This window comes from Mugil cephalus, chromosome 20 (genome assembly GCF_022458985.1).
Source record: "Mugil cephalus isolate CIBA_MC_2020 chromosome 20, CIBA_Mcephalus_1.1, whole genome shotgun sequence".
Lineage (NCBI taxonomy): Eukaryota > Metazoa > Chordata > Actinopteri > Mugiliformes > Mugilidae > Mugil > Mugil cephalus.
This window is the reverse complement of record NC_061789.1, coordinates 16681022-16825200: the sequence shown is the minus strand read 5'-3', so window position 1 is coordinate 16825200 and position 144179 is coordinate 16681022. Positions and strand designations below refer to the sequence as shown.

The following is a 144179-nucleotide window of genomic DNA, read 5'->3' as shown; positions in this document are numbered from 1 at the left end:
CTTCTTTAATGTGCAACCGGGGAACGACCCCAAATACCAAATCATGCTGGTGGTTCAGCGTGAGACGTTCTCCGCTAAGGATGAACACCACCAATAAAAAGGAACGCCTGCAAGAGTGATAGCATTATTAGATGCTAATAAATATATAAAGAGATGTTTGGCGTTGATTTATTTAATTAATTGTCTCGAGCGGAGCTGTTCAACCTTGGCTCGCGTGCGGGGGGATAAAAGTAAGTGTTCAGATATGTGGCTCTCGGCGGGGCTCTCATTGCCGGGGTTTGTTTGAATGCAGAACTTGATTAATAGAAAAAAGCATCACCCTGCGCCTCGGCTGCTGTTGTTACTGGGGACGCATATAGCATGAACATAAACCTGTTGAAGCGACAAGGGTTAGCTGCTGCTGAGCATATGCTGTTTGCTCACGCTGTTGGACCATGATTTCCAGAGGGCTTGTTCCAAAAGATCTGAGTACCAGACAGCCGTGGCCCCTCCGGCTGTGTTTGCTTTTGGATCTAACTCATGTGAAATTGATGTGCGGCAGACACTGATCCATGCTGAAATGGGACAACACCCGAAACAAATGTCAAAATCATTCTCATCCATGCCTCCCCTCCCTCTAAGCGCCACCATTTTTCTTGTCCACATCGCTGGCAGCTACGGGAGTTCAAGCGTTGGAACAACAGGGGCGCACCGAGAGCAAAAAGGGCCCAGTTGTGAGCAGCTTCACATGCTTCATGAATCATGAGAAAGACAAGCACATAGATGAAAGGGGGAGGCTTCCTCCCTTCAGGGACATCTGGCAGGGATGGGAACATGCAGCCATATCATTCATCCCAGAGGACCCTTTCATCTCCTACACAAGTGTTCCAGCGCAGCTCACTGACAACATGACATGTCCTTTCTTCATCTAGCAAGTCCTCGTGTGGTCCCTTATTTCACAGTGGAAGCACAATGCAAATCTCTACAATGATATTAATAATGTATGCATGTTTTTCAGTGTCATCTTCGAGAGCATTTGCATTGAATTTGGATGAGCTATCATTTCAAACATTTTGGCATATTCTTTTCAGATTGCTTCTGGCTTATCATCAGGAATGTACAGCGAGCTCATGATTCATTGAACAATTCCTGAACATAAAAGTCTATGAATCATTTAACTTCGCATCACATTTCGATGACAGCCTTTTGTACATATTCTCTCAGAAATCAATTAATGTGTCAGTTCCTTCTGAAAATGTCTAGACCACCACCGACTATGAGACCAAGCTGCAGCCTCTTTGCAAAGCTAGCAGCACGGCCATAGGGACTGCAGTGTCCCTTAAGTGTGGTTTATGCCTCTGTGGGGCATAGATGGCCCATCCTACCCCTCCAGTGCCAGCCTTTTATACTTGTGTGCTCATCAGTGTGGCTTGCTCTGTAAAAACACTAGTCGGCGCTGTGTCTTTTTTTGCCAGTTGGGTTCATTTTTGTGTCCACTTCCTGTTTTATTTTTTACTACCTGCTTCCTCTTTTGCCGCAATTTCGCCGAACAGGAGTTGTACAAATGTTTGTTGAAAGACGCTACAACCAAGCGGACCAATCACAGCTGCATGGTGCGTAGTCACATTTCTGGGGATGTGTGGGAGGCTGGGGCGTTAGGATCTGGGCTGACGCTGTAGGCTATGGCACCAAATTGACTCGAAGTCATTCCACCGCTTTCATCCAGGTTACCAGGAAATTTTGAAATTGTCCAGTTCACAAACTCATTCAGGAAATATGAGTACGCTGACACACAAAACTGTAATGCTAAAATTGGCATTGATATTGTGACCATGTTAGCATGTTAGCTTGGTAACTATTAAACTGTATCGCAAAAAGCCACCAAAGAGGTCATAAATGCATTATAATTGAATATCTTTGGTTATTAATAAAGGAGGATTCTAAATTGGTTGTAGCTGTGGATGTGAGTGGGTAGTTGTTTCTCTTTTCTGTTTTAGCCATCAGAATGACCTAGGGTCCATCCTGCCTCTCAACCAATGACAGCTGGGATAGGCTCCAGCTACCCCGTGACCCTCTAAAGGACAAGCAATATCAGACAATGAATAAAAGAGTTCAAATATGTCTGTACCCTTATAAAAAAAAGAAAGAAAGAAAAAAGAAATATTTCATGGTATTCCATGTGATCTCTCTTTGAGTTTCTCTGGGTTTTATTGTCAGGCTTCTGTCTCCACGTACCACCATTCACACTCGGTGACCCATTGAGCTGCCCTCTTCTTTGCATCTGAACTCTTTATCACCTGTCCGCTTTTGTTTGACCTAGTCTCAATTTCATCTGAGCGAGTAATTTAAATTGCAAGCGCCGAGCGTATCAAAAGCATGGACTGTAGCAAAAGACATTCTCTTGCCAACATGACTTTTCTAAGCAGTTAGGTTAGGTACAGTTCACCTCATTCAGTATTTTAAATATCCGGTGCTTTGTCCGGATATTATGCCTACATAAAACACATGCTTGTTCATAATTAGTCCATAAATTGTTTGTCTAACCCATTTCCTATTAATTATTTAGAATATATTAATGAAACTAATGACACTGATATTTAGCAGAGGCCATAAGAAGCCAGGGTCACTGCTCCGTTGTTCAGAAAGAGGGGAAGGATTGTTTGTAGTCTGCTGTGTGGACGCATTATCACCAGTGATCTCAGTGCATGGCAGAGTTTTCTGATGAAGCTGCCATTACCTGAGAGCAATGATGCATTTTGCTGGAAAGCAAGCTTTTTAGATGATGGCCGCTGTATCAGCGGGTAGCAGATGAAAGTCTTGCCGAGTCGGCGCTGAAAAGGATAATCAAGTAGCTTATGACCATCATGAGAGGGAACAATGCAAGCAGAGAGATGCGGAGCCTCTTTAATTATTAATACTCTGGCAGCAGCCTTTCCCATGTGGGCAGCGTTAACCTGCTGCTCGGCCATTCACTGACAAAAAGTCACCACAGGAGGTTCTCATGCCCTAATGTGCTCTGTAAAGTGGCACCACTCAGACCACAGAGAAAACCCATTTTCATCATCACTGTGACAGCACTCATGTAAATTCTGGCTAGGAAATATCGCCCCGGACACTTGTAAAGTGCCATCTGGCCTAGTTGTCGCCAGTACAGTGGATAAACAAAAAACTCATTTTGATTTTATGTTTTCCTTCTGGTGGCGTTGCACTTCATTGTGAAGCTTTTCACATGTCACCTTAGCATGTGTTCATATTTATTTGGTCATAACAGTATGTGCATATCTGGGGGTTTGGTCAAGTCCATTTTATTAGATTTTTACATGCAAACACCATTGATATACCCCCAAACTGTGGTAGAAAAGCACAGAGGCTTCCATGATTAAGAAAGTCACATAATAAGGAAGGAAACAATTAAAACACAATTTTACTAAGCTTACTTAACAAAGAGATTGGATTCATTGGTTTAAAAAAACAAACAAACAAACAAACAAAAAAAAAACACCACTCTGGACTATCATTATAGAGCATGATTCATCCAGTACAGAGAAAAAGTACATATGTGTGCAATAAGGCAGTCCTACAACAAGACCAAGAAAACGTGTGACAAATGATGGAGCTATTCTCAACAAATGCCTTAATCGCCGAAATTGTTCGTCTGTATTTTACAGACTTCCGGGCTACAGGAACCGTTCTAAGAACAAAAAGATGGGACAGCTGTTGCTCATGAAGCCAAACTATTGTGACCTTCTAAAACTAAGATAATGTCAGAAGTAATCAGCTGACATAAAACACTCAAACAGAAGGTGGCTTTTGCTGTTATAACAAGATGGAAGCCAACTAAACACCTACTACCTACCGGAATAAATGATTTTTAACAGTGCTGTCTGTAAAGTCCTTATGCATATTTATGTAATTTAAAAGTAGCAACACACGCACAGGCTGCTCCTACATTAGCTTTGGGTCAATAAAAAGTCTGATATAATTGTGACACCACGTAAATCTGTCACGAGTCACTCTCCTGTATCTGTCGCTTTACTCATGAGGCACTTGCCACACAGCTCCTGTACTGCTCAACATTTCTTGCTTGCAACAATGGACAAACATTTCGGTACGTCCACTTCGAGGGATGCGAAGCCCAAGTCGAGTATTTAGTTTGAAGTGTTTAAAACAAATAATTCGTATGGCATCTGGAATCACAAATGGTGCTAAACATATGTTTAATTGGCGTGAGGAGTATGAGGGGGTCCTCGAAAGTTTTCTCTCCTTGTAAGGTTGTCCCTAGCTCCAAAAAAGTTTGGCAACACCTGCTCTAAAGCACCATGTAGTGGACTAAAGAAGGAATTGATTATGTTATTCTAGTACCAAAGTGTTCAGTTTAGATTTGTTATATATATAATACAAGATACACAGCCATTTCATTACTTTGGAGTTCACAGCCACACTATTGAGTAAAGTTGTGGCCAAACTGAGCTAGAGAAGCCCCTTTGACTATGTGATGCCGGGAAGGAGCAGCTGCCACAACGGCTGACCCGGCAGGGTTGCAGGAGTCCTGGCCCCTGAGGTTAATTAGCCTGGACAGACTAGTGGTCTATCACGCCCGGTGCAGGAGTTAGCATCTCTCCGTCTCCCTGACAGCAATCTGGCAGAATATTGACATAAATACACATCAGGATGTCCTTTGTTGTAAATGGTGTTAAAGTAAAATACAATACAATTCCTAAAGTCTGGGGCAAACTGGAGGAGAAACATGAAAACCCTAGCGACAGCTCAATTATCCACACATCAATCAGCAGGGGACGTGATTGCTTCTGTAAATGGAGCCGGAGCGATGTGTTGTGGTAGATCGATGGCCCAGCGGTCCACTCCTCAGACAAGTCCTCTGCCATCATCATCACCTCCACCCCCCACAGAGCTGCTCGCATCCTGTTCTTATCATGCTGATGCCTTCAGCTAATTCAGACAGTTTAAAGAGCTGTTTAACAACGCAAAGCTTTCATTGTATCGTCCAGAGATTCTTCAAAGGGAGCACATTTCTTTACCATTGTGGGAAAAGAATACACAGAATTATTCATTGAACAATTTGTTCATTAATAGCAATTTATGATGTTTAACTGAAGTATCTGGTTGTTAACGGACACTATTGAAAGACGTTTCTGATGGGCACGGATGTTCCTGTTTGAACCTCAGCTCCCACCAGTCCTTTAGAAGTAAAGAAGCTTCTCAGATGAGTGGCGAAACATTTTCAAAATGCCCTGGATGACTGAGAACCTTCCCAGACATATTAATAAGATGGCTGTCAAATCTTTTATTATTATTATGAAACCGTGTAGTGTTTTATATTTTGTCTTTTATGGGAACCTGGGCGCTGCTGTGAGGAGGCTTCTCGATCATTTCTCTTTCTTCTTTCCACGCACTGCTCTGTTGAGAGGTTTTCCGAATGCTTAGAAGTGATCACAGCACAGCCCTTCAAACTCAACAAGGCTTTCTTGGCTATGAGTTGGACGTAATGGAGTAGGTAAGATACAGATCTATAGTGACAGGATGTTGGTTGCACGCCATTATCTATCATGTCTTAGAATGGAAGGCTCTTAGACCCATTTTTAATATTATACCAAGACCCCGGCAGCCTCTCTGTTCACAACAGCACTCTGATGTCCTCTCCTCTATGAACATCAGAGACAAGACAAGGGTGCTTTTAAGGAGTAATTTGCCGCGCTCTGTTTTTGTTGTTATCCCGGGCTCTACCTGCGGTGACCCTGGACCCGCCGCGTCCGTCATCCACATTGCATTCCGGCTCATGGCCGCCTCTGATAATAGGGGGCACCGGGTTTTAATGTGAAACCGAACAAATCATTCACGTCTCCCCGCATTACTCATCGCACTCTCGCTTTGGATGCAACTCCTCCCAGTTAATCAACCCCGTTCATGCGTCGCGCTCCGCCGTTCAGGCTGCTGCGCCGCGGTAGGATGCAGTAGGAAGAAAATGGCCTCACTGAATATAACACCAGCCCCCCCGGTCTCAGCCAACTTTGTCCCTGCCCGGAGAAAAATGGCAAACTTCTCCTCGAGTAATGAACACTGCCTGGGAAGTGTTCGCTTTGTGGGGCTGTTACTGTACCTGTTTTGAAAAGTTTCCAAATGAAGATGATGATCTGGCGTTCAGGATGGTGTTTCCGCCTTTCTGTCTGCGATAATCAAATGCAGCAGGTGGCGAGGAAATGTGCATCTCAGTAATCATCTCCATTGACACGTGTTAATAGCTCATCAGTCTAAATTGTACTAATAACTGCTTTCCAGGGATCATGATTGCACATACTTGAAGGGCTTGATGTCTAATGGCGTTGCGTTTAATTCCTTGCCTGTGCGTTTGTGAACCTTTTTTTTGTTTGTTTTTTTTAACTTTAAGTCTGAGAGAAGACTGAAATCATAAGTGGTGAAAAACGAAACTAATGCTGTTTTTGGTGAACAGTTCCCTTTCACTGCCTCGCTAGGATGCTGTAGCAGATGCAGACTAATGCTCTTCCTTTCCCTGCAACTCTTAGTTGATTTAGTGGCTTGCCAGTAAACGTGAGCTGGCCTTGAGCTGGTGAAGCTGGCCGGTGTCGCTGGCTACGAGCTCGACACATCTGTATTAGATAAAGCAGAGCAAAGGTCTAGTATCATTTATTCATTCCGAACGACCCACTATCTGTATATACTGCATATATCTATATCTGCAACATGTAGGCCTGAGGAAGGCTTTATTTACTATTTTTGTATTACTATGTCAAAAACAAAGAGAGCAAGACACAATGTGAGGAAAGACGGCGTTTCTGTAAATCCTACATTGATTCAAATCTAGAAATTTATTGAAGGCGTAAAAATATTTAGGCATATGAGGATTTTCCTGCAAAACCTTTTATTTAAACGTATTAAACTGCAATAACTGATTTCTGTTGCCACTGGAAGAAGATGTGAAGACGGACATTTAAAGCTGACTTTAGTTGCTGTGTAACTGCTGGATGTGTAATGTCGTATTTCTCTCCACCTGATAAACGTAATTCAGATATTAGACATAGACATAGTTATAGCTTTTTGGTTTCAGTAATCCCGGACTCTTTAGCTGCTGAAGGACATTAGTTTTGTTTCCACCAGTGGGTATTTTTGTTGCAGGATACTGCTGAAAATGCTCAGAGCTGTGAGAGTGAACCAGTAATGAAGTAGACTTTTTCCCACTCCTAACCAGGAAAAAAAAACAAACAAAAACAACAGGAGTGGTCGAATTTTAAAGGCGACCGAAATGTGCCGCGTTTGTGTTGCCGTGCACCCTCCTGCAGACTTGCGAACAAGTCCCTGAAAAAGTCTCCTGGGGAGACTTGCCACCACGGCAGGCAAGACAATGGCAGAGAAGCTGGTGGCAAATTGAAGAAGTTCGCTTTGAGACGTGTTTAATGTCGTGAAAGTCTCTCTTTTAACCCAAATTATTACCGTTTTTGAAACTATATGTAGCAGTTTTGTTCCTGAAAACCAAAGCAATAACCCAACGGGAATATGAGTTAACTTTGTGAAAAGATGAAGGTACAGAACAGGATATGAATTATATCCTCCTGTATACAAGTCTGGCATTTCTCACCAGTCCACTTTTATGTATGAGGATGTGTGGTTAGTAGCGAAGTTGATGCCAGACTTTTGATTATGGGAGGGTAACTGCTAAGCACAGATAGTAACAAAAATCCAGTAGATACCAGAGGTACTGGGCACTTAGGTCATTATTCTGCCCACCAATAAGTGATACTACAAAAAGCAAATCAAATATTTGAATAGAGGGAATTTAATTTTATATTTAAAACCCTAAATATAAGCAGCAAGACACCACAGGAATAAATACACCGATGAGCCACAACATTAAAACCACTGACAGGAGAATTAAATAACAATGTGGATGTTACTTAGACATGTACCTCCAGACCAGACCAGGCACCCGCACCCCATAGCAATGACACTCCTTGATGGCAGCAGCCATCCCCAGCAGGATGCAGCACATCATAAACTCAAAAACTAGTTCCCAAACTGATCAAGTATCTGAGAGATGATGCACAGAGGCCCCTCCTCCCTCAGAAGGCCCATGTCCATTCTCTGTTGAGTTACAACAGTTTTGGAGGGAAGGGAGACCTACACAATATTAGGAAGGTGGTCATAATGTTACGCTTGATCGGTGTATGAGTATTATTCAGTTTTCAAATGGTTTGTGTTGCTTTGAATCTTTTAAAATCCTTTGCCATGCAGATGTTAAGATATGCAAACCAATATTTAATAAAACACATTTATAGCCTGCTAATAAAACTCATTTATCAGCGAGTGCACAAACTGCAGAAACACCGGCCTCAATGAAATGTCGTAAACAAGATATCAGATCCCTTTCAGTCATTCTCATTAAATGCTACAGTCTTCTTCTATATATCACGCTTCGCCTCCATGTTTTTCATTTTAAGTCAAGTGAGCTGCCTCACACTTTTACTTTTATTTGCCGTTTTTAGCCGCGCGGCCACGGCTCCTCACTTCCCCCGACCCTTCATATCTGCAGCAGAGGCGGCTCAGCTCCTCAGCCACATCTGCTTTCATTAAGACAGAGTGGTGCTCTCCCTTTCTACAGTAATTGACATGTGGGTGAGCAATGACTTACAGTGGTGAGTTTCGCCAGACAGGCCCGCTGAAGGAGTATCAAGAACTAATCGATATCGATAGCAAACAGCCCAAATGAGGGGAACAGGCGATGGAGGGAGGGAGGGAGGGAGGGAGGGAGGGAGGAGGGGAGGTGTTCCTGTTTAACAGTCTGCAGGCGAGGACTGAGACTTAGTAGGCAGCACTGGGAGTTTTAATAACACAGAATCAATGAGCACTCCCCGCAAACCTTTCACAGTGCTGTTATTAATTGGTGCATGAACAATGCAAAAGTGTCACTGCAGAGCTGTGGGCTCAATTTAAAAGGGTCCATTTACCACAACAGGAAAGATGCCCACCTGCTTTGTTGTAATGTTTTGTACTACTGGGGCCAGCTACTTTCCTTCCACTCCCCCCTGTTCTGTATGTAGTTAACACACATGGATTCGAAAGGTGTGGAGAAATTCTCCCCGTTGTCCACTGTGTGAAACATCCAGCCGCATCTTGCTTCACATGATGTAGAGGTTACAGAGTATGGGAGCTTTGTCCTGCCTGATATCCTGTGAGGGCCAGCGTTAGTCACCAAACAAAGCGGCGTGATTTATCTAAAAATCTATTATCAAAATGAGTAGGCGGCAAGCAGGGCTCATAATTCAGCAGCAGCTTTATGGTGTTTGTTATTGGGAGCGGAGGGTGGGAGCACACGCGGATTTCTAAAATACGGCTCCTGACAGAGTCGCTAATAGAGGCCTGCGAAGTTTAACCACACGCCGAGCGTCCTCACTTTGAAAGTGGCGCGGATGAGAGCAACAAAGTAAATGAGCCGCTCGGTGTGGTTCAGATTTCCGGCGGCACGCATACGTCTCTCGTAGATGTATGAGAAGGAAAGGGAGTATTTGGAGCATGTCGGGCCGTAATGCAGCTCAGCAGCGCGGCAAAGAGAAACGGCCGGACCGCGGCCTCACGTCCGTTACTGTACAGCAGGCTGAAATCCTTGACCATCTCTGCGCCGCCGTGATTCTGCTCCTTTCATTTATCACCTTGGATTTAAAGGCTTTCTCCACAACGTCTGCACTGCATGTTCACTGTAAAACACCCTAAGAGGGAATGAGTTCCCGTCCTGAATGCTTCTAAAGCCAAGGTTAGACCATGTGTAAATCCTGCGTTTTGTGCACAGTCCGGAATAAATGATTTTGTGCTTGAGATGCTGCTCACACAGCAAAAGACAAACACAAGTGGAAGGGGTCCGGTCTGTTTCATACCTAGGGAAACGTGTTGTGTTCTAAGTGGAGCTTCTGATCCAGGTTGAAATGTACCACCAAAGTGCAGGTGTCTGCTGGTTCTTGTAAACTTATGTCACAGCTAGTACAAATTAAGGTCAATATAAAAATCGGAGATTAAGATTGATCCTTGGACAAACTCCATGTGTGGACTGGATAAGGCTACAGGGTATTGACAGAGCCATTGAAACTGTCATCAGCCACGTCGATAATGTGTTTTTCCTGTTCCCTCCAACGAACTGAACGGTAAAATAACCTCAGATTTATATTAACTGACCGTGCTTTAGGTTGATTCATTTAATCGCTATTTATTTTGATTAATCTGTCAGTTATTTCACGAGTAGTTGATAACCCCCTTGGTCTTAATGTAGCACGAAATAATACAGTTCTTAAAAGTATAAAACCTGGCCACTCTTCTGAAAATCAGGATCCAGCCTCGTTGAATAAAGTCGGGCAGTATTTACGCAATCAGTGACACTGGCACACCGTTGTAGCCTTAATTTAAATACTCTTATCACTGACAGGCATCCTGATGTCACGCTCCTCGCTATTAAACTCCCTCTGTACTGTCTGTTTTTGCTCTGTTTGTGTTGTCTGCGTAAGTGCCGGTCTTTGTAGGAACAAAGTTAGATAGATAGATCAAGTTTGAAGGATTTAGAGTTCTACACAGTAGATGCAACATTCCAGCTCATATAGCCATATATAAATGCATTTATGTACAAGATGATAAATGAAAACATAATATATACATCTAATCCAAATAAAGCTCAGCTTTCGGCAATTAGTAAACTCACCAACCTCCACATCCCATCTCCCTTCATCCGTTTCATACACGACTCCGTCAGTAACAGACCACAGGTTGTCAAAGTGAGAGACGCCACATTCAATACCTTCAAAACCGGTGCCCCCCAAGGCTGTGTTCTGAGTCCATTCCTGTTCATCCAATACACCAATGACTGTGTCTACACCCACTCCCAGTGCAAGATATTTCAAATATTTGGATGACACACTCAGTCACAGCCTATCAGCAATCCGTCAGTCTCCAAGTGATGTTCGGACAACTTTCTCCTTCTCAACATCACCAAGACAAAAGAACTCATAACTGACAACCGCAGGACCAACGCAACACCCGACCCCACACTCATCAATGTCCAGCCAGTAGAAATAGTGAACAGTTTCAAATATCTTGGCATCACCCTGGACAATAACCTGAACTTTAACCAGTACACCACAGACATACACACACAAACACTGCCAGACTCTACACCATCTACACACTCAGGTCCCTCTCAGGCCCCACCGTCTACTCCTTCTGTCTACATCATGTACTGTGCCGACTGTTACTCCGCCATGCTCCACATCACCCATAGAAACAGACTACTCAAAATCATCCACACACGCTCCAAAATTATCGGCCTCCCCACTCCCAACCTACCAGCTTTAGTTAACACTGCCATAACCCGTGAAGCACTGAAAATAGCACCTGACCCCTACCACCCCCTCAACCCGCGTTTCACACCCCTCCCCTCCGGTACCCGATACAGACAAATAAGTTGCAAAAGGACACGGTTTGCCAAGAGCTTCATCCCCGCAGCCATATCTTCCCTTAACAACCTCAGCAGGAGGTAGAGGGTTTTTTCAGCACCATATCTCCCGTGTAACCATTGTTATTTGTGCTCGGTGTTGTATGTTATATGTGCTTAATATCATGTGTGAATTTGCCTTTTGTGTTACATGTAGCTGAGCGCGTTATATGTTATGTGTGTGAACTGTAAAGCAAATTTCCCCCCTGGGGACAGTAAAGTATGAATCTGAAGAACAAATGGTGAGTGTATGTGTGCGCTCGCATGTGTCAGGTTTGAATGTTCTTCCTTTGTTCTGCTCTTCACAGATGCATCTTTCAGGACAAATGATATCTGCCTCTGCCCTGCTTATAGCTGTGTTAGAGGTCTGAGCTTGTTAAAAGTTTACATGCTTTGTGTAATCTCAATGCTACAATACCTAATGACCAAACCAAATAAGTACAAATTCTGCTAGGATTCGTGCTCATATTTTCCATCCTCTAATATTCACTGTTCTTTGAATTTTTTAAAAGCTCCCTTAGATCTGCCCACCGTATAAACACTTGTATAAATGGTTGATCCAAGCTATGTCTTTAATCTATGAATACTAATATATTAAATGCCAGATAATCAAACGCAAATACACACAAAGAGAAAATCAGGCAATTTTATCAGCTTATGTGTTACTAGGCCATGGCTTACTGACACATAAGGCAGTGGCCAAGTGCAGCTGATTATGATATTTGTGCTCTGACTCTCCGTGTGAAGTTTTTTGATGTCAAGACAGTATCTAAATAGAGCAGACACCCCTGTAAATAGAGCAGACACTCCCATCTGTGTAATTTCTGAGACTGATTAGAGATCCGTTATCTCATGTGAGTTGGCCATTAACGTTACAGATGTCCTGCGATGGAAATGACTTTGCAGACGTTCTCGCAATGACCCAGTCTGTTCAGAGAGGGCGTGAGATCATTATGAAACGCTGTGTGTGTTTATGTTGCCGTGTGCTTGTGTTAGTTTGTTTCCTGTCTGAGGTGGATTGTCCATAATGGCTGAACACATTAATCTTCTTGGGAATGGTAATGAAGGCAGCCTCGCCCGCTTGCTATGGTCTGATGTTGAAATAATTAGAAGAAGACTACGCCTAAAGTTCATGAGTCTTATTAGAATGATGATATCGAGTACACAGGAACCATGCACTTCACGTTTCGTGAACGCTGACACTTGGCATTTCGTCAGAGTGACATGTTCCAATCTGGAGAGAGTGCAGGTGTTGCAGGAGAGTCGCCGCGATGGCCGCTTCGACCCAGGCAGCTGCTGCAGGAAGCCCGAGGAGCTAAATGGGCTCCGGGCTTCAGTCGCTTGGCTGATCTGTTGTTGAGAGTGAAAACCAACAGAGGTGACGGGGGTTGCAGGGAGCGCAACTGAGTTCAAATCCTGAGCTCGGAATAGAGTTTCAGCATGAATTAATGCCACTGTGCTTCAGGGAGTATAATATAAATGGTTTTCATGAGGCCTGAAAAGGTCATTGCACAAAAAAAGTAGGCCAGCTGTGTGGTGTAGAAACAACCTAGAGTGGTAATTTCCTGTGAGACGCCGTACGTAAATGCTTTGTGAATGTTCACATGGTAAACATAATCGTATTGGCAGATTTGTAATGACTCCAATGAAAAACTGGGAGCTCAAAGGACCCAGGAAATGGAAAAATGTTTCTGTGTTCTTACCCTGTGCCACCGGGTGTGTTGATCTGGTGTGTGTCATATCAAAATCATTTATTTTTTTTATTTTCATGAGAATTCACTGAATAGGACTCATTCTGACCTGTGGGTCCTAGTGATGAGTAACCGAGCACCTACATGTCTACCTCTACTGTTGTCCCCATGAAGTAATTTGGATAGATCTTTACTGTAGTAGTTTCCTTTGAAAGAGCATGCGTAGTATACTAGAAATACTTTGTAAATCATACTTCATACACTTATTAATATCCTAGTCCTAGGTTTTGAACATAGTGTCATACAGAGGTAGACAGAAGAAAACAAAGACTTTTTAGACACAAAGGCTTTTTACACACCCCATACATTTTGAACAAAATCTATTAACTAAATAAATAAATACTTTGTATGGCTCCTGTCACATCTATAATTTTCACAGACGCTTATATACATTAAATGATAATGTGTCAATTAATTTGCAACTGTCCCACATACGGTATATTAAAGGAAGAGGTGCGAAGGCACATAAAGTTTATGATATACTGTAAGAAAGAGGTGGGAAGAATAGTCAAAGTTCCAGAGTTTCACTCCTGGGATTCTTCGTTGTAGTCCCAGCTTCTGACAGATATTATACGATCTTAGCCTCCTGAGGAAATAGAGACAGCTCTTACTTTTATTGTATACTGGGTCTATGTTAGCGAACCAGTCCAGTTTGTAATCCAGCTGTAGACCTAGGTACTTAAAGGTCTGGACCACCTCTACACACTCCCTGTTGTTGGTTATGGGCTGCAGGCAGGGCCTGGACCTCGGGAAATCAACTATCATCTCTTTGGTTTTAGCTGCATTGATCAGAAATTGGTTTGCTTCCACTAACTGACTAACATGTGGCCCACACCTTTAATTGTCATACTCTCTGTTATTCACATTAAATTGTCACAGTTGCAAATGAAGTGACACACTTGTTGAGCTGCCCAGTTATGTCCAATATATTCTCATGTCTGCTTTAGAACAATAAGAAGCTCCATTAAAGCAGTTAGGTGTGGTAATTCTTTGCTCAAGGGCACTTTCACAGTGGTCGCTGAGGATAGAGGAGTGTGTCTTATTTCTTTTCTTTATCCTTTTAATGAACATGTTGTGGGTGATTTATTATTTTTTCAATCAGTGTCGGCTCTAGGCATGTTTTAGTTCTGATGGTAACTGTAACTGTTACTCCTTACTCCTTTTCCATTTAAAGATGCCAAGACTTGTATGCCTGCCTTCTTTGCAGACTGCGACTTTTTGTGTTTCCTCTGTGACGATCGTTGATCTGGTTGGTGGAAGAAAGCCCATCACAGATGCCGAGTGTTTCTTGAATGTACCTGCCATTTCTGAATAGTATCCAAGGGCACCTTCCCAGATGGTTCTGTGTAACAAACCATCTGGCGTGTCAGGTTAAAGGAAACGGAATGCAGCAGAAAAAAACATCAGGCTGACCTCCCTTTCAAGATGCCCGGCAGCAACATCAGCTCAGGACTGGCAGAAACCAGTGGAACCATGACAGTCATCTCCAGTCCAAAGAAGGCAAGCAATTCAATTCGGCTATGCATGAAAACACAAGCTTTAGTGTGCAGAAGGATGGCATCCAAGTGCTCCGGGGGGCTAGGATTTAAATTCTCGACTCTGACAGAAGGCTGTTTGCTGAGAGTCTGGTACATGCTAGAAGGTTAGCCAACAGCCAAGGATGGTGGAGGTTCCTTGCAGGTTCAGTGTTACAAATCTGAAAAATAGAGTTGGCAATGTGTTCAACAATGGCGGTGTCTTCAGGCAAATTTGAATACCAGCTCTAACTCTATAGTAGCGCTGTGGGCTAGTGGTTAGGGAAGCAGCTTTGAGACTGTGTAGTCACTAGTTCTGGGGTCGCGACCCACAGCTCTTTCGTCCCTCTACTGCGGCTCTCTGTGGCGAGTGGTGCGGAGAAAGGACGCTGATCAAAGTCGTTAATTTTTTCACTCTAACTGCGTTGGCAACTATTCACTCAATAGTGGACGAGCGAGAGCTACACAACAACTGAATGACATTAAATACTACACTACACTCATGGTTATAACATCAATCAAAAACAATGAACCCATAGTGCATTGCAGCACACATACTGCTGCTATCTAATATTTAATTTTAAATGTATTTTATTTTAGTTCAATTATTTATTTATTTTTTAAATATAATTTTAAATTTTGAATTTTGATCTTGTAACATTTAAAATAAAATGTTTTTAATTTTTTGTTGCTCAAAATACGTCCCAACTGCCAATGTGCAACACCCGTTGGCAGGTCCAGTCCGCTATTTATTGAACTTTTCGACAGGAGGTAAGCCAACCATGGATAAATCCATGTTATGTATGCATAAATCAAATTTTGTTTTCTCTGTAGCAGTGCTTTCATTTCATAAATGCAACTATAGTTTTTTTATACATAGGCCTAGCATAGAGGTAAAAACTAGTTTGATCACGTCTATGTCCAGGTGATCAAAAATACATACATAGGACTGTATTTGGCATGGGCTGCATATAAGAATGGACAAACCATCTTTACAATGACCAACAGACTTTCTGAAAAGGGGTTTTGAAGCTTGGTGTGGTGGCTCCCCCTGTCTCCGCCTTGGCAGTATCTGTCTTTACCTAACTCCTGGCTAATTAAAAAATGAAAAAGTTCATAGAGTGTGGGTTGTGAGTGGAGAAAGTTGTAAACCAGCAAATCATTTTTGTTTTTGCTGGCATGTGAATTGCTTCAAGTGACCTTTTTGGAAACTGTGCTGTTTTTGGCATTTCTGCACAGGCTTTATTTTTCAGACACAGAGGTTAATATTTGGTCAACCCTGGCATGTATGGCAATCTTATACTTTTAATGATTGAACTGTAACATTTATTTTTATCAGTTTGTAAATGTGTTTGCGTTAAAAAATACCATTGTTAAAAAAGCCATGAATACAGCAAGCAAATATGAAAGAAGCTATTGTATCTACATACTAAAAAATTATTCATTGGGTTAGTAAGTATACCTGTCAATAAAGAGCATTTTCTGCATCTAAAACAAATAAGTTGGTTATTTGTATACATTATAATGAGTTGTTAACTTCATTTAACATGTTGGTCTAACTGAAAATACATAAATTAGTCTTAACTCAGTAGTACATGAATTTTCAACAGACATTTCTGCCTTAACGCAACACTTGAGAAACGATTCATGGGGTTATGACAGTAATAGCAGTAGCTCAGCAGGTAGAGCAGTCATCCAGTGACTGAAATGTTGGCGGTTTGATTCCGCTCTATCCCGGGTCTGTCCGTTGTGTCTGGTGGTTGGAGAGGCAGTCATGTTTCTGTCAGTGTTCCTCAGGGCAGCTGTGACTACTGAGGTTGGGTAATATATCCAATGTGAAGTGACTTTGAGTATCTATGATGAAGCGCTATATGAAACGGATGTGTTGTTATTATTTTAACACAATTAGAATTAAGTTTGTTTAACTTAAATAATCTGGTGGAGGACAAGGCAAATTGTGTTGCTTGTACTAAAGTAGTTGCCCGAACTAGAAAAGTGTTGTGGCATGTACTCAGTACTAGCTAAGTTGAAAAAACTTGACAATATCCATGCATATTGTTACATCAATTTTTTATATTGAGCCAGCAGATCATTTTTAAGAGTGCAGGAAGTCATCATGACTTTAGGTCACTAGTGTCTTATGAGGACAGTCCATCTATCCATCTACGAAGTAGTCAGCGCTCATTTAAAAGGGTGTTGAAAGATTTTTTTATTTTTTTTATTATTATTTCTGTGCCCTCATTGTCAAATCACTGTAGAGCAGAGTGAGTCTCTGACTCTTATGTATCTTCATTTTCAGGCTTTCTAATGTGATACGATATGATGTGATGAGGTCATCTGCCTGAAAATAGGATAATTTTCAGTCCCCTCAGTTTTTATTTCTTAAGCAAAAGCTGCAAGGCTTTGAAAAGTTAATTCAGCAAGACAACATCATAGTATTATTATTAATTACTAATTAATATTACTATGCATGTTTAAATGGGTTATTGGGGTCAAGGAAAAGTAAACACTTCTGTCCCTTATCTCAAATCTGTGAGGGTATTTCTCTCAAAAGTTCATCCACCACTGCCCTCTTATATACAGCCACGTAACGGTCCAGCCTTTTATAGGAAATAGATTAGGGTATAAGAGCACAATGGAGATGTGGGAATTGGCCATTAAGAAAAAGCGAGGAAGGAATCAAGAGTCTGTAAAAAGACAAGTGCAGTCTGTTAATGCTGGCTGTGTATCTTTCCCACAGAGAGATATTACAGTCCCTCTGCTTTAAACAATAGTCTTTTTAGCTTTAAGTTCTTCTTTCAAGCTTCCAATCTAAAAGACAATTCGTCTGTCAAAGGGTGCCCAGCTGACCCTGATGGTCACACTTGAGTCCCTCGCACAAAATGTTTTCTAAGAGTCGGACACACTCACTGTTGGGATCCCTTTTTCATTTTTAATGGCCTTGCATTATAATGTCATAAGTACTTTGTCCGTCTTTGACAACATGCTGTGTGAATTTCAGCTGCACATGAACCCCCTGTTGAAAAGAGCCAAATGAAGTGAAATGAGTGCATTTTCATTTAATTGCGTTCTCATTTGGGATGAAAAAGCTCTCATATTCATTATGACTCAGACATTCAGTCACTCAACCCTTTTAAAAGAGTTTAAGATGTAATATTGAAATAAAAACACACATATCATGCATACATTGCATTTAGGAATGATTTTGCTTCCACACATAAAGCTCTCTAAATGTATATTAAGGTGGTGTCATCATTTTTATCTGTGGAAATGTTGGTATGACATCACAAAATGGCTATAACACATTATTTATCATCGATTTAGCTATTGCACACACCTCACGTCTGTTGCTTGTTGTGTGAAGATCATATCTAAAAAATGAACTACTTTGTAGTCAGGTCAGAAAATGGAGAGACTGAAGTTTGTTGAAGGAGATAACAACAGACGAAAGACACTGGATGAATTGTAGCCAAGTATTCATCTGTGTACCGCTGCAGCAAGCTGTAAAAAATGTTGCCAATGCTGCAGCGCAAGCAGTGCAGGACTAAGGAACAATGGTGATAACCCTGGTTCCTGTGAGCATATTCTTGAGTCTATTGGGTCTTGAAATACACATGTGCCCACCCTTCACATATGGCTATATAATAACAAACACTGCATAATTATTTTTGGAACTCATACAAGTTAGTTGAGAACCCTGTGCGTCGGCTTGATGTCTTCACATCATGCTTGCATTCATCTGAGGCGGTGATAAGACCAATCCGTCAAACCTATATGCTCATATCTGAAATTAATCAATATCCCTCAAGTCTTTCAGGATCGAGAATTCACCACTGCCATGCTATGAAAGTATAATGAAATTTATTAGATCTAAAGGGGTGTGACCCTATAAGAAAGATACAAGAGTTATGAGTTTTTTTCCCGCTCATCTCAAAAGATAGAAATAGCTTTCTTTCCACCACATACAATGTAGAGCTGATGTGCCACAGCCATTGATATTGGATGCCCTGATATAATATTTCCCTGCTCGTTGAATTGGAAACATTTAGGAAATTTAAGTTTCCTTGTAGTTGAGTCTGTAAGTGTGAACAAGAAATCACCTCCAGCTGAATTTCTAAATATACAGAAGCTAAAAACACATAATCATTTTGCACCTCCATCCACCTCTTCTAAAAGACTGTTTGCAAGAGCCAGAATATGAAGCTGTTCTGAGAGCTGAGAAGAAAAACAAAGCTGTCAGAGTCAAAGCTCCATAATGGCTAACATGCTGACCCGAACAGTGAATTAAAAGTAAATAGATTTTCCACGGTTGTGTTGTGGAGACAGTTGACATTAATAAGAAGGATTGAGTCAATCATTGCACATCATATTAGCTGAGGTCCCAGGTCTCAGTGTTAGAGTTGTTAATTAGCGTTACCAGTGTACTGGCCGGGGTCGGGCTTGGACATGTCGGTTGTTGTTAATGAAGTCACGACGTACTCTGCGGTACATCTTGTTAAAATGCAGCGCAGTGTTTGATCTGTAACTCCTTTTAATGGTTTCAGACTTCAGATAATTTTGCTTGTCGGAGTAAAAACTCGCCACTATTCCCCACGCTAATTATTCCCAGTCATTACCATAAACAATTTTGAAATGTTATAAATGGAATTTTGAACTATGCCGAACGCAAGAAAGTCTGACAAAGTGGACTGGAGTTTGAAGAAGCAGGTCAGAGTTGTACACTTCTATTTACTTATCCACATATGTGAAGTGTAGAGGGTATGCAATGACATCACTGCTGCGTGTGGCCACGCCCCCTGAGTGGCAAAAACATGGTGACATGTATCAGTAAATACAGCGAGACTGGGAAAAATTTAGATTATCAGATCAAATTAACGACAATTGGACTTGACAATGATCCATACGAACTTGTATGATCGAATGAGTCATCGAAAGTATTCCAATTATTGTTTCATTGCTATTTATTGTTTGAACTGAAATAGTTATTGTCGGCCGTAACTCCGCCAAAACAACATCTACAGACTTATCTGACAGCCCTCCAGCATTCATTATTACACATGCCTTGTGCCATGATCCGAGGCAAAACACATTTAGAAGCCTAGTCCAACTGAAAAACTGACCAGCAGGCTGGCAACTATTAACCCACAAGAAGACACCAGCTAACAAGCCTAGCCAGCAGCAGTAGGTGGGAAGTGACGGGATATGCAACTACATGTCGACCAACACTTCTCCTCTCTGCAAAACACAAGACAAAACACATTTAGGAACCAAGTCTGGCCAACAGCAGTAGGCAGTATGCGGCACATCATTGGGGTCAGAACGTAACTTAAGAAGTGACTTAACTTGACATCATCAAAAAAATGCAGCATGAATTAATATTGCCTGACACAAACCACAACACCAGGTTTCAGTGCCCGGATTCCGATTGTTTCTTCATAATGCAACCATCCATTTACTTCTCTTTTCTTTGGGAATTGGCGATATCTGTAAAAATATATACCTGCTTTTCAAAATCTGTTGGTACAGTTAATCACACAACAGCTATTTGCCTTTTTTTTAAAATTCATTTTGCAATTTAGACACTGTTCAAGCCTGTGATTCAGATTAATGCCGTTAATCTCCATGTTCAACTGTCACTTCTTGCCACTCAGTGGCCGTAACCAGGGAGACTTCCCTTGCTGTGATGTCATGTGCATACCCTCTATTTGTCTTTATATATATATATATACACATTGTTATTATAATTTTGCATTCAAACATCGCAAAGGTTCAAATATGTTTTTATTTATTTTTTCAAGTCATAAAGCTTTGAATAGCAAGCCATGCCAGCTTGTTGCATTTTGTAGCCTTTTTTTTTTTTTTTTTTGTTCTGCACTGAATTTAACAGAAAAGAATGAAATACATTCAGGAGATTATCATTATTTTTGAAATCAAAGATACAACATTTCACAGATTGCTAAACATCCTTAATGCGTTTCACTTCTTTTTATATGCATACATGAGCCGTTTGTGTCTCATATGTTGAAAATAGCGAGAGCAGCGTTCCCGTCGTACCTCGCCATTTAAAAAGTTGCTCCTTTTACTTTAACCGACAACTGCAGCAGGTGACTCATTCAGTGGATTATATTGCTCAATTTCTACCCATTATTTTCCAACACAAATGAGCCTGAAGGCACGTTGGGATTCTTCTTAGCCGGGGACGCATAATGATCTCCACGACCTGCGCTCTGCTTTGAATACCTCTGCAGTGATCGTGGCGTCCGAGGCATATTGTGAGCAGCTGACATGTTATTAAACAAAATGATGGATTATTATAGTCAAGGCGGCCGTTTGAAATTTTAATGAATATATAAAAACATTTGGGTCCTCAGACCCCCTAGAGGTAAAGTAAGTCAGGTCAGATCGTACGAGCAGCTTGAAAGAAGTATGTGATTTAAGATGGACTGTGTGAAGTTTGTACAACATGGTAAGCTACATTAATGGTTCTGCATTTTCCAATATTGAATCTGTGAAAAAGTTCTGATGGCACATTATGAGGACACGAAAACGAGACAAACTAGGCCCTAGAAAATAGTTAGACAGAGCCTCTAGTCATTGAGAAAATCTGCGGGCCGGAGACTGATGGCCGGCTGTCTTGAGTGCAGCTGCTGTGAAGGCATTTGAGTTTTTAATATGTACACTAATCGGTGGTGAGAATTAAGCACCGGGAGGAGCCAAGGAGGCGGTGGCCAGCAGACTCTACACGGTTATATACAAATACAGGCTTTCAAATTGCTTTATTGATTGTTGTTGTAAAAGGACATTACCTTTAACTATAAAGCCCCCAGCTTAAGATTACAGGCAACAAAGTTATCCCTCAAAATGACTAAAAACGCAAAAAATTACCCGAGGCATTTTTCTGTTTTGTTGATTAGTTTATCGTCTTTACTCAGTTTTGTTCAAAAGCCCCGTTATGACTGATATGAAACGGAGAGAAAGCCCCTCGCAGACCGGAACCAATAAACTTTATGTTTACCATTTGGCTTGATAAATGACATGAAGGCTTTATGCATTAACGGCGCTTCGAATTAACCTTCCGATGACTAATCAGTTAATCACTTAGCATTTGAGGGCTACATTATGGCACCAAGAAACGCGCTGTGGAAATCAGGCCGTTAGATTAGGAGTGCTGGAGGAAGAGCTCACACAGAATCCAAGACACATCCAAAGTGTTCAATGCTTTTCATGGGAAATCGAAGGGTGGCGGATCAAAAGAATAAAGGAATTACACAGTTGCACAATTACATTAAGGCTGAACTGTGCAAAATGTGCTATACATATGATAATAAGGTGGGCTCCTTCTTGCACTGTGCTTGGTCCTGTAATAAGGTGAGAGGTTTGTTATACAACCTCCATTATACCTTTTCCAGATGTATGCATAACGTCTTCCCCTAAGTATATAGGTAGGTATTGTATATTCTATTTACTAGGTAATCAATGGATCTTTGACTAAATCCCAAAGCAAATCAGGCCACACTGGGGTCATGGGGAGATTTTGTTGTTGTGTGTAAATGTGAAAAGTTAAAATAAAACAGTATTTCAAATAAAAAGAAAAAGGAAGGAGTAAAGGAAAGGTCATTGGATTACCAAATATAAAGGAGAAATCCACGAGGCCCATGAAAATCCGAGCAAAATCCGACCATTTAAATTGTCCCTTGACCGTCTGGCGTAGGTCTCCAGCTGTTTCAGAGCAGCAGGCAAATCAAGATCAATCAGCGGAGTTGGACACACTATACTTCACAGTAATGTAATGCTCTCAGTGAGTGTATCCCTCTACAGACGGATATCTGACCCTGTCATCGACACAGCCTTTATACAAAAGTTGGGCCCGAGGAGCGCGGAGGAAAATAAAGTCCCTCGGAAAAGTACTTTTTTTTTTTTTCTGCTTTGCCTTCAGCCTCTGATCACAGAGCGTGTCTGAGTCGGGCAAACAGCAGGGACACGGGGGACGGCAGCGAACAGGTGGATCTAATTGTCTTAATCACATCCTGTGGCTTCCTGGCACCGATGTCATTGAACACTTACAGCGGTTATGTTATTCTTACTTTACGTGACATAACTGCACAAAGGAGTGTGTCAGTGGCTTCTTATTTTTTGAACAAAAATGCGTTTTCTTTTACATGCGACAGAAAAGCTTTATATATATATATAGGGTGTTATTTTGCGAGCCAGCACGGGCATTACCTGGAAACGCACGGGGCTGGCATGCAAATCGACCCTGAATAATGTCACCGCATTCCCCTGTGAATTATCTGAGTAGGCACAGTTCGAGAAACATAAAGTTTCTGTTGCTAAAAAAAATATATTATTGATGCGCACGTTCTCGGAAACCGGTGTCATTTCAGTGCACGATTCCATGCACAGTTAATAGATCCAGAAATGGCCAGCAGTGATGTTGAAATTGAATATTTATCGCGCACTCACTTGCCAGTTCATTAGGTAAAACAAATGCATTCTACTGTGATGTCACTGCGCTAAAATCCTCCTTCACGACTGTTATAATGTTCAGTTTCTGTCGAAACAGCATCAGGAACCATGAGGATGTAGCGTGTGCTACTATCGCAGACGGAAATAAAAGAAATGTGTCAGTACAACCAAATACAACTCGGCAGTGCTTCAAACCACAGTCTCCACAGCCCTCAGAGTTATTACCATGACCTTCACAGAGATAAGACTGTAATATTGAAATGTATTCACTTGTGTACCTAATGAACTGCCAAGTCCGCAGTGTATAGATGAGTCAACGAGCGATCAGAGACTCGACAAGCGGCTGATGATACAAAGACCCCAAACCAGAAACAGCCAAATGGAGTTCCACCCTACCTAATGTTGTGTTTAAACCTGTTGTCGCGGTGCTCAGTGACATGTTAAAATGTCTTTGATGAAAAAGCCAGTGAAGCAGTCATTCCATAATACCCGCGTATGTTTACAGAGACTCTAATGGCTGGCTCGTTAGCATCAGGTAATCCTGTCAAACGTTGAGCCCGCAGCTGCCTCTTCTCGCAATATTATACCGCGATACAATTAATACAGCAGGGGAGTTAAAGTATTAATTAACTAAACATGGATTATATTAGAAATGACAAATAGAGGTGCCGGTTTTTACAATTAAACTATTTTGAGAGCTTGGTGCGTCAGTAAGCGCTCCCATCAAAGCCTCACGGTTGATTTACGCAAAGTGTTCTCTTCTGTCTGTTTTTTTTTTTTTTTTAATAAAGTAAATGGTTGAAAATGCACAAAAACAGAAACTCGCCAGATACACACACATTCTGCAGAGCTTTTAACATTTTGTGTATTTGCGCAGATCTCATTAATCAACTACATTCTGCAACTTCGTCAGTGCACATTCCACTGTAATATCACTGCACTAAAATCCTCCTAAGTTTGAAGAATTAAGAAAAAAAAACTGTAGTTTGAAAAGACTAGACTTTGATACTTGTGACCAGTGACCCTCATACATCGTTTGTGTCTTAAATGGTTAATAATAGTTCCCACCCTCCTTCAAAAGGACAAACATGCTCACACCTACAGGCCATTCACCTTACCTGCTTGACTATATTCATATAATCTCTTCTCTTTGGAGAACTTGCACTTTCCGTGCTTTGATTTTCTGAATTATGTACTTGTGAGCGTCATTATGAGATTAAAAACAACATGAGTACAATTTTGGGATCTCCGATCGTGCTCTTACTAGAAGTAATGAATTCATTCATAGCAATCGACATGAGCTCTGTCTGTAGAATTCGATATCTACGCATGCCATGGATGTAAAATGAAGAACAAAGCTTCATCTCAGTCACAAGGCACGGTAACTGGTCTGTCTGGTGCTTCTCATTCTGTATTCAGCACAAGCGTTGTTGTTAAGTAGAATGCAGAGGAGGCAAATTAGCTTTTTTTTCCACACACTTTTAAACCATATTCTCTGCTGCAGTGATAAAGCCCATTCTTTGGGATTAAAATAGAAATATTCAAAGAGAAAAGTTTTGAATGTCAATATATATATATATATATATATATATATATTTATTTTTTTCTTTTTTTCTTTTTCATCTTATGGTATGTCACAGTCTGATGCCCTTCAGATTTGTGTCATCTGCGTTAGCTTTGCCTTTTCCTAGTGACCAAGGGATCATTTTGAGCAGAGGCAAGGTCAGAGGGGTAGCCAGAAGTAGCAAAACAGCCTTTTGCAGTTTCCCTCTGGTCTGTCCTCATTTCAAATTCCGATGGTGATTTGGCATGTATGTATCATAACCGCTGCAAGCCAATGAAACTACCACAAAGTAATTACAAAGAGAAATAAACATAAAGTCTTCTAAGGCAAGCCTAAAGTCAAAATAACAACAAAGAGACACAAAATGACTGCAGTGTGGTTCTATTATAAAGTTATTTAAAAGTCATCAGTGTCATCTGAGCCCCATGCAGTTTAATTTCTATACAAGAAAATGGCTCTGATTAGTTGTAAGGTTATGCACTTGAGGTATTTTTTTTTCTCTACCAGTTGAAAGCATAGACTGTATATAGATATGGACAATGCATCCCCACTTCCTTGCTTTGGCCAAACTGATGATGTTTTCCTGGTCATACGGGTGGCGCCATATTGTGAGCTTGGAGTCGGTGTTTGGGCAGAACGGGCTGAGAGTGTAGTCGCGCAGAGTTATAGACAATCCGCCCAACACTTCCGCTAGTCTTACTGTACTTTACCCTGCAGAGACCAGTAATACGGTCTGTAGCATCAAAATTGCAAAGACAAAAGCAAGCAGAGGCATTTAAATTGTATTTTAAACAGTGTGACTTGTTTGCGTTAATGCTTGTTAACCATGGAATTCATGCATCTAACAGCAATTTCACATTTGAATCTATTGTTGTCAGCCTTAACGTATCCCTAATGAAAAAATGTTCACAATGTGTGACAAAATGCCACAAGGAGGCACAAAAAAAGCGTTTGTTGTGTTCTCGTGTCTCTCTATTCGTTCACAGTTCACGAGTTATTTTCGAGTACAGCGTGACCATACCTGTAGGCTATTTGCACATTTCAGCAGCTATTTTCATGATTTTATATTGGAACATAAATAATGCATTCGGCATTCTTTCATTACCCTGAATATAAATAGTAACAATTAAAATGTTATATAATAATGTACACTTCATTATTCTGTAGAAGCAGGGGTGTGAATTTGAGTGTGAACACAATGATTTTACTAGGCTCTAACCTCAGCTTTGACCTGCTGGCATGGAAAATTAATGAGCGCATAGAAATGATTTAATATGAATCCAGCTACTCAACTCTATATTAGACACAAATGACATTTTGACTCTGTGCAGATGTTCCATTCATGTTCTTCGGCGTCTTCACTACGTAGTGATTCGGAACTGCTATCACGTTAGTGTTTGGATTCATACGTTTGAAAGAGAGCAGGGAAAACAGGAGCGTAGCGTTTGTGACGAACGTGTCGCAGTCTGCGAAGTGAGAGCTCCTGCTAATGAAAACTGTGACACTTCCTTCCCTTTCTGCGTAATTGAGAAATGGTTACAGTTGAGGCAGTTTCGTACTAAAAAAAGAAAGAGTGTCAAGGAAATGTTTTTAGCGCACGTTGTGAAATGCAACTTATTAATGGATCACGATCTAAGCCACTAATTGGATTCTTTTCAGCGCCGCAAAGTCATTTCAGTGGTAAAGATACAATATTTAAAATAACTTGCAAACAGATAAAGGTTATCCTGCTGTCGTACATCATACGGAAAACACTTTCTCCAAAAGGTTTTGTGTTTTTCTGGCTATTTCTTGAAAAGCATTGGAAATAACAGTAATTATGGTAAATATTTGGTTTTTACACATGCATCGGATGCTGTTGAGCCTTAATTGATAGTGGTCGTAAGTGCTTTTGACAGTGAATGAAGTATTCTATTTTTTTTTTATTTTTTTTTTTAACATGTCTTCAGAAATCATGTCACTATCAGAGCAATCAGTGACAGCTTCCAGCGACTTTATGATTGCTGGACAGATTAGAGCTCTGTAGTATGCATCAGAGCCCCATCCAAGAAATAACAAGTGCCTCAGCAATCAGAAATGAGTCCTCGGGGAGGAAAGGAGAAGAAGAAGGAAAAAAAATAACCCAACAACAACTATGATTGCGGTGCTTTGAGATTAAAAGGCATCACACTGACGACACTGCTGTGGTGAATTTTCGGCTGGGACAAAAGCACCGATAAAAAGTCCGGGAAAGAAATCTCAAAATGTGTGACATCATTACTCAAGATCTCCTAGTGACACATGTGAAAGCAGCAGCTGCGAATTCCTGGACTGAATCAAAAGGCATCTAAACTATTCCCTCAGCATACACGGCGCGCTCAGACAAAATGGTTTAGTCCCCGAGTAAAATGTGATATGTTCACCAGCATTGGAGGCTTTGAAGCATTCCTTATAATCTCGTACCCGTAGTCGGCACTCTTCACATGCTTTTAAAGCTGCGCTGTTTGAAATCCATGTTAATTGGATGTGTTTTTTGGCATGTTACTGCCACTTGTGGATCAGTGGAATAGTGTGAAACCATTGGCAGGAACGGGGATTGAGCAAAATGCTTCTACAAAACTACACTGTTACTATTGGCCAAAAAGAAATATCTTACAACTCTATTTAAAGGCGTTATTGTGGATAATTCAGAACAATGCACAAAAGCTTGTTAAGCTGAAATAATTATCTAAAACATTTCATCTTTTATGACGAAAGAGAAGCCTGATATTCTCACATTTCAGAGGGTATCAAATATCTGACAATCAGAAATGACCACCTTCCTAATATTGTGTAGGTCTCCCTTGTGACTCATGCTTGATCAGTTTGGGATCTGGTGAATTTAGAGGTCAGGTCAACACCTTACGCTGATCTTCATGTTTCATGTCCTCTGGGGATGGCTGCCGCCATCAAGGAGCGTCATTTCTATGGGGCCGGAGTGTCAGTTAGATTCACACAGATGCCAGGTCCAAAAGTTTCCCAGCAGAACATTGTGTTGTCACGAGATGGTCAGCGTTATTCACTTCTCCTGTCTTAGGTTTTAATGTTGTGGCTGATCAGTGTGAGTGAGCATGTGTAACTGTAAAATACAACAATTTAAAGTCACATACCTTTAGTTGCAAGCATGTGGGCGCGGTGTAATTACATAGGTGGATTCTTCTGATTGGATCACTCGCAGAAAGCCGTTGCTTTGTGAGCAGCATGGAGCTGAAGAGGACTGTTGGCTGCCACCCACACCTCCCCATCACTAATGTTAGACCAGGAGAAGGAGGAAGACAAGAAAACATTACACCAGATCAGCTCGCTGTGACCCATGACTTCGCTCTGTTAGCTACCCACAAGCGGTAGAGCACTTTTCATACGACGGTCTGTTTAGCCAGCTGCCGCACCACCAGTTTATTGACTTGTAAATGGATGGAGCATTTTGATCCTCTTTGAAACTGTGCCTACAGATTAAGGTGGGACACTTGAACCCAGCCAGGAGAAATATACTTGGCTTTTATTCAGCAAACTATTATTCAATAAATATATGAGCTCATATAATATAATACCTTGCTGGAAAAAGTAAGTACACACTTGGCATGGGAAGCCAGTATTGCCCACTTTGGCAGAAATAACTCCTGGTAGGCGTTTTGCATAATTTTCCAACACTTTCTTTTTCTTGACCACTCTTGCGTGTAAGATTCCTTAAAGGTGCAACATGTTGTACTGCCTGCTTCAAATTGCACTCAATGTACAATATATATATAAGTGTAATGTGCCATCTCTTTTCTTTCTCTTCTTGACTGGGATCCTTTTAAAGGTCTGCTTCCGGTTCAGCTTACTTTTCTCAGACAGAAGGTTGTACCTTATGCACTCTATGATATGAGGCAGTATTTATAATTGAATCAATGACTGCAAGCTGCCCGGTCCCTGCGGCAGTGAAACGGCCCCAAAACCATTACATTTCCACCACCATGTTCCCCAATTCTCCCTTTGATCCATCTGTCCAGAGCATAGATTTCCAAAAAAGACCTGGCCGCCGCCTCTCTGCTCACTGGCGAGTAGTTCTAATGTTCTTGTTGAGACTTTTTTTCTGGCACACCTTGCAGATCAAACTTCTGAATCTCTTCCTTGTTCTGAATGTAAACTTTGACACCAACAGCTGGTTAGTCACTTGCAGATCATGGAACACAATTTAGGGTTTTTGAAGCCCTTTTTTTTTGTATCAAACAGTCATCTGCTCTTGGACTGAATTTGCTGGATTGGGCCCATCTTGATCAAACTGGCATATTCAATTGCAATCTTTTTTTTACAGGCCTTGCCAGACTTCACAGTGCTTTTCATTTCTTTTCCGAGGGCCTTGGAGCTCTTCAGATCTTGGCATGATTACCCTACACATGAGACAGGTGTCACCTGTGACTCCCTGCGGAAATTGTAATCATTGGCGCCTAATCTGGAAGCCCTTAATTGGAGATGTGATGAATGCAAGGATGTACTTTCCTTTTACATGTGACTGATTTCTTTTCTATTGAGATGTATTTACATATTACTTTTAAAAGCTGCCGTTCACTTTTAATTTAGTTAATTTAGTCTTGTTTGAGGCATTGGAGCTGTCATCGTGTAACTACACGTATCCATTACCTTCATAGCCGCTTATGTAACAGACATCTGCTTCTGTGGCGACATGTCAGAGAAGCTACTATATCATTCAGTCTCACATAATTTATTCATTTACACTTTATTTAATGAACAAGTGACTGTATTTTCAGGTTATCGATATAGGGAAGCAAAAAAGAAATAGAATCGATGTCTAGAGCTTCAAAACAGGCAAGTACTTAACATGCTATTTTAAATGCGGTGAAAGGAAATGATCTAGCCTATTGTAATTGTGTTCAATGGAGCCCTCACCTCTGAATGGTGTAGTAAGTAAATTCATGAAGCAACAAGGGGGGAATAATTAAAGCCTAAAAGCTTTTTTTTTTTATCTTCCACAAGAATGGAACTATTGCTTTTTTTCTTCCTCCTTTTTTTTCCAGCTTCCTCTCGATTGTGCTCTCTATGATCAGAGGAGTCTTTGTTAGGTAGAAAAAAATAAAAGAAGAAGACTAGCTCATTATCGCCAGAAGGGAAAGTTCCAGGAACGAAAGTCACGTGACCTGTGTGGGCACACGTCTTATGTTTTCTGGAAAGTGAAGTCTCTTTGATTTAGTCTCACCTTCAAGACGTAATGAGTCGTTCGGTCCCCCTCCGCTCCCGCGTGTAGTACGCTCGGCAGTTCCTCTTCTCCTCGCTGGTGACTGGTGTTCCCTGTGACCTGCATCTGCGCTGCTCTCATTTGAAGGATCATTCACTTGTTCTGCTTGGCGATCAGCGGAGCTTTCATCTCGAGCTGCCACGCCGTGTATTAATGAGCAGGTTCTGATTCTTTTTAGCTCCAGAATCATCCATCAGCAAAAGCCTCCTTTAACAAGAGTGAACAGTTTCAGCCTATCAACATGAATGGGCTCATTGATCACAAGCTTCAGCGTCCTTTTGGTAATCCATGATAGGACCATTCGTAATGTTCCTTCTTGGGCAATAAGCCACAGCAGTAAGCGTAGCCAGTTATTTAGCTGCATGTGGAAATGCTATTGGTGAGCAGCTGTGAATGAAGTTCTCAGATCATTTACTTGAGCATCGCTCCTCAAATTTAAATATGTCCTTGCATCCATGATAAGATTCACATGGACGCGTACATTAGCATACTGTTTCTATTGATGCACATACACAGATCAGACTTAACATTATTCCTAACATTGTGTAGGTCTCGCTTGTGCCTCCAAAACAGTTGTGGCTCATCAGAGATTGGACATGGGCCTTCTTACGGTGTCCTGTGGTGTCTAGAAGCAGGATGTGGGGGGTTTTGGGTTCCTATGGGTTTTGAGGGAAAAGATCTCTGTGGATCATCACACAAATACTTGACCAGTTTGGGATGTGTCTGTGTCAAGGGTCTCCTGCTGTCATCAAGGAGTGCCATCACTATGGGGTGGGGGTGCCTGGTCTGGTCTAGGTGGATGCTACATGTCTAAATAATGTCCACATGAATACCAGGTCCAAAAGTTTCCCAGCAGAACATTCAATTGTGACAAGATGATCAATGTTATTTACTTCTCCTGTCAGTAGTTTTAATCTAGTGGCTGATTGGTATAAATGTCAGCATGTTGCTGTAACTTCCATATTCTTCTACATGTTTGGGCCCTTTAATAGGTCACATCATGAATCTGAATCAATTACATTGCATTTACAGGTACACAATACACCACTAATAAACCAAATACAGCCTAATCTGAATTAAACCTCCTTGTCCTTGGCCAAGTGACCGACTAGTTCAGGAGAAATTTGAAATTCAATTAAAATTAATGGTATCAATATTGTTGATTGTCTAGTTATTGGCACCATATTACCATACAAACGCTATACTTGCCATTACTTTCTAGTTACAAAACTCATGTTGCTGCCATGTGGTTTACACATCAGGTAGGACAGAAACATAGCAGCGACATAACAACAAGCCATTTGGATTAAAAGTCTATTGAAGGTGAGCTAGAAAAAAAGAATTTGTTATATTTCCTGCTTATTTAAAGCTCGGCAGTGAACCAAAAGAGTCACAGTCTGATTAATAAAATTGTGCTCGTAAATGCTTGCATCTTACTGAATCATTTATTTATACATCAATATCAACAGTATATTGGAATCTTTAATTACAATTATTTCAGTCGGGTTAAGGAAAAAATATCTCGCGTTGTACCAGTCAATCATTCACAGAAGATTAAACTAATCTGCAAATTTCTTAACCTTTATCTTAAAGGTTCATGTTACATGGGTTCCATAGCTGTCTTTTGGGCAAAACAAGACACGCGAAAAATGAAATGAAATGTTTTCTAGACCAAAGAATTAATTGATTAACTGAGAAAATAATGGCCAGTGGATTAATTAGCACTGGAAATAATTACAGTGTGTTATCTGTGCTTGGATAATTCAGTTATTCAAATTAAACCATGTGAAAAGTTTTGAGGAGAACTAGGGCAACTTTTTGCAACACATGGGCATTTAGCGATTCTTGCAGGGTCGATAGCTAAAAAGGAGCCACTAGCTCAGTCTATGGTGATGCATTTCGTTTATAAACTTGGTAAAATCCTGATCTGAAAAATAATAAACCTGTCCAAACTGTCCTTAAAAACATTACTTCAATTACTTTCTGTGACTCAAGGCAAATGCACTTCCATTTGCAAGACTTATTTTCTTGTGAGACCCTGCCAGTCACTGTATTTACAGGAAAGGCTATAAGCTCATTTTGGCGCCCTCCAAAGCAGCTTTGTAAGAGCTCAATCTGTTAATTATACAAGCTATTTAAACTTTGATCTTTGAGCAGATCTCCTTTTAGAGCCCACTACGGTGGGGCTGTTCTTCTAGTTGGTCACCCATAGCCAATTAGACATTGAATTTGACAAGAGCAGAGGAACTCCGGTTTTTGCTCTCTTCACATACTTTAAAACTAGCGTCTTAGGGCACAGCTGACAGCTGATTAATGCACTCTGCTAGGTCCTCTGGTGGAGGGGCTCAGTTGCTAAACTTTGTGACAGACAGGGAGCGTTCTTATGATCAAATGGCAGTTGTTGCTGTACTCGAAAGTGATCTTTACTTGTTATTCTTTTGTGGGTCATGCTCCACTGTGCCACCTCAACTGTGGGTATGATATTATATGCTTTCACAATGTCGCTCAGCAGGGAAGAACCCCCCCTCTGCCCCCCCATTATTATCGAGCAGCTGCTCCTAAAGTATTTCAGGATCAACCTAAACTCTTGGGTAAATCCACATTTCTGCAGTGATGGATTGAATGGACTTCTGTCACGCTTACTCACTGGTAGTTCTTCCCAGTAATTCTTCCTAGTAAGTTATTCTCGTATAAATGGATTTCCTAGCTTAGCCAGGATGAGCTCGTCAGAATATGAGTCTGGTTTAGATTTCATTGTGGGGTGTGTTTCAACCGTTACAGAGAGCAAAAAATACTCCTGCAAACAAATCGATAGTCCTACAACCAATCAGAGCCAACTCCATGGTTCTCGGATGACTGATTGAATACATTGGTGTTACTCTTCTGTCCATCACTGTCCGTCTAGACTCAAATGCCTCAGCACCTGCTTGTGTTTACAGCTGATTAGCATATGTTAGCATGCTCATCTTGTCTTGTTAAACAGAAGAATGTGGCTGTGACCAATCTTTCCCTCAATCTCTAATTGTAGACATTAGGATTTTCAACACTAATCATCATCATTTTGCATTATCACAGACAATAATATCAACACTACTTATTGTTGCCGCAGAAAAAAAACGCCCTGCAGAAACTTCAAAGTTGGTTGAGAAGAAACAGCAAGTACTTTTCCTGCTTTTTTTTTTTCACCAACGATCGTGCTCTAAGACTTTCACCTCCTAGAGATAAATGCTCCATCCATACGAGATTCCGTAAGTTATGGAGTGATCTGTTTATAATTTCTCATTTAGTGCTAACCTCCGTTGTTCAGTGATAGGAGTAATGGCAAAAAATCAAATCCTTCGACTCTCTCTCGCTTTGACTTCCCTGCAGGCAGTCCAAACAAGCAGTGGAAATTTAGAAACAGCAGCACCGTAAACAAGCTATCGATGGCTGAACTAAGTAAATGTACGTGGTCGTATTTTGTCGTTGAAGTTCAGTGCGTTTTTATAGGAAAGCAGTAATGAGCACCTCCAAGGTAGTGCACAGTTGATGTAGAGTGACTCAAATCAACATTGAGTGTTATATACGCTAACTCTCAATAGCTTGGGGTAACTTTGATAAACGATATATAATATACCTTGTATAACATAATTACACAACCTTGGCCTTATGTGTTTGAATATAGTCTAGACAGTGTACCTCTTAACTTTCTACTAATCAGCAACCCCTCCAGACATTCAACTATAATACTGTACTTCCTGAAAGCAGAATTGAAACAAGGAGGTGCACAGGCCAGGCATAACATTATGACCACTGACAGGTGAAGTGAATAACACAGATTATCTCTTCATCATGGCACCTGTTTGTGGGCAGGATATAAGAAGCAGTAAATGAGCATTGGCCACATGCTAATAGCACATGTTAGAAGCAGGAAAAAGTGCCAGGGTGCCACAAAGTGCCGAGTTTGACAAGAGTCAGATTGTCTTGACTAGTTGACTGGGCCAGAGCATCTGCAGTGGTTAGTATCTATCAGAAGTTGTCCAAGGAAGAAACAGTGGTGAACCATGCTTATGGGTGGCCAAAACTCATTGATGCATCTGAAGTTAATGCTAGTTCTGACGGAAAGGTGTAACAGTACACAGTGCATCACAGTTTGTTGCACAGACCAGCCATACTGACCCCTGTCCACCGCAGAAAACACCAACAATGGGCACGATGGATTAGTGGAAGAAGGTGATCTGGTTTGATGAATCGTATTTACTTTTACACCATATTGCTCACCTAGGGAACACATGGCACCAGGATTCACTATAGGAGAAAGGGAGAAAGTGTGTGAAGCTTTGGGCGATGTTGTACTGGGAAAATTTGGGAAACCTGCCATGTGGATGTTATGTTGACAGGTACCACCTACCTAAGCATTGTCGCACACCATGTGTACACCCTTTCGTTGAAATGGTGTTTCCTGAAGGCTGTGGCCTTTTTCAGCAAAATAATAAAATTCCACACAGCAAAAATGCTACAGTAACGGTTTGAGGTGTTGACTTGGCCTCCAGATTCCCCAGATCTCAGTCTAGTAGAGCATCTGTGGGATGTGCTGAACAAACATGTCCAATCTATGGAGGCCACATCTTCCAACTTACGGGTCTTAAAGGACCTACTGCTAACATCTTGGTACCAGGTACCACAGCACAGCTTCAGACGTCTAATGGAGTACATGACTCGATGGGTCAAGGCTGTCTTGGCAGCAAAAGGGGAACACAATATTAGGCAGGTGATGACAATGTTATGTCTGATTGGTGTATGAACTCTTTAATGTTGTGCTTTCGACTTGTGTAGGAGCTTTGCTTTTATCGAAAGGTGCAACTAAAGCTTTAAAATGTCTTTTGCTATACATTTGCAACTGTGTAGTTAATACATTTGGCAGAGCTCTGGCTACATGTAGCAATGCTATGTTTTTGTTTATTGAAGCTCAAAGGCGCAGCTATGCAAATGCTTGGGGTCCCAGGACAGTAGGGAGCCCCAGAGGACCCACAAACCCAAAGCTAGTACTGGCAAGATGCAATGTTTTCAATCGCAGTAGAAGACGTACTTCAGGGTTCCCTGCCTGGCGCAATTCTGCACACTCATTGCAGTTAAGTATGACAAAGGGACCCAATTCAAAATGAAAAGATCCCTCTGGGAGCGAAAGGAGGAGAAAGAGGAGAAAAGAAAGCAAGACATTGGCAAGTGAAGCAGATAATTTAATAATAATACTTAGTAGCTGAATGCTGTGAGGCTAGCCTTAACTATGAGGGAGACACATTTGAGTCAAATAAATTCTGCTAGCATCACATTACCTTGCTTGCTCTCATATAGCAGAGAATTGTGTCCACCTCTCTTATCCGCGACCACGATTAGTTTGGAAAGTTTTAGGAAACTCTACAATCATCTTTGTTGGCATGCTGGGTGAAAAATAATGAGTGCAGATGTAAACTGATGACATAAAAAAATTACTCTTACCAGCAAACATAGGATCAGGAAATACAAGCAAGTTAAGGTATTAGCTTAATCCATTGCTCAGTACTTACCGTCATTACTGTAATCACATTTAAATGCGTGACTAAGTGTGCTATGACAGTATTTATATCAAAATAAGTCGGACGAGTGTAACCAAACCTTTGACCACGCCACAATGAGCCACAGGAGCAGTATGGCTAAAATAATCCTCTTGCATATTTTAAAATAATCATACTCCTTACACATATTGCGACGAAAAATGGGGTCTGGTTTCTTGAGAGCAGCGTCGCTCATACTTACAGCACCGCTTTGTGCTCTGGTGTTGATGATTTGATTAGACTCGAAGCACATTGCTGCTTTAACTTAAGCATTAATGAGATAAAGTGGCCAGAACAGGTCTTGGCAGATCTTTGCTCAACTGTGTCAAGTGGATTTCTCCTAAAATAATGGACATTAGAAGGGCTACATGTTTTGCCAAAAGATACATTTTTAAGGAAGACTAAAATGTGGCCCAATAGATGTTCATAATGTTGTTAATATGGTTTTAATTTGGATAAAACGTAGTAGTACAACCTCATGTCATCCTACCGTGTGATGATCTATTCTTCAGCAACTACAGTTTATCTGTGCTACTGAGATTCTGCTTACATTTTTTTCATGTTTTACAAGCTTGCGCAAAACCCCCGTTTCTTTTGCTCATTTAGGCTTATTTAACCTAGTTTTTTCGGTTTGTTTTGTCTGATCCTCTTGTGTCCATAAAATAATAATCTGCTGCACAGACATTGGTAATGAGACTTGGTTAAAGCTGTATTTATGAGCTCTGCTCAGATTTCCTCTGTTTTATGACAACAGCTATTAAAATTTATGTAAATAGCTAGATTGCAATCATTTTATCAGAGTAGTAATGTTTCCCTCTTGCATTCCTCTCGCCTTGCATACAAATACAGTGCATTTTAAGACAAACCCAGGAACAAATGCAATGCATCAATGAATATTAAATGAACTAGAAAATATATAGGCATTTCTACCATTCTAGAGCTTGATCATAATTTAGATAGACTTATATATACAGCTGTCTCGTTTTAAGGTAAGTTTGTATGTACTATGTATTTAGTCACAATTCTTTAATTAAAAAGAAACATTTGGGTTATCAGTTAGAATAGCACATATAAGTCCCAAAAGCTGGCATAGAACCTGAATGCAACAGGATAGTTAGAGTGGGAAGTTTAAAGGAAAGCTTATATATTAAAACAAAAAACAACAACTTATAATAAAAGATGCTGACTGTATAATGTATGTGCACCCTTAACTTTATTTCACAGTACTTTGTCTGAAAGCAGATAACATAGTTTTAGGAAATAAAAAAGGAAAGAAAACAACACACTTTTTGTGCTCTTTGTTTGTTTTGATGCACTTGAACAACGACTGTCGATCTTTCTAAAGGTTTTCTCAACACTCTTATTAGACACAGTGCTACAATATGCAGTATAAAAAACATGTCGCTAAATAGCTAAATGAACTAGAAACCTGACAGCTCTCAGAAGATACTGAAATGCTTTTATAAAAATAACAAATGGAGACCCAACAACAGTATCAACATTGGAAATAAAACAAAAGGAAATTTACACTTGTATACATATCCCAAAATCTTAAGGCGGTTGAAATATTAAGTCAGACAACCCAGATCACACTTCACAAGGTGCTTACATAAGACATTCCCATGAGGCTCATGGATGCTTCATTTCACATTTATGAATAATAAAGACGCTGTGACACACTTAGAGGAGTCGGACACACAAAATCTGAAAATATACAGATTAATTCAAATACTGGTTTTGTAGTGGGAAAAAAAGATAATGTAAAGTCAAATGTCACCAGATAAATTAATTTCCTCTGATCAGATTTACTATCAGATTGCAGACTCTGGCCATCACCTTAACACACAATTGATAAAAATGTTTCATATTAATTTCGGAAGGGGCGGTTTTAAGTTCCTACTACCATCACACTGATGCATAATACCGACTGAAATAAGACAAGAAATAAGGTGGAGTGACAGGTAGAGTTCATGTATAAACATGCAGGATGTTAATGTTTTGCACTGTACTGTGGGTTTTCAGTTGCACAGCATCAACGTTTCTGGAATGAATGCATGAATCAAACATAGATGCTGCAGTTCCATAATTAGGAGTAATATCCTGCTTTGTTTGGTTTGAGGTTTGGCTTGACCTATTACATCTCCTTGTTGCAACCTCTTCTTTGTGCTAATGGTATCCAAGTGGTGAAGTAACACAGCCAGCTGTTTATATTGGTGATTCGGCTTGTTAAGCTCACATAACGCTATGGAATGGACTTTGCATTAGTAACGATAAGAATAACTCATGAAGTTTAACCGTGTGCCCGCTAACAGATGTTCTCTACTTCTTGGTAAACCCAGAGACATTTGGAGTTTTATTGTGACAATAGTTCAAATAAGTAAGACAGTAGGCGTCCACGTTTGTTCATAAATATGCAATGAATCATAATGAGCCTGTTTGGAATAAATGATATAAGCATCTTTCAAAGGAAAAGCGTTACGTGTTATATTTACTCAAAGAGAATTATGATATACAAATTCACAGCCAGTAAGTCAGAGGATTCAGTTTCACATTCTCAAATTTTACTCTAACATGTTGATATTCGACTGGTACGTAGCTTCTGTAATATACAAAAAGATTTAACAGCCTAGCAGGTGAAAATACAAAAAAAATAAAATAAACCTTTCTGCAAGCAAGAAGGCCCACCTGAATAACAAACTACGTTCCCCCATCAATCGGATCAGATATTATGCGATATAATACACTGGAAGAAATATCGAAGCGAAAGAAAGAAAATAACAAACCCAGAACACACAGTTGTTAATAGCATTAAATAAATATTTCCTTGAAAATATACATAAAAGCTGCCATAGACAGATCAGAATTTGTATCTGTTACATTCATCCATCGGGCTCTCCTGCAGGCCAGAACAGCTGTGTACTGTAGCGGCCAGGTTGTAATCTAACAGCACGCGAATAAAACGCCAAGTCACCTACACCCTGTCCTTAATCCTAACCATCTTGTGTGTCACTGACCAAAGCATTTCCATGATGTAGACTGCACCAGAAAAAACAGGTGACTGAGTACAGCTGCTGTCCTCTTGAAGAATTTGTCATTAAGAGTAGGCTTTTAAACCATATCCTGTTGTGTGGATATTAGTGTTTCCCAATGTGTAACATTTAAAAAAAAAAAAAGAAAAGAAAAGAAAAAAAGCAATTCCAAATGGACATCCTGCTAAATTCATACGATTACTTGACCGTGCAGAAATATTGTAAACATTTCATCTTTTTCTACTTTGGTACTAAATATACAAATGATGGTTCATGATACTGCACTTCTTCCAGCGTAAGGTCTTTCAGGAGTCATCCAGTGAATACTGCGAGTGATTCAGGGGACTTAAAACTGAATCCATCTGAATCGTGTAAAAGCATTAAAAAAGAAACGGACAAAACAGGCGGTGACGGTTAAAATGACAAACGTTCCGACAGGTTCAAAGTGGGACTTGCTGTTCTGTAGCATCAAGATAATCTAAATGAACAGCGCTCCGTTTGTTAAACCTGATTCATCCACTGATACTTTTTCCATTTACACAGCAAACATTGCAAATATAGAAACCCATATCTGTACATAGTTTTCAACTAAATATATGCAGGGAGTAGAAGGAAAAAAGTGTTCTTTTTGAATGAAGGGTCCAGATAGTTCTTCAAAAAATATTGAGGTTTCAGTAGACATATCTTTATATAGTAGTTTCATATGACACAACAGCAAATCCACTGTCACAGGACTTGGCCATGCGATACCCAAAAACCTATTATCCATTGTAACATATATATTATTAATTTGCAATATACTTTTTCCCGATGAATGCTTTACATAATATGACAAATTTAACGAATCTTTACCCCATTTTCCTCACAGTCAAAAGAGAATGTGACACACTTGAGTCAGTACTTGATTATAATGTGGAAGTACCCATTGATTCAGTTGTCAAATGAGGTTCTTGTGTCATTTCTGTAATTTGTGGTCCATTTTAAAAACACCTAATTAGGTTACGATTTTTGTTGAGAGGATACGCCTTTCCAGTAGTCTAAAATATCGTGCAGGTCCTCATCCTTTGCAAACTGGACTTTCTTGCGCAGTGCGTGGCCCGCAGCCATGTACTCCTCATCTTTATGCCGTTTCCGGTGGAGTTTGAAGCGCTCCCAGATGCTGTGCGAAGGTTTGCAGTAGTATTCGGGACTGGAGGAGTAGCTTAGATTGTGATACTGAGATGACATTTGGGAATATGCTAAGTCTCTGGAGCGGGAGTGAGTGAGAGGCTCCAAGATGGAGGACTTGTGGCCGTCAGGTCCTTCAAGCTCCTCTATCTGAGCATCAGGATATGAGTGCCGGTGGTCACTGTACTGACGGATCTTCTCCGCCTCAGCCCTCAGGATGGCCGCAGCAGGTGTTACAGTGAGGATGGGTTCTCCTGTTGGGGAGGTTTTCTCAATGTACTTTGATTCAGAGCGATAAGGCCTTGGGCTTCTCATGGGCCCTCCTGTGGCAGTGCTTGGCCTCTTTGGCGAGACATCAGTTGAGCGATGCCTCTGCAGAGAGTGGTGGTAGCTGTCCTTATACACTGGAGACAGAAGGCCAGATTTACTCTGTGGGTGTTCTGATATTAGTACGAGTTGGGGCTCTGCCGTGGACACTGCTCCAGATTTACCTCCTTGAAAAGAGGTGGATTCTGACTTCAGAGCATCTATGCAGTTGTTAATTATCTGATTGACTTTATCCACCTCTTTTGCAATGGTAGAAATCTCCGCCACCGAACCCTGACTATTTCCAGGCATTCCCATATCACATTCCCTGCGCTCATGGTGGTCCATGCTGCGCACCTCCATGTAACTGCCCTTCATCATTTTAGGAGTGTCACTCATCTCTTGGAATTTGTACTGCTCCATTTCACTTGCAGAAGGTATATATGGCATACGAGCCATGCTCTCCCCCGCTAACAACTGCTTCTGCGACATTCGAGAAATAGTCCCACCCTCCAGTTCTTGTCCATATTTAAGTTCCATTATATTCTTCTTCAGACTACCTGATTTTTTGTGCTTTTCGTCTTGCTGACGCTTCTTTCGCAAGCAATAGTAGACAACCCCCAGAAATATTACCATGCTAAAGAGGCAGCCTAGAATTGTCATGATGTAGTGAGTAGCAGTTGCATTGTTTACAACTCTGTCATTTCCATTCCGAGGGCCAGTAGGCACTGTCAGACAAGTGTGGTTGTGTCTAAGAGAATTGCGTATTGAAGCAACACAGTATGTGTAGTTAGTTTGTGGTTTAAGGTTTTTTAGTTCAATGTCCTCCATTATATTTTTGAGGTTTTGAATATCTGTGAAAAAGCTGTTGTTGTACAGAACCAGGATGTACATCTTCTTGTAGGGATGAGGGATCTCAACTGTAATGGTGGCACCTGTATTCGTTACTTGCTTCAGTTTCATCACAGGGGTTACTTGCACATCATTTTCAGCTGTACTCATGGTAATATCTTCTGGTTCTGTACCTGAGGGACAATCTTCCAGCCCGCAAAGTGCTGAGTCTGGGGGTAGTGTTGTAGACTCAATGGGCACAGAAATAAACGGAGTCACATAGTCATCAGTACACACAGTGGTGAGCATGTGAAGTGCATTTCGATATGTGGGATTGTTAGGATTCGGGCTCAGTAAACTATAACCAGAGACGCCTGGGGGGGAGTCGCAGACCATCCGCTCGTTTGTCCTGTTCGGGAAAACTGAGAGCCATTTGACAAAACCAAGTAATTCACATGAACAGTTGAAAGGGTTGGTGTACAGCTCGCAGGTGGTAAGCTTATTTAAGCTGGTAAATGTGGACCCATCTAACTGCTGGATTCGATTCATGGAGAGGTCAATGTTCTCTATGTTGGGGCATTCCCAAAAGGCATTAGGTGTCACAGTCTCAATCAGATTTGCCTGGAGGTAGAGGTACTGCAGCTTTCCTAAACCCCTGAGGATCCCCTCTGTCAGGTTCCTCAACTTGTTGAAGCCCATTTGGAGGACTTGTAAGTTAAACTGAGCAGAAAAGGCCCCATCCTCTATGTAGGAGATTTCATTCTTGGTCAGGTTCAGGTAGGTCAAGTTGGCAAAGCGACTAAGGGCAGAATAATGGATACTTTTGATTTTGTTTTCATTCAGACGAAGGTCCACAATGGTGCTGTTGATATGCTGGGGGATGGCCTCATAAGGTGGTTGGTTTTGGCTACAAATTGCAAGCCATACAAAGCCCTTTTCACCCTCAATTAACCAGCAGTCTCCACTGACTCTGCCAATATGAGTGAAATATACAATGGCTACGGACCAAAACAAGGCACTCATCACCATGCCTGAGCTGCAGGCCATTGGTACTTCTCTGAGAGTCATGTGCAGGCCCAAACAATAAAAGGAGGGTGATACCACGGTGGTTTCAGTACAGCTGAGTCGATCCTGTCGGACAGTCAGCTGGATGTTCCACCGATCTTGGGACCAGAAACAATCCTTTAATTTGTCTGCACTTCATTGATTGATGTACGATGAACAATATTGTCCACATGTACCAATCAGAAAAATGTTGAGAGTCTGCCTTTACACTGAGATTCTATCATCAGCCTGCAGTGAACTTCTGGCGATGCTCAAAAGAGATTTCTCCACCTCAGCTTGGTTTGTGCTTTTTTTGTCAAGGTTACCATCATTAAATGGTTTCATCTTATTGTTTCTTCCACTGGCCTTCTTCCGGTCTCTCTCTCATGTGCATGGATGGATACCCTGCGATAAAAAGACAAAAACATAATAAAGTTCATATTGAGAACACCATGAAAAGCACTTTCATATACACTGGCATAGAAATGATGAAGATGCGTGTTTACCCAAGCTCTCCTTGTTTATCCCCCACCAATTATTTTTTTGTACACAATTTTAGAGGTGTTTGGTGCCCCCGTGTCAGACTGCTATTAAAGGAAGCTGTTGGCCAATTACCACTTGACAGGTTGGGAAAAGCAGGGTGCCTGTTTTCACACCATTAACCTGAGGACTGTCAGATGCAACTGAGAGAGGCCAATGTTAAGAAGCTGCATTAAATCAATTATACAGCGCCATGTGAAATGACATTTTGGATCAATGTATTTAGTGTTTTCCTCCGAGAACCTTCATGCATGAATTAAACAAGAAATATCACACTGCAATCTGTAGAAGAAATAATAGTTTAGCTTTGGTGACAATAGTAATGTCCTTACAAGGAAATGTGCTTGTTTTTATATTGTTATAGTTATAGTTAATATGAGTTACTAGATTATTGCTAATTTATTCAGCTAATACTGAAATCTTGCAGATACATTGAAAATGATTCCATCTAACAGGTGGCTGTCGTGAATACTAAAAAATAACAATATTAAAATACACCAATCCGGCATAACATTATTTATTGTGTAGGTCTCCCTTGTGCCTCTAAAACAGTTGTGACTCATCAGAGGATGGACGTGGGCTTTCTAAGGATGTCCTGTGGTGTCTGGAAACAGGATGTTGTTGGTGGGGGGCCTTTGGGTCCATCCCACAGATACTTGATCAGTTTGGGATCTAGTGAATTTGGAGGTCAAGTCAGCACCTTGTGCTGTTTTTCTTGTTTTTGACTTGTTCTAAAAGCGTTTTTGTGTGTGCTTGTGTCAGGCTGCATCCTGCTGAGGATGTCTGCTGCCATCAAGGGGTGTAATTGCTATGGGGTGGGGGTGACTAGTCTGGTTTGGTTTCCTAGCAGAACATCATATTGTCACAAGATGGTCAGTGTTTCCAGATTGATTTAAGAAAGCCAGGAGACGAAAATAACACATGAATTTTGACTTTGAAAGCAAATTTGAGGCACATTCGGACGTGTTTTGTTACATCCTGTTGTATTTCTCAAGATGTCAGATGCTGTGACTGCTCATAATAGAATTAAAAGTCTCTCTTGTGCCACTTGCAAAAGGACTCACAATGACAGGATCTAATCCAGAGTGGCGGATGTGCTGCGACTCTTAAGGAGGAACAATATGAGAAGATGGAGAATGACAGTCCATAGGCCGATGCCAAACTATATTAGCACTTTTAGAAAGAAATGACAAAATTGTACCACCTGTGTACTTAGGTAGTCACTGACATTTTTACCACAGAATCACATGCAGATAAGGTGGATGCTGTTGTCTGATTATACAGATCTAATCTGCTCACTTCACAGTGTTTATTAAGATCTAAACAGAGCCATAGGTCAGTTAACTGCCTTCATTTAAATGCTCGAGGGTTAATGTCCTGATGGTGACACTGAGGGTTAGGTTAGCGGGGGCTTCCTGCAGAACAGATATATAGTATTGGTTGAAAGGTTGTGGTCACAAATAATAGGATGTCATTGGAAGCTATTTGCTGGATTGCTTATTGATTATACAACACAGCAAGGAGGTGTTTATATTCAAACAAAAGACGGAATGGCATGAAACCACCATGGCCACAGATACATTACACTGTGTGTTTGAGAGAGGGACACCAGCAGTGAAAAGGAGCTTTGTGTGTGTTAAAGGACATGGCTCCACACACCAAGGATAATCACCCTGTTAGAAGAGAGTAGATGTGACAGTTTATGGCAGAGAGAATATACTTCAAATTGAAACCCCACTTTCCAGACCATTCCTACTCTCATTTGACCTTTGTGTTAGTTTATCACATTACAGTCCCAGTCGTATTGTTGTTTTGCATATCACACGCCGAGATGGAGAAGATGTCTCTGCACTAAATTGTTGTCTGTAATATGTCACCTTTGTACCTCTGTCTGTATTAGGATGGGTATTAACTGGGACCACTTCCAAAGGCCAGTGCCGCAGGTACGTTTGGCGAGTTTACAACCTTTGCATGCAGCCAAGTTGGTTTTTATTTATGTTTTGAGTGGATGAAGTTGCTGGTCAATTTTTGCGTTTACAGTGTGACGCATCCAAGAAGGTGAAGGTTGAAGTCATCACACTGGTGATCAAAGCTCATCTTCAGGAAACCTGTTTGTCCGTGAATATTAAATTAAATATCATATGGTACAGGGGAGGCACTGCATTCTATGAGCACATTTAAGTTCTCAACGATGCCACAAATTAAACTCTGTTTAAGATAATGTTTTATATGGTGGCACCCAAGCATTAGGATTTTTTTGTCATTCAAACCTACAAACACAAATGTATAGTTTTCAGACACAAATGAATAACCATCTGGACACATAGATGATTTTTTCTTTTTTTTCAGTAGCACTTCTCCTTGCTACTCAGGGTACTAAGAAATGGTCTGCAACGAGGCCAAAATAATTAAGTAAAAGCCCTGGTCAGCTTTTTGAGTGTAGATAAAGCGCAGAAATAAATTCAGTGGTGGAGGACACTGCAGTAGAACGCCAAAGGCTCACAAAACCACCTTCATGATGACAAAAGAGTAGTGGCAGAGGAGCATTGAGGAAAAAGAACACTCTCCAAGCCCCTGGGAGGAAAGAGGTTCCAAATCAAATGTTCCATGAAATGAATATGAAAAATACAGCTCGGCAGAATATCTGGCAAGGCGAGAGATCTCTTAACGGAAAACGGTGTCTTGTTATTACTCCTCAATCTGTGACCTTTATCGCAAATACCACAGAGCAGGGACTGAGCTCGTCTGACCTGGCCTCCACTCGCAAAAAGCATGACACCGGTGCGAGATCCTTTCAGACACTAAATGGAAGTTTAAGTTAAACCTGCAAAGTCTTCTCTCGGTTGAAATGCATTCACTGCTTTTTTGTTTGTCCACAGTGACTCACACTAGTCACATTAAACATTGAAACCACTGCAAATTAAAAGCCAAGCTTGTCCCCATTTATCAGGTGAAACTCACAGTTGTGCTTACGTGCAGTGTACTAGGGGTGGGAAAAAATATCGATATGGCAATATATCGTGATACTTTTTCTTCCAATATAATATTGATTTTGTTTGTCTTAATATCTATTTTATAATAAAAGAAAAAGTTATGTTTTGGGCCGATCGTAAACGACTTCCACTCTTTCTTTTTCTGCACTTACCACCAAGTACAATAAATTGGAAAATCGTTTGGATTAATCTTGTTTTTTGACTCAGGTTGTCCAATGAATTATTATTGTCATCTGTACTTATACACAACTTGTATTTTAAACTGCATTTAAAATTTCTTAGTGAACCATGTAGAATATTGCACTATATTGCAATATCATTATATAGCAAAATGTATCGTACCATGACTCAAGTATCGTGATACGTATCGTATCATGATGTCCTTGCCAATACTCACACATCCAGTGTACATATATATAGAGACACTGATTTCGCCTTTAAATGTTGTTTATTGCGTAATTCCTCCACTTCTGTTCCCGTAGAACATCATAAGCAAACACAGCATGACAATTAATTTTCAGTGCTTTACTGAATGCAAATCACATCATACAGCATATTTAGATCTCCAAAGCCCAAGCCCAAGGCAGCCGTAGTGTATGTTGCCTTCTGAGAGTGTTGGTCTATTTGCCACCACAGACCCACTCTCCATAATAGCAGCAATCTGTATGGTCCAGTGCTAGCCCTGAGTGCAGCAGGCCAGAACACCCAAGGCATCAGAGCTGAGTATATTCCCCTATCAGACAAAGGCAGCCATTCCACAGTCTCTTTTCCATTAAGGCTTTATGCACCGGGCAATGAAGGTTTTTCTTTTTCTTTTGATGATTCAAACACAGCTTTGTAAATTTCTGTTCCAGTTTCTCATGGCCCCCGTCATACTTCACTTCTAGTCTGTGAATCATTGGTTCTTTTTCTAAGGGAGGAAAAAAAAAAACATTACAAAAGCAACTGCGTCTGAGTCTGTCACACAGAGCTTCAGGAGAGCTGCTCAAACACAAGAACCGAGAAAACCGATCGAGAAAATACTGCACCTCCTTCCTCAGAAACATTTTATTGTATGCAAACCAGCACTACAACAGCCCCTCTGGCCTTCTCTGCCTATCAGCCCCTTTCTGTCCGTCCAAACCATTTCACTATGCATACTAAATGAATATTTTTCTGTTCAATTGCCAACAATCTCCAAAAACACAATATCAAAGGATCTGTTTTTACCGTTGAGGCTGAGGCTGTGCTTTTTCTTGTCTCTCCCCCTGCCTCCTATCTTGTGCTTTGTGACAGTGAAGGTGCCTCAATCTCCGAGGACCCTCCTCATCCATACCAATGACTGCCCTTTATTTGATGTCATTGAAAATGCATGCGCTTCTTGGTGGGAATGGGGAGAGGGGGGGTGAAGTAAAGATGGGAAACCAGAAGTGAAGAATCAATTGAGTTGAAATGGAACTACTTCTCTTGGGGAAGGAAAACATTGTGCTCAACATTGCTTTGGAGAGCGAGAGAGGGAGAACAAGGGCACGTATTTTGCGGGGTTTATATTAGAGGGTATTAAACTCATACATGAATTACTCTGGGAATATTGCCTGGGGGAGAATTGATTCCTCATTGAATAGAAAAGTTTAGGACTTCTCTTGTTCGGAGCATTATACTTGTTGAACTTTGCATCTGTTGTTCAGAAGGCAAGATTTCAGCAAATTGATTTTTTTAATTTATTTATTTATTTTTTAGATCAGAACGAGATGGAGGTTTCAGTCTGGTAACACCCCATTCATTTTGATTGATTAGGTCCACACAAATGGCTTGATTGGCCCAGCAGATATTTGCAGGAGCATAATCAGTTCCCCATGGAGTGTGACTCCATACCAACTTTCCACATAAAACAATTTTATGAGTGGGTGAAGTCGGGCTGGCTTTAAAGACAATATGACCGATATGGTAATGTTCTTTGTTTGGACTTCATCATACAAGTAATAAAATGCTGTTTAAATATGAAAAGCAGCCTTTAAATTGTAAATTTGGAATATATTTCACATAGATGTAGCTACACATCTTTACTAACTGTGCTGGAATAAGTCTTGTCTATGCATTTCTATGAGAAACACCTGGTTAAATAAGCTTTTTTTTTTTTAACCTTTATCGTAGCTCTAGGGGGAGCTGAGATATGTTCACAGGAAATCTCCACCAGGCTTTTGCCCTTGAAAAGTAGTTCTTCTATTGTAGCTTTGTTCAGCAGACTGCCGAACATGGGTGGTTTCACCATTGGGGAGATGGGGGCGTCACCCAGTCAAAGAGTGAAAGAAACGGATTTTTCTAACCCGCATTGAACCTCCACGTGGCTGTCAGCCTTGTATGCTGTCATTGTGTCTCTGACGTGCTCCATGGAGTATTGCCGGCCTGCCTCTTTGAGGTGATCTCAATATGGCTGCATCCACTCAGATCATTCTGCAGACACTTTTTTCCCCCCTTTATTTAGGCAGCAAGCAAGCAAGACACTCCTGTAAAAATCAAATGGCTCAGGAACATGCCTGCTTTCAGCGAGAGGTTAATTGATCATGTTATTGCTTTGAAACAGGGACAATCTACATTTCAATATATACAAGGGTGTACTTTTATTTAATGTTAAGTGATTAAACCTACATCAGTTACGTGATTGCACTCATTGTGGAATTGTATTTATTTATTTATTTTTTCATGTAGAGCAGCACTTTTAATGAAGAAAACGTATGCCCGCGTGAGTCTATTACCCAAGTCTATTGTTACTTAATTGCTTACAGCCCTGAATATTCTGAGTATTTGGCTTTTGTTTAACAGAGCAAGTTAAGTCATCTCATAAACAATTATAATAAAAAAATTATAATAAAAAAAAAATCTGCAAATGAAAAAAAAAATAGTTGTTTAAAATGAAGGAGAAGAAAAAAAAAAGAGATTGTTTTTAATAAAAGCAGATAACGCTCGAATGAACACAAATTAACAGCCCCTGTCTCAAAACGGGACTCATCATCTGGTCACAGCTGACTTGTGCTTGAGGCCCACGATATTACCATCATTTATGTGGTAAAAATTGAATAATATAACTTTAACTGAAGCTTTATTTTTATATATATATATATATATATATATATATATGTATATATATATATATGTATATACATAATTATATTATATACATACATATATATAATATATGTATATATATATTATATATATATATATATACATACACATATACATATATGTATGTATATATATATGTATACATATATATATATGTATGTATGTATATATATTATTATATTATATATATATATATATGTATGTGTATTATATATATGTATGTGTATATATATATGTTGTATTATATATATGTATGTATGTATATATATATGTATATTATATATATATATATATGTATGTGTATATATATAGTGTGTATATATATATATGGTAATATAATATTTATATATATGTATGTATATATATATACATATATATATATATGTATGTTATATATACATATATATAGTATAATACATACATATATATATGTATATATATGTATATGTATATGTACATGTATATATGTATATTTTTTATTTTTTTTCTTGTAATCTACAGGTTTAGTCATGTTTAGTGGAGGATTGACTCATAATCTCACAGCTGACAATTAGGACACTGGCCGCTGCTAATTAGCTCTCAATTAACATGGGAATAATAAGTATTGCTGAAGAGCTGGTTGAGCTCAGTTAATGCTGATGATACATTAGTGCTAAATGTCAAATAGCGGATCCTTTTTAGATAATGAAGGCCTCCGGTGCAAAGGTTGGGCTGATACGGATATGCGCAGCCCTCCTGAATGAGAAACTGCCTCGCGGTCTATCCTAAAGTTACACGCAGCCCAATAACTACTTGGTATTCCACACAGGTGTCATACTTTGTAAAACTTTAAATGACTTACTGCCCTGCCATCTCTTGTAAATTCCCAATATCTCACTCTATTGTTCTTCAGTGTATCAAGAGTCCTTCAGCAGCCTCGTGACCTAGTGCGATTCAAGCTCAGACGAGACCAAAAAAAATCTCATTACAAACTAAAAGCTCCACTTTGGGTGACACCTCTTATAAAGATGATAAGCCATGGAGAATGGCGTGGAATCTCACTGCGCTGATGGAAACAGACACACCAGTGAAACCCTGCAGGAGAATTAAAGCAGGCCGGGATAATAGTTAACAGAAAACAAGAAAGCAGAAAGTCCGTCCTTCTCCGCTTTCTTAATGCTGGGATCTCTGTGCTGCGGGCTTAAAATGCTATCCTATAATAAAACCATAACAGCTCAGCTCTGCGGTTTGATGCATACTGAACAGGCCAGGAGCGACTGGACTACAGAGAGCATTTATCAAAGGGACAGGAGCAAAGCGGAATTTAATTTAATTCTATATGTTTGAAAGTAAGATACTACTTGGAATAACACCTGAAGGTTTAAACGCAATTTTCCAGGCCGTCAACTGACCATCAACTTGCCCTCCAAGCCGAGGCGTCTGCCAGCAATGTCTCTATCTGCTGACTCACAACATATCGAATGGAAGTGGGAGCTCCTGAGCAGCTGTGGGCGCGACAGGACAAACTCACGTTCTGAGGGGGTTTGACGCCGTTAACTCCTTTTGTGGTTTTAATATCTGATGTTAAGAGAAACGATAAAGTTCACATATGCTGACAAGATCTGAGATAAAACAGCCGCCCCTTATCTTTGTCGATTACCTTGCCACGCTCAGCTGAGGTTTCCGCACCAATTAACCTTCAGAAAGACAGTGGAGCTAATTCAATTACGCCGGACGGCAAGGACCGTGCCTCTGACTGACAGCTCAACCTGCCTCTGTGTTCTGATTGACAAGCGGAGAACAGGGGCAGCCATTCCCTGCGCTCACTGCTTCTATCCGTCTGACCCAATGGACTGCCTGACACATTTAGGAAGAGGACATTATCACTTTGAGATTAGCTTTGCGAAAGACGGTGCGAGCCAAAATGAACAGTCCAAAATGTGAAGAGCTTTGTTTACAGTTTCTCACGCAGGCTGAAATCAGTTTAGCTAAATTGACTTTTCTGCAACAAACGTTACCTAACAGAGGCTTTGTGGCCTGCACCCTGTGGACCGGTTGAGTAATCCCTCAGCGGATGCTACATTTAAGTACATGATGGCAAACAGGCGCATCAGTAGCATGGGATTCATTAAGCAGGAGCTTTAATCTTTTAAATGTGTGCGTTGGTCAGGGAGCTGATGATAACCTGATTTAAGGGGAATAATCATGTAATAATCGTATTAATCCCTGAACCTAAAGTATGTGCTGCTTTTAATAGAACACACAAAAAAAGTCTATTTTTGGACAGTTGGACAGTATTATAGCTGGACACCACAACAGGAAATAAAATCAGGAGCTGCTAGCAAAGATGTTAGGAAAGTTTGAATTGTGTTGCAATTTGAGCCCTCCACAATGATTGCAGGAACACCGGGGTGGCAAATGGAAACAACCTCCTCGTGTGATGGCTCTGCTGAGAAATAAAACTGTCTCTGGCTTTAACGGAAACTTATTCTTTCTGACACGGCAAATTCTCCCAAGCCCAGTGAGAGGCAGACAATGCAACAGAGAGCTTTTGCTTGAGTATTAAAGAAGTGTTTTGTTTTTGTTTTGTTTATTTTTTTTCTTCTCATTTTTGGTCCTCTACAAAAACCTGAGTGTAGACTTGAAAGAGATCTCAACACAAGCTGACGGGCACACCACCGGGAGGATTTTTATTCCAGTTATTTTGGAGGACGCAACGATTAAATGCTTTAAATGCTAATGGACATTAGCGCAGGTAAACGGACAAGTGCTACGATAAAACCGCGGTGGAATTTGCATCTTTATTGGTAATGTCCATTTGAATTTACTTCCGCAAATGCACACTGGAAACTTTGAAATATTAAGGAAAATTTTATACAGAGCCGACGGTGGTTAAAACAGTCACCTTGGACACTATGAGTAGCTCACAAAAGTGATGCCACAGTTTCCACAGAGAGGCCATTCAGGTTTTTTAACCACGCTTCTCCTCCTTGGCAGGTATTTTATTAGAACGCATCAGTCACTATTTGAAGAAACACGGCAGAGGGGTTTTTTAACGGCGGCCTCCATCACCAACATGGATAATTCATCCCTCTTTCACAAATGCTCCTCATCTTCATCCTCCTTCTCCACGCCTCATGTGAAATACTTGTACAAGTGTGTGTAGTCAATAAATGCCATCGATGTCATAACCTACTAAGAAGATGAGGCGGAGGCAATTATCATTCAACAACAGCAAAAGGTCATGTGACAAGAAAGATTACATAGTGGACAGATGCTTTAAGTGATGTGATTAATCATTTCACCAACGGAAGAGTTCTACTTCATCCGTGCTCTGGTGTAATGAGGGCTTCAAGTTGGGCCACAGATGTATTATTTCCGCTGTTCACTTGAGTGAATGCACAGTTCCGTACAAGTCTGAAAGAGACCTTGGTAACACGGATTCATTTTTAGCCTTCAATAGGGCAGAAACTTCTTCATCAAACAGTGGTAAACACTAGTAAAGCTAGGACAGACGTGCCTTTGGTGTTGGGTAGAATACATTCAGACACAGTGGATACCAGATTAAAGACATGCTTAACATGTGTCATGTATTGTTGGAAGCATGCTGGATTCACGTCATTAAGGCCAAAGGGTGCAGTGGTGTTGAGAGTGTGAATTCAGTATGCCTCACCGCGAATTCAATTGTCCAGTGTGTTGAAGATGCTTGAAGAACACCTTCTACTGCAAGGCTGTGTCTACGAATGTTACTATAGCTCGATATTGAAAGATATGTTATTAATCACACGGAGAGTCCTGACATATAAAAATGTCTAAAACACCAGGTACGTACAGCGATACACCGATCAGGCATAATATAACCGCATGCCTAATATTATGTAGTTCTCCATTGTGCCTCCGAAATAGTTGTGACTCATCAGACAATGGACCTTCTGATTGTGTCCTGTGGTGTCTGGAAACAGAATGTTATTAGTGGGAGGGGAAGAGGGCTACACCCTGTAGAATCACCAGTTAATCTAACATGAATGTCTTTGAACTGGGATGAGGCCAGAGCACCCGGAGAAAACCAACAGAGGTGCAGAGAGGACAATCTGTTACGTAGAAAGGGCAATGTTGATATGTTCAAGGAAACTTAAGCAGCATTATTGATTCTTTCACCTATACAACTAATTTTTACCAATGAAATGTTTTTCACATAGAAGATTAACTGCCACTTTAGCAAGGTTTTCAAAGCATACATCTTTGTTGAGTATGTCATAATCGAGACCATTGGCTCCTTTAAATTGGCTCCTAACTTGGACAGATTCTGTTGAGATGCGGTTATCCGCTTTCCTTCCGAAGGGATGAGGGATTAAAGATGTGCTGTAATGATGAAAAACACATCAGTCCTGAAACATTAAGGTCACTCCCTGTTAAATAAAAACAGGACAGGCAGATGACATGATAGAGGACGAGGGGAGATTAAAATGAGCACTTTCAAATAGTTTTGTCGAGACGGGTTTCTCATTTGAGTTCGCCTGCTGCCACGTCTTCTGCAATCTCTATCGGTTTTTACATCAGTTTTAGCTCCTTATTATTAACAGTGAGTCATATTACATTTACTTGGCAGAAGACGGATATCTGATAGGCACGGATAATTACACGTTAACGTAGCCCAACCAACAACTAAATTGTGCTCTGTTATATCATTATTCATCATGAAATGTATCCCGAGCCTATAGCTTTCACATCGAAGGACGGAGGCTAATGTCTTCCAAAAGAAATCTACTGCAAGAATACCACATGATGAAAAGAAGGGCAGCTTTTGAAAACGGGAAACAAAAGCAGATGGCCAGAGATTTCTCTTCAAAGCTTAAAAGTGGCCGCTGGTTTTAAATCCAGCTTGAAAGTGCTAAACTAAAGCCTGAGTTATCTGGTGTTTTCTCACTCGTGACCGTACCCAGATCTGCGTTTCGAGACAGTAAGTGGATTAAGCATGCAGTTTCTCCTGCCTAACATCCCAGTGCAGACACGAGGCTTTGTCTTCCGTTGATTCACTGAATGAATGGCATTTAATAAGAGGGAAGAAGTGAGGTGTCATGATTCGAGAAAAGTCCCCTGTCATGTAGAGAAAGGTGCCGCAGCGTTATGTCAGCGATGTGGAAAGAAATCATTATGGAGTCCGTAATGAATCCGTGACAGCTGTCTGTCAAAACTATGGCGTGATGTTTTAACCTCTAGTCATTTTCTCCATGATTGACTTTCCCATTGCACAGCCTGGTTTCCTGCACACATCTTTGTGTGTTACCGAAGCACAGGACTTGAAAGTAAAGGAGAAAGGATTATGAGAACTGTGCTCACTTGCTTAGTTTTTTTCTGGTTTTTATAAAACACTGGATCGCTGATATTTAATTTGGACTTTCATGTACTGTATGCATTCATTCTACATATGCATTTTGGGATGTTTCACACTTGTTATATGTGTGTTCTTACTATAAATGCCTGGGTGCTTTTTAACGCCTTTTTTAAATCATCTTTTATTACAAAAGATTAGTTACGATCAGGAATGAATGACTTTACAAGGAAATGAGCACAACAATCCCCCTCTTAACTCCCCCTCGTTCTGTCCATTTGCATTTGTCTTTAAGAAATTAGGCTTGTCCATAAAGACGAGGTAAAGGATCCCAAAAGGTCTGAAGACCCTTCTGTTTTGCATTAAGTTTAAACTGAATATAGATTTGCTTCAAACGCCTCCATTAATGGTGAAGTGGAAGGAAAGTCTCCTTGGTCTGCTCTGCTGCTCAAGTAGTTTTTCTACTGAGTACTGAGGTGTGTTGGGCTCATTATCCTGCTGAAGTACGAGTCCTTCCCCTCAATTATGCAAACCAGAGGGTGGAGCACGTCTCTAAAGGAATGGAGTTGATCTAGTGCAGAACATCGTCAGTCCTGTATATGCGTCCGTCCGCCGCCGTGTTTCACTGCGGGTTCAATACAGCATCAGTCCTCGTCCTGTTTGTCTCCGTACGTCCTTCTGTTGCTGCTTCAGACTTGGACTCATCAGTAAACAGTATTTGATTTCCACTCATCCACTGTGAAATGCCTGTTTGTCTTTGCCCACACCGAGCGCTTGGCCTCGTTTCGCCTCCTGAGAAGCGGTTTGGAGGCCAATACTCGCCCTCTGAGACGGTGCTAGACAGCCTTCTTTTGACAGTACTTTTGCTGATTGGAGGCTTGCGTTCTTTATTTAGCAAACTCTGGATCTGTGATGAATTTGCTTTTCTGTCTCTCAGCAAAAAAAGCTTGATGTATTGATCTTTTGATGGTTGGGTCCTCTTTGCTTGGCCTGATAATGCTTCGGACAGAACTGACTGAGTTATGCTTTATCCTGATTTTGTTCCACAAAAACGACTGATTCTTTAATAGTGCAGCACTAAGGCAAGTATAGTCTCCTATAGTTTGTGTTAGCCTAATGTCATGATCTAATTTAGGTCCCCTCATATTTTCAGTGGCAAATCCTTTTAATCTGATCTCAAAACCCTCGCTATATTAGCTTGGCTCTCATCAAGAAATTAATGTACTGATGTAGCGTCAAGTGAGTAAAGTGATCACTAAAAATTAGAGTACATTAGTGCTGATGACATCCTGGGCTAGGCAAGAGGATGCGCTCAATAGAAAACTGCAAGCGGTACCACAGTACTGCCGGATTCCCTTTTATTCTGATTTAGCACTGTCATTGCCAGAGAGTAATAATGCAATCACATGAATCATTAATCAAGAAGTGTAAACCAGCCATTCTTTTAAATATGGATGAGGAGGTCTTGAAGAATGTGGTATCAATCCAGCCTAAAAGACCCCTAAAAAAAAAAAAAAGACAGAGTTTTACGATAGTTTCCATATGTCATCAGCTTGACGCCCTCGTAACTAAGTTGTCCGTGGCAGCTTAACAAACTAAAGCTTATATTTACGACCATTTGTGCTTCCGACCTGCAGGCATTGATCACATCACGTCTGGGCACCATCAAACACCACTGCAGCCAACACGCACGTTGCAGCCAGGGTGAGGTTTAACAGGCCAAAGTGGTATTGATGCATTGAACAAAGCACGAGGAAGGGCTAAACTGTTTCGATGAGGCGGGAACCCAATAATTGCCAACCATACCAATGTTTTATAATCACTTCATGTGACCAATTTAAGACTCGCTCAGGATCCATGTCCCTCCCCGACTAATCCATGATGCTCTTTACTGTAATCCATTCAAATAACTCTTCTCTAGTGCCATCAGTTAGAAATCCTGGTTGATGGAGGAGCTGACATTGTGCATTTTGATAGGGATAAAGTTGTCGTGACCTAGACTGGAGAATGATCATTACAGTGATCAATGTCTTGATTATATTCTGAATCCTCTGTCAGTTTTCAGCCTGATCTTGCAAGTAAAACAAAAAAATAAACTAAAAGGAGTTTAACAAATTCCAATATCAAATTACAATTCTTGCATATGCAAACAAAATAAAAGTAATAAGACGACCCTTTAATGGAGATTTTCATATTTCTTCCTTTTGTGCACGGAGCACATCCCTTAAAAAGCAGTGCAGCACAAATCTCTCAGGAGGAACCGGGAAATATGGGTCCCCGAAAAGAATATTGCTATCAACTTTTTTTTTTCCTTTTAAATAAAATAATTAAACTGGGAGTTTTGTGGTCCCTCTCCGTCTCTCAACCCACATACCTGTCACTTAAAGCAGGAAAAGCACCATATCTCCACTTTCACTGACAGTGGTTAAAGCGTAGCTCTTTCATGGGATGCCAAACTTGTTTTTTGGTTGGTGATAAATAGCATGTGTACATTGCCTCGTTGTCCTCCTTGCATAATGTGGTTAAAAAAAAAAAAAGGTACATCCTACGAATTCATCGTTTGGACAACAAAAACGTACTCCAAAGGCAGATAGGATTAAATCAAAGTCGTCTGATTGATCCAGGACTGAGCCACAGATCTGATGTGTCCAATGGGGATGGTCATGTTTGAAGACAGTCCAAATGGGCCTTTCCTTGTGTGTGACTGATGAGACTGTACAGAGGATGAATAATATGCAAAGGCTTATTGTCTCTCAGCTGTTGGTTTGGATAAAAAATATATGAAAACTGCTGCAATTTGAAACAAAACTGAGAATTAAGAGAACATAAAATTAAAAAAAAAAAAAACCTCAAAGACTTTTTTAAGAAACACTTGGAATGGGATTATGTTTTTATTTTGTTTGTTTTTGTCAACTAAAACATGGTTTATTCCGTGACTGCATCAGTGATGGGAAGTACAGCTCTTTTCAAAGATGTAACTCCTTTGACTCGGTTCCCTTTGAGGAGCCAGATTTTTTGGCTCCCAAATGGTCCTTGATCTAATTCTCACTCTGAGCTTTCTCTTTCATCCTAATGTAGCAATTTTCAATAGTTTGTGTGTTGGCAAGCGACATGGATTTCACGGAACCCACCAAAGCTTCAGCCCTCCCCGTCAGGAATCGGCTCTTCTCGCTCGCTACCAAGAATCGGCTCTTAGAGTCGTCTCGTTCGTGATCGACACATCACTGGACCGCAACGTTTGAATTTAAATGAGATCATGTTTAAATGACAGTTGGTATTTGTCAACCACTGAAACTGACTCCGTGCTTTAAAATTAGAGCTGTTAACTGACAAACATCATGGACTGTGAATAATGATGGATGAGCGCACTTTTTAAACTCTGTGCCCTTTTGGCCGTCACGATCTTGACATCGTCTTACTTCACTGAACTTGAGGCTAATTAAAAAGAAAAAAAAAAAAAGTGGAGTGGTGCAAATGTGTTTGCATTTATCATGTGTACGAAAGAATACATATGAAACTATTGTGGTATTCACAACCCTATGAGTGAAAATTTGTTAGTAAGGTCCAACAAGGTTACAGAAATCCTAAACTTTCTACTTGATTTTGTATGTCTGAGGAACATACTGATATTCCCAACGGTGTCATCCTTTCGTTAAGTCTATGCATTTCTTACATTAAGTTTCTGAATTGTCAGATTGATAAATCTTCAGCATCATGGACGCTAATCAATGCTAATCTGTAGCATGGCAGCACCACTTCCCAGTGCATTTACAAGTTGTGAGCAATTTATTACGGCACTTACACTGTAGACAAGACAGCACAGATTTACATTAGTAAGTCTAAGTGGGTTTGATCCCGACGGCCTCTGTGCATGTTCTTCTTGCGTCTGCTACGTTTCCTCTCACATAGACATCCTGGCAATCCAAAAGCATCCATAGGTGTACCCTCTACGGGATAATACAGCTGCATTTGAAATCAGCACAGGTAAGTTAAATTAAATCCTACTTAAATTTATGGCCGATTCCATTTGAATGCACCACAGACTTGCTGAGACAGACGGCTAATAAGCTGTGAGGTGCTCTCACACTTGATTGAAACCTTGGGACCATGGCATATTTAAAAAGCTGAATTATTTGAAAAATATCACCTCCATATAGCCGCCATGAAGGTAGGAATTAGATGTAGCAGGCTGTTTACATAGAGGTTTAAGAGGATTGACTCGCTTTTAAAACCTGCCTCAAGTGGCCATTTGAGGAACTGCAGCTTTTGCCACCTGCACGCTGGCTTCATATTACCTTGAACTACACTGTAGCAATGCGTTATCCATTATATTCCGCCGATTACATTAAGTATTTTACTGCATCCACTCTCCACTGCTACAATTGCCGGTTGCTGCTGAACCTCATGACTTAATGTAGCCCCAGGACAAGCCCCCCTCCCCCGCTCCGTGTTACATGACGCGCCAGCTGAGTAACTGTAGTGAGTCAGGTAAGTTGAAAGGTTGTGCAGGTTATAAAAAATATAGTGCACAGAGTGAGTCAGTGATGATTCACAAGGCCAGTTAATTAGCGCTAATTGTCCGGTAACGCGCCCACACCAGCCGGCGGATTGTTATTTGGCTTTAAAGGCAGAGAAAACAGAACTAAGAATGAGGGGGGAGAAAAAGGCACGTAGAAGATATTCCCAAGATTTGTGCATTAGATAGAGAACGAAATTATTTATTTTAATTATACATTAAAATTTACATTTGAGCTGTGGTTGATCTTAATATCAATAAAGATTTCAAAAGAATCCAGATAAATGGGGAAGAAGGTCATAAGCCTGGAGACTATCCAACTATAAAACATCTCTAATTAATTGTATGATATAGTTTTACTTCATCACAGTTTTTTATATTTGCGTATTGTTTCCATACTCAGCCTAGCTGACTCTAATGCTGGAACTTTTTAATTTGTCTAAATTCATTTGAAACACGCCTGTCCACCTTTCTTTCATTCTCTTTAATTGTTCAGTCGCTATCAGTTTCCTTTTTTTATCTTCCTCATTTTGAATAATAATGGTTGATGATGATACGAGTTTTCTAATTACTGGTGTAACCTTGACTTCTGTATCCGGGAACAAAACAGACTGGAAAGGGCGAACACAACATGAATCCACAGAGGGATATCCCCGCTATCCACTCTCAGGATGACACGTCCTTTGAGCGACTTATCTTTGGCACTGTCCTGTACTTGTCATGTGTATTGACCAGTGGATTAGCGATGGATTGTCTGTGATCCTCTTAGGGGGCGTTTGCCCATGCAGAGCGGCAACTGAGTCTATGTACGTGCGATACAAACACCCTGCACTTACCTCTGTAGTCCAGGTTGAAGCCGTCGGTGTGAGAAAGCATCCCTGGCGTCCTCCAGCAGTGCAGATGTTCAGCGACTGTTGAACTCTGCGGGGAAATAAACGAGACATACGAGTGAATATTTAATTTTTAACTGTAAAGCGTCAACATGTTAAATCAGATCTGGGGAAGCAACTAAAAATAAAGCATGTGATTTAAAAAAAAAAAAAAAAAAAAGGAGAATAACCTTCTTTTGCCATTGGAGTCTCAAAAATGAATTCAGCTGCATGAATGTTCTTTGTTTCTTTTCTTTTTTTTCTTTTAAGAATCGGAACCACCTCATTAACCTTATCTAACAAGTACAAGCTAATGAAATCCTCTGTTTTAGTTTCTGGTCGTGCCAAAGTTAGTTTTGCTAATTAATCAAACATCACACACTCCTCCAACCCCCAACCCCCCCCCATCTCTCATCATTTTAATGACTCCTTGTGAAGTGCATGAGAATGTGCTGCCCTTCCTCCTGAGGGAGGCTTCTTGGGCACGTCTTCGTGCATTTCTTCATTTGACGTCGAAACAAAGAGGGGAAGAAGCCGCGTGCTAAAAAGTGATGGATGTCTTGTATGCGAGACACTAAGCGAAATAAAAATGAAACATTCCTTCGTCTTTTGCCCGCGCTCCATCCCTGCTCTCGCCGCCCTGTTTACGGTCTCCACAGAATGCCACGATGCAAGGCTGCAATTTCCCCACCTACGTGCATATTATTGCGCGCATAAGACGAGCTCCGGATTACTGCACGTTCGGTATTCATGTGACTCCTCCTGCTCTAATGAAACTATGCGGTGTTCTCATCCCCCGTGATTCAGAGTGTATGACATGTTGTATGAGATGAAAAGCCCAGGCAGAATCCATTCTCCAACAATCAGTAATGGAAATCTGCAAAAATGGCTAGATTTTCAGTAAATGAGAGGACAATAGATAATGCGATTTAATTAACTGCTAAGGCTGCTATTTGCATGCCAGTGAAAGGGGTGATAGTCAAAGTGGCCCAAGGCAGCTGCCTTTCAGCAAAGGCCCGTGACAACACAAAAAGCAGCGGAACCAAGAGAAAAGGGGAGTTTGGGAGTCTTCAGCTGTATTCTTTTAATTACTCATCATAATGACTCCATTTAGCTGTTCAATGACCCATTTTACGGCATTGAACAGGCATGGGAAGCTCTCTGTCCTTGGCAGGGTCAGTCCTGCAGCTGCCCCTGCTGCCATGTTTCAACCAAGAGGAAACTTTTTTTTTTCTTCCCACCCTCATCTGCGCACTGGGCACTGACACACAGGTTGCCTAAGAATCTTCCTTCAAATCCCATTCGCGCATGCACAGGCACACTGTCTTCATCACCGCAAATTAGGTATGGACTGAGTGCCACTTCATGAGGGAATTCGTTTCAAGGAGGTGCTCATTATATGGAAGGAAATAATTATTCTTCATTTCTGTGCGTCGGGTGAAGATGGCCGTGCCATGTTGGCATGCCATGAAGCTGCATTCTAGGTATGCAAATGATTTTAGCTCAGCTTCGTGCGACAGAAACAATGTGACCCATATGTACAGCTAAGATGTCAGGAATTATGGCTCACAGTCTGCGGTAGGAACCATAATTTTCTTATATAGTGAGTCCAAGTGAACAGATATATCAAAACCAATATTGTCAGCTACAAATTCCATTTATATTTTCTTAAACTGTTGCTAAACCCATTTTTGGCCACAACTAACCAGTTCTGAGACTAATTATGACAAAGTTTCATAAAAGGAGTTGAGGGAGGATGTTGGGGTGGGTGGCGGGCATACAAAGTGTACAGAGTGGCACAATGGTAGCATAAACAAGCAAAGTGAGAGTGTTGCTGGGCAGGATGAAATAATGTTGTTGGGAAGTCGACGACTGCCAAACTCAATCAAGAGCTAGCCATGTAATTACCAGGACCAATCGAAAAATCAAGAATTCTGCGACAGGGATGTTCTCCAGATTGCATTCATGTGAAGTGTTTTTTTTTCTTTTCTGGGCCGATAAATTGTCTCATCTGCTCTTGTGTTGTGCAATATAAGGACTCTTATTGTTCCCAGGGGGTATGCAACAACGAACCTGCATTTGTTTAGCCGCAGAGGTCAAGTTTCTGCTTTGACTGCTCTCTCGTTAGCCTGTAGCTTTATTGATTCTGGATGCACTGGTCGGTATACATTTAGAGTGGTTACACGGTACTGGGGGTAGGGTCCACTGCTCTTGGACATTAATCTGCTCCATATCGTACAGTCCAAACCCATCGTACGGCCTCACGTGGCTCACAACTCCTCTTTCAGTGATATCTACATTTTTGAAGATGCACTAATATAACTGATGTGCTGTAGAACTAATGATGCAGCAGATTTGATTTTTCTGACAAAGAAAATGGCAACAGTTTCTTAAATAAAGTATAGTATATTGTAACATTGTAGAGGACCGTAATTTCACGTGTTTTTTGTCTGGAAACGCTAATTCTAGGAATTCTTCAATATACATGCCTTCCTGTTTGAACAGCCGCAGCGTTCACTGTGTCTTTTATGCTGCTCTCTATATAACATAATGTGTTCAAAGGAGGGGTCAGACTCGGTACGGTCTTGAGGAAGTAGAATTTCTGGCACATCTCTGGGATGCTGACCCGGAGCATTGAAAGGTTGAGCGCTGGCACCGATCTGACTGATTCTGCTCTCAGCTGCTGACGTGCAGAGGAGCGCGCATGGATATGAGGACGAAAATAGCTTGCCGTGGTCCACAGCTTGACGCAACTGTTCGGAATTTAAATTACTGCCGACCGATTCGGTCTCATTTTTTTTTTTTTTTTTATTATAAAGTGACTCAGAAAACTTTAATTACGTGTATGAAAATGAAACTAGAGGAAGAATCAGCACAGTGTCGCAGTATTTTGTGCATGCAGGGTGTTCAACATAATTTAATTTGATTTGTGCTATTATAGCTTACACCGATCAGGCGTGCCATTATGACCACCTTCCTAGTATGGTGTAGGTCTAGGTTCTGTGCCTCCAAAACAGTTGTGACAGTTGTGTCATTGCTATGGGGTGGGGGCGCCTGGTCTGATCTTGGTGCGTGGCACAAGTAACATCCAAGCATCCAAGAGGTTTACAAAGTAAAGGCTTCTACATTATGGTGGTCATAAAACATGTATTATATGAATTTAGAATGCCATGCAACTGTATCACAGCCCTCATTGTCTACATAGACACTGTTGGAATGCTAATATTTAGAACAAAATGCTCAGTCTGAACAGAGTAGCCTGATCCAGCCTGATCGGAAATCATTTTTAATTGGATTGGCAAATGTGTGGGGAAAAAAAATGGTGTTAATGCTTGAACTGATTGATTCTGTCTGGAAAAAGTGGAAAAAAAAAAAAATACGGTGTCTCCGTACACGCTTGCCACACGTGGGTTTTTACATCAGACATTTATTTAAGCATTTGAGAAGACAAGCAATGTCGGAATCCATCTGGGTCATCTTCTTCTATTGAATAAATTCAGCATGAGGGGGGGACTCTTCTGCTACATTTCCAGGAGACACTCTACAGCTGGCACAACCACTTTGCACATGTCAGAAAAGATATACTCTGACAGGCGCTTTGTTGAGTCTCTAATCAGGTTGATTTCCGGTGGAATGAAGAAATATTGTCCGCGGAAAACATTGTCAATGAAAGAAATTTGCTGATGAGAGGCTTTGTGTTGGTGTTGAGAAACAGAGAGGTGCCAACCATTGTTTGGCAACAAAAGAAAAATCTAATCTACTTTGGCGTTTTAGGGTAACAACTTTGGAAATAAACTGTTAGACTGGAGTTTTGGGCTCGTTTTCTGTCGCATATTTGCCGTATATTTTATATAGCTGCATGAAAGCACTGTAGGTGTATGCTTTCATATTAGTTCGGTTGCCCAGTATTTCCAGAGTTTGTTCAGTTGTGTTCTATGTGAGACATTTAAAAGTGTCGGCTCATATTTTCTACATTGTGGCAGGTGTAAATGCAGATATAAAACTTGAGCCACAGGTGCAGGGTGATTTAAATCATGGTAAAGTAAAGGAAGCATTGTCTGTAGTGCAAAATTTTGAACCGACTTTTGAAGAAACCGTTTTGACAAACATGACATCACATTTCCCGTCTGTGTCGCCATAAAGAGAGGCCTCTGGTGGGAGCTGTCTCAAGTGGCAAACTCAGCGGTGAACCTTTGCGGGCATCAGGTGCTGCCGACATCCATTCGCAATTGAGAGGAAGTGTCTTCAGAACGTATTGGCCTTGGTGCTGTGTTGTGCTGCCTCCTGTGGCATCCCACTTGAAAACAAATTCAAATAACTGTTCAGAAAGCAGGAGAAGTTTGCTCTGCCTTTCTCGCTTACAAAATGAAGCTGCGCAGTCCTGATATGATAATATTGTTTTTTTTTTTTTACTATCTCGTCAATATGTATGAATGGATCTGGTGTTTATTTTCAAAAACTGAACCAACAGATTACTACGACTCGCATGAGTAATTCACATGAACACTCTGGATTATGACAAGATGACAAGGACGCGCGGGTGAATACATTTCCTGCTATGTACTCGTCTGATCCCGCGCTGTCAGTCAGGAAGTGCCTGGGTGACTTTAAAACCGTGGAGCTTGGTGGGAGGAGGGCGCACAAAAGCGCAGCCAATCTTTGTAGCCTGCTGCAGTCGAAAGTAACAGCGTGAGCGGCAGGCTGGCTGAAAGTATCTGTGCTCTTTGAAAGGTCCACTCTGATGTAGAGAGGGCGTGTGATAGGAGGTGCTTCATGAGCTCCGCTTTGAGGATGCGCGTTGTTCAGTCGTCATGGCCGCCTGGCTAGGACCGAAATGAAAAATAAATAAATTCCGCGCAGGTGATTCCATGTGATCATGAAATACTGACACTAGGTTGCTGTTTTTTATCATTATTATTTTTTACATTTAGTCTGCTGAAACTTCAAAAGTGAAGTTCTTGATTTTACATATGAGAAACTCACGTCTCCGTTAAGCCTCTGGGTAGGGAAAGCAACTTGGCTTTCCCCTGTGGAGAAGAGGAGAATATGCGCGCCCTGTTGAACCCACAAACAAGCCTTGAGCAAAGCAACACACTCGTGCACGTGCAGCACAGGCATAGGCACACACACACACACACACACACACACACACACACACACGAAGGTTCCTCCATTCAAACGTGCGCCCGTGTGCACGCAGACGGTAAAGTTTGAAATTGCCTTTCTAAAAATAGCCATGCAAACGTACTGTACCCTCAACCGCGGCAAATGCTATCTACAGTAAAAAAAATAAATAAAAAATAGTAGGAGACGGGCTGTGTTTCCTGATAGCTTCATGAAAGCCAAGATACTGGTGGTGTGCCGTTCCTTCACTCATTCAATATTAAAGCAGCATGCCTTCTAGAGCACACATAATGAAGTCATGGCTTTGGAGAAAACAGAACATGGCTTTGCTGCTGAAGTACAAAATAGACGCAGGACTCTCGAGAGTCCGGGGAAACACACTGGTCTGCAGAAAGCGAAAGAATGATTATGGGAAGCAAGAAACAGGTAGCTTTTCTGTGTTAAAATTTCATATACAGCTGTGCTCTTACGTTTACATACCCCGGCAGAATTTAGGATTTCTCGGCCATTTTAAAAAGATCATGAATGATGACGCAAAAACTTTTCTTTCTCCTGTGGGTAGTGGTTGGGTGAAGCCATTCATTATCCAACAACTGTGTTTACCCTTTTTTAAAAGCATGATGACAACTGAAACTTACAAACCCCTGTGTGGTGTCCCATTTAACATCAATGACAGCTTGAAGTCTTTTGTAGTAGTTTTGGATGAGGCTCTTTATTTTCTCATATATATGTGCTGTATATTGAAACAGCCACACCACTTTTTTTTTCCAGGGAGCATTTCAACTAGTTATTTGTGGGGTTTTGTTTGCATCCGGAACAATTTTCCTGGCAGTTGTGGCTGAAATGTTTGTTGGTCTACCTCACAAACCTACCTTAATTAGAGTTTGAACACTGCTGATTGACATTCTCACCTTCTTGGATATCTTTTTATATCCCTTTCCTGTTTTATACAGTTCAGTTACTTTTTTCCCCCCACAGATCCTTTGACATTTCTTTTGCTTTCCCAATGACTCAGAATCCAGAAACATCAGTGTAGCACTGGATGAAAGATCAGAAACTCACGGACCTTTTATACACACAAACAGATTACAAGCAAACAGATCACAGGTGAGGATGGTTCCCTTTAGTAGTCATTCAAACCTATTTGTGTCAACTTGTCTGCATGTTATCAGGCCAAAATCACCAGGTTAGGTAGAGTTTTGATCATGGTTATATCTGTAGTCATTATAATTTAAAAAGAGTGCCTACTGACTGATGACGATAAATGGCTTCACCCAGCCACTAACCATGAGTGAATCTCTTATCATTAATTTTCTTGAAAAAATGCCCCAAAAATCACAAATTCTGCCAGGGTATGCAAATTTAAGAGCTACAGCTGTATTGTACGTTTCTCCACGCTACTATATCAAGAATTCAGTTTGGTTATGTTGCAGTGGTAGTTATAGCTAATGCGTGTCATCTTTGAAATCTCTATAATATACCAGTTATAATTTTATCTGTAGGTAATTACAGAGCTGTTTTGAGATTGTTGATTTGAAATTTATTGCTCACTAAGCTAGCCGGTAGCCAAACTGCCTGAGATAGCTGCTGTCGATTCAACACCCATTCCACACTCATCTTAGAGAAAAAAAATATCCTGAATGTCCTTCAGCACAAACCTAGATTGAACTGTCCTCTCACTATTCTGGTCACCCTGCTTTGTACAGCCCCTAGTAAAGTCTAGCCAAAGAGAGAACTGAGTACCACATTAAATAGTATAACTTCTGCTTGATATTAGATTATTTCATTAAAAAAAAAAGTACTGTATCTTCTATTACATTCATAAACTAAGTGGTAGCAAACTCTGAGATAGTGCTGTCCGATTCAACTCCCAATCCACACTCTCTTAGGAAAAAATTATCCTGAATGTCTTCAGCTTCAAACCTAGATTAATGTCATCAGTATTTGGTCCATTATTGTACATCCCTTAGTAAATCTGACCAAGAGAGTACTGAGTACTTAATGAAACTCTGTGATTAATTTTCATAAAAAAAGTTTTCTCTATTCATTACATTACAATTGGGAAGCAGGGTGGTTGTATCAACTACCTGCTTTTTGAATATATTTAGGAAAATTTCTGATTTAAGGTAATAATTCAGCAGTTTTTTTTGTAACTTCATTTATAATTGACAAGGTGGTCAGTGTTCGAACTGGAACGCTCTGCACTTAACCTTTGCCATGTTTGAAAGAAACCCTGCTGTTGGCACGTCATTTCAGAGGTGCATTCATAGTCTTTTGTTGAAGCCATTTCTGTGCTCCGCACACAGACCGGACCCCAGGGTACAAGAGCAGGAAAAGCTTTTAGGCAGCGCAAACTGTGGGGCGGTTTTCGTTTTGTATGATCTCTGCCTGCCGGTCTCCTCTTCTTCACGTCCAGGGCAGCTCGATGAATAGGATGAGGGCGGCTGTGTGTGACGAAGAGTGGCCTGGCACACATGCATGTGACAAAGCCATTAATGTACTCCCATGTCGTTTTTTTTTTTTTTTTTTTTTGTCCAGGATTATTCATCATCGCGAAGCGCCATAATGACTTTTCTTCTCGGTCAAAATCAGATCTCTTGAGTGACACGGCCTGTAATTTGTTATTATCTGGAATAAGTGGGGTAGAATGATAAGGATGACAAGTATGACCGGCGCTCTGTGCGGTTTTACTCCGCTGCCCTTTATTACTTTTAGCAGATTTTCTTCAGGGCAGTTAAAGAGGCCATTTTGAGCTCATATTCTAAGACTGAATGAGAAGAAGAGTTAGGAACGTGTGCATGCTCAGAATAGACTAATGTGCAAGGGCTCTTTTCAGGAATATAAAGGATTCATGCTACATAGTGCACTTAGAGACACATAGGACTCATAGCACTAAATAGTGCTATTATTAGTACCACTAATAATATTAGAATACTGGAAATGGTAATCAACAGAGTCAAAATGAATCTATGGATCCTTTGTTAACAGAATAACTGGTCTTAATACTTAAAACTTAATACATTTCAACAATAGCACCCTCACAAAGAGTGCGCAGAAGCTGCTTCAAGATCCCATGAGTGATCAGGGAAGACATACGGGATGCTGCAGTGATACTCCCGTCCAGGCACGTCTTCCACTGAAAGCAGCCGAAAATCTCCCGCCCCCGCTGCAGAGATTCAATTAAGACCTAGAGCCGCTCCAAATCAGCAGCTTCGGCATTAATTTAAGATGAGCCCTGTCATCAGCGCCATCATTAGACCTGAATTCAAACTGTGACGCTTACAAAGGGAGTCCGCGAAGCCTCCTGCAGTTCGCTCAAGGCACTATAGAACCTGGCTAATTGATGTCAGTCAACATTTAGAATCGCTTAGAAAAGAACTATTTTTATTTACATATCATATTAGTATATTGAATCACTCACAGAGTCAATTGCCAGGATTTTTCACTGTGTGGATTGTGAACAGCGTCCTTACAGTACATCAATATAATCAGAAGTGTGACACAAGAAACAGTTTTTCCAGCATTTTTGGAATTGGGATGGGAACTAGCCTCTGAATCTAGTTAATAGTCTTAAACATCTCCCTGAGAGGACTTAAAGTGACGGGGAGAGTTGATATCGGGTGCTCCCAGATAGCTGGAGCGGAAGGCCCTGCCAACCAATTACCGGCAAATACAAAAAACGACCGTACAAGCCTGAGTGGTTTTATAAACTTTGGGCAGTAATCTGCTCAATGCTGAGCTTAGGCTGAACCATTTTTACATTTTTTTTTAAATATTATTTCATCAGCTGCTGCCGCCATAATACTCAAAATCTAAAGAAGCAGAAGCACGTATCTAGATTTTTTTTCATTTACACGTCATCCATATATTTTAGTAGTGACTATTATGGTCAATATTGTAAAATTTAAATGGGTGCACTCGTGTCAGTTTGCTGAGATTGGCTAAGTCACAGCCAGGCTACGTGGATAGCTTTAAAGGGAGACTTTACTGCATAAAGGACGTAAGGTATAAGCCCTCCATAAAGAGAAGCTTGCAGTTTAATTGATGGGATCAGAGGAGACTTAGAGGACTGTGTGATGTAAAAGCCTGGAATCACTGCATCCCTGGTGAGCACCCTAAAGGCCTTCGAGTTGTTTGCAGTGGTTTTTCAGATGACGGAGTGCTGTAAAAGCCTCACGCTTGACTTTATTATCACGCCCAAGCTGGCCGAGACTGAAAGTTTCACCGCGCAACGCTCGAAAGATGTTAAAAATACGAGCATGAGTTGGTGAACACGCCATACGCCATGATGCGTATCTGGGACACGGTCTGACATTAAAAAAAATGGCACAAGTTATCTCGCCCCGTTTTGTTCACAAACCTCGGCACGCTCAGGGGAGAGTGAGTGTCGAGCCCGCGGGGCTGCGCTGTACATATGTTAGCGCTGAAACCTGCTAGGCCGTAAACCAGGAAAGAGCGCGCGGAGCAGTTCCGCACCGAGAGTGCGTTAAAGCTGTTTAGGGAGACATGTCTGGGGCGCTCATCTGAACATGCGGGAGAGAGATGCAGACGTTCCCTCTGTGTTCGTTATTTACAGCAAGCGGTCAGCGCTCCAAACGCTTTCACTCGTCGTTGTCATTCATACACTGTGCTCTGATAAATGCCAACAATCAATTCGCTACCGCAGACTCGATTCCTGCGACCGTTCATTAATCCACTCGTGAATATGGAATCATCCAGACTTCATTGACTCTTTTTACAGTAATGTGAGCAGCAAAGCCTCGGAAAAAAAAGAAAAAAAAAATCTCTCCCGACCAGAGCGAGCCTCGCTTTCCAGGTGAGAGCACTTTATTCTCCCCACTTCCCTCTGCAGTAGGCCCACTCAATAAATCACAGTGCAAAGCGCTGCCTTTAGTCTGCGGCAGCTCAGACGCCAATGTCAGTGTTTGTGAGGATAAATTGTCATGATTCAGCAAACTCTAACTTACAAGAGGTTTGCTGTGGATTTTTGTTTTTATGAATTCTTAAAAAAAAAAAGTGCATTTAACACGTTGGCCACTTTTACTGTGACATGAGTGATAATTAGTGTAATTCACCCCTTTGACTGAACTGAATAATTAAAAGGGGAAAATGAACATCATCTATAATACAAAGAGTCGAAAGTAACACGAGATACATGCATGTACAGGTATTGTCGCCCGTAAGAGGCCTGCTCACAAACCAGAGTTGCATTTCATGGTTCAGTTTACAGTACTGAGTGCCACGGGGGAGAAAATCATTTCAATAAGCACTTTATGCAATTTGTCAATATCTCATAATCAAATTGACGATATTACTATTAATACATTTTAGCTTGACACCATAAATGAGAGCACTGCAGCGACTGTATAGTCCCGTTTCCTCAATCAGCACTTACAGAATGGATACTGTAACAAGCTGTCTGCACCACAGGCATTATTCAGTGCCTTCATATTGAAAGGTCTTGCCAAGCTTGATTCATTAAAGGGTTTGAGTGGAGCTGGTAATGCGTTGTGAAGTCTGATGAAGCTACAATGTCAAAACAGAGGCCAAGCACTTGGTGCAAGTCTTTGCACAGGGATTTTATTTTCCTTAAAACAGTCACGGCAAATTAAATGCCAGGAATATTACCAGGTGACAACAACGGCCTATCTCTGCTGCAGAATCGCAGTGGGTTAAAATGCTTTCTACTCATTCTAGACAGTATAAAGCCAAATGTGCATTCTGTAATGCATTGGATAATGCATGAATTGTTGTCAATGTAAGATGTTCTCGAAACGTCCTTTGTAGAGAATTACCTTCTATATACACAGGGCTTATATAAGTAATGTAATGTACTAAGAACATAATAGTTTCCTGAATACAGTAGTTCCACATAAAGAGAGAGACAGAGTACAGTAATAAAAGAATAATGCTGGATATCTACAGTATCTGAGTCATCCCAAGATTGAAGTTGTTATTAAATTCCTTGCCTCAGAAAATCCTCTCATCCACTTATGCGAACATAACGTATTCGTGTCCTGAAATTTGCTATAGCACATTAAGTTCTTACACTCTGTTCTCACTTTGTATTGTTGCGCTGTCACATTGTAGTCTTAAGGTACTTTGCTCGTGATTAATATAGTTCTTTCTCAGTCTAACTTGGTTACAGTTTGCTAATATAAGTATAAAATTAAAACGTCTTGTGCTTAATCCAAAACTTTAAGATATAGGAGTTAGTGACATAATGTCTATCATGTGGAACTCCCAGTTTTGCTGTTATGCTGATGATACTCTAATTTACATTTGTGCTCAGTAAATTCATGTATTGTTTTTGGTTTATTATATTTTAGTAAGCTTTAGTGAGTTTACTAAAACTAAATATAAAGAAGTAATCAATTAATAAAGTAAAATAAAAAAAAAAATAAAAATAAAGTTTAGTAAACTTTGTTGTATTTTAGTAAACTTAACTGATGACAGATCAGTTCTGATGTTTTCTAATAATCATAAAATAACGGTGTAGAATGTTCTTGACTGTGTCATTTTTAACCGTGTGTTTGGAAGCTTATTGGGAAAAAAACACAGCTCGAGACATTTATTTTTGTGTTACAAACCAGGTGCAATTTCTTTTTTTAGCCAAAGTGTGACGTTTGTGAACAACACTCATATTTTTAGCACGTTGGAAGAACATGTTTTAACACTTTTTTTCTTCTTCCACACAGCAATAGTGACAGTGTGCTTCAATGAATTTAGATTCAGTTTCCATCCATTTGTTAATTGTTTGTTAATTGTTCATGTTCTCATGAGTTTCTTCCAAGGTCCTTGCCTCTGCCACTGATGTCAGGGACTGAAGCTCTGACACTGTGTTTGACAAATTTGTCACATGTTTTACCCACATTTGTACCTGGGTGAGCGGTAGTGGGGAAAAGAGGTGAAATATAACACTGTACATGTATGTAGCATCTCAAGTTTCTAGGCAATGTCAGACTGACTTGATGGTGAAGACGTTTTCATGTCATTAGTCTAATGGCGTAATTGCCTAAGTTATATTTGAATGTATTCAGAGTCAAAAATGAGTTGCTATTAGGCTAAGGATCTGTAAGCCAATTTAAACAAGCTTCTGTTTCAGTTCAGCTTTTGATGAACCTTTGATTTACGCTACCTCTTCTATCAGAAGAGGTTTACAATATGTTAGCTGCAAAAGTTCACATGGCACTGATAATACAATCACCATACGTCATGTAGCATCACTGAGCAGCCTGCATTCTAGTCTGTTTTGATGCACTGGGTTTTGACAAAATCCACTCACTGCAGTAAGGAATGGGATGACTGCTGCACCTAGCTGGTTGAAAGTTTCACAAAACTTCTGTGCATACCAGATCATAGTCCTTTGCATGCATATTTGTTTCACTTCATATTTATTTATTCTGTGTAATCCTGTATTTATTTTAGGTGATCTTGTGCGCTGCGTGTGTGGAGTTGCAGGAAAGTATAAATTATGTCCTCTTCGTGTCAATGCTGCTCTTTAAATCTGTCATCTCTCAGGCTTTGTCTGCGTTTTTGTGCATCTAATAAGAATTTAACTGATACTCAGTTTGTCAGGCCTCCATTCCTCTTCAGCCATAATTTGGTCTACTTGACCTGTGCTGGCAGAGTACTTTCGCAGTGATCACTTTCCACATTTCTTGCATTTTTATTCTGTCACCTGGCACCTGGCGTTGTGCTGGATTTTGGTACATTTTGCAACATCTGTTTGTGGCTGGCTGGGATCCTAGGCTTTGCTTTTCTTCATCTGCCACCAGAATTCCTCTGGGTTGGTCACTGATGGAGAATGTCTTGTCCAAGGCACGCACCTTTCTCTTCCTGTTGAATATTGGCTGTGTGATATTCATTATCTGCCGCGGTATCCGTACTTCTCTGTCTTGTATTACTTCTAATCCTGACTAAGCCTAAAATACCACCCTGGACCCCGTCATTTTGCTATGCCTCTATACCTGCTTGTCTTAGTGTCAGTGTCTCCACAACACCTCCCAGAGGAACACCGTCTTCAATGTCTAGTCCAAAAATAAGAAATGACTTTTTCTTTGAGCATCATTTTAAGTGTAAATCAGAGGACAGACTGTGGCCTTGATTAATGTGTGTACTGACTTGTGACTAGATTAAAAAAAGAAATCAGTGTTTTTGTAACGCAGAGCAGCAGGGTCATGGCTGAGGGAGGTTAATTGTACCAACAGGCAAAGTCCTGCCCCTTCCAGTGGACCAGTGGGACGTAGGTATATTTGTCTTTTTATATTGCCAATGCCTTTTTATTGCTATTGTTTTGCACATAATACTTGACCTTAGCAGAAAATACAACTCTAACAATTGCAACAAGAAAGATAATTCCTTGTCTCATTACAAAAGGTTTTTGCAATAAACTTACTACAGAACCTCTGGCATCAGGAGCACGATGGGACTGTAGCTTTGCAAAATAATAAAGTCATATTCAGTGAATGAGTAACTAAACACAAGAGAGAGCCAATACTATTCAGTGGTGGTGGTCATATATCACAATGCTAAGCGCTGCGGCAACAATGCTGCTCTCTAATTTTCTTTTTGGCTTAAGATCAAAAGAAGGCAGAAGGGATGATCGTTGGCTCAAAGCGATATGCGCAAATGATTTGGGGGAACTTCCATTTTAAAAAAGACCCAACCTTACGCTATAAGTCTTATATGGAAAAAAAAAAAAAAGCTTTTGACAAATGAACAACAAAACAATCATAAAATGGCAAAAAACTATGGTTGGATTATTTAGTGCTCTGAATCAGCTTCTTACCACAGATCATTTGCAGTTACAGTAATTGAAGTTCACTCTGCGCTTTTCTAGGACGTGCTCATGCGCAACAAAGTTTAGTCATATTTGATTTATAATGTGGGTATTTTCTCAGAATCACTGAGGATGAATCTGAGTCTAAGTTCTTCTTAATTTATATCCTGGTTGTTTAAGAATATGAGTTTAAAAACTGTAAACAGTTACTTTTTGTTCCTCTTTAAACTGCCCTTTATCTAAGAGTGTAATAGGAGTGCAATGCTCATTTAAACGCACCTGAATATGTTATACTACAGAGGAACAGATGCCACTGGAATGAGCACAAAGCTTTGGTATCATCTGTGCAGATCTCACATCTCCTACGGCTCCACTGAAGCCACTCTTCGTCCTCTCAGGGCTGCAGCTAGCAGGCCCAGCCACCCCCCCTCCATAACGTAGACCTCTCAGAGCTCGCATGAATAGCGCTGCTGCTCGATTCTACTCCGTCCACAGTCGCATTAGTAAAGTATCACAATAAATGAAATATTCTCCCGAACACCCCATTAGTACACCTTATCTTTTCACAGCCTCCCACAGCCACCAGCTATCACACAAAGGCCCCACAAGCCGTCGGGGAACAGAAAAGCCCTCATTTCGCTCTCCCTTTCCTCATTTGTCTCTCTTCCTTTCCTTTTCACTTTTGCTCTCATTTATTCATGGCTTTTTTTCCCCCCAGTGCTACAGTGTGAATGCGCCGTGCCTTACTCTTCGAACTCAGTGCTTGTAACCAAGGCCCACTTCAGTTAAAATATTTAAAATTTAAAATAACCACTTAGGCTAAAAAAAAAAAAAAAACAATATGAAGATTACATTAAAAACATCATATTTTTCCTGTGACTTTTAGTTCGTCTGTTTGTTGTTACACGATGGGGCTTTTATCAAATTTCTCTTCTGTTGTTAATTGTGTTCTTTTTGGCCCTTTGAAAGTCTAGTGTCTTTAAAGTCAGGTTCTGGAATTTAATTATTGAATGTTTCTCATTAACACATTCCCAGTATCTGCTCCATTGTCTTCAGCAGGACAAGTTTCACAGAAGTTATAGCAAATAATATAATTGATATCGCTTGTCAATTTCAACACGTCTGTTGTAGCAATTATTTTTTTCTAATATCCAAATTATCCTTTACAGCTAAACACTCTTTAAACCTGGCAGCAGGCCATTTTGTATCTTAGTAGTATTTAAAATAGCTTCACATCGTGATTATGCCTTTATTCAATTAAGTAACTTTAAGCCAAACACTGAATAATTTTACAGAACACTGTTTCTCACACTGTTGTATCACCCGAGTCTACAACTCTTGAGGCTTTACTTATTAAATGAAGTTTACTTATTTATTAACTTTTTGTTATCATATTCCCACTGAGTGTGACTTCATCAGGAGTCGATGTGAACCCTGACCCCGTGGACAGACTTGGCCGAATCAGCCGCATTGCGCTGTCTCGGCACATCTCTGCCAAAGTCCCGCTTGAGTTGGATTTATGCCGTGTTTTAAAATAGACGAGTGTTTTCAGGTCAAAGTTAAACAAGTCAAGAGGTATTTTCAGCCTACTCCACAAAAGAATCCTCCAGTGTGTGGTGTAGTGGTCGATAAGAAAATTCTTACCCTGTCTTCTTTATATATATAGATATAAAAAAAAACCTAACAAACAAGTGCACTTAAAAGTGGATTTTAAAAGGTATTTGTCTTCGCTTATGGGAAATCCAAATGTTTTCCTTAGCTCGTATTGCATTATTTATGAATCCTGAAAGTCGAGGCAGAGATTGTGTTCACCTAAGTGTGATTTGTAGCACACTGCTCTTGCCTCCTTGCCATATGTCATTCTACCTGGCTGCACACCAGCAAGCTAAAAGCCTGTGTGCTTACATCATCGTTCTACTTGGAGGAGATGTTCGGCAAAATGTCCTGAACCATCTGACTCAGAGGACCTCGGCAGGACTGGAAAACACAAGTTAGATTGCTACAGAATGTATTATCTTTAATTTATTACCAGAGATACAGAAAACCACCATGCATATGCATTATAGTCTCATCCGAACGCAGATCTGGTATTATGCGGTGCGGGAAGAGTTCTTCAGGTGGTACCAACTTTCAGTGGCTGATTGAAAGTCTTCCTGCAGCTAATGTGAGATCAGTGAAGCAGTAAAAGCTTGATGTAATGAACTTTCCTTCCCTGCTCGGGGGCTGTAAAGAATTCGCTGTTCAATTTACATTATGATGCCATACAAGGCCGGTTTTAGCAATGTTGCATGAGGGACTAGCCTTTAAATGTTGCAGGCCAGATTGTGCCTCCACACAAAATCTAAATTTGAAATTATTTTAATGCACTCTGCAGGGGCCAAAGTATGTGTCCATGTAACGTTTACCGTAATTGTACCTTGTAGGCTTGTGTTATGTTTGTTGGTTACACAATTATATGAAGACATAAAGACAGACTATAAGCTAAAGACGAGTTTTCGACCATATATAAGACATATCTAATAATAATAATAATAATAAAAACATGTTTAGGTTAGTTATTTTTGACAGCTACTGATTTATCTGCCTGGTTTCATAAGTGGTATTTTCAAAACAAGTTGTTTGATCCCCTCAAAGATTAATGTCGCCGTCTTGCACTGTCTTTACTGCACAGCAGGACTCCTCATCCATCATGTGGAGAGTTGGCCACCCATCATTTTCTTAACAAAGGTGGGATGTGTTGGATTCTTTCTGTCAGACGTGTTGAGTAGCTGCCTGGTGTCAGTCAGGGTTGATACACGACGTGTTTCAGGATAGATTGAGACTGCTGACCGGTTACGCAAGGGTTTAAAAACGTCAGTGGTATCGGACTCATTCGGGAGATAATTACGCGGCTGTTTAAGTGTGTTAGTGTGGGGCAGGGGGCTCGGCGATGCTGCTCAATCCTAAGTGAGGTGATCTTTCCAAACCGCGCCCCCACCCCCCCGTGGGACTGAGTTTAATCGTCCAGCCTGACTGAGAATATGGAAATTTCTCTGGGCAGCGATAGGTAGCAGACAGTCCCATTAAAGGCCTCGGCCTGTGATCATAGAGCTAGAGTTGCGGCGCGTGACTTCCATCCCCATGGCAACGTCCGTTCTGTTGAGTTGTGCTTAAGGGCTGCTTTAGAACAACGGATCCACAAGTGCCATCAGAGCCAGCAGGATTTCTGCTTCCACAAACAACTTCCCTAATGCTTCCTTAATGGCCGCCCGTTCGGTGGCTTTCATTTCAAGATGTCCCATTCGTGCAATCAGTAAATACGCCTAGAATTTTACCAGCTGAGCTAATGACGAGTGCTAAATATCCTCTTGAACACTATTGGTAGTAGCTTTAGATAAAAGCTAGAGTGTCAGAGTGGGAAAAAAAAGACTTCAGATTGTAATTCTCAGCAATCACAAACTGCTGAATTAGATCAGACGTATTAGTTTTGTTGTCTTGTTGCCAGCCGATTTGTTTACATATTGGGTGAACATTATAAGTAATTCTTCATTTAAAAAAAGCTTGCCCCTGCTCTTTTGCTTTTCCCGGCCAAGAAAGCTGTTAGCTCCTGATTTACTGCCTCAAACTAATAATATAATTTGATGTGTCTGCTTTCAGTTAATCCAGTGATATAAAACGGTGACCAATAAAAGTACTTCATGCGTCATCCAAGGAAATATGTTTTTATTTATAAACTAATAAATTAAAATTGGGCTTTTAATGGCTTTACTTTGATAGGTGGTAGTGGATAGAGGGACGGGAAGGGTTGGAAAGTGAGGATCCAACCAGATGAGGTTTCCACAATGGCCTCATACTGCATCAGTATCAGAAAGCACGTTTGGCGAAGACATCCCCCTGTTCACCGTATCTTGTCGTGTTGCCCGAAGTTGAGCGCCGTGGCGGTTATACATTTATGGGTACGTTACATGGTGTCACACAGGCCACTGCAAACCCCGTCTGCAAGAGCAGCCCCAGTGCAGGATGGGATTGTACCGAGTGACTGCACACATTGTCAGAACACTTCTCTACAAACCAGCAGAAGACAAAACATCCCCCTAGACCAAACAGGAAGTATACCCAGAGGAATATCGTACAAGAAACTGTGTCTCAAAAATGGAACATTTTCACACCAGGCAGACGAGGACAAGCTGCAGCTTCTTTGAGGGAGAAATGAACCGACTGTCAGCTCAGTGAGTTTAACAGCTGATCTGTAGGAAGAGGTCTGCCGCCTCCAAGAAAACTGAGCAACACTTTACTTCTGTCTATCTTTCCTCTTACATGAAGCCGTTGAACTGCCAAGATGTAGGGCAGGGAATGATCGGTGTAAAGGCACTTGACTTTTTTCTTTTTTTTTTTTTTTGCACATCACCTGACACACGTCCATCACTGTAATGCACTGAAGGAGCTCGGGGGAGATTGGACATGCAGAGGTGTCCCGTGCTTAGAGTCGTGATTGACTCGTGCCTCGGTGCTCGGTAAGGTGCGGCGCGTCTGTCGCCGGCTGGAAATACATAAAATAAAACACTTTTGTGTGACAGATTGATGCTTCTTTTCCTGCAGCCCTTCCTCAGAGTTGTCAGCTCTGGGTCCCGTCATGGCCTCAAACAAGCGTCAGAGGACAGGTATGCTGATGCTGTACGCCGGTCGTAGCTCAAGGTTTAAGATCCTCTGCAACGAACGAAAAGGTGCATGTTCCCTCTGAGCTTCAAATCAAGAGTGCAGTATTTTCTTGAATCGAGCATTTAGATGCATATACCCAGCGGAAAACGCAAATATGAATTTTTGGAATTTGCATCAGCTTATATCGTGCCGTGCAATTGCCTTGTCGTGCATTTATATTGCGGCCTAGGTTGGAAATACCTTAATTCTTTAGCAAATATTGTTCTCTTACTTAAGATGCATGCAACCAAGCCGCACATTTTACATAAGCTACAGCAAAGTAATGGACTGTCAGAAACACTAAGAACAAGACGAAGGGAATGTTTTTCTCTGAAGAGTTTGCGGCTCCTCGCTTGCAACAGACTATATTAAACACCGTGTCACTCAGAGGTGGTCAGGAATCTGGCTGTGGCTGGAATCTGTGGAGGCTGGCAGGATAAACAAAGAGCTGAGAGAGTGCTGCGGAGCCGAGGCTTGGCAGCCCCGGAGGCAGCCGCCGAGAACGGGCTGAGGTCTTAACTGTATCCTAAACATCTGGTAAGCTTATGCACCTCCAGCCTTTTGCTCAGACTTGCAAAAGTGCTATCCAGAGCAGTTTTGGGGCTCCGCAGCCATCTGCCGTAGCGTAGTAGCAGCACTTTATTACAATGCTCCGTTCTCTTTCTAAATCTGGACGGTGCTTGCGAGCATCGCGAAGCCTCAAGCTGTTCAAGACGGCGAAGACAAAACACAGAGCTTGAGCTCTGCTTTGTCGCGGCTTTAGTTTCCAATCCTTCGGCACAGGACCGCGCGACACGATGAAGTTTATGACTAGCTTTTTTAAAAGGATGGATTTATTCTGCCCGTCTGCACTGAGAAAAGGCCAACCGATCCATCAGGGAGATGCATTTATTTGCTTCCGCGTGTTTCATTTAGATGAGAAGACTGACACAACTTTTAGATCTATATAGTAAATCTGAAGCTGCAACTGATTTGATTGAAGCTTACGTGAGACACATAAAATGCCAAACAGAGCCAACCCACTTCTTACTGTGATTGTTTAGATGATGATTAGATAAAAGAAATACAGAAACAAATGCAAAATACAACAGTCCTTCAAAAATGGTATTACTCGAGAAATAATACAGTTAATATTTCTGTCCAGGCCTAAAACCACATATTAAGACATCATGATGCCATCTGACCATGTCAGTCTGAATGTTGTTCATGGCGTTCTGAGTTGCTCGTAGAAAGTCAAACCAAGGAATTAGCTAATTTAAGCACTCGACCGTTTAAAAGCTAATAGGATTTGAGCATCTTGGCATTTTCTGTCACACGCGCACTAAAATCCTCACAATCCGCACAATTGGCTCATATGTTAACCCTCAGACTCAACTTGGACCCATTAGATCGTCGACGGCACCAAATGGTGTGGACCCCAGGATAAGATTTGCTGAAGGCGTCGTTGACTATCGGCTGATAACGGCAGCTGCAGAGTTCCGGGGTCCGTCCCTCCTCTCGCTATCACTCGATCCTACTCAAGTTCAGAGCTGAGCATGACAAATATTATTACAGGGGATTAGTGGCGAGCAAACATGAAAAGAATCGTATGTTGCGAGTTTTCTCGTGACCTAGATGTGTGTTTGCACAAAGGAAGAGATAAAGCCCCGTGTGCCCGAATGTGTGCAACGGGAGAGAAAAGTGGGAGAAAAGGGGCGCTGGACAGAATGCTTTTATGCGCGTGTGTTTGATGTGCAACTCCGTGTGAGGCAGAAATCAATTTACAGAAGATAATTGTTCATTTCCACGGGGAGAGGAGGAGGCAATGAAAGGCAGTGAAAGATTGAGTTTACATCTCTGTACACAAATGGCACTAATGGGGACAATGATCATCTCCCAATGAATCCAATTACGGCGCTGTTACTCTCACACCTTACAAGTCTTCACATCATCACCATCAACATTCATAAGGGCACATTTAGTCCGCCAACCGAGGCTAATAATAATTAAAAAAAAAAGTTCTTGACCACATCACACCTCGCTAATAAACCTATACTTGTGCAAACAGTTTGACAGTCAAATAGAGGCGGATGACAGCTGTCCAGGAAAGCCCAGTGGGGGAGGTCGGGGCTGTATTGAAGTCGATGGGATTACCTGGGGGATTAGGAACTGTGAGTACAATAACAAAATGGCTTGACGAGGACACAATTACTCTGCCATGTTTGAGACAAGCTGATAAAGGAAGGCAATGGGAAGTCTTTGTCACATTTAAAAAAAGTCACTTTCCGGAAGGGAATTGGAAGAGAAAAGTGATTTTAGACTAACTTTTGTTTTGAATGTTAGTGACTCTATGACATTCAAACCTGCGAAGGATTTCTCATGTTATTAACAAACAATGACATACTGTATATACTTGTATACATACAGACCAATTTGATCGTAAGGGGGCTGGAGTAGCAGTACCATAATAGTGTAGAAACCTGATATTAACTTCCCTTTGTTTTAGTGCAAAGAAGAACAACTACATTATAAAAAATAACAAAGCATACTTTTACCACACATGTTATGAACGATCAGATTTTTTAATTTTTTAATTTTTTTATTAATTTCGGCATGTTGCTGCCATCTGTCGTTTTGTTCTAGGTTTCTGTGTTGTGGTATGTTAGCAACAGGTACTGATAGGTGAGACCCCTAGTGGACAAATGAGGATTTCGTATGTTTGACACCCCTGTTCTAGATGATCAGATGATTTCGATTTATCACCATTATCATTGTGTCTGTAATTCTGCAAAGGAGCCCCCTTTTAAAATCCCCCCCCCCCACCCCATATTGTATTCAGAGTTTTGGAGACCCCACATAGCCACATCTTATTTCCTCTGGCTTTCAAAAGTCCCATCAGTATTTGTAAAATTGAATCCCTTCCTAAAAATACCTTTTGCCCGTATCTCCTTAACCCGACATATTGAAAAGTCAGCACACCATTTAGAGTGTAATCAGCGCTCTGCTGAAATCATATTAGATTCCAGACTCCCATCCATGAGACTCTCATCAATGTATCATTTAGGCTGTGCAAATTGTGGAAAGCGTTCTCTTAAGGACTGGGTCCTTTCCTCCTAATGAAACCTTCTGCGATGGTTTACAAACTGCACAAAGTCGCATATCACAGAAAGACTAATCAGTATCCTTAAGGATGAAAAATTCCCTCCCCAGGCCATAGACACAATACTCAACCGAGGTGTCCTACTGATGCAATGCCCAGAGCTGCTTCATTGATAATAAATAGGAAAAAGCCCTGAATGACTCATAAATAGTTTCTCAGATCCACATTATTCTAGTGGTAAGAGAATTGATCTGTGAGCTAAGAATAGAATATCCCCTTTATTGTCACTGACACTTTTTCCATCTTTTAATCATTTTCTTTCCTCTATCTGGTCGTGCGTTGGTGAAAAATGCCGGGCATTAGATTAGAGGTCAGGGAATTCTCTTTTTCCTGAGATTAATAACAGGAAAATGTTAACAGGTCAGAGTCCTCTAAAGCAGTAATGAGGTTTTACAGCTGCATTCTGGTCTTTGTCTGCTTAAAGCAAAAAATATTTGAAAGTCCGTCATGCGTGATGATCTGTTTTCTGTTGTGCCGATGAAGAGGCGTGGATGTTTTCATCTTCAAAGCATTCGTTTGGACTCAGTCACTCTGAGCAGGATGATTCCACCGTTGCTGTTACTTAATGCTGTTGAAGTTGCTTGTAATCATCTCGTGGAAGCAATACGAAATTGTCCGTCCTGGACTCCTGCAGCGACAAACTTTCTGAGGCAGCCCAGTGTTATTATTCCTTTCCGCACCCGTCTTCAAAGCCTTGTCTTTCCAAGAAAAATAACTGCATCCTTTCAGCAAATGAGCAGTAACCAGGCATGCTTAACAAGAGCTGCTGTAAGAATCGTGACTTTTGTCTGAGAACAGCGAAAAAAAATTGTAATATGACCTTTATGACTTAACCGGTAGAATAAAATGGGATTTAGGTCTTGTTTTTAGGTCACTTCTTGTCACTACTCTCATAATGACGAGAAACTTGGTGACACACGGTTTTTTAAACAGAGCAATCTTAGAAGTCGTACTCTTTGCAAAAGAACAAGTGTGTGGCAAGTGATTGATTGAACCTCCTGTCTGTCTGTCATGGGTGAGCTTCATTCGATGCTGCCGTCACAACAGCTGCAACAGACTCTCTTCACGCTTAAAATGCTCTCGTATCCTACGGCAGTTCCTCCTGAGATGCCGACAGCTCTGCTCTGGTTTGAACCGGCGGTCGTCTGGCCAGGGGTTCACACCTTGAAGCGTGGCAAGATGGAATCTCTTGCAAAATAAATATGAGATGGACGCGCAGCATCTGTCTTTGTTTGCCGTGTATTAGTTGACATGTGAGTCACATGCTTCGTTTGCATCACGATTGAACCGCGAAGTCTCGCGTTGAATTGAATTCCTTGCACTGCGTTCTTAGAAACAAACCTTTGCACGTCACCGAAATATGGGAACTTTAACGTTTCCGCGATCAGTATTCAGTGATGGCTACTGGGATGTTGATTGGATTTTGACTGACTGATTGCCATTGTCAGTTCTGCTTTTTGAATCCATTGTTTATCGATTCATGATCAGTTTTGCACATGGGGAAAAAAACAAATCCTACACGGTTTTCGGCACCAAACCAGCTGTTTTAATGTGTGTCAGAACACAATCTCCTCCGAACAATAACTTGAGCAAATCATTACTCATCCGACATGCTGCTCCTGACTCGGAGTCTGAGAGCCGTGGCTTTCATCAGTCTGCATGTCATCGTCTAAAACGGATCAAACCAGAGAATATTTATAAATGATGTGCCTTCTGTCGGCCAGAGCGTTCCAGCTGCTTGTGTGACAAGCAGGATATTTAAGGTCGAGTGGTTGAAAGCGTGACATTGCACGAACGCGTGCCGCGTTGGACAAACGGGCACCTGGAGTGTTGCATGTTGTTTTGGACCCCTGCATGGAGTCGTGGACTCGCACTGGTCGCAAACAACGTGATCTTCATCTTGTTTAGTGAAATGCAGCCAAACGTAAGATCAAGTCTTCTGCTCCGCGATTCCTTATTAAAGCCTTTCAAAGTCACAGAGTAAGATACCGCGCCGTGCAACGCAGAAACGTGACAGGCCGCCATGCTTGGAGTGGGAGCGTCGGCTGGAAGAATCGATGGCGTTGGAGACATACAGCTCCACATCTAGTAATCTGTAGTCTGCAATACATGCCAAGGAGTGGAAACTGTTAAAAATAAAATCACCATACAACATCATAACCAGTAGAAATTAAAGCTGATCACAACCATTGTTCTATATGAACTGGCAACCCTGAGTTGCATCAACAAAGTGTAAATATTAGGTCCTAAACTTTTTGCAATATTTACATACCACATTACCACAGAAAACTGGGAAAATGTGATGTATATAAGACTTCCAGCTTCCGCTAATTTGTAATTACTGTAAGAAAATGGATGGATTAAGACAAATATTAGACTTAAAGGTGGACATCTGTTGGATTCGCAAGACAAGGTAGACAGTTTGTGCACCCTAACTACCTGGAAATAGCCCATTTAAATTTATATATCTCCAATTTCACAAAGCAAATGAGCAGAATTCTTTATTTCTGCCTGGATAGCGGCAGAAATGGGACCGAGATTCTTCGGAATATGCTGTCAACGAGGTGTGGCGAAAAGAGATGGGGCTGAATAAAAGCAGACAGATAGCTTAGCACGAGGGGTTAGAGAGGAGCGGAGAAAAACAAGGGCTGAAAACAAAGGGGAGATCAGAGACGGGGAGCAGGGGCCGCCTGGAAGAAATGAACAGATGAGGATGGCGAGCGCTGCCAGCCCTGGCGCGAGTGCTCCTGCGCGTGGCTGGGGGGATAATATGGCCACAGTGGCAGAACACGCATTTCACATCGCGCTCAACAGGTGGGTCAACAAGGGGCATCTCAAACAGGCAGGCAGGAGCTTATCTTAATTCTCAGGGAGAGAAAATCCAAGATCCCGTCCGCGCGGTCTCTCTGTAATCGATGCTGACAGGTAATTCAGAGGAGCGCATGGGAGAGCTCACAGCGTGCAGGAGCGGCAGGGCATCTGTGTGGCCTCAGTTCGCTACACTACGTGCAATCAAAGCGCTCGGCAGCTCTAATGCGTGTCCAAATAAGCACGCATTTCATAAGAGCTAACGGCCAACTGAGTGGCGCGATGATGGTGACGAATGAGACAAAAAAAAAAAGTAATCGAGAAAATCATTTGTCCGTGTCTGTGCCAGACTCTGTGACTGGCATCAAATTTTTAGTAAAGGTGAGAAATACTATAATAACCTGAAGCGTCACTGATACATTGTGGTAACACAGAGCGTCTGTGTGCAAGGAACTTGGGAACCATGTTATTGGGAATGGAAGTGTCCTTAAATTAATGCCGGCTTCACTCTGTATTGTTTACATAGGGAGCCTGTTAATGAGGTTGGGCTCTGACTACTAATCAATTGATTACGTCAATACTGAGGAAGGCGAGATGCAAAAGCGAACACGATTATTGTCGGGGTGTGAGGAGCATATTTATGATGATTGGTTTTTCTATTTGTTGGAGATGAACGTGGACGTTAAGGAGTATGTGCAACATTAAATCTGAAAATGTGGATGCACGATTAGCCACAACATTAACCAATGACAGGGGGAGTAGATAACATCGACTGGACCAGACACCTCCAACAACAAGAAGAACAGCACAACGTGGGGGTGACCCACATAGGCCCCTCCCCTCCACCCATAGGACCCAAAGGCCACCCACTAACAACATACTGTTGACAGGCACCACAGGACACCCTCAGAAGACCCATGTCCATTCTCTGATGAGTCACAACTGTTTTAGAGGCACAAGGGAGACCAACACAATGTTAGGAAGGTGGTCATAATGTTATGCCTGATCGATGTATGTTCCACATCTTGAATTGTGACACCAATAACATGCGTTTTTGATATGAATCATATGACAATCTGGCACGATGAGTAAAGAAAAGCTGGATTTTGTTTTCCACTTCTTGTCTCTGTAGAATATTTATGCGGAGATAAAGATTTCATCCATGCCACCCTCCACCCTACTCAGCTGTGCAGTGCAAAATTAATGATTGCAGTATTGTATCGGACACCTCTGTTTCCTCTCAAAGTCCCTCGCTCTGTTTATTTTTCTGACTGTCTGAGTCAATAAAAACAATATACTGGGTGGGCACTCCTTCCACTTGCTCATTTGAAACTAATGCCGGTGTTTTGGGGGGAAGTCAGGTACTGCAGGACTTACAGTCCAAATCCAGATGATGATGAAAAAAAACAAAAAACAAAACATGGATAAGGGTGTATGTGGGCCAGCAGGGGATGTGTATCCAGAGCACATTAAAAAGAGAAGAGAAGGCCTGTCTAGCTGGTCCCTCAAACCTGCCATTGGCATCTCTCCAGTTTTGTGAGAGGACTTGTTATGTAATTCCACAAGAGCTTGTTTTCTCCTACTTCACTATTGCTTGACAAAAATCCATCCGCTGAATGGAAGAAAATACATGTAGGGAAGAATATCCGCAGCTCGCACAGTGACTTTTGTGAATGTGAAACCGTTGAATGAAATATAAATCCAGATAAATCTTCAAAAGTAGTCATACATTGAATAGTGCCTGGAAGAAGAAAAAAAAATTAAAAACTGCAGCGTGTTGTTTTGAATGCGCGTGTACCGACAACCACTCGAGAGCTGAGCCCTATTTTACTATGAGCATAATTTCCAGGTCTCACAAACAAAACTAATCCACTTACGACAAAACAATCCTTTCTTTGATTTAGTATGCTGTCCTGTAACTTCAGTTCACTCCCTCCCGGGAGGGTTTTGAGCAGCAACAACAACGAAAAAAAAAATCAATTTTCTAAATCTGTAAGAAGAACATGGCTTGTATTTTTTTGCTGCAAAACCAAGAGAGATATCTACTCTGCTATCCAGGGATTTTACACAGCAGAATCCGTTGTTGGCTGTCTGGCTTATTACAGGTGGTTGACCTCATTCATATGTACAGACTGGGAGCAATTACTTTAATAAGAATAAAAAATTAAATAATTTGTGTATTTGACATGTTCAAATTTACTGCCTTCACTAGACAGTTCCCAGCGGGCACTGACAAACAACACGAAGGGGAAGAAAAGGACGTGACACGTGCCGAAGCCCTTAAGCTAGATTCTAACCGAGGGCTCTTCGCTTACATGCTATGTGTCTTACAACCGAGGTCACGGGAAGCCCCATGTGGTCAGGCCTCGCACGGATTGTGATGCATATGGATGCAAACGACTCATGGCAGGGCAGTTCGGTCTGCAGCCGACCCAGACAGCTGGCGCTACATGGAGGAATACATGCAAGGGAAAAAAAGACTGTCATTATGAAAGGAGATTCATGGGGGGATGAAACTAAACATTATTCACTTGCATTCTTTTAAGCGGATTAGTGGTTTGGGAGCAAATGTTGTGAAAATAATCTTAGATTATGAGAAAACATGTGCAATGAGGTCAAGGTGGTTAACCAAACTCCTTAATCATATTACTCTTTCTTTCACAGGGATTACAAATGCCTTAATTATTATATTAAGTTTAAAAAAAACAACAACTTTGAAATGATCCAAACATTGTTCTCTCTGATACTACATCATTACGTGTGTAACTGAATCTTTCTTCTCAACGAAGGTTTTTAAATTCATTTGGAGTCCATTTGTGATGATAATATCTAACCAGGAAAGTCCTGGTACAAACAAAAGAAGATTGCATAGCTATCCCTAACCTAGCTAACCCTAACCCTAACTCTAATCCTAACCCTGACCCTAAGTTCTTACACACAGCCAGCTATCCAATTTATATTACAGGTCGCTGGACAAAAAGTTTAAACTCTTTGACGTGTTGGGAAAAAAATACAAAAGCATCTGATGAAAGCTGGGACGAGAGGTGAAAGTCACCTTGTATCAGGGAGTTCATTTTTTTTTTTTTTTTTTGCTGAAAACCCAAGTTCTAGTCAATGAAGTTAAAGTTCAAATACGTCCCTCTTGCGGGAGGCCCCCCTTCAATCTCCTGAGCCCCTGCCTCCTCTAGAAACCCTGGCCGCGGTCCGAGCTGCAGGGACCACAGCCAAGTTCGCCTGCGGAACCCAACTGCTGCCTGTCGGCTTTTAGCCGCTGATGCATCCACAAAAACTTTAAAAGCTCCGATGCGCAGCCGCGCTTGTGTGCAGGAGCTGCAGTACCACTGCTTTAAACGGCGTCTGCGTTACGGAGCTATGCATCACTACGTGTTCCGCCTCATTTGCATCGAGCACATTTCAAACGCGGAGTAAGTCTTAATGTGAACATACGACGCGAGTGTGCTTTGAACTTCATCCTGTAGCGCGGTCCCACAAGTGTTGTGTACGAGGCTGTGGGTGAATTGCGCAAATTGTCTTTGCTGCCAGTGTTAATACACTGGACGTTTACTTATTATCAAAAGCCCAAATGAAGTGAGGCAACTTCTTCTGTAGGTTGCAGTGCTGCGCGCTTCCGCCCATATCATACGTTTCTCTGTAATCACATCAGCCAAATGGGAATACTGAAAACCCTTAAACAGCAAGAATAATGAAAAGTGAAAGAGCTAACAAATTTTAATTAAAAGTACAGCAGTGACACCGGCACGTAGCACTAGGCAGAAGCGTTTAGCTGTGTAAATCAGATTAGACAGAAAGGGATACAGTTAGTCAAGCCTGAACCTTCCTGCACGGAGACCAACACTCGCTTCAGTGTGCAGTTTTCCCCCTGGACATATCTGTTTCTTCTGATGGGGATTTACACGCTGGTCAAAATGGATTATACTTTTTAATCAAGCTCATATCTGAGAAGACTATCAAGAAGAATTAATTGAAATTTCAACCTCTTCTATGCTCTGATTAATGTAATTATAATAAACCTAATATTTGCTTTACATGGTGTATTTCTAGGAATATGTTCATTCCCATTACTGGAATATATGACGGCATTAGGGACATGCATAGCTAATTTTGGAAGGCTGAATTGATTAATAGAAGGACCTTTGAGCTCCCTCGTGAATACGGCTGCTCAGATCAAATCCATACGCAGCATTATTATTATAATTAAGCAGCAGCGCTTCACAATCGTCGGCCGGTTTGATGTGTCTTCCTGGCAGATCTAAATCAAGCGGTGAAATCCTTTTGAAAAAGGGGAAAACAACAAGTTTGATGTCATGTTATCACTGACACAACAGATGTACTGCTTTGAAAACTTCCCTGGAGGAGGGGCCGTAGGCGCAGCGCAGCGGAATTGACAGAGGGACTTAGCCCGCGGCAGACAGGGCTAAAGTCTGAGCAGGCACACCCGCAGGCCTAACAGGCACTCTGGACCTCGAGGGAGGCCCTGTCCCCGAATAAAACCTACACAGTGTAGCGTAGTAAGTAATATTCACTGTTCAGACATATTCCTGCAGTCCTGGCTTCAGTTCAGCACTCCATTTTGAAAAGCTTTAATGGTTCTGGGAGTTGTATTTGCAGCCCTCGTGGTCAGACTGTTGAACGTTGTGCTGTATTAACCAAATCCCCTACAGTCATCTTTACTTATATTCCCTTAAATACTCTTACTCTTTTTTTTACCCGGAGATGAGCTGACCCACGGAAAACGCTTCCTTTCTTTGACAATATTGATGTCCTCTGGAGGAGCCGGTGAGCCGCCGCCTCCTTGTGCGTCACTTTGGTGACAAGGGGTTCAAGCTCCAAGAGAGGAAGGGAGAACATGGCAGGCTTTTCTTCGCTTATTTGTGCCCAGGTCTTCACATGTATCACCGGAGCCGTGCAAGGACGTTGTATTGTAATAAATGTACTTCACTGATGAAAATTCTCCGCAGCTATGGCAAGTGTGCTGAGATGTGGATTCATTACATTAGGAGGTGAGCACCCTGCTCCTCCCTTCATTTGCGGGTTATTTCCATGCGCTGACACTGCGAAGCTCAGGCATTCATCATCTCTCTGAATAGTAGCGCTTTGACCACTGGAGCGCCACCATTCTTTTGGTTTGCCCGGGCCTTTGATCTTCTGTTACTGTAATTGACATCTTATAAAAGAGGCCACAAGGCTCAAACAGCCTTCAAATTTAAAGTTAGTGGGCTTATGCAAGATTGAATCCCGCTAAGTATAGTCACTCACTTACATATTAGGCTGTGAATGGCTTTTTCAAAGGGACATTTACCCTAAGAGAACCCCCTAATGCAGTCAAACACAAAGAGAAAATAATACTGAGGCCAGGACTCAAAATCAACAGAAGCTGTCGTGGCATGTTTTGTACGTTCAAGACATATGTCTACCTCTATCCTCTACAGAAAGCGATTTCTTTTCTTTCTTTCATATTCATGTGGAGTTTGCCAGCACGTTTGGCAGCAGGTTGTGGATGTGGAGATGGCTGGTGTGTGCATTTCGCCTAGAGTGGTTGGGCTGAGTCTAAATCCAGGCAGCTTATGGAGAAAAATGTGGGTTAGAGAGTAGGAATTTCCAATTGAGCGTGTCTTGAACTAAGTGGTTTTCCATGCATTATGTCTATGTTTACACTTGTATATTCTGTCCTTAGTTCTATTGCTTTTAAAAAAAAATAAAAAAATTATACACATCATATCATAATCATGGTGAAATATTAAATGAAACATTAAACTATAGTAATGCGCCCCTCTGTTGTGCCACTCAAACTTTCAATTTGCCTGCTGATAACTTTCCAAAATAATGGATCCAAGGCATCTCGGGGAAAACAATTTGCTGAAATGGCTATAGAGCCAAGACTTCAATTACTATTTAAGCTGCTGCAAAATACTGAGCTAAAGATGGCTGATGACAATAATTTGGTTTCAACAGTTTGCGCTTCGGGTTTTGATCACTGCAATGTAAGAATAAATTATAAATCTTAAGTTTGACACTTCTTTCAGTGCAAATCACAAAAGCCTGAAAGGTCATTATGTTCAAAACAATGAAGGGAGAACCATTATACAGTAGCCAGCAGGTACGGAGGACTGGAACGGACGTATTCAACAATAAACGGTCAGTGCACTTAAGCTCACGGCCTAATGGCAGAGAATTGTTCACTGAGGATTGTGGAAGTTATGGTCCTCCAGACACAGGCACTCGTTTGGTGAACCTCTGTTGAAACAGGGACACATTTAATCTTGCATATGTTGACATGAAAACAGCAGTTTTGGTTCCTATCGCCAAAATTCACCGTGCTGATTTCAGGCTTGGAGTGTCAGGTAAACTCAAACAGATTGTTTGCCAATGTTGACTATATAGAGAGAGATAATAGAGACCAAAACCAAAAGAGCAAAGATGGTTATCAGGACAACAAGACCCGGGCTTGTCCACTAGTATCCAACTGTCAGCTACAGAGTATAGACTGTATATAAATATGAACAACGCACCCCCATTTTTTTACATTGGTCAACCTCGTGCTAGAATTCCAGAGGTGGTGGTCTGTTCTACCTACACTGGTTACAAAGAAATGTTGGATTATACACCGTACTGATGTATTTGTTTATTTTTTTTTCCCAGTCTCACATTCTTACGGGACTGCTTCAGAGTGGTTGATGTTAGCTAGTAGTCATCATGATGTGACATCGTGTTTCTACAGCAGTAAGATGAGATGATAAGATCAAAGTTATCCAAAAAAAAATGGAAAAGTCAGCATGATATTAACTACCTAAAATTACAGTCATTCCCAAAAGATTTGACATGTACTTTAATGTTTTAGTTTGGCCAAAGTCCCATTCACTGACATGAGAGAGGTGGAGCTTATGACCTATATGCTACAGAGCAATGGTCAATTAGTGAATCGCCTCGTTTATAGATGGAGCTTCAGACATCCTGACACCTCTGAGCTAGTCTGTGAGCCCCACAGGAAATCAGGAAAAAGTGTGTGTGCAGTAACCCAGCGTGTGGTAATATCCCCTGAATATTCAGTGTTCTAGCGTGCAGCAAAAGGCCTTAACAGCCTGTGTCAGGATGAATAGTCAATTCCTTCTTGGAAGACATGCACCATGTGATCCATGGGCAGCCACTGACATAAACCCGCTTCTTAGCAACAACCTGGGATAAAATAAGTGAGAAACTTTCATCAGGACACCATATGGAGATGGATCTTGACATGAAAGCACAACGCACTTCAGGAGAGCGAAGAAAAGGAATATTTGTGTGAAAGTGGCCGTACAACTGGCAGAGGCAGAAAGATGTGCACAAAGAACGATCAACGTTCCTGAGTACGATCCCCTGAAAGAACCTGCAATCTCGCACGCTCCTGGTTCCTGTTCATTTTCTTCCTGCACGCACTCATCAAATCACAAGACACCCGAGGTGTACATTTGATTCATTGTGCATAGCATCACGCACAATCTAAGCGCTCTCACTAAAGTGGGAAAGCATAATTGCCGCACAGGCTTTACACATAATCTCCATATTTATTTGAGGGATAACACCTCACAGGCCTGACAATCTGGCACCCCAGATCCTTTCTCTCTCTCTGTGCTCCGGACTCACAGTGGGTGATCACCAGTCTGAGCTGATTCGGCCTGAAAGGCAGCGCTGTTTAATGAGCAATGGAAGGCGTGAGCGAAGAGACAACAGGTGGAGCATCAGATTGATGCTCTGCAGCTGGGGACGGAACACTTTTCTTGCCAGCTGTCTGCCTGGATAATAATCATTAAAAAAAGTATGTTTGCTAAGGTGTTCATGCCACCAAGCCATTTGTCTGTGATTTTATCAGGTTTTGGGGGAAATAAGTTAAATTCACAAGACGCCGTTCATCTGGCTGTTGTTCAGAGGCATCGGCTCTCGTCGTGGCAGATATCCAGGTAAATATTGATATGTTTCCGATTTGCTGCTGTAAGCAGCAAAGAAGCTGCCAAGGAAGGTCTTGCTTCCCATCTGAATCATGATCTGTACTATTTGGTAACAGCATTCTCAGAACTTGGCACAGCACAGCCCTGACTTCATTGCTCTGGGCACGCAGAATATAGTGATTTTTTTCCAGTTGATGTGGCTTGGTGCTCTGCCTGTATTTGTTGCTTTGCAATCAATCTTCTCATTTTTTCCCCCCCATTTCTTTTTTTTTTTTCTCAACCGTGTTGTTTAATCAGCCGCTAGAAACGTGCATGACTCAACAGGAGTCTTTGCAAATAGTGTGAGCCTTAATTAATTTATCATGCTAGTTGTTTCAGGGTCCCTCATGGAAGTGGTCATGAAAAACAGCTTACGCCAAGGCCTTTTTGAGGTGAGATGACTGTGTAGAAATCAGGCTCTTTGAATAATCTGCATCATATTAAAGCCTCCTCACAGTGTCAATGAGCAGTAAGTCAAGCATGCAGCGATGCTCTCCAATATGAGTGTTATGGTACACTGTGGCCTGCTAATGGTGTGAATACTGGCACGTTTTTTATAAGTAGATGCTAGTATGTTTGGTCCAAGTTTGGAAGCAGTTTCTATGGTAACGGTGTCCCATCTTCACTTTCTCGCTGACAATCTGTAGATTTAGGCGGCACTGCTGTTTAAAGATATTTGAACCACACTCCAGCCTGTTGAGATTGATTGCACGGAGTCACAATCAGAACACATTGCATCCTTCAATCGTGGCACGACCCATCTGGTCAGGTAAGCAAAACTGTTCCGTAGCCAAAAGCTTCACAGCTTGAGGGAAGCGCATACAGGCTTTTAAGATGAGGTATAAGAGTGGATTAAATATCTTCTGGCTACATGCACACTCTGGTTCATGTCTCAAGGGACATTTTATTCAAGTGTTTTCACCCAAAACTGACCGTCGATCGTTACAGCAGAGCAAACAAGGTCATGGGCAGGTTGCAAAGGCTAGACATATGGATGATCAAATTATTGATGAGTCAGTCGCCCAATTATTTACAAACTGCCCTTCTCCATTTGCACTGAGTGCAGTTAGACTTTGTGGATCTTCTCTCGTTTAGTTCAGGCACAGAACGGCTTCTTAAATAACTCCCCTTCACTTGACACGTGTTGCGTTAAATGTCGTGAAAATAAAAAAAATAAATAAAAAAGGGAGGAATTTGAGTTTGGCATCTTTGAGAGGGCAGGCGCGCAGACCTTCAGAAGTAAAACAGATGCTGGGATTGTTGTGAGATAAAAGCCTCCTGCTACAAAAGCTGCGCACCGAGTTAAGAGGCAGGAAGCTGAAATGGTAACGTACGTCGCATTGTTCTTCGCTGTGAATGAGAATTAACTTCCACTATGTATCTCTGTTTCATTAACTAAAAGTAGCGATATCATGCTACGGGGAGAGAAATGTGAAGCATCTGCGGCTGTGATGTGCAATCAGCCGCTTACAGCATATTGCAGCTGATGGGAAAAGAGCTCATTTTAACAACTTCATATAAAAATCCTTGTGTTTGAGGTCATTGCACATTTTCCATTACATATCCCCACTGAATTAATTTCTGTGCACAGAAACTGGCAAACAACAAGAACACGCATAACAGGGCCGCAACAAGCAGTTATTTTAAATTTGATTCATCTATCAGTATTTTTTTATCGGTTGGTTAATCTATCGATTATTTATTTCCTGAACCCATAGATTACCATTAAGCCTCTAATGAGCACACGCAACGCTGAGTATGATCTAACTTCATATGGCTTGCAATAATTGTTAGTAGAAATGCACATCTGTTGTTTATGTCTATGGCTTGCTTGCACATACTCATTATAACGTTAATGGAAATCCATGTTGTTTAGTTTAAAGGTTAATTTTCACACAAGAAAAAAACAGTTTATGACACATACGCTGCACTGGATAACGGCGTTGCCATGATGGCTATTAGCACTTGGCCTTGTTGAGTTCTTGTCTGGAAAACTACAGACAAGGACACGTGTCTGGGAAAGTTCTCAGTCATCCAGGTCATGATATGTCAAAAAAACAAACAAAAAAACAAGCTGAAACTAAATTTACTGGAACTGGAACTTGGAACCGGTGAGGATGCAGCCACGGCTCCATGGCCCTGAATGACAACCAGCAATCAGATGAATCTGCTCTCGTGGTTAGAGGGAGAATCTTCTCTGTTGAGGTCACTTCATATTTGCAAAGCGTGACAGTCAGGGTCGTCATAAATGGGGGGTAAATGTTGTGAATGTTCCACACGGCTTAACATATTTACGAATTCAACATCATCAGTTACAGTAACATTTTATTTTGGACGCCATTTTGCGTCACTGAATTCCTGATTAAAACATTTATTGCTTTTCAAATTAAAAGCTTGTCAGTATATTATATTGCTCTTTCTGCAGACTAGCAAACATTGTGTCCGTCGCTTCCATTGGACTCTTATTTCATGGTTAAATTTTTTTCCCCAGCTAGATTGCTAACAATGTCAGCAAGTACCATATTCAATCACAATTCAGGTATTTCTACGATCAGAACCCTGTCAGGCCTTGTTACGTGGGTCAGCCTGATGTTTGTGGGGTTTGCCCATCAACCATCCAGCACTTGCTAACATTGCAGCACGTCCCCTGAATGGCTCGCACAGAGTTGGCTCAATGGGAAGCAATCGACTTGCTCAAATCATCCATCAGACGCTTCCACAATGCGCTCGGCTGCTGCGCGGAGTAAGATTAAGGAGTGACCTTCACGTAACATCAAAGCGCAGATGAGTGCGGCACTGATCATGTGATTGCGCCCTGTCTTGGTGGCTTTCACTTCAGATGATTGTAGACTTAAAGAAATGTTTGTTCATCCCGCGGGGAGGGGGGAGGCAATTGTGCGCGTAGACCACAGAACCACTGGGCAATCGATGCTCAGAGTTTACGTGTGGGGGCATTAAACCGGCTGACTCTGAGGAGAGGAGGTCCTCGCATCCGTTTGGTGATGGCAAAACTCGATTCCTTCTTTCTTCTTGATGACATTAGGAGGCACGGTTTTCTTTTGGAACTGCTCAATTTTCTGAAGGTTTAAACAGTCTCAATATCCTGTTCAGGGAAACGGCTGCTTTTGGTAACACAAAATAATATTAATAGGACTTGCAGGGACCTCATTGACCTTTAGAGTATTTAATAAGGTTTATTTACCATTCATTTATAACAACCCCCTATAGATACGTTAAGCAGTGTTATTTAGTTGCAAATGTGTGAAACTAAAGACTTTCGTGCTCCCTATTTTAGACGACAGCAGCTGCAAAATAAAAATAAATATGGGCCGTTGACGTTGGCTCGAGTGGATTGTAACTGACAGGAGTCCTTGGTTGTTTTTTTGGAGACGGAGACGCAAAATACCTGGGAGCAGTGTGACTTTTTTTTACAAGGAGTAAACAGAAGTACAGCGCTCTCCCCCGTCTAGTTTTCGCCCTCATGCATGAATTAATATCAAACGGTAAACAGCGAGAGGTAATTACTCTCCAAAATTAGTTACCTTTACTCACTCAATTAAAATCTCCAGAGCTGTTGTCTCTGCATTAGGAATTAATTGAATGACTCCGGCTGGAAACAAACAAAAAATAAATTAATTAATTGATAGAAATACAATGATAGGCTAACATTAAACGATTAAAAAAAAAAAGTCAAAGTTAAAGGGAAAAATAAAAAAACACACACACACCGTTACGTAGAATAAATTCCTCAAGTGCATCATTAGTGTACAACCGAAGCTGTGTGCAAGCACAGACCTGAGTCACTTGACATTAATGCGGAGGAGGAGCGTGCATCGATTACCGCGATGTGACTTTTGCCGCGTATTAACCTTAAAGAACTCTCTCACCGATTGATGAAAGGCGCTTGCCTTCAGAGTGTCACGTGGAAGCCCCTTTATTCACCGAGCATCTGTCATCTTTAAAGGCTGCTGGTTTACATTTTGTAATTGGTGGGAAAGCGTCTAATCATGCGGCATTACCAGTCAGGGATCTAATCAGCTACATCTTCTGACGCTGTTTGTAGCGGCTCTGAAATCTAACATAATTATCTGAACGGAAGGATATCGAGCCCGCTGGATGAAATGGCTTTATTTTGAAAGACCGGCTGCTCACAGTCCTAAATATATTTTCTTATTTGGTCGACTTTCAGCGCCTCCGAGTTTATAGGCCTACTCTTTGCTTTTTAAATTTCCCCAAGGAACCAATTAATATGATTGGTGTCCTGTTTTCCATTGATAGAGAGAGAGAGCGTAGTGCTTGTGTGTGCTTTGCACTTTGAGTACAAGTACTTCCTTCAAGTAGGTGTCAGTCTTCAACGTGACGGCTCGGTGAATGGATTACTGATGGTTTTTTCAAGATGCCGCCGAGCTCCGATCTGTATTTTTACCGGCGGAACACCATTTCTGCCGAAGGTATCGAGATGCATCCGATGCACGACCTGCGTCACAGTGGCACATCCTTCGCTCACACCTGATGGCGTATTCACACCCAGAATGTAGCTCATGGAAAGCCTTCAGCGTTTCGTGCGTTGCTAGAGCAAGTGAGAGCAAGGAGATTACCGCTCATTCATCTTTTCCAACCTCGAGCGCCGCTGGATGATGTATCAACGCCTCTGAGCTCATTTTGTTTCCATTCTTCTCTGACATGAGCAGAAAGTGAATACCGGACACAGTCACACCTGCACCGCCTGCCCACATAAGCGCTTTAATGGCGGCTAAATGCTATATAATCAACAGCTCCTATTACTCGATGACTGACAGATTACAGTCTGCCGATGCTGATGTTTGACAGAGCTCTAATTTGATTTGGTCTAAGCTGGAATCAGCGCCATGCGATGCAGTTATTTATGCGACAAACTACTTGGGCTCATAATATCTGTAGCTTAAGGGAATGAGTTGCAGGGAAATACAAATGCATTATTCACATGTTTAGATAATGCCAACTCGAAAAACACCTGACACGAACCAAACAAAGCAAGGAGACAACTATGAGTTATTACTTGCCACTTGCTGTTTCAGTTCTCTCTTATTTGTGTATATATATGCAGAGTGGTGCACATTAACAAGACTGTCTTCTCAAAGTGAGTTATTTCTCTGCTCTTTTGTGTGTGTGTTTATGTGCAGCATATTTGTTTGCACTGTGTGCCCAATTCACAGAGGAAATATGTAGCATCCACCTCACAGAGATCCAGCAGCCCGGGAAGTTTCTCCAGCCTGTTCGCCATACATGATGTGAAGTTCCAAAAAGCATTAATTGGACGTCCTCTAAAATGCAAAAAAAAAAAAAATCCACTTTCTTTGACGGAGTCCTTGTGTTAGCTTTAATGGCCTCTCGTGTCTGGGATATTCATCAAGCAGAGCAGGTGCCTGCAGATAGGCAGCCCCGGTGTTTTGAATCCCGGCATCTAATTACTTTGCAGAGAAAATGGCAAGTAAGAGACAGAGCGATGTTCAATACGCCCGTGAAGCTTGTTTACGAAGGGGTTTCGTCTATCGCAAGGCAGCCAGCAGGTGGCTGGGGAAAGTGCACAGAAACGTTTCTGGCGTCCTCGGTGGATTAATTTTTGTGAACTCCTAAATTAATTATGGCTGATTCACACCCTCGAGTGAATCCTTACATCTCCGGGTTGATCCCCGCAAGCCGTCAGTGGTACAAGAACTCATCCCAACTTTGCAGCTCTCTTTTCATGCACTGTGCATTTGTTCCATAGCCGGCCAGGCAATTCCTTTTATTTTATTTTATTTGTCCAGGATAAGAGGAAGTTGGAGAAGTGGAAGTTAAGAAGATAATAGTTACACCTTCCCCTTTCATTAAACTCCCCCAAATTCATTCTTTCCAGAGATGAGAGGAATCCACGGCCCTGTGAAAGCAACGCAGAGTTAATGACTCACGAACTGCTGATTCAAGGTGAAGTTTACTAATGGTTTCGTACCCAATCTTTGAGATATCATCTTAGCAGAGGACCATCTTTGTTTTTGTTCTGGCTAAACAAAAATGCGCCCAAGGGCGGCATTCTTCTTTTTCTTTTTTCTTCTTTTTTTGGGGGGTATTTCCAGCCTTATCTGTTCTTTACAGCCTTCGTTAGACATTGGAAAACATCAACCGATTGCCCTCCTTTCCTGAATGCCAAGTTACTGTCAATATCACTTCCTCTAAACGTAATGCCGCCCCCCCAGGCAGACGGTGTCATTGATGGTCCTGTCCTTCACCGCAGAGGAACTCGTCACATGTCTCACCGCTTCAAGATCTGAATCTGAAATCTCGAGAAATGAAGACTCAGAAGACTGCTGTTATATTGCACATTGTGCTGCCGTATCTTTTCAAAGCTAACAGAATAAGTGGCTGATGGCGCTGGATAGTCATCCAAGAATAAAAAAAAATAAATAAAAAAAACAGTCAAGGTTAACTATTTTGTAACAGCTGCTGGTGGCAGAAGCAGGTACAGAAAAACATTTCCTGAGCAACACGTGTCTCGGATTAAGAACAAAAACATTATTTTAATCAAGAAAATAGTCATTTCCTGTCAGCCTTTCACAATAAAAGCAGGCCCTTACGTTGCCATTTGAATGATATTGATATGAAGAGGAGCCGGTAACTTAATTCAATGTGCTCAGGGGAACGGAGCAGTAAACAGTGAGGCTGTCAACAACGTGACATAAGACACTGGATTACATTCATACATCGATTCCAGGGGCAATTTAAATCCTGCACATGGATGAACTCTGGCAGTGACAATGAATGCTATAGATAGGCAATCAAAGAATGTAAATACACTGAACGACGCGCGCTGATAAAATCCGAACCATAATGACATTCACGGGGGTTGTGATGTTATTGAGATGAATGTAGAACATGCTGTTCACTCCTTACTGTAGATGGGATTACGCTACATCTTTGTTTGCCTTTGATATGTTTCCCCTCTGTGACTAATTTTGCGATCTTACTAGCCGTCAGTGGCTCATTCTTCCCGTTATGAAACAACTAAGTGTCACGCGGGACCCTTGAGGCCGAGGCAGTGCAACAGCATCTTGTAAAAACGGGCGCACACTCCTCGCAGCACAGGAAGTTTCTGTTCGAATGTAACGGCTGCGCAACTGAAATATGCCATGCTGTCAAACCATATGTTTCACAGCTTTGTCTACAAGCCCTGCCTGGTCCCTTTGATTACACTTTACACGTTGTTAACCATACAATCAGAGTGTCGCTGCTTGAGCACGCAGTTAGCCAAGCCCCGGTAACTTTTCTATGACACGACTGCGCGGAAAAGAATCACATTTAATGTGAAATGGTTTGCTCGGTTGTCCTCCCTTGTTGTGCCCAGAAAACTGCGACATTAGGAGCGATGGTGAAACTCAGCACACAGATATAATCGCAGCCACATCGCTGGGGCTACATACTGCAGGATCAGCAATACGGGGTAGATTAAAAGATCATTTCATGTCCATTTTTGGCCCCTGTTTTGCAGTCAGAAAACACAGGGAGGGAAAAATGCTATTGGATGAGAGACTTTGTGACCCCTCTTTTGGAGAACATCCCCTTGATAGATGCTACATAAATACACTTGGGTATTCACGGGGAAGAAAGAGTTGACTCTGCAATCTTTCCCAATTCAGAAAAAATGGGTGTGTAACTTGGTAAAACAGATGATTTTTTTTTGGATGCGGCAAATCAAGTCGCCTCAAAATGTAGAGCAGTGGAAAACTGAAATGTGCATTTCCATTTAGAAAGGTTGGTAACATTTCCAAAAAAAAAAAAAATGTGTCTCAGATAGCAATTTATCGGACAGGGTAGTCTTTTCTACTCCCCCTCGTCATGAGAAGCTGTAATTCTCTCTCGGTATCCACAGCACGATCTCTCTCTCTCTCTCTCTCTCCTCCACAAAGAACCAAGCCAAGGCAACTTGCATACAAAATAGCTGACTCAATCATCCAGCTGCATAATCAAGATAAGGGAGACGGGGGACAGGAAGAAGGAGATGTGAAGGCTAATGTGAGAGGCCGCTCGAGCAGCAGCAGCAGCAAAACTACGGTGTTTTGGAACAGTTGTAAATCTTGACACCAAAAGTTGGAAGAAGTAAGATTCACACTTGTGGTTGAGGCTAACCCGGGACTGGAATGGGGGCTGAACACTAACAGTGAACACAGTGCCTGTGGTTTCAGTGGCAGAAGACAGATTGTTTAAGCTTTAGATCTTAAATGCTTCCCAGGCTTTAAATGTCACCATGACCGCAACACATTATTTAACCAGTACGGGGATGATACAGCATTCTTACACCTACGTCTATAGAGCATCTGAGTAGAAAGCCAGAGAATTGTTCCTGTAGGCTTGTAATTTCTTCGTCCATTGTGCAGCCGCAGCTCTAGGTTATATTAAACCTGGCATTGTTTCAGCATTTTGTTGGAACCTAGAGATGCCCCCCACACCCACTACCAGCACCACCACCACCTCCTCCTCCTTCTCCGACAGAGGATTCAGGTGCTCTTTACTTGTGCTAAAGGCTTCAAAGCTGGCTCAAAACATCTCTGGACATTTGACGACTTTAAGAAGAAAAGAGTTGATTTATTGTTAAAAGGCAAGTCAAAGAAATCAACGTGTCTTGCATGCAGTACTGTACGTACAATGAATTTCCCAGACAGATGGCACAGAGGCAGCAAAATCCTCAGCTAATCTGAGTGAGACGGGGTTACTCTAAGTACAAGACTGTGTGATGAAAACATAATGTACAGGCCATGCAGGGCACTAATCATTCCTCTAAACTGTGCTGTTTGTCGAGACTTGAAAATGACAAAATCCAGCTTTCATTTTGGGACTGGTCAGGCCTAGTGATGTGGCAAGAAAGCTTCTTTTGGTTTTGGCATTTATTTTTTTCTTTATCTTTAGACTATAATGAGACAGAGTAGCGTCTAATCTTCTCGACAGCAGAGAGTTTGCACCTCCGTATTAAACAATATCAGCTTCTTTGCGTGAAAATAAAGTTCAGCCTTTACCGGGTTCAGTAAAGCGGCCGTGGAGCTGTCCGTGGTGCTGAAGCGAGATATTACTGCGTCTATTACTGGGGACAGTTCCACAAAGTACCCTCTATACTTTCTCAGTACTAGGTTTCGTTCATGCAAAGATGTTGCGTCAGAAAACACGATTATTTAGGTATATTGTGAAATTAAATCAGGAGAGGAATACGGGGGAGAAGAAACTTAATGCAGCCGGCGTTAACACGGATCGCCGTCAAGGCGACGAAGTGCCCTCATGTCTGTTCTCGGAGCACGTCAGCTCGAAAAGATCCCCCAGAAACAGTCGGCAAAACGCACCGACTTCAGCTGGTGCACAAGTTGAGCTGTTCATCTTGAAGGGTCCCTGTCCACTTAGTGGCACATACGCCGAACAGTGTCCTTCAAAAACGCACCTACTCCTCCGATCATGATATCGCAACCTTTACATGGTTACCGCTGCGCACAAGCGAATGCAAAAGACAGAAAAGTGCAGAATGCGGCGCGTAAAGTCCTCGATAGCGAAGTGTGAAACGGCTTACCTGCTTAGCGATCGCCGAGAAAGAGCCTCTTCCCGATACAAAGCTGCCACCTTTACTGTATCTCACCGCGGACACGAGGCATGTTCAAAGAGACAGGAGGTGTTTCTGGTGGATGTGTCAAAAATATAGATAACAAAAATAAAAAGAATCCCAGCTTTCTGTTTTCGGGTTGAGGACGCGCAAAAGCAGCTGCGTCAGGGGAGAGTCTCAAAGATCCATTTAGCGCTGAGTGATTTAATTCGGGGCTGAGCTCCTTTCATTGCTTGCCTTTATGTATTCTGGTGAGACCCGGAGCCCTGCTCTAGGTTTTTTTTTTTTTTCTGTCCTCTCTTTTTTTCTATTAGACGGAGAGCTGACACCAGCGTTTAACCACAATCAAAGGAGGCGTGTAGGTAGCCGCTGTATCAGTTGGGCAAACTGCGGGGAATAACTGCGACGAGGAGCGCATGTTGATCCTCCAACCAGTCTAGCCGAGGCAAAGTTTAAATCTCATAATAAGATTGTTTGTCACCGCGAGGCTATAAATGGTGGCCGGTTGAGCACGGATGCCGGGAGGTTTTCCTGCAACTCTCGCGGCTGAGGAGAACGCGCATGATAGCCGGTGTGTTGTGAGATCTGGATTGTTTCAAGTTAATGAAGACGTGTCGGAGGGAGGAAAGTGTCGGTTACGTCACATGGGCTCTGGGGCTCGGTGCAGCCTATCTGTGAGCAAACTTTCCCTCTGAGTGTGGGCTCCACCGCCGCGCTGGAAAATGGCTTTGAGTTGTTCAATTTCACAGTCTGGTTGGGGGCACGTTTAATTTAGTGATGCATGAAAGGAAATAATATTCCTGCTCACATAAAGGTGGTCCAACCAGCAGGGGGACCTTAATAACCAAAGGAAATGCTTAACATGACCCTGTGATAATATTTGGTGACCAGACTGCGGGATAATTCTAATGCGTTCCCTGTGATAATAACAAATTAATATTCACCCGGACCTATTTTTATTGGTTTTGTCCCTTGCCATGGATGAATTACGGGCTAGTGTAAATGGATGCCATTAAGGAGCCCCTTTATACCAGAGAAAATGCCCCACGGGGTGACAGGGACTGTAAATTTCAGGGTTAAATTGAAGAGGAGGGAGGAAAGGGAGGAGCCAGGGAATCTATTGAAGTAACCCATACTTCACCGAAGAGGTCAATCCTTGGTCCCCGTGATAGCAAATCAATACAAATCATTGATATATTATTGAACACAGGAACCTGCAGAATACAAATTCCTTTTCATATGGAGATGTGCCGCACATTGCAAAACTGCACGGCGGGCACAGTAAACAAGACTTGAATATTTTTATTTTCAGGTATATTTCTATAGATGGTCTATGGATTTTGTCCTTCTGGTTTGCAGAAGACTACAATGCAAAATGTGCAAAAGGTGGAACACAGATGCGATTAAAACTTCTACAATCATGCAATGGTCATTTTACGGCAAAGCAGACTGCTTGAATAAAGAAAAAGAAAACAGGAAAGAATAGCATTTCGTGCCAAGACAGACGTGGAAAGCTGTGGTGTGCGCGCCTCAAGGGTTAAACCCAGATCATCTGTCCGTGTGTAAATGCAGTCCCAGATTTAATTTATGGAGAGTGCTGCCTGATGTCCTCTGTAATGACGTAGTCCGGGGGATGACCCCGGCAAGTCGAGAAAGCAGCAGCCAGGATGCAGATGCTCTCCTCTGAGAGGGAGCAAGTGGTTGTGTGAGGACTTGGCACAGACGCTGCGATTCCTTGTCTCATTGCAGCAGTCACATTGGAGCTGTGAAATGTGGAGATGGACAGCGCTGGCCCAGGAAGTCGCAGCACTGCAGCTGCGGCTCTCAGAATGACGGACACACTGTATTACGCTCTCTAATATCTTCACAGCCCTTGGGAGTGCCTGATACATGACCCCATAAACACAGCGTAGGATTTGACTACCACTCTACATGTAACTAAATACACACACACACACACAAAAATGAAGGTGTCAAGATATGTGGACCTAAACGTGACTTGAGATAAGGTTCATAGGTGCAACATTTTATAGGAACTTTTATCCATTTTTTCATATTTTGAATTTAAATACACTGTGAGAGCCTTTCAGTATTCAACAGATGTGCTGTCATGGTGAACCTTCCCAGATGAATTTACCTGGAGGGTGCAATGGCTTTCATGTCATCTATGGGTTAGCTTTGATTCCCAGGAGATAGAGCTGTCTTTGTTCGTACTACACTAATGATTTATAATGCACAGAGGAGAGATGTGTATATATATATGGGAACATATTTCTCATGATAAAGGCATCATATCGGCTTGCTATTGGCCTGACTGGCATGAAGGGGAAAGGCTCTTTTTCTCTATTTTTCATGTTTTGGTACTGCGTGTGATGCCTTTTTATGTGATCAAGTTGATGAGTTTATTGTCAGTGTCATGCAGGTTTGAACTTTCGTTCTATAGCACCACAATGCATTTGTCCCTGTATTTGCCTGGACGACATCTTTGCTTTGAATTAAACACACAGGGCACACTTTCCGTGCACAAACACATTATACACTACTGCTACTCAACAATATTTTTGGGCTTGCTCGCCCCTGCTGCGAGACGCCCCGATGGGAAATGCATTTCTCCATGTTCACTCAATTTCACCTTTAAGTTTTGGTTCATTTTGCACTAAAACGCTGCTTTGCAGGGTTTTAGTGCTTCCCATGCTGCTATATATATCAGGACAGAACCCGAGCACAGATATTTTGCAAACTCAAGGAGTTTATCTTCAAAAATTGACCACAGACCAAGTCCTTTTGTATTTCTTGGGTCGTCTGGGGTGGAGAGTAATGATCAATTTCTGTCGACAGTGAAGCCGGGTGACTGTGCACCAGCTGGGGTGAAAGCGGTCCAGCCTCAGTCTTGCCCGTATCTTGGCTAATATTGGGAACATGTCAAATATGCCCCTGTCCACTCTCCGTCCCCACAGTTTCGGTTGACAGTTGACATTCTCCCCCTGAAGTGAGGAGTTGCAGAAGGTGTCACACAGGTAGACAAAGTTGTGGCAGTTGTATTTTTTTTACTCTTTTACTGAAATAACTCTCTGGTCATCGGTGAGGGAAGGTGTGGCAGAGAATATAATGTTATGCATATTACCGGAGGCCTTTTGCTGGATCACATCATCTCCTCACTTCCCTGTAGCAAGTGTTTTGTGGCCTGGTACCATTCGGTGGCATAGAATATGTGAATTCATCCTTTCAGGTCCGATTTAGCTAGAAATTAGTAAAACACCCCAAAATGTGTCACAGTTCTTGTATTCATGTTTTGTTTGAGACTTAACTGAGCAAAAAAGACAAACAGCACCTGGTCTTCATTTTTTCCACGTAGTTAAGAGCATGCATAACTGTGTTGTACATTTTTTTTTTCCATCTCCACATAATGCAGAATTACTGATGGCAGCACCACTGCTTACTCTATCTGGCAGGTTGACTTGTTTTGCATTAGGGAGGGCTGGTAATGCTTAGTGTATCTCGAGCCACAAATGAAAAGATTATAACGTCGCTAAATGAAGTCGAGGCAGCCTGGGTGGAGGAGGAAGGTGGACTGTATTATTCAAATCCTTCATTTACGGGCTAAGCCAATTTGGTGCTGAGGCAAGTGACAGAGTCGATAATAATTCAGGGGAGGAGACGGCGAGTGCAGGTTGATATAATGGAATATCTGCTGTCAGTGGAGTGCAGGTGATCTATCTCACTGGCTAAGCAGTGCTACGCACATCTACTTCACCTGAGATAAAGTCACTCTGTACAGGAGATATTGAGAGCTGTAGTCAGACAGTGTTTGCTGTTGCCTCTTTGCATCCCTGCTTAAATATTGTGTTGTTCTCCTCCATGCAACACACGAACACTGCAAACAGACAAGGCGTCAGTATGAACTGGTCACACATGACATGGTATTAATGTCTGTTTCTGGAGGAAGACAACCGTGGATAATGGTAACATAACTAACAGAAATCCACTTGGGAACTATGGATTAAACATTCTAAATAAACCAGTTAGTTAATATGGTCATGCAGAATATTTTCAAATCATTACTTGAGTAAAAGTAACAACACCACACTGTACATTAAAATATAGCATCCAGAACATTCCTCAAAAAATGAAAACTCTCAGAGATCAGGCATAACATTATGACCACCTTCCCAATATTTTGTAAGTCTCCCTTGTGCCTCCAAAACAGTTGTGACTCATCAGAGAATGGACACGGGCCTTCTGAGGCTGTCCTGTGGTGCCTAGCAACAGAGGGGCCTAGTGATGGTGAGGCCCATGGGTTGAGGGGAGGGACCTTTGGTCATTTTCTCAATATTTCCATTCATTGTTTGGCTTGGAAAAGGTAAAAAAAAATAGGTGAGAAATCCATACCCACAGCTGTTGTTTGTTGATTTCGGCCAACCAGGAAATGCTAATAATGTAATCACACAGTCATGGGACACTGAAGCATCTGATTTGACAGCACGTAACTGAGTAAGTCACAGTTGCATCTCTCCACCCCGGATCATTTGCACACAATATCCAGTTCCACAAAAAAAAAAGATGCATTTGCTCTTTAGTGGTTTCACCTAAAATTGTGTTGGACAGACAACCACAAAGTCACAGGAGTGAAGGAATGAAGGGAAGGAAAAAGTGATGAGCATGCCCGCGCTAGTTTAACCTTTGCTGCGCTGAAGCAAAGAACCGCAATGAGCAGACTAACTCTGACTCTAACTTATTTGCATAACCACCAGGTAGAGCACTGAGTGGGACTGGGTTTCCGGCACAAGCCGTGAGCCATTGTGGGAGTGCTATTTGCATTAATTTAAATATCTGGTCACCGCGCATGAAGTGATATAATAATTCATCTCATATACCCAACTACAGGGTCCTGAAAATGGTCTTGGAGGTGCCACAAAGCTTGGGATTTGTTTTCATTTGATCCAGCTCCACAGGTTTGTGTTCACCGGTTAGAAAGTTCTTTTGTTCTGCTGTAATATCAGTCACCCGTTGACTGAGACAAGTAGTAGCAATTTGAGATTTTATCCTCTTATCAGCGGCTCTGCAGGGATAGTGAAATGTCGCTTAAGCCAAGGCATTACCCTCTGTGAAGTTTATTGTGTCTCCGCTTTCCCCTGCGTCTATACTCATCATCCGGCAGTCAGTGTGTCAAACTTGCCTCATAATTTCCCTAAGAGCTAGAAAAAATATTGTGAGGGTCACGCCTAGTCTATAATTTAGTGGAAATTATGTCTTCTCCTGGCATCCTTCCCCTTCTGTGTTTTCTGTGAAGATAGTTGACAGCTTGGGTTCTGGGAGAGACGGACTGATCGCTGTGGAAAGTAGAGCGTGGGCAAACTCAGCCAACACTCAGCGAGGAGGGCCGAGGCCCCATGGTGGCTGCCTCAGCGTGACCGGTGAGATAAACACACCACCTACACTAAAAGCCTTACAAAAGAGACACGGCTATTCCAACAGCTGTGACATGCAGCCTGTAGCCTGTGACTCTGGAATGAACAAGGTTTATTTATGGTTCAGATGGAAGAAAGGCTGAAAATACCTGATGGTGGTGCTTTCAGTAGCCGAGCTACTCTGGTTTTGATTAAGGGTCCGCTGGCCCCCCCGACCATGGGTTTGGAGCTCTGGACCTGTAAATAGTATCATATATATTTAAGAGGAATGCAAGGGGGATGCGAACATATATAATTAAAAAAAAAGGCCTCTATCCATTAGCCTCCTCGAGGCAAAAAGGAAAACAGAGGCCCTACCTATATTTTACACATCACACCAAAGAGAGTTGCCACACATCCATTATTCAGTGTCTTGCTCAGCCTTGTTGGCTCAATTTATCCATCATCAGTAAACACAGAGACTTGACTTGGATTTGAGCTCCTGTGACTGACTGATTTAACCTGAATGTCATGACAATTTGACAAAGGAGAGTGCTTGCTGCGCATGGCGTTATCCATCAAGTTGATAATTGCCTTTGATGCTAATGGCTACATCGAGAGCTGAACTATTTCATTCGGTTCCTCCGTGGTTCTTATAATGATTTTCCCGTGTAAGAGCAGCCACGCCGGATGTTCAGAAACTTTCCAATACCTCTCCATTTGAATTATTCAAGTTTGAAACTCTGAATGCAGCACATCCTCTACTAGGGCCTTTTATTAACAAGCTTGGCTGCATGCCTGTGAAACCATGAGATCCTCTGACTCAATGCCATCGTTTATACAGTCAGCAATCCTCTCACCTGTCTGCACACACACTGGCAGCGGCTTCATGCCCCAGAGGGGCAAAAATAGCTAGTTAATTATTCATCTTGTGGAACCGATGCCTTCTTTCATCATACAAATTGTCTTGAGAAACGTCTCAACTAGACAGCGGAGGCACACAGTACACAAATAGAGATGTAGCAGAGGGGAAAATCTCTGTCATGAAGGATGTGTTGCCCATTCAGGTTCTTAGTAATCTCCTTCTCTAGTAATTATGGGAGCTAACACAAAGACAACCCTACTTATAATAGTTCATCTGCTATGCCGGACCCTTAGCTTCCAGGAAAATACTGACTGAATACAAAAACTACTGCTGACGCCTTCACGTTCACTTCATACGAACCTGAGATACACTCAAATAGATTCTTTGAACGACTCAATACTGCGCTACAGTCGGTATCCAAACTAACAATGACTGTGCCTAATGCTTTGCTTAGTACACTGTGCTATGAAATTAGTTTGTATACGAGCCTCTACCGAAGCATCCATCCATGCGGCCATCTATTTTATCCCTTGACATGTTTCCAGTCTGTGACACCCACACGGAGCATCTCTGGAAGTTTGCGTTTCATGTTCTACACAAACACGTAATCTGAGATGGGAGGACTGAAACCATCACCGAGTCACACCCCAGCAACTTTATGTACAGCATTCAGCGGCAGGATTGTTTGTCTGAGACCAACTGGCTCCACGCCCAAGCCCATGCGCCGAATGTCTCAATTCACAGTTTTCTGTGGTACTAAGAAGGCTGGTTTTAATCCGGTTCACCTTTTCTGTCAATTTGTGAACAACCCAACACTTCAAATTCAGCTTCACAATGACGGCATGAGGATTATCGTAGGATTGAAATGCAAGGCTTGCTGGGCACAAGCTAGTTATGACTGTGGGAATTTTGCTGCTCAAAACCCAAACCGTCAGAAGGATCACGTCTCGGTCTGTTTTCAAGCTAAAAATCAAATCAAGCCAAAGTTTGCCCTTTTGCTCCACAATAGGTTTCTGTCCATCCTGAGCTCGCGCTAGGACACCTGCCTCGCCATTTGACAAGTATGTACTAGTCCAGTCAAACTCCCCACCTGCCACTGTTCCCTGGAGCGGGCCATGCCTGCTGAGGAGATGCTCGCTTGACGACAGAAGCGACAGGGACGTTCAAGCCTTTGTGACCAGAAACAAAATGAAATAACTAGACAATGGTTGAAGTTTGCTAAATAACACAAGAACACCAATAAGCTAAGTTGCTGATGCTTCTTGCTTCATATTTAATTTATCATATAGATGTGAAGGTGATTTTGATCTGCTTATGAACCGCTTCTTGAGTCCTCGTCCATTTTTGCCAATTAATAAGTCAAATAAACAAAGCAGTTATGGACGTGCGTACATCCTATTGAAATGTCGCTCATCCTACACAGTGTTTGTTTTTCCATTCACAACATCTGACTCATGCTATAAGCTGTAAACAGGCAGATGGAAGGTCAGAGGCCAGGGAAGTGGACTCAGGCACACATGTGCAGCATACCCACATCACACTCGCAGCCCAGCCAACGAGAGTCTTGGTACACTTGCAGCCGCTGTTGTGCGTCAGTCTGCAGGCAGTTAGCAATAAGGCGCCCACCAGTCTGCATCAGTCTGACTGCAGCCGGGGAGCCTGTGCCTTCCAGTGCCCTATCCATAAGAGAGCTGAGCCCGGCAGGCAGCCCACACAGATGCTGTGCATACTGACAAAAGGACATCCGCCTACGCTGTGTTGTCTAAATGATTCCCCAGCTCACGTAACGATGAAAAAAGCCCGGGCAGATTGTGAAGTGTATGATCAGCGGAGGTTGGAGTGTTTGGAGAAACACTTGCCTCAGTTCCTCTGAAACTTTTCACTACCGCGCCGCACAGTTACTTGTATAAAAAGAGGCGGGTTAAAGGTTGAGCGGCGGTCTGTGATTTCTGACAGATGGCGCAGAGAAGGAGATTGTTTTGATAAACTCCGGCTAAAAGCGCTCCGGCTTTTTTTTCTTTTTTTCTTTTTTTGAACCCCGTTGCTTCTGGGAAGGTGAGAAGAGGGCAAGGGAAGCGCAGTCACACACAGCGGGCAAGTGTCCAGCTATTTTTGCAGGTGGTGTTATTGAAAGTAACAACAGCGTGACTCTCGTGCACACACACGCACACACAGGTATGCGTGTACAACCATGCACACCTTCAGCCAGAAGTTTTCATCAAGATTCCGATGCACCACAAAGGCGTAAGCTTATTAGCTTGACATGTTAATTACGCTTCATTAACTCTGGAATTTGTTCACGAACTCATATTGCATTATTTGTAATGACTTCGTTTGTTTTAGATTGCCAGTCGGCAATATTAATTCTGAAATGCTGTTAAAAAAAATATCTCACTACAGCAGAATGCGGCTCATTAACATAAACAAACTTACTTCATGTCCAGTAAACCCACTTCATCCTCAGGAGAGGTGCGTTTGCTCCTGATTGAATGTGCACAAACTAATAATGCGGCAGCGAGCGTTGCTCATCTGCATTCAGGTTTATGCCGTGCGGATGTGTAAATCTTATGCTAACCAAAACAGCTCAAACATTGAAAATGCTGAACGCAAGCAGCTTCCACGTGGGTGGCCAAGTTTGTGTGTGAGATGGTTTTCAGGAGTTTCTTTTCATATTCTGCGTGCAGCGTTTTAAGAAAAGCTCCTCCTCGCTTTAATTATGAAAAAAAAAAAAAGTCAGATGGTTTCAGGTCTGTGATGCTACTTAATTAAACTTCTCTATAGAATTCAAGAAATCAGTGATGTATTGTGCCACAAAATGAATGGAGTGAACTTTTGCTTCGGCCCCAAAAAACCCAACTGTGTTTCTCCTCTCCCACCGACCTGAACAAATATGATACGGCAGCTTACAATGAAAAACGATTATGAATGAAAGTGAAGCCATGCATGAACCCTGTGCAGCACAGCCGGCTAATTGTCATCTGGGCACTCTGGCCTTAGTCACTACAGGGATGTACAAATATTGAGATGGCTCAGAAAGCGGTGCAGGCTTTTTAGATAGTCACTGAACTTGAGATATTAAGACGGAGGGAGTTTGGGAGGTAAAGAACAGAAAGATTATCTGAGGTTATGTCACTGGATTATGGAAACATGTGACAAATATTGACTCTTTGGGATGTACTTGTTCAACTCTTTCTGAAGTATTAACCACCACAGGTGACAGCGGAGTGCTCTCAGGCCTCGTACGTCACGCAGGATTTGATTTTTTTTCCTCACTTTTTACAAAATCACATCATTTGTTTCGCGGCAGAACACATGCAACATCTGATTCTTACAACCGGGAAACCATCTGCGCGTCTCCCGCTATGCCGACGCCGCGGCGTGTCTTAACTTTATTTTGATGAGAGCCGTGATGAGCGGATACAATCACACATCACCTTCTGAAAAAGAGCCGCTCTCGGCGGAACGCACTGCGAATGGAGCGACTGCTTCGCCGGGGGGTCCCTCTGAGGAGACTGTACGGAAGCCAAAGGAAAAATAAATCAGAGTCTCTTCTGCTTGCAAAGGCAACACTTTAATAATTACTGTACATTTAAAAAATTGCCCCAACTCCGGTACCATTCAGCGTGCCAGGAAGAGTTATGAATACTTCCACATTGCAGTATTTACAAAGGTGTCAAATCAGCAAGTATAAGGGCAGCATCTGGTGTTGCTACTGTGATTCGGTGAATAATCTGCTGTCAGCAAAAGATCACATCGCAGTGAAATAGTTATTTATTCTCCCATCACGGTTAAAAAAAAAAGTGAATTCTAAAGCAATTTCCGCTTAATTCGAGGCGTGGTTACTGTCTGAGGTGGTTTCTGTGAAACAGAGGAAGGGCATTAGTGCTGCATGACTTGGGCCTCACACATGCAAACCCAAGAGCCCCAGAGACAGAGGCAGCATGGCAGAGGAACCGCTGAGAACAGCCCACTCCTTGTTTCCGGCCCGCAGCTCTTATGTGTGCGAGGCATGCAGCATATGGAGGCATTCATGTGAGAAGCCCGCTGGCTCTTTCAGCAAAGGCGAGATACAGCGCCGGTATGCTCGGCCGTACATGTGACCATTACCTTTCTACTTCCATTTAAACGCAAGTTTTCCACAATGTGGATGGGGGGGGGGAATCACTTGCCAGTTCTTTGAGTACACCAGTCCTGCACTAAATCTAGTCTTTATAAGGATTATGATTTTCAGCATTGGGTTTCAAATAACTAAGAGAGCTGTGGTCTCTAGTACTGTTGAGTTATGTTGTGTTATGCCGACACGTGTTCCTATTGTTTTTGACAGCCCCATTTCAGTCAGTGGGCTAGGTTGAATAACAGAAACACTTAAGTGTTCAGTTCAATCCCGTTTAACAGCACCACAGTTGAGTTTGAGGACAGTGAATAGATAGAATCGTGGTATCAATCACATCTTCTAACTCTTGACAAGCAAATATGCAGAACCTTTAAAAAAAAAAGTCAAAATATTTCTTCAGTTTCTTCCACAGATCTAATATGTGTGTTGTACTCGCCCACTGACATTATAAATTCCAATAAAAACCCAATTTTAGGTGATTTAGTTTTACTCCCCATGTCATCATTGGATTAAACATGATTCAAATGGGACATTACCACGAACTCTCAACGTAAAATTGCCATTTCACTTGGATTATCACTGAAGGCAAAAAAAAAAAGGGAAAAAATCTAAAATGACTTTCTGAATGCCAAAGAGATATTTCTCTCTCTGGATGGATGACATTTTTGTTTCTGCGGGTTCATTAAATCCCACGGTGGCTCCTTCAATCACAGACCCGCGTGACCCGGCGATGCCACGACACAGACAGATATCAACGCGGTGGGAAAGGTGCAATCACAGTAATCCCTCCTGGTACGTCTGAGGCTGCGTGTGATGAAATCATTAAAGCTGTGCGGGCGCGAGGCGGCTCGGAGCGGGTCAGAGCGCCGCCGTGACAACCCTGATGGCCCTGACGCCTGGAGATGAAGATGTCTGCGTGCTGCCCGCCCGATGCTGACACCTGCATGTGTTTCGCTGTATGTGCGTCGCTCTCTACTGAATGTTTCATTCAGGTCAAGGGCAAAAAAAAAACACTTGTTCACCAACAGAACGAATAACAGGCCACTAATGGCCAGCATATGGGCCAAGGGAAGCATGTTTTCTAATTGATAAATTAGATAAGTTTTTTATTTACCTGTTCAACCTTTATGTATGTTTTCTGTGTGCTGGTTCCGCCGCTAGCATATAATTCCAGAGAAAACCGAGTGTACAAATAAGTCTGTTTTATTTCTAAATAAATGGCGGCTGATGTGCTCTTCCCCACTAACGGATGACGCTCCCGCATTATACAGCTGCCTCACTTGATGACACTCGAGGGGAACAGATGTGTTCGAATGAATTTGCAGAGAGCTGCGACGTGAGAGAAATGGTATTCCATTAGTTTCCTGTCATTCTGCTCAGTGCAAAGTCATCAGCTGTACAGCAAGAGGTTCAAAGCCCAGGAACAAACCATTTCACAGTCTTAGTGTAGTTAAACAGCATGTACCAGACTACACAATAACACATGCACATTCATTATTATGCAAATTGCTACGGTCTCTTCGGGGGCTCCATGATTTCATTTTCAATTATACAGTTTCCTCTGTCACCTTACAAGTTTTCTTTTCCTCTCGCATTGTTTTTGAACATCGAATCCAGAAAAGCCAGGGTATTAAATTAGAGTCTAAATGGACGTTTCAGCGGAGAATTGGCTATGCCATGTCACGCCGAATAACAACTAAAAAATAAAAAGCTAATCCCATCCCACTAAAGTGTCCATAAAACCTGTGACAATGCGCAAGTTGTCAGGCGCTCCGCTCGTTTTTATTTCAACTTGCACTCCTCACCGACGTTGAGGCGTAACTTGAGCTTATCGAGTTACTTTTTTTTGCTGCATTTCCTGGTGTTTAACCACACAAATATATGAACCAACATATAAAGCTGCCAATACCACCCTGAGTCTGTATAAACGACAGGAGCAGAACAAACAGAGGACCCACGTCTTCAGGCAACAAGCTGCTGCCGCGCAAGCAGGCCTGACCGCTGACGTTATCTGTGAATAAGGCCTGACACGAAGTAAACACAACTATTTAGTTAGCTGACTATACAAAAGGTGCCAAGATAATTATTCCAAACAGACTGCTGGCTACATCTCCTGGCAAATGTGTTTGCAGCTTACACTGGTGTCGATTGTGTTACTGAGTATTAAACCACTGAGGCATTTTTGGATGGCTTCATCGTAGAAAGATGTGAAGAAATAAAGTTCTCACTTTAATTCTTGTGAATATTACAATCGAGCTTCTTTATTAGACGTGATAGTTACTTTCTTTTGAGCCACAAACACAATTTGCAATTGTGACTATAAAGATGAACAGAATTAACATGTAATCGACATAATCGACGGAGATCATTCACTTGTATTTGTCTAAAAAATGTAGGAATCCTCATATTACTGTTGACCCAGGTTGGGTCACCTTCACTTCAACATTCAGTACTGTGATTTATGAGTCCTATAGCACACCCCTGTAGAATTTTAACAGCCCACCTGGGAGGCATTATGCAGGTCTACCCAAGGTTGCCTACATGTGCTGTTATGAGTTGTCATTAATGGGACGGAAATGTAACACGCTTGGTGTTTTCTACTCAAAAAGTATCCTTCAGTTTTACCATAATGTATGTAAGTATGATAAAGACAAATTCTCCAGATAGAGATGCTGTAGAGCTCAAGTCTACAGTCTGCATCTCATTAGATGTAAATGACAGTTCAGACATACAGTAAGCGAAGCGCTAAGTTATGTTTCTATAATGGAACGATCTTAGCATGCACTCCATTAGAGTGCATTAACGTATGGAAACAGAGTCACTGCGTGTGATTATGAAGAAATTACTTCAGATTGTAACGTTAAAAGGGCAGAGTATGTTAACCTGACGCAGCCAGCTCTTATCGGAATATGAATTTTGTGACACGCCGTTTGGATTTAATTATGGGGTGCAGTTCAACTGATGCAGAGAAAACAATACCTTTGCATGCAATTTTATAGTCTTACAAGCAATGAAACATGGTAATCACTTGCTGCCAAAGTACTGGTGTAAAGCACACATCTGACCAAGTACAAATGCCTGGAACATGCTTTGGCCCTGCCTGTTTCATTCGGGATGCATCGGGAGTTAACTTGTGTGGACTTGGGATGGCCAGGTATCACAGGACACACTGTCAGTCACGGCGCTCAGTGACTGTAGCTCTTCTGTCCATCGACGCACAACACCCAGGCAACGCTTTCCTGCAGCACAGTCATTTCCCAATGGAGCAACTCAAATCACAGTTATTGATGTAAACAAATAAAGAGTGTTTCTGTATGGAGAATGCACCAAAATCCAATGAGGCACGACATGGAGCAACATATGCCGTGACAATTAATCACACTGCAAGCTGTGAACCTTCTGCATTGCATCCCTCAAACTACACCATTGCATGCAATCACTTATTTGTCATACTGTGGAAGAAAATTACCCATGAGTGCCCCTCATGGAGTGTTGAAATTAATCTAATCTCACCGGGGGTGACAGGAAGGTTTACATGTTAGTGTCTACGTCACAGTTTTTAAAGGTTCTTGTGTATGAGTCAGGTTCTGGATCAGCGCTGCTTGAGCCTGTCATTGGTAGAAAATAAACAGTTTTAACTGCTAGTGAAATGGCTCCATGGATTAGTCAGTTGGTCAGTCTATACCAAATAGTACATTTTTGACTTCCACTCAAAGTCAGATTCCTCTGGATGCAATTAGATTGACTCACAGGTTCACACGTGCAAGAACTCTTGTATTCGTCTAGTTCCAAGGCTAGCACCTCCATACATATACCAAGAGTGAAAGGTCTCAAGTGCTTGTTGGATTTTTCTTTTTAAACAAACATTAATCCATTTCATGTTGGACAATGCTGAACAGTACGGCAATGATTGGCTTTCTCCTTAAGCTTTAAACTTTTGTGAACATCAGGTTGTCATTTATCGGTACAGCGCCTTATATATGTAAAGTCAGTTGGTAGTAATGAAAAGCAAACTGAACTATCCAGAACAAAGAGCAGTTGCACTCATTGATAATTAAAAAGTTTAAAATTCAGCCATTACTCTCTGATTGCATTTATTGTTCACTAAGTGCAACATGGCTACTATGACTGTTACTTTTTTTTTTCTGTTCCTAAACAGTAAAATGTTCAGTTACCCTCTCATAAAAATTATGTCCCTAGCCTGTAAAATATGAATGCACAGAAAATGAGTCATACTGACACTGTTGATGCCTCGGCTTTTTTATTCATCCACATCGTAAGTGTTAATTTGTCCAGTGCTCTTGTTTATGAGCAAACTTTGCATGCGCCGCTGATTAGGAATTGCTATCGGGCTAACATTATAAATCTGAGGGGTCCTCTTATCCTCGTGGATTGAGAGGTGAAACGTCTTGGAGAACCAATGAGAAGCCCAGCTGCCTCCTAGTCAAGCGCTTTGGTTAATATCAGCCTGTTAGAATCTTATTGAGGGCATGTTGGCATGCTGACATCAGCGTTTAGCTCAAATCATCCCCACACAGAAGTGCTAACCTGGCTGTAGGCTCTTGCCCTCGTAATGGCTTCCTGGTTAAATAGTAAATACGCTCTGTATCTTGACGTTTCCGTGTAAAGTCCAACTGCCAAGTTCTTATGTGTATCAAAGAGACATTGATCAGTAACACTTTTCAAATGTTGGCTCATTAAAATTAAACAAGGACTTCATTAGAACCTGGATTGCTTCACTTTGTGACAGATACATTCGAAGCTGAGGCAATCTCATTAAGTCAGCCATTCATTAAAGCTACCCAATGGCTATCATTCAGCAACTCTAATGCAAAATGCCAGAAGGCTCTTTTATTTAATACTTACCCAGCAAGAACTGCAATCTGACCACCAGCCTTCCTTTAGACAATGAAAATAAAATACCTATTAACCTTCTATATTGTGGTGCGTTAGGTATGTAAGGGCTGGAGTCCCAGAAATAATTAATAAGTCGCACTCAAGTGGCAGATCTGAGACCCTGCAGTTATGCATGTGCATAAAACTGACTCTCTCAGATTCCCTCATCTGCATACAATCAAATTGTGCAGTGAGCCATTAAGGAGGACGAAGACAAGGAGGAAGACTTATGATTGGGCCTATATTGTCTTGACCAGCAAAGGCAGGAAATTAATCAGTCAGCGAGAGAGCTGCCTGTCGGTGGCAAAAGCACTCTCCTTTTAGGCTGCCGGCAATATTAGGTAGGTTCAGACTGGATCTAAACGGCTGTTGTGGTGTTGAGAGGACACACGGCAGTCAGAGGAAATACATGAAAAGTGGAGCTGAGCCTTCAGTGACTAAAGAAGACAGATCATTTTCTCATGAAAGAAAACAGACTCATTATTTTGATGAGAAACAGCTGGTGTGCTGCCAATTAGATGCAGAATTTACATTATTAGTTAAATCCGCTGCTGGCAGTGACTTTATTTATTTCTTTTTTTCAGGCAGACTTCGTCGTCCGGTCTTCACCGCAGACAGTTCTTTCTGCAAGTGCTTCGAAGCCGCAATGCAATCTGCACGCAGAAAAATAAAGTGGCCAGTGTATGAGAAGCTGGCAAATCACCGTGGCAGATGGAGTGAAATAAAAAAATAAATAAACGTGGGATCGTATCGCCTCTCTTCAAAGGCTCAGGTCTGTTTTATATCCTCTTTTTTTTTTAAATCAATAAATCATGAAAGTTTTGTTGCACAGATGGCATTTTCATTCCATTGAAAACAGACCGTACATCTCAATGAATATTTAAAGTGACACTCGAAAGTTTAATGTCATCAAATGCATGTCGAGACTTCAGCAGAAAGTTAGTTTGCTAATAACAACGTGGTAGTAAGTGACAGTCTGAAAGGCTAGATGGGGAAAAAAAAGGGAGACCTCCTGACCTTTTTCACGACAAGGATCTTTATATCAGCTCATTTAAAATTCAGAAGACATTTCTCCTTTATGGGCGAGGTCACGAAGGTGAGAGGGGTACTGACTAGGAAGACATTTGAAATGATAATTTTATCGGGCCCAAAACGTTGCTGTCATTTAAATTCATCATTGAGATAACCCTTGATAGATTAGTATTCTCCTTATCCGGAGCGATAAGCATATTTGTTGTGCGCTTGTTTCATTAGTCAGGATGAGTTTGTCATTGTGAATACTTCTTATCTGATGTTCAGTAAAAAAAAAAAAAAAAAACATCTTTCAGATGTTTTGAAGCTAATCTCGGAAAAGGTGAATAAAAATTAGTTAATGCAAATAAACATGGCAAACTGTAAGTTTTTAATAATTTATGATAAGGACAGGACTTTGTCGTTTTTGATTACTGTGTTGTTTCTTTACTTTTCTGTGTTCTCTTTTAAACTGAAAGTTAAATTGAGTACATATTTATGAGCTGTGGCGATACAGACTGTCAGAGTCAACCAACACAGAGAAACAAGAACAATAATTGTCATTTGCAAAGTACAGAAACGTGTTTCCCTATACAATGAAATTCTTCTTTGCCGTCCACACCAATGCCTAGCAATATAAAAATCTTGAAAGTAACGAAACAAAATATGAAATAAGTAGTGCAAATATACATGTGCAATTGAAAATGTAAAGGATGAACTGAAGAGTAAACAGTCCAAGACAATGGACTCCTGTCAGCTGTTGGAGTCGGACATTTCCTCCCAGCAACACCAGCTCCAGAAACTGTAACAAATACACACTGCTGTATGTGTAGCTGCAGGACTATTTCTTGGCATATTAAGTCCTGCAGTTACTGTTGGTTACCCTGGCAACCACGGGGGGAGGCATGTATTTTAAGTAATTAAACTGTTCAGGATTTGAACTCTGGGGATCCAAAGCCAGACCACTTTTGTTTTAAATGTTTGTACTTTATTTTCACAATGAAAAAGAAACCACCCAAATTGATTATTTAGAAAATAACTAAATAATTATACAAGACTAAAACACCCTTTACATTTGGGGCATAGAGGATGTGGTCTTTCCCATGTCACAGGAGCTCGCCACATCTTGTGGTTGTGAGTGATCTGTTTGGTTTCCTACTTTACTAAATGAATAGATGAAGAGATAGATGGATAGATACTTTATTTATTTACTTTATTTAGTGTCAAAGACCACAGTCCATTTCCTCACAGTGAGGTGTTGTAGAGTCTTATTGCCTGAGGTACAAACATCTTCCTCATCCTGTCCATGGAGCAGGACAGAGACAGCAGCCTATCACTGAACAAGTTTCTCTGTTTGACTATGGTGTCATGTAGAGGGTGGTGGACATTGTTCATTATGGATGGGAGTTTGTTCAAGGTTCTTGCATCTGCCACTGATGTCAGGGACTCCAGCTCTGACCCTACCACAGAGCCCACCTTCTGTATCAGTTTGTCCAGCCGTGAGGTTCCCTTCTTCTCAGTGCTGCCTCCCCAGCACAACACAGCATAGAAGAGGGAAGTCTGGTAGAACATCCCAGCAACTTCCAGGAGATATTAATCAACCTTAGCCTCCTGAAGAAATGGAGACGACTCTGACCTCTTTTGTATACCGAGTCCACATCAGCCAACCAGTCTAGTTTGTGATCCAGATGTACACCCTGGTATTTACAGGTCTGAACCACATCTACACACTCCCAGTTGATGGTTACAGGCGCATGTGGGGCCTGGACCTCCGGAAATCCACTTTCATCTCCTTGGTTTTAGCTGCATTGATCAGAAGGTGGGTTGTGCCGCATCATGAGATGAAGTTGTTCACCAGATTCTTGTACTCCTGGTCTTGTCCATCCTTGATACACCCTGCAATTGCAGTGTCATCTGAGAACTTCTGCATATGACATGACTTTGTGTTGTAGTTGAAGTCTGAGGTGTACAGGGTGTGGAAGTGAAGATACGTTATCATTCATACAAATAAAGAATGGTTTGCATTTTGTTCTTTTTCTTGTGCACAAAGTTTACGTTATTATTATCATTATTATATTATAATGGATTTAGTAGACACAGATGGCTCAGTTGTAAGAGGAGACACTGCCTCGGTGTTCAGCATCATAAAAGGAGACCTTTCAGCTGTGGGAAATTAGCCAATCATATGATAAGCCCAGTCTTTGTGAATGCTATAAGAGACAAATGTTTTCCAGTTATACCATTGAGATCCACCCCACTTCTTCGTGTCCCATTGTAATTACAATATATTCTAATACCTTAAACCCTTCAGTTGTGTGTGATTATGTATGTGTCCAGAGTGCTGTACCTTACACAAATAATTTCCACCACAAGGGTAAACATCCTGAGGTCTCCCATTGACAGTCCACTATCCAGGAAGTGCGGTATGAGTCCACACCCATCTATGTTAGCTCGTCCCTCAGTAACAGGGTCTGTATGGTGCTGAATGCGCTGGCATTTGAGTTTTACTTCCTGACTTTGTCTCTTCCTTGACACTCACTTGCCTTGCATTGTGTCTTTTGTCTATGTCCTCTTCCCCTCATTGGTTTCACCAATATGGTTGTTGAAATGATCCAGATTTGCCAAACAAATTGGAGGCAGATCTAATACTATTTGAGCACCAGGTCCCAAAGGCAGCATCCGAAAGAGGTGGTGGAAAATTGTGATTATTCTGAAATGGGGCGTCCACTGTTGTCAACACCAGACACTTGATTAAATATGTGTGCAGATTTAGACAATATGTTGTTGGGTTACAATATGATAGTTCACCTCATTGATCAGATGCCCCGTGAGGCTATAGTCGTCATTGTAGTGGTCTAGATTCATTTCCAGCCTGCATCCTTTGTTGAGTGTCACCACCTCTCTTTTATCCCATTACGCTATGTTTCTCTCCACTACCACTTAGGCCCACTAACACTGAAATTGAAATGGTTCCTGGTGCTATAACATCATATTGTCAAATGTTACATGTGTATTCGTCCTGCATTTCACTTATTGCATTTTTGATTCTTTTTCCCAGAAAGAAGCAATGAGCACACTGTCCAACATGTGCTTCCGTCTCCTTGGCTCCATTGTCTGTTAATCACGTTACGGTACATGTAAGCTTTATTCAAATTAGATTGCCTCACGGCTCCCAGTGTCTCTGCGGCGCACAATTGCCCAAATATTTGTCTGTGTAAATTATAATTACTGATGTTAATGATGTCACTTTGTGCTATTGCGGGAGATAAATACCCCTTGTTCTGCAGCCAGTAAACTATTGAAAAGCCTACAAACAGAATAAAGGGACACACACCTGCTGCTCTACCTTTGTCGTGGAGTGCTTGGTGCATGAAGCACCGCTGCTTGCTCTGAGTGACAATTGGAACAGACTTCCATGCATTCCTTTCAGGTTTCAGTGACATTCAAAATCATAGCCCTCTCCAAATTGAAGGTCTGCCAACTAGCAGTTGCTCAGGTTTGACTGACTGAATATCAGTTGATCTGCTGATAGACTGGGACACCTGAAACTCCCTCTGATGAAAAGGTGCAGCTTGTCAATAGGCAAACGATTGAAAGTGCAGCAGTTTTCAGTGACACTAGGAGACCTCCCTGAGGGCTCCCACCTCCCACTCAGTCCTGTCGTGTACGTGACTCTTTAGGGTAACTTTGACAATTCAAAATGAAAAGAAGTTTGCCCTCGGAGAAAAAAGAAAGAGAAGAAAGCAAGACAGTGAAGCTGGCAATGGCAATTAATAGCTAATGGAATGCTGGTCCCAGCCTTAACTATGGGGAGACAGCTTAAAATAACTTCATTAGAAAAGGAAAAAATAAGCTAATTTGGACAATACTTGTTTATGTAATGTTGTACTTGTAATGTACTTGTAACATAATGTTTATGTTATGAATATTATGTTTGCCTTGGGCCACAATGGATTAAATTCACAAATAACCTTGTTTAGAACAAGCTGCTATGCACCGCCATCTTTCACATTTTTTTATCATCTGCACTCGCAGAACATTATTGCCAGTATTTTAAGGTAGTATGCACAAAACTTGTTCATCTATACAATCTGACCCTGGAAACTCGCCCATACCCGAGAGCAGTGCCACGTGCTCCCAGTTCAATGCGGCAAATGGAACAAATTCTCAGGTTGTCTTCCATCCCCTCCATGGCCCTGGACCCACCTGAATCCCTGACCTCATCCAGCTTCACACACTCTGCTCCTCCCACACTTTCTTCCTGTCTGCCCTCCTTGAGGAACCCTGCCCCAGTCTGGCCACAAGCCCTTTACAGTTAGTCTCAGACACAGAACACCCCCAAACTTTAAAGAGCTTCTTGCTTCTTGCCAGATTCTTTTTGCACAAAGAGTTTTCCATTATCCAGCCCACATTGTAATGAAGTTATCTGATTTAAAATGCAGTTAAGATTTGATTAGGGTAATAGAATAAAAAATAAAATGTCTGGTTACGATTTGGGAATTATCATGCTTTACCTTTAAATGACCACTTCACTGAGGATGGTCACAGTAAACCTTTGTCATCATGGTTACAATAATAACCACATTTTCATAGATGCGTAACGATTGTGTTTATTCCTTAAGAAATAGTAGAAACCGTAGACAGTATGAGATGGATGTTTTTCTCATTTTTTCCCCCTCCTTTTGACCAAAAAGGGACCTTATTTGGACAAGGATGGGGATCTGGAGATCTGACTGCTTGTCAATCACTGCAGACCAGACATGTCATACATGTCATACTTTTCCCCTGAAAATGTATTATTTATGGAATTGTGCACAATGAAAAAAGAACAAATGTATTTAACATGAACCAGTTTAGAGTAGATACTTGTAAATATTTATTTGAATTATTTAATGTTTGCATGTTTTGGAATAAGAATAAAAACCTTGAAACCTTGAATTGGGAAAAATGATTGGTTAATTATGGTCTGCAGGTTCACCGAATGAATTCGGACACAAGAAGTTCCCAAAGAAGCTAAGAAGCACTTTTTACAAAGTTACCCATTCCTTCTTCCTTTCATGCTTGTTTTGAGGCCTCTAATAGTACTCTTTACATCAGTCCCAACTCACGGGTGAACGGCCCCTCAGAGATAACACAGAGGATGTCAGGAGGTCCCTCCTGAAAGTCTCCAGGACCATGTCCCGAAAGACTGTGCACACCAGCTGACAGAGGTACTGACTAACATCGTCCACTGGCTCTTACTCCAATATGAAGTGCTTTGAGTTGACTTGACGATCAACATCAGCACAGTACGCATATACATAGGAAAAAGAGATCCTCTGCAGATACCTCATATGTGTTTCAACTGGCCTCACTCACCTGGATAGCAGATATTCCTATGTCAGACTGCACTCTCTGGATTTCATCTCTGCTTTGAATACAATCATACCACAGATGTTAATTCACAAACAGATGCTTGTTTTGAACCCATCACTATGCAACTGGCTTCTGGACTTTCTAACTAAAAGACTGCCAGGATCACTATCACTTCCTCTCCGTCATCCTCAACACTGTCTCCTGTGTCCTCAGCCCCCTGCTGTATACGCTGCTTATGATTGTTCAGCCACATTCCCAAGCATCCACATTGTCAAGTTTGCACATGGCACAGCAGTGGCAGGGCTAAACTCCAGCAACAACAAGGCAGAGTACAGACTTGAGGTGGCACAAATAGAGGCTTGGTGCAGAGCCAGCAATCCCTGCATTAATGTGAAGAAAACTGAAGAACTGGTGGTGGACGTCAGGAAACATAGTAGGAACTGCAGTTGAGGTCGCTGAACTTCACCAGCGACCTCAACTGGCCCAACTACTCCACCAGCATAGTAAAGGAGTCACTTTAAGAGCTGTACTTTCCAGAAGCTGTTAAAGTCCCAAACACTGCCGTCCAGTAACTATGTTTCAGATGCAGGACCTTTGTTTTATTCACTATATTCTCATGTGCTTCAGTTTATTGAGACTGGTTTGTTTAATTAGTTTACTGATCTCCTAAGATTTGCTATTCATCCTGTTTTCTATTGTACTGTGATTCAAACTCAGTGGGCTACTTGGTTTCATTTCTTTTCATGTTTGCATGTCTTGGAATGACATTAAAAACCTTGAAACCTTGAAGTGGGACTTCTGCTTCTGTTAGAGAAATAGTGTGAAGTGTCACTAAATGAGTCCTGAAGCACACACATCTGGCTGTTGTTCATATTGCTCTGCTTAATCACTGATACTGACAATCTGTATTTGAATATCTGTAATTATATGCAATCATACTTTTTTGTCAGATGTACTGTACGACTGTGTTCATGTCTGTTAATTGTGTCTCTAGCCTGGAAGCCAGCCAGACGTTCCTGTGTCCTCAATATTTAAGTGGGGCAGTTTTGGTCTGGAGTCTCTCAGTTTGGAATGGATTCTGCCTGGTTAACATCTGCCAGCCCTGTCAAATTATTCAGAGGGGTTGGTGCCATGATGGACAGAAGAGTAAGAGTGGTGTAGTCATACAGTGGCATACATCTATGTACCACCGAGTCGAGTTTATGTGCCAAAAAATAGCTGTCATCAGAGAAGCCACATGGAGGATTGTGCTATTGCAAAAACATTAACATCAATAACTTTAAGGGAGGAACAGTTACCTGTGCTTTGGGCACTTGCAGAAAGGCAGGATGCATCATCTGTTTCTCTGGTTGGTTGTAAGACTATCCAATGTCCCTGAAGGTTCTCAGTCATCCAACTGGGATGGAAGAGATTTCCACTTCGACACTCATCAAAGTAGCTTCTTCTTCAGTCAGTCAAGACTGGTGGGGAGTCAGGGTTTAACTGGATACTTACCCTTCCAAAACTCGCATGACCATTAGTTCCTGTCCTATTCCTCCAGTGAATAGTACTCAAACAACCCATTATGAGTCAGAGTCTCCAGTCCCAAGGTGTGAACACCGGTGAAACTTCTTGGGGACAGATGTTAAATCTGTGTTGTAGATTGATAGCTCATTATATCTCAGGCTGCCTTTCTACTTCAGAAAAGCATTTCCAATATGACATAGATGCCTTACATTATTACTCTCTTCATAGGTATGTCCTTTGTCCTTCAGGTGTAGGTGGACCGCTGAATCATTTCCAGACGTGCATGTTGAGGAAAACAGAAGCATCTATTATTTGATTCCCACCACCCCATGGAATACAAACTGGGGGTCATCAGAACCCTACAGCAATGAGCACAGACTGACAGAAGGTACGGAGAAAGAACAAAAACACCTCAAACAAGCACTCAAGACGTATGAATGTCATAGCATTATGACTACTTACGGTACTGTGAATAACACTGACTATCTCTTCATCAGAGCACTTGTTAGTGTGAAGGATATAATAGGCAGTAAGTGAACATTTTGTCCTCAAAGTTGATGTGTTAGAAGCAGAAAAAATTGGCAAGGGTAAGGATTGGAGCAAGTGTGACAAGGGAAAATTGTGATGGCTGGATGACTGGGTTACAGTATCAACAAAACTGCAGCTCTTGTGGGGTGTTGTCAGTCTACAGTGGTCAGTGTCAATCAACCGGCAATGGGGTCATTGGTGGCCAAGGCTCATTGATCCATGTAGAGAGTGTATGGGGGGTCCAATCCAACATATGAGCTACTGTAGCTCTTATTGCTCAATCAGTTATTGCTGGTTTTGGTAAAATGTGTCAAAATATGCAATGCGTTGCTGTTTTTCGGGGCACCAGGATCCACTATGAGGAGAAGACAAGCCAGCAGAAGCACGGTGATGCTTTGGACAGTGTTGGGAATGCTGGGAAACTTTGGGTCCTGCCATCCATGTGGATGTATACTTTGACATGTACCGTGTTATTAGTTTAAAATATGAAAATTTACAAGAAAAGGTAAAGTAAAACAGGTTGTATTAAACAGATGAATAATGTTTAGTAAATGGAACATGATTGAATGAAGTAGTTAGACACGGAAAACCTTAGTGAACTTTATCCGCCTAAACAACATTTTTTCCTTACGTCTGAGAAAAAAAGAGAAACCCAAATTGAAAACATGAAGGGGCACCCCTCACTTTTATTTTTTTTATTCTGACAGGAACATTTACACAGACTTTGATTTTGACCTGAAAATAATACACCCTGATTCTCAAAAACATGCTGCTTTGAGATTACAAGCTGCCTCGGGCATTTCTAAGCAAGCGACTTTAATTAAAAAACACTTATGTGCTGTTTTTCCACAGATGATTATATTCAATGGCAGTCAAGAGAATTAAGCTCCTTTAGTAACCATACTAAACCACATTAGGAACGTTCAATAATGAATACAAGCATGAATAGCCTTTGCATGGTGACAAAAAGGAATAACAAAGCAGAAGCAATATTCAAAATGAAAAAAAGGGAATTAAGTCTTAATATCTTTGCAAACATTACATAACATAATGATGAATGCTGACAATTTGAGAAAGCATTGATTTTTAGTCTATTTCCTGATGTGTTCATCTGTCTGTGTCACTGATAATAATGCACACCTCTCAACCTGTAGTTTTAATGTGTGTTAATAACGGCGCACTTTTAAAAATGTCACGCTGTTCTTGAAGCTGGGAAAACAATATTGTAATTCCACAAGTAGCTGTGGCATTACAGCTTTTTTGTTTCGTGCGATGATGGTGCTGTTTCTAATGTGGCAGCACAGATGGTGCAACAAAGCTTGAATATTTATGCTCAGTCAGCGTCCATAAACCCTGGCCAGAATTTCAGAGATCAGACCAGGTCGTGCTGGGCTTTCCCAGTGGAAAACAAAGAAAATGCTAATACAAGCAAATATAGCTCTCCTGCTTAAGCACTTACAGTTTCTGATTGAATCAAAAAATAAATAAATAAAACATCAGTCTTCGTGTAATAATTAGGTTGCATGAAAAAGAAAAATGTGAGGTCGCGGTGAGTTTTTTTCAGAAATCAGTGCATCCTCTTCTCTGCCAGTACCGCAATCTTGAGTACAGCACAGAGGTCAGGTACACTGACTCGTCTACCGAAAAGCGTGAAGGCCACTGTATCCTGCTATATTTTGTTCTGTATAGATGTAATCAATTTTTGTTGTTCTTCGGCAGATGTGAGAGGTCTTGGGCACACAGACCCAGACAGGACACATTATTTTAGGATAGTAAAATACGTATCTTACGTCTATTCTTTGTTCAGCATGTCTTATTAAATGACATCTTTCCAATCATGTTTGCTGTGATGAGGAACAGGGACCTGATGAGGTAAGCAGCCTATTTATTTAATTTCCATGGAGATACTGACCAGCCTGCAATTTGTGTTGTTTTGGTTTAGTATTACAGCCTTCAGTTTATTGAAAATTTATAGTCATATAGCTATGGTTGTATGTCTTTTTTTTAACAATTTGGCTAGATTTGTAAGTGATGTTTTTTTTTTTTTTTTTTAAATTGCACACTTATGCCTATTTTTTGTCAAGGACAGTACTTGTGTATAATAATTTACCATCACATTTGGAGATTCAGATGACATTCATTTTTTTTCCGTTTCATTTTCAAACATCATTTTCTGCTCCAACTAATACTGACTCAAGTGACATCTATTGAGTAGAGTATTATGCTTTGTGCCTCTATTGAGCAATGATTCTGTTCAATTAAATTTTATTTATATATCGACAGTACAATACAAGTTGTTCCAAGACGCTTTACAGAACGCAGCTTGAAACCCCCAAAGCAAGCACTCAGGTGACGGTTGTGAAGAAAAACTCCCTTTAAACTTTAAGAAACTTTGAGCAGAACTCAGATCATATGGGGGGACCCATATGCTCAAGGCCACATGGGTTGAGACAAAAAAATAGAGAAGCAAGAGGAAGGGAAGAGGGCAGCAGGAAGAGCAAGATAAACTTATATCTCTCATCTGTCATGTACATACATACATCTGAATAAAGCATACATGTAGAATGTAAGTATGATACAAGCAAGAGTACAAGAAATAGACCCCTTGACGGTTTGTAAACAGTGTGACATTTTTTGAGGGGCGGGGCTTAACTGGATGCCAAACATCTCAAACACTGTAGTCTGTAAACGGCGGTTAACATAATTCAGTAGACCGTTTTGGCACAAACGGACGAGGAAAACACAAAATATACTAATACGCTCACTCTCTGAGATCATGAGCGTTATTTTAAAAAGTTGACTCTGACTAATGAAACTATATTTATCGACCCCTACGCTCTCACTCGGTGGATGGATGATTTAAAGGATGACACAGAGGGGATGAAGTCTGGTCTGTCTTTATCAAGTGAAACCTCTCCAACAAAGATATTACAGGAAGTAAGTGGAACCACTTTGGAGGGTAACGTAACAATGAAACTGCATGGACATCCCTGAAATACGTAAGTGACATTGCGTTACCTAGCAGTTAGCATTAGCATTAACATGTAACAAGAATCCCCTAAGCATTAACTTAACGTAATTTCAGTAACGATTTTTTCTAACCCATAATGTCATCCGGACTGAAACTGATGATGCCTTACACATTAATCTTATCTGATAAGACGATGCATGTTGTTGATTGTCTCACTCCAGTCCTTTCTTTTAATCACCAAAGGCAAACCAAAGTTGTCTACGACTGGCAGTGGTTGGTATGTGATAAAACTTCAAGTAAGTGTTTCTGATTTTTCAGTTTTGCCACCAAAAACTACAGCAAGATGACATTTTCATGGTTGAAAGTGACAGTGTTTGTCTCAGGCTTCCCTCTGTTTTGCCTCCAGTTAACATCGTGACGTTACGGCGACGTAAGCCATGAAGGCGTCTATAGGAAGATGGGTTAGTTGATGAGATCAAGACCACAAATGAGTAGTATGCATCTCCACAGGTCAGAAACAAACAGTTACAACTTGGAAACGATCACAAGAAGATGGGAAAGGAGGGGATTAAATCTTACCCCAAGCACCTATTTCATTTTCAAAAACAACCAGTAAACTGCAGCAGATTTTGTTTCATATTCTGCATATTCTACGTCTTCAATACTGGGATTTTAAAGCTTTATTGAATCAGTCCAAGACCAGAGTCCAGCAAGTCTTATGCAGCTCACATCTTTGAATGAGTAATTGTTCATCAGCTTCCAATATAACTCTATAATGTGAATGTGCTCAGATAAAAAAAAATTAAATAAAAAAAAGACGAACAAAACTAATGAAAAATATGGCATTATATGATGATTTTAACCAGTGACTATGGCCCAAATAAACTGTTGGCTGCGCTGACAGTCTCACTATTACAGTTCCAGACAGTATCATCAAGATTCATCCAATTAATTTCTGTAGCTGTCTGGTGTTTGAAGTTCAATATCATGGCACAAAACATGCATGTGAAGGAAAACAGATGAAATAGTACAATTTAATATGTGCTTCTCTTTGCAGTGATGGATCTGTCTTTGCCAGCGAAGTGACAGCACTGTTGTTTTTATTAGTTTGTGTTACACAGTCAGTGAGGGTCTGCAAAAACAGACAGAGGCTTTATGTACGTTAAAGCTGCATTTGTATTTTGTGCTTTGTATTTTATGCTACTGTGAATCAGTGCTGGTAACAAGCCAAAAATGTAATTCTGCATCCTTCCACTGACTGTATGAAAATCTGTTGACTCATTTTTCTGGTCTTTTTCTGTTTTAATATGCAATTCCTAACCATTGCCATACCCATTTTCCAGAAATGCCACAGTAGCCATTTGAAGTTGTGCTTTTGAAAAGGTACAGATCTGCCAAAAAACAACAACCACAAGCTTAAAAGCCATTAAATACAATTATACAGTATACAAATATAGCGAGGGAAAAGCCAGGTCCTCCATATTGCTTACATTCATCCATCTATCCATTTTTGTCATCCTATCCAAATTTGAGAGCCTCTGCTGTGGTGGTAATTAGTAAGGTATTCCAGACGTCCACTCGTCTAGCAATATTTTATAGTTCTTGAGTGTTGTTCGGTTCCCAGAACAGATAAATTATGTAATTCCTCACGTGAATTCTGGGTCCTGGGTCTACCCCAGGTTCTCCTTCCAAGGCAAAAGGATGCATTAGGCACCCTCACCGTAGGGTCGTCTCTTAACTTATTTTCTGGTGTAGTGATAATAATATAATTCATATCAAGCTAACTGTAGCTACCAAGCTATTTGTTTCTTCAGGTGATATTTGCTGACCTGTCATTGCAACAGATGGCACCCAATGTTGGTCATCCTTTTGATAAAAGTCAGACTTTTTATGTTGAATACAATGAGGAATACGAAGATTTCAGCTCTACATTTTAAGAACGGTGTTGCTACTGTAGCAGGCTGTTAAATGTGATCAGAATCAGATCAATAATGCCACATGCAGTAGCTTGATATGAATTATATTATTATCATTACACTACAAAATGGGTTAAGAGACGCTGGTGTTAACATTTCAATTACCTGAGAAGAAATGGGCCGAACAAATTCGGATTATGTCCAGACTTTTGCCTCACTTACCACACGCACCGCTTTTCCTCTGGTAATTTTTGGCATTGTTCTCCCTGATTTGTAATTTTGGCAGTCTATACAATTCCAAATGTTTTTCATGGTCTGCCTGATTTGTAAAGCTGGCCCTGCCTCACCAGATGCCTGAAATCAAATGGCCCCTCTTGCCTCAAGGAGTAGAGGCTCTACTACTAGTGCTGTGAAATTGTCCGAGATCCTCAACCTCCCTATAAGATGGAGAATAGTCTCCATCTCCAGATGCTCTTTTTGGTTGCTTGTATCCATGGCGACATTCTTTCAGTCACTACCCAGAGTTCATGACCATAGGAAAGGTTTGGAACATAGCTGGACTTATGCCTTGCAGCTCAGCTCCCTCTTCATTTTCAGGCGAGTCTGCACCAGTCCACCTGTCTGTCTCTTTCTCCAATTTTATGACACTTGTGAAACACACCGAGATACTTCAACACCTTTGATTAGGGCATCAACTCACCTCAGACTCAGAGTGAGCAGTCCGCCGGTTTCCATCAAGGCATCATGGCCTCAAGCTTGAGGGTGCTGACTCTCATCCCAGGGACTACACAGTGGCCGTAAATTATAAAGATCATCACCTGCAAAAACCAGAGATGTGAAACTATGGTTTCTGTACTGGACTGCCTTATCACACCGGTTGTGTGTAAAAACCCTGTGTATGGATATCATAAACAGAAGACAATCTGAATTACTTTATTGATCCCAGGGGGAAATTACTTTTCGCTACAGCAGCAGCTCCTACCCAAAGTGTACCAGTGTTAAGAAAGAAAGAGCAATTGAGGAAATAAAAATAAGTAAGAGAATGTAAAGATATATAATAATATTTACAAGCATAAGTGAACCTGTGTTCCGAGTTGTTGCTCTATAATAACATTGAATATGGGGTATTGCACAGCGGGAAAATTCTTGCCCAGAAATTATTGCACATTGTGAGAATATATCAGGAAATATGTACAAGTATATGAAAATAAAGTGAACATGTGTTATTGCACAATATCAGTATAAATATGGGTTATTGCACATAGTAAGTCCAGAGTTCAATAGTATACACGGAATATGTACTAGTATATGAAATGCAGTGAATATGAGTTATTTCCACCGCAGACTCATAGAACATCCTGAACGTAGTCCTGCAGGTGTTAAAAGACCTCAACTGCCTCAGAAAATAGAGGCGACTCTGGCCCTTTCTGTACAGGGCATCAGTGTCCTTTCCCCATTCCAGCTTACTGTCAATGTGAACCCCCAGATACTTGTAATCCTCAACAATTTCCACATTGACCCACTGGATGCAGACAGGGGTCACCAGCACCTTGGTCCTCCTCAGGTCCACCACCAGCTCCTTAGTCTTTATCACACTGAACTGTAGATGGTTCTGCTCACACCATGTGACAAAGGTGTCCACAACAGCCCTGTACTCCATCTCGTCACTCTTACTGATGCATCCAACCACTGAGTCATCAGAAAACTTCTGGAGATGACAGGCCTCCATGCAGTGGTTGAAGTCCGTGGTGTAGAGGGTGAAGAGACAAGGAGAGAGGACAGTCCCCTTTGGGGCCCCAGTCAGGTAGTCAACAATCCACGACACATGGGGGGAATCCAACTGCATCGCCATCATCTTCTCATCCAGAAGAGCCGGACAGATGGTGTTGGAAGCACTGGAGAAGTCAAAAAACATGACACTCACGTGTCACTACTCGGCGTCTTGTCCAGCTGGGTGTAGATGTGGTTGAGCAGGAAGATGATGGCATCCTCAACTCCAAGTTGGGGCTGGTAGGTGACCTGGAGGGGGTCCAAATGTGATTTGACCACGGGCCGGAGCTGGAGTCTCTCCAGGGTCTTCATGATGTGGGAGGTCAGCGCCACAGGTCTCAACACGTCTCAAGCACGTCTCAAGCATTCAACACGAGCTTGATAAATGTTTGGGTTTCTCTGTGTTTTTGGGCCTCTCTGGATGATTTATAGCCATATTTTTTAAGCCTTCCCATAATATATTTGCAAATAATGTCAGTAGGCAAGATGCTGAGCAGCAGATATATAAAAATGTCCACTTTCTGAACATGTTGTGACCCAAACAAAATAACACTTTCTTTTCACCTCTTCCATAATCCTACTTCATAAATCAAATGAAGAGAATGTTGCTATTATGTCATCAGAATGTCTGTGCATCAGCCCACACAGTGTGCAGTTTCCGAAACACGACACAAGTGCACAGAACGAAGCAACAAACCCCTGCCTACCTGCAATGTATACATAACTGCGTAACTATTTGCAATGTTCATGCAGCAAATTAACTGCACATGAGGATGGATGCAGTTCTCTTCAGTAACGTAATGTTTCTTAAGGCTTTCATTGATGGAGCGGGTATCTTGACAACTTGATGTGCCTCCAGTAATTCTCTCAAATTGTCCTTTTGGAACACGGCCCAAGACTGGAGCGCAGTAATGCTCGAACTACATTAAAACTGGGCTTTAACCCTTTGGCACCGTTTCAGGTTATGCAATAGCTAATCATTGTGAGTGCTTAAAGGTTTATTAGGATGCTTCCATGCTGAAAATAACACGTCGGGGCATGTTGATGTGCACAGCTGGTCTACCAGCAATTTCTGGCTTTTGCACTGTGCTGTTGCTAATTTTTAATGGTTCGGTGCATGGGAACTTTCAGTATGAAATCTGGTTAATAACAAAACCATCATGCCAGAATATCTGCTTCCAGCACTTAAATCAGTTTCTTTGTATTAAATTCTTGTTACATGGCCATACGGTGATATGATAAAGCTCAGAGAGGAGTCAGAAAACGTAACAAGGGTTTAGAGTCAAGTGACAGCACTCTGGACAGTTGACATTTCAGATGAAAGTGTATGAGCAAGGTAGCGACTCTGGATAGTAGAAGGAGTTTTGAGACAGGAGAAAATCATTTTAATTCAGACCCTGTCAAGATGCTATCTTACTTTGAGGAAGCGCAGCAGTGTGCAGGGAAGAACAGTACTAACAGTCTAATCAGTTCTGTAGGCAGCAGCAAATCAATTAAATTCAGGGGGAAACTGCAGCACTGTACTGCAGCAGTGTGTCTTTTATGCGATGCACTTTTGTAATTGCATACATACAGTATGTACTGTGTCAGTGAAGCACTGGCTGGAATGACAGGACACATGCCAGGGGTGGATCACATAAACAGATTCATTGTCCAGAAGACATGCAAGTTTAGTGTGTTGGCATGAATATCTCACGCTCAACCTCTATGTCATTTAACTTAAGAAATGTCACTTACCACAGTTTCTTGCTGTACAATTCCAAAAGATCAAACGCAAAACTTGGACGCGGCTTTGCAAAGGACTGAATGGAGTGAAACATTTCAAAGCAAGGACATAGAGATTTCCAACAATTCAAAGTAATATCTTAAAAGAAAGGGGAGTTCATTACCTTGGTTAAATACATAGCCCCTAAGGGGACACAGGGGACAGAAAAATAATGATGAAAAAAAAAAGTTTCTCATGCTCACAATAAATGGTGTCTCCTGAGTACAACTTTTTTTTATATTTTTCTCTTCCAAATGTCCCCTCAGGGGCTCCATAGTTAAATGATGAATGCAGGAAAATAATGATTGTGGAGATGAACACCTTTCAAAAAATTGAAAACAATTCACAATTCTAAGAAATAAAGTCACACAAAGGCAAAAGAGCAAAATTCGTCATGCACACTATCGTCGAAGCAAAGGGGAATGCCCAAAGTGGCCCCGGCAAAGTGAACTGACAAAGGAATGAAAGGCTCAGTGGTAACTAATCTAACTGTCCTAGCTAATGAATTTAACATTTTGTTCCTTAACTCAGTCAGGGAAATAACAGAAACTTTTCCACCGTCTGTTCTTACTGCCAGACCTATTAATCCTGTGCAACCTGTTTATTGTCTACAAGAAATAACAGAGCTGGGAGTTGCTAACATCATTCACTCACTTAAGAATTCTAAAGCCTATTAAACAAATAAATAAATGACTCAACTGTGTTTGTGCAGCCTACAGGAAGTGGTTCATGCTACATAATCTAATGTACCATATATAATACCTCGCATGCAAAGGAATCCAAGAGGAGTAGAAAACTTTACACTTCGGTCATTGAAGATATTACTTATTACACGTATATTGAAAACCATCAAACAGACTTGATGTTTAAGTAAATTCCATTTTTCCACTCAGCTTATACATTTATATTTGCAAATGCACAGACTTTTAATGCAGAGTGGGCAACAACTTTGTGAAGCAGGATCACATTTTTATCTCATGCCTCTTTTTATTTATTTATTTTTTGGGTACACCTGCTGCCTGTGCATTGAAACCCGTCTGAAGACAACAAGGGGAGCTGAGTTGTTTGTGCTGTGCGTGTGCTCTGTTTGTGAGTGTGTAGCCTTTTGCTTTTGATCACCAGAGCTTAACTATGGAGCCTGTGTTGGCAGTGTCTGCAGCGTTCTATGATAACATGTTTCCTTCAACAAGGATAGACTTTCAGAATTTGTAAACTACACAAAAAGATCATCCTATTTTAGATTTTTTTGTGAGTGTGTTGTCATTTTTTTTTTTTTTTGTTATACTTTATACTCTGATTTCATGACTCTTTGTCTAAAAAAAATCGCATTTATAGAAAAGCATCTGCAGTTGCTTTTCTGGGGGGGTTGAATTAATATTTCAGTTTTTACTCAAAAAAATATGGGGCAAAGATTCCGGAGGATTACACAACACATCTGACCTAAAATCATAGGTTTTGTGAATGTCTGCCTCAGTCGGTCCTTTTGTGGAGCCAATTTCCTTTTTGTGCCTTTTGTGTTTCTCCGTGCCCTAAAGCACTTCAGCCTCCACACTTGGCATACAATTTTTTTAATCGTTAGCAATACATAGGTAATAATAATGTGTTGCGGTTACAAGTGTCACTTATTTTGTCTCATTTTCGCAGTTTTATTGCCCCGTACGCCGTTCTGATTTCCCCTGAGACATGATATTTGAGATCAAATACTGTGCAGAGAAATGTGACTTGAGCTGGGAAGGTCGGGTGGATGACAACTCCACAGACTTTGCCCACGCAAGTCTGATATCTTGAAACATAAAGAGTACTTTCAAATTCAACACCATAGCAACACTCCTGCTTCTGCTTACCTGTTCTACCCACACATGACTCAGTCCCTCTAATCCACAACAGTAATCCTTCTTGTGATGTAAATGTTAAAGAAAAAAAAAACATTAGAGAGCTCACAATGTTGAAAAAGAAAAGGATAAAAATAAGGAAGTTGCCCTTTATTCTCATGAGTTATTTTTAGCGCGTGACTGAACTGTCACGTCTCATGATGTCACATGGTGCATACACCAACATAAACTCAACTACCAAGAATCAAAAGACTGGAAGTGGAGGGGGAAAAAGTGTGGTTTTTAGTTCAATTGTGTGGATAATCTGTTTATATAATGGCAGATGCGAGACTTGACATCAACCCAGCGCTAACAGATTTGATCGAAAGGCGGATTTAAAGGTTAATGTGAATTAGCTGGAAAATAAATACAAGAATGATAATAATTACAAAAAGGGTGCGTGTTGATCTCCCCCGAGGCTGTGCAAACTGCTGAGGTTCAAAATCATGACTATTCATAACCGCGGTTTCGTCAATAGAAGTCTCTAATTAATTGCTGGGGAGCTCTGGGGCTTGTACTCTCTTTCAGCCAGAGTTTTTGCACCGCCGTGTAGAGCTGAGTCGCCGCAAGAAATGAGTTGCAGAAATGGTTGCCGTTTTCTTTTGGTGAGTTTTTTTTGTTGGAGGTATTCAAAATAGACTTTTAATAGGTAACATTCCCGGCAACTGCACAGTGGAATGGTAATGTTGAACATTGGTTTCTTTGATAAACAGAACACTGATGGTGGCAGCCATGCAAGACCCTGTTCTATATACATATACATATATATAATCCTTACAGTTTCGCTATTCGGTCACACTCCACTTAAGGTATCCGTTCCCATTCACCACCCTAGTCTCATCCCACAACCTTCTCCCCTCCATGCTGTGTCAAATAAAGTGACACCCTACCCTCGCACTGCATTTTGACAATTGTGGTAAACGTGAAACTGCTCCTCTAATGCAAAGCGACACCTTAAAAGGAGCTCAAAAAGTTCCATGATATCATCGCGAACGCAATCATCAGTCAGACTGGTTAAAATAATATATTTTCTTTTGTCGTTTTGCGTGTCACAGATGTTGCAGTAACCTGTCAAAGGTCTGCTTTGTTCCAGCGCTTTTATGTCTTTGGCTCGCAACACCTCTGAACTTCACACATCCAAATGACGGCAACAATTCAAAAAAAAAAAAAAAAAAAAAAAAAAAACTGAGCTGTACCTACCAATCCTAAGATGTGATGGTCTTTCATGTCATTTGCTACAAAGGGAATGAAATTCGCTCAGCTGGCCCGAGCTGACAGTCGTTGCCAGGCGCTCCACACGTCTTTGTTGAACCAAATGTAATGAGTCATAACCTGGATTAATCAATACAGGGCTGATCAAGTGGACAACACAGTTGGAGTATTAAAGTAATTGTCCACTCTGTGTGCATGGCTTGTCAAAAAACCTTCAGTCGCGAAGGCTGGAATGATTGCTTTTCAATGGTTCATCTTGAAGTCATGTTTTCTTCTGCGTGAAACAGAAAAACAACCGTCTATACAGGATGTATGTATATAAGAAACAAAAGAAAATCCATTGCGTTCAAGCTTTGAAGTTGTCAGGATTTGCACATCAGTGAACATGCTACTGAAAGCATGCAGCTGTAGAGCGGAATTTGTTTTTTGATACGTATCTAGTTTAAGTAAAGATGCTTAGATCTCCTTTTAATCCCACCTGGGACAAATGCTATATGTAGGAACATGCGGCATGCACAGAATTAGAATAGAATTATTCCCCGTCGTGTCCTGGCAGCATTAGATTGACAGTGATATACCGGGTTAAATGTTGTAAGGAAGAGGTCTTGGTGCCTTTGCCCTCCTAAACGGTTTGAGGGTTATTGGTTAAAATGATTGTCTTTAAGGAAAATAGCGAGCAACCATTATCACCTTAAGTGGAGTCTTAACCCGTTCTCTTAAAGTTTATTTCATATAGTGTGGCGGTCTTCATATGAATAATTTAATAACAAAAATGCCTTTCAGTGGAATTAGAATGTGAGAAGGATACTACCAAGGGGCAGATAAGAACAGCCCCAGTCAAACACAATGTTCCTGTTCAGTGAGCACATTAGAGTGTCAGATTTATTTATTTTTTTGCTGTGTGCCTGACGAGCCCCGGACACTGATGCACTTGGAGAGACGCAGCCTGGAACATTTGAGCCTTCGCTCCGAGTCTTTTCAAAACAGATCGTAAAGTGAAGCAAACACCATGGAGACCCACAGAGGCACACACACTCCCTAACCTCATCAGCAACTGCACTTTCACCCTTCACACCTCCACACACACAAAGCGCACACACAGTATTCTATTGACGCTCTTGTGCCTGTAAATGATGATAGGCAGTATACTCCCACTCTGAACAGGCCCTGCCATATTGTTCATTTAGTGCAGGGCTAAAGGAAAATTAAAAAGCAGGCTGTTGGGAGGCTTGATTTGCCGAGTAACTCAGAATCATGGAATGGTTAAGGATAATATGAATGCAGGTTAGTTCTTGAATTGATATATGTCATTGATTAGCCTGTTGAGAAGGGATGTCGAACTCATTTTAGCTTGGGAGCCACATACAGCCCTATTTGATCTCAAGCAGCACCTGTGACAAAATACTATAATGACCTCTAAATGTTTCCCTTCGTTTCAGTGAAAAGACGTACATTATAAAAAACATTACATGTAACATTTAAACAGAACACTCATTGCACAACCTGAATTTTCTAAATCCTTGTATTTTCCTCCGGGTCCAATTTGTCCTGTCTTGAATGCTTCAGAATCAAATCATTTCATATATTGTGGTCTAATGCTCATGATTCCCAAAACAGTACAATATATATATATAAAAGTTGGCTAACAATGTGGAACACAGCATTAGTTGATACGGTTTACCAGGACAAAAGTTGCATGGTTGACAGGATTGGTTGCTGCTGTGTTGCTTTCACCGGCTATTGAAAAATTGCACTTAGCGTCTTCACTGTAGTTTTCGGCAAATTCATCCTGAAGGCCAGATTGACCATATGTCCGACATCCCTGTTCCAGAGTAACTTGAAACTGAAGTAGTGTCAATATTGCTGCACAACATGCCAAGTCAGTTCTATCTACTACATATATCTGAAACCAACATTTATCGAAGAGAGCTCTTCAATAACAAGATTCTCAGTTTCACAAGTGAAGACACCCTCATCCAGGATCCAGTTGAAGGGAAGGATTGAAGTGGTTTGAGATGGATCGAAGTGGAAGATGGAGTATGTCTGTGAAGGATCTCAGCCTCCAGGTCGTCTCATCTCATCTCCTACTGCTGCTTATCCTCACGGGGGATTGCTGGAGCCTATTCCAGGTGGAGAACACCCTGGACAGGTCGCCGGTCTATCGCAGGGCCAACACAGAGACCCACACTCACACCTAGGGTCAATTTATCACCAATCAACCAAACGAGCTTTGCAGATGAGAGGAAACCAGAGTACCCGGAGAAAACCCGCACAGACACAGGGACAACATGCAAACTCCACAGTGATGAGAGGCACAGCTTGGGGTTCAAAAGGTCACAGGTTCGCCTCCCGCCCTGTCCATGGCTGTGGTGCCCTGAGCAAGCACCTAACCTCCAATATGCTCCCCGGGCGCACCCACCAGAGGACCGCTGCCCACTGCTCCAACTGTACACATTACTGTGTGTGAACAAATGGATGGCTCAAACAGCAGGACAGAATTTCCCCTCGGGGATCAATATAGTATATCAAAAAAAAAGAAAAAAGAAAGGCCCAACCTGGACGTCCAGGTCCATATCCAAAAAAGGTTTAGGCAAGGCAACTGGACATGAAGAGTTTCTTGAAGATCCGCATAGCTTCTTCAGTTCTAAGGAACTGACAGGAAGTTAAGGTTTAAATAGAAACGTCTGTGGGTGTAGCCCATCAAAAGTACAAGGAGGCCCATCCTCCTTGTACTTCGGATTTCTGTTCTTAAAGAGAAAAAAGGAAAAAATGGACATAGACTTGAAATATCTAGCAGTAGCTTCTGTTAGCATCCCAGTTGACCCCTAAGGTCAAATGACCATATATTCACCAAAACCTGCCATGTCCTCCAAGGTTTCTGATAACCTCAGTAAGCTTTTAATGTTGTGAATACCTATTGACTTTTCTCATGAACACTGTAAACGAAAACCTATACCTAGCCACCATGATGCCGACATTCCCACACTGTTGTTCTGAGTTCATATGGGTATTTCTTTTATTATTTTTTGGGGGGAACAAATTCATGGTTTAACTTAGAGTCACTTTTTGTAGATTGTTCCAACTGATAGTGAACCCAAAGAATATAGTTCAGAGAGGGAAGCTTAGATGATTTATCAGGACTTGAGTTTCCTGTTCAGCATGCACAGCAGTAGAATTACAATTTTTAGAGATAGGAAATGCAGTATAACATAAGAAAAAGCATACAGGATGAGACAGTCAGTCAGAGGAAAAACAATGCACTAAGATGTACACCAATCTGGTATAACATTATGACCTAATATTATATAGGTCTCCCTTGTGCCTCCAACGGTCAACACCTTGTGCTGTTCTTCGTATTATTTGAGTTGTACCTAAACCATTTTCGTCAGGCTGCATCCTGCTGGGGATGTCTGCTGCCATCAGGGAGTGTCATTGCTATGGGGTGGAGGTGTCTGGTCTGGTCTAGTTGGGTGCTACATGTCTAAGTAACATCCACATGACTGCATGGTCCAAAGGTTTCCTAGTAGAACATTGTATTGTCAGAAGATGGTAATTGTTATTACTATTTTTTTTTTTAAATATGAGAGTATCTATGTTGGCCAGATGTTTGACTGCGAACAACAAATCTCCGTAATGAAAACCCCAGTTTGGAATAGCCAGATTCGTTGAATAATTTATAACATTTTGTTTTCACCTTATACAACTAAAAAGCATTACTCCTAAGCCAAACGCAGTAAACTTTGAACACAATTACTTGTTTGTAAAGTTAAACAAAACAGCCCTAGGCTTTCTGGAGTAAATTGAACTAGTCACATAAAATGTCACCACGATTTCTTTTCAAATTGACAATTATTAATAGAATGAGACGTCAATGTTATTTAACCTCATGATCAAACATTAAACATGCGATATAAATAATTTCATTAACCTCCCATCATTCCCTTTACCCCCGAGGAGCTGAAACAATAGATTTATTGGCAAGAAACAGTTGGACCAGATTAACTTTAGCAAAGTTCTCGCCTTGAGTCAGAAGCCATAGCTCACGCTGGCCCTCCAGTGTGACACGCTGGGTAACATATTGTGGAAACAAAGACCAGTAATGGGATGGAGAGGCAATTTACTGCTGTTTTCCATTTTTCTCTGTGACCTTTTCTCAGGTGTGTTCGATGTATCTGTGAGCCTCCTGCTGTTCTAAATAATGCCACAGAGGTATCACGGGCCTGCCACGGCCCCTGTACTCAGTCTTCAGCAAATGTCAGCCAGTCATCAAGCACGGGGATCCAGTTTGATGAATGAATTCAGGGTGACCCACCAACAAAGACATTGCCCTGTCACTGTAAAATATTGTGCCCATTAACAAATATCCAGTGGTCCCCTGATTTCGCCAGACTACAAACCGAACACCGGCAAACGTGAGACTAATCCTGCTGCTGAAGTCGGCTCCGGTGGACATAATGTAAACGCAGCTTTTTCAAAATGACGATCTTCATTTTGAATTAGGAAAAATGCCATGTGTTGAAGAAGCAGCCACCTTTCTGTTCATTTTTCTTCTGCTTTTTTTTATTTTTTTCAATCAAGCCCCGATACCATCCTCGGTGCGCGTGATGAGTCATCACAATGCTGATAATTCATCGTAAGTGACACACAGCGGCGTCCAAACAAAACGGCACGGCAGCAGAAATGGAAACCTGCTCTGGAAAGGAGGTCTGCCCCAGAATGAAGAATGCTTCCCGAGACTGCTTGTAGATTACAGATTTAATTTCCCCGGCTCAGCCCTGAAATCTATTCCCAGTGTTTTCCACCTTTAAGAATATTAGATGAGGACCTGGAGCGACCCACGCGTTATGAACCTGCCTCTCTTGTGAGACCACATCTGTGATTAAAAGGTTTCTTTGTCTGCTGACAAAACCTTTCTCGGCTGCTCTCCCATCGCACACGAGCGCAGGCGACAGACAACAGAGCTCCCTGATACAAGCTTCCTCCTGAGCAGCGACACTGATAGGCTACTGAAAAATTGAGTGCTGTGCAGAGGTTGATCCAAGCAGGAGAAATTAAAAGGGCCCACTCGCATAGAAGTCCTGAGTGTTGTTTTATTCATTGATTGTTTTGAGCTCACGCTAGCTGAACCTCCAGACTGAAAATGTATGTGTACTCACAGAGGGGATTACTTTGTCTCATTCGGTATTCAGATGCGAATCGCCTCCAAACAGTAATGCGCGGGGAGCGTCTCTCGGCGCTTTAAAATTTACATATCGTGAAATCCAACATGAAGTGCCACCCTTTCCCCCATTTGGTCCCTCATGAGCAACGGCATCTTTTCAAATGGAATCTGCGTAAATCTGCTGGTTTCTTTGGCATTGCGTTTAGGGAATTAATCACGACGAATTATCCTCCCTGTCGTCAGAATGGTTTTGCTCTTCGCTCCACGTTTTAAAGCTCGTTATTTCCTTCCTCTTCAGGCATTTGAAAATGTCTCGGCATGTTCAATTAAAGACCAGGTCATTAAATATGCAGTCACCTTTGTACTGTTGCGCGGCGAGCTGCTTTGGATTCACCCGACGTTTCAGGGTAGATAAATTAAAGTGCTCTAATTGTCTGGGTTCTGAAAGAATATTCATTGCAACAGGTAAACAGAGATATTCAGCCTTCGGCTATTTGAGCCTATGCTTATAAAACGGAGGGTAATTAGAACAACAACAAAAATAGAAAGCAGCATGAATAAGAGACTACATTTTGGATGTAACACCATACTATGGGAGGTTGTGTTCACTGCTCTTGTTACTCAACCGTAGAGTAAAAAACATACGATAATGGTCGAGCACACTAAAGCGTTCCAATAGATCACTCGATACAGACACCGTAGAAGGTGAGAAAATCACCGTGACCAGAAAGAACATCCACCTAACATCCAGTTTTATTTATAGCTCTTCAGAGCACTGTGATAACGCCAGTTTAATACAACTGCAAACAATATATAGAGAGAGATATATACAAAAAGCGATATTTCATAAAGGTTCGCTTCCGGAGCCTGATAATGGCAAACTCCTCCAGGTCAGAGAACGCTTTACAACAGGAGAGTGTCTCCTTGTGCTAAATATTCTCTTTGAAACTCTCGCTCATGAGGAAACTGTGCCTACTTCCAAGCACCGATTTAACGACTCGATATACAAGGCCAGCCTCAAATTAAAATCCTTCAAATTCTATGAGCCCTCTCCCCCACTGACATGTGCATTCCTCTGTTGATGTCTCGGCATGAGGGTTAACTGGGAGCCGGGGACTAAACCGACCGAAATCTTAATGAAAGACCTACATGAGATCTTACAAAGGTTCTTCAATAATTCAGTTCCCCCCGTATTTTTTCTGTCTCCCTTCTGGGGCTCCGTCCTAAGGTACATTATTATTAGACTGTGTAAGTGAAATTTTGAGCTTGTAATTTACTTTTTCCCGTAATAGTATTTCTAATTTATACTGTTTCATACTTCCATCCTACAAACTGTTATAGTTGAATACTGTACTTTTTTTCTTGTCAATCGACTTGTCAACTGCTGTAGTCGTTCCCAGACTTTGAATAGAGAAAATATAAAGCAACCCTTCAGCAAATATAACCCTGAAAGTGTACAAACATCAGTGGGTGGGATTGTTTCAATTAGAATATTGTTGGACGAGTGGAATAGCCATTTCATATCGTCACTGTTTATGCCTCATATAATATATGCCAGGCAGTGCCATGGGTATGTTTCATTATATTTTGTCATTATGTCCTTATAACTATATTTCTTGTGGTTATATGTGGTTTCCACCCATCATTTATGGCTCTTCCTGATATGAGCTTCTGGAGAATCTGAAGATTTTTTTGTGGAAGACATACTCAATTGAGTGTCCATGCCTACAGTTTTACCAGGAGGCTTTGAGCTGTCTGGTATCAGTGGAGTTTGGACGAGTGAGGCAATTTCTCCATGGGACAACTAAGTGACAGTGTAGAAAACTAATGGTTGCCGTTTGAGTCCAGATCCTGAGGCGTTGAGGAAAAAATAACTCTTCCCCATTACCATCTGGGAAAATACACGGGCTATAGTTTTTTTTTTATTTTTTTAAATACTTTCTCCTCTGCAGTTTTTTTTTCAGATGTCCTTCAGGATGAGTGGACTTCATTGCTTCAGCTGTGAATACCTTGAATGTTTCTTCTCCTCCGTTTCTACCCCAGAGCGGACGTTTCCGCTTGTTACAGAGTGCCTTTAATAATTGCACTTTTTAATTATGTTGCTGCACGTAATGCCTCTGAATATCAATATGAATAGTTTGAATATTTAATTTCTCAGCCTGCTGTAAATGCCTTCTGGCCATTCAGATCTAATGAGGTGCTGCATCAAGGGCCGGGCAGATAATCAGCTTCGCAAATTAACAAAGTTATTTGAATTAATCAGGTGATATATTTGTGTGAAAATTTAAACCACACTGAAGGGCACGCTGCGTATGTTTCACTTCGATGTCAAGAGACAGTTAAACCGGTTTACCATTAATGAACTCATCAACCAAATATGCTCAACAATTGCTTAAACCCGTCAACATCTAGGGACTCGGGTGACATTA

The 144179-nt window shown here is 41.5% G+C and overlaps 1 protein-coding gene and 1 long non-coding RNA gene across 2 annotated transcripts; one reads left to right on the top strand and one right to left on the bottom strand.

Moving 5' to 3' along the window:
• Window positions 1–36798: 36798 nt before the first annotated feature.
• Window positions 36799–101987, bottom strand: elfn1a (extracellular leucine-rich repeat and fibronectin type III domain containing 1a). The gene is made up of 3 exons (XM_047572983.1): window positions 101393–101987; window positions 59283–59367; window positions 36799–42386 (listed from the first exon to the last, which is right to left on the bottom strand). The coding sequence occupies exon 3, from the start codon at window positions 42003–42005 to the stop codon at window positions 39633–39635; it is 2373 nt and encodes a 790-aa protein (XP_047428939.1). The 5' UTR covers window positions 42006–42386; window positions 59283–59367; window positions 101393–101987; the 3' UTR covers window positions 36799–39632.
• LOC124998522 lies at window positions 91680–98587 on the top strand. The gene is made up of 3 exons (XR_007111065.1): window positions 91680–91800; window positions 97706–97773; window positions 98043–98587. It is a non-coding gene; the product is annotated as an uncharacterized LOC124998522 (long non-coding RNA).
• Window positions 101988–144179: the final 42192 nt, after the last annotated feature.

Bases quoted from the DNA above. Each gene is read 5' to 3' on its own strand.
- elfn1a (XM_047572983.1), bottom strand. From the start codon at position 42,005: ATGACTCTCAGAGAAGTACCAATGGCCTGCAGCTCAGGCATGGTGATG.